Raw genomic sequence first — 130784 nt, forward strand, 5'->3', positions numbered from 1 at the left:
GCAATTCCAAAACCTCAAAAAATCTCTATCATGCGATTTTGAGCTTGTTTTTTGAGCAAATCACTCAGGGATTGCAACAAACCACATTTTTTAGCAATTCCAAAACCACAAAAAATCTCTATCATGCGATTTTGAGCTTGTTTTTTGAGCAAATCACTCAGGAATTGCAACAAACCACATTTTTTCGCCTTAAACTTCAATTCTGTATACTGAACTCAAAAATTTTTGGGGCATCGAAAATTGAAAATTTTCATAAGGCTAACCCCTTCCATAAAAAAATGCGAAAAATATGAAAATGAAAATTTTAAGAAATACTGTTTATTTTATGATTCCTCTTTGAATTTCGAATCGCGGAATGGTTTTGGATTGGCGAAATTCGAAAAACTGAAGGAGTTACAGCGTTTTCGACCTTGAAAATGTGGCAATTCCAAAACCACAAAAAATCTCTATCGTGCGATTTTGAGCTTGTTTTTTGGGCAAATCACTCAGGGATTGCAACAAACCACATTTTTTCGCCACAAACTTCACTTCTGTATACTCAACTCAAAAATTTTTGGGGCAACGAAAATTTAAAATTGTCATAAGGCTAACCCCTTTCATAAAAAAATGCGAAAAATATGAAAATGAAAATTTTAAGAAATACTGTTTATTTTATGATTCCTCTTTGAATTTCGAATTGCGGAATGGTTTTGGATTGGCGAAATTCGAAAAACTGAAGGAGTTACAGCGTTTTCGACCTTGAAAATGTGGCAATTCCAAAACCACAAAAAATCTCTATCATGCGATTTTGAGCTTGTTTTTTGAGCAAATCACTCAGGGATTGCAACAAACCACATTTTTTCGCCATAAACTTCAATTCTGTATACTCAACTCAAAAATTTTTGGGGCATCGAAAATTGGAAATTTTTATAAGGCTAACCCCTTTCATAAAAAAATGCGAAAAATATGAAAATGAAAATTTTAATATATGAAATTCGAAAAACTGAAGGAGTTACAGCGTTTTCGACCTTGAAAATGTGGCAATTCCAAAACCACAAAAAATCTCTATCGTGCGATTTTGAGCTTGTTTTTTGGGCAAATCACTCAGGGATTGCAACAAACCACATTTTTTCGCCACAAACTTCACTTCTGTATACTCAACTCAAAAATTTTTGGGGCATCGAAAATTGAAAATTTTCATAAGGCTAACCCCTTTCATAAAAAAATGCGAAAAATATGAAAATGAAAATTTTAAGAAATACTGTTTATTTTATGATTCCTCTTTGAATTTCGAATTGCGGAATGGTTTTGGATTGGCGAAATTCGAAAAACTGAAGGAGTTACAGCGTTTTCGACCTTGAAAATGTGGCAATTCCAAAACCACAAAAAATCTCTATCATGCGATTTTGAGCTTGTTTTTTGAGCAAATCACTCAGGAATTGCAACAAACCACATTTTTTCGCCTTAAACTTCAATTTTGTATACTGAACTCAAAAATTTTTGGGGCATCGAAAATTGAAAATTTTCATAAGGCTAACCCCTTCCATAAAAAAATGCGAAAAATATGAAAATGAAAATTTTAAGAAATACTGTTTATTTTATGATTCCTCTTTGAATTTCGAATCGCGGAATGGTTTTGGATTGGCGAAATTCGAAAAACTGAAGGAGTTACAGCGTTTTCGACCTTGAAAATGTGGCAATTCCAAAACCACAAAAAATCTCTATCGTGCGATTTTGAGCTTGTTTTTTGGGCAAATCACTCAGGGATTGCAACAAACCACATTTTTTCGCCACAAACTTCACTTCTGTATACTCAACTCAAAAATTTTTGGGGCAACGAAAATTGAAAATTGTCATAAGGCTAACCCCTTTCATAAAAAAATGCGAAAAATATGAAAATGAAAATTTTAAGAAATACTGTTTATTTTATGATTCCTCTTTGAATTTCGAATTGCGGAATGGTTTTGGATTGGCGAAATTCGAAAAACTGAAGGAGTTACAGCGTTTTCGACCTTGAAAATGTGGCAATTCCAAAACCACAAAAAATCTCTATCATGCGATTTTGAGCTTGTTTTTTGAGCAAATCACTCAGGGATTGCAACAAACCACATTTTTTCGCCATAAACTTCAATTCTGTATACTCAACTCAAAAATTTTTGGGGCATCGAAAATTGGAAATTTTTATAAGGCTAACCCCTTTCATAAAAAAATGCGAAAAATATGAAAATGAAAATTTTAATATATGAAATTCGAAAAACTGAAGGAGTTACAGCGTTTTCGACCTTGAAAATGTGGCAATTCCAAAACCACAAAAAATCTCTATCGTGCGATTTTGAGCTTGTTTTTTGGGCAAATCACTCAGGGAATGCAACAAACCACATTTTTTCGCCACAAACTTCACTTCTGTATACTCAACTCAAAAATTTTTGGGGCATCGAAAATTGAAAATTTTCATAAGGCTAACCCCTTTCATAAAAAAATGCGAAAAATATGAAAATGAAAATTTTAAGAAATACTGTTTATTTTATGATTCCTCTTTGAATTTCGAATTGCGGAATGGTTTTGGATTGGCGAAATTCGAAAAACTGAAGGAGTTACAGCGTTTTCGACCTTGAAAATGTAGCAATTCCAAAACCTCAAAAAATCTCTATCATGCGATTTTGAGCTTGTTTTTTGAGCAAATCACTCAGGGATTGCAACAAACCACATTTTTTAGCAATTCCAAAACCACAAAAAATCTCTATCATGCGATTTTGAGCTTGTTTTTTGAGCAAATCACTCAGGAATTGCAACAAACCACATTTTTTCGCCTTAAACTTCAATTCTGTATACTGAACTCAAAAATTTTTGGGGCATCGAAAATTTAAAATTTTCATAAGGCTAACCCCTTCCATAAAAAAATGCGAAAAATATGAAAATGAAAATTTTAAGAAATACTGTTTATTTTATGATTCCTCTTTGAATTTCGAATCGCGGAATGGTTTTGGATTGGCGAAATTCGAAAAACTGAAGGAGTTACAGCGTTTTCGACCTTGAAAATGTGGCAATTCCAAAACCACAAAAAATCTCTATCGTGCGATTTTGAGCTTGTTTTTTGGGCAAATCACTCAGGGATTGCAACAAACCACATTTTTTCGCCACAAACTTCACTTCTGTATACTCAACTCAAAAATTTTTGGGGCAACGAAAATTGAAAATTGTCATAAGGCTAACCCCTTTCATAAAAAAATGCGAAAAATATGAAAATGAAAATTTGAAGAAATACTGTTTATTTTATGATTCCTCTTTGAATTTCGAATTGCGGAATGGTTTTGGATTGGCGAAATTCGAAAAACTGAAGGAGTTACAGCGTTTTCGACCTTGAAAATGTGGCAATTCCAAAACCACAAAAAATCTCTATCATGCGATTTTGAGCTTGTTTTTTGAGCAAATCACTCAGGGATTGCAACAAACCACATTTTTTCGCCATAAACTTCAATTCTGTATACTCAACTCAAAAATTTTTGGGGCATCGAAAATTGGAAATTTTTATAAGGCTAACCCCTTTCATAAAAAAATGCGAAAAATATGAAAATGAAAATTTTAAGAAATACTGTTTATTTTATGATTCCTCTTTGAATTTCGAATTGCGGAATAGTTTTGGATTGGCGAAATTCGAAAAACTGAAGGAGTTACAGCGTTTTCGACCTTGAAAATGTAGCAATTCCAAAACCACAAAAAATCTCTATCATGCGATTTTGAGCTTGTTTTTTGAGCAAATCACTCAGGGATTGCAACAAACCACATTTTTTACCAATTCCAAAACCACAAAAAATCTCTATCATGCGATTTTGAGCTTGTTTTTTGAGCAAATCACTCAGGGGTTGCAACAAACCACATTTTTTCGCCTTAAACTTCAATTCTGTATACTCAACTCAAAAATTTTTGGGGCGTCGAAAATTGAAAATTTTCATAAGGCTAACCCCTTTCATAAAAAAATGCGAAAAATATGAAAATGAAAATTTGAAGAAATACTGTTTATTTTATGATTCCTCTTTGAATTTCGAATTGCGGAATGGTTTTGGATTGGCGAAATTCGAAAAACTGAAGGAGTTACAGCGTTTTCGACCTTGAAAATGTAGCAATTCCAAAACCTCAAAAAATCTCTATCATGCGATTTTGAGCTTGTTTTTTGAGCAAATCACTCAGGGATTGCAACAAACCACATTTTTTAGCAATTCCAAAACCACAAAAAATCTCTATCATGCGATTTTGAGCTTATTTTTTGGCAAATCACTCAGGGATTGCAACAAACCACATTTTTTCGCCACAAACTTCACTTCTGTATACTCAACTCAAAAATTTTTGGGGCAACGAAAATTGAAAATTATCATAAGGCTAACCCCTTTCATAAAAAATGCGAAAAATATGAAAATGAAAATTTTAAGAAATACTGTTTATTTTATGATTCCTATTTGAATTTCGAATTGCGGAATGGTTTTGGATTGGCGAAATTCGAAAAACTGAAGGAGTTACAGCGTTTTCGACCTTGAAAATGTAACAATTCCAAAACCACAAAAAATCTCTATCATGCGATTTTGAGCTTGTTTTTTGAGCAAATCACTCAGGGATTGCAACAAACCACATTTTTTCGCCATAAACTTCAATTCTGTATACTCAACTCAAAAATTTTTGGGGCATCGAAAATTGAAAATTTTCATAAGGCTAACCCCTTTCATAAAAAAATGCGAAAAATATGAAAATGAAAATTTTAAGAAATACTGTTTATTTTATGATTCCTCTTTGAATTTCGAATTGCGGAATGGTTTTGGATTGGCGAAATTCGAAAAACTGAAGGAGTTATAGCGTTTTCGACCTTGAAAATGTAGCAATTCCAAAACCTCAAAAAATCTCTATCATGCGATTTTGAGCTTGTTTTTTGAGCAAATCACTCAGGGATTGCAACAAACCACATTTTTTAGCAATTCCAAAACCACAAAAAATATCTATCATGCGATTTTGAGCTTATTTTTTGGCAAATCACTCAGGGATTGCAACAAACCACATTTTTTCGCCACAAACTTCACTTCTGTATACTCAACTCAAACATTTCTGGGGCATCAAAAATTGAAAATTTTTTATGAGGCTAACCCCTTTCATAAAAAAATGCGAAAAATATGAAAATGAAAATTTTAAGAAATACTGTTTATTTTATGATTCCTATTTGAATTTCGAATCGCGGAATGGTTTTGGATTGGCGAAATTCGAAAAACTGAAGGAGTTACAGCGTTTTCGACCTTGAAAATGTGGCAATTCCAAAACCACAAAAAATCTCTATCGTGCGATTTTGAGCTTGTTTTTTGGGCAAATCACTCAGGGATTGCAACAAACCACATTTTTTCGCCACAAACTTCACTTCTGTATACTCAACTCAAAAATTTTTGGGGCAACGAAAATTGAAAATTGTCATAAGGCTAACCCCTTTCATAAAAAAATGCGAAAAATATGAAAATGAAAATTTTAAGAAATACTGTTTATTTTATGATTCCTCTTTGAATTTCGAATTGCGGAATGGTTTTGGATTGGCGAAATTCGAAAAACTGAAGGAGTTACAGCGTTTTCGACCTTGAAAATGTGGCAATTCCAAAACCACAAAAAATCTCTATCATGCGATTTTGAGCTTATTTTTTGGCAAATCACTCAGGGATTGCAACAAACCACATTTTTTCGCCACAAACTTCACTTCTGTATACTCAACTCAAAAATTTTTGGGGCAACGAAAATTGAAAATTATCATAAGGCTAACCCCTTTCATAAAAAATGCGAAAAATATGAAAATGAAAATTTTAAGAAATACTGTTTATTTTATGATTCCTATTTGAATTTCGAATTGCGGAATGGTTTTGGATTGGCGAAATTCGAAAAACTGAAGGAGTTACAGCGTTTTCGACCTTGAAAATGTGGCAATTCCAAAACCACAAAAAATCTCTATCATGCGATTTTGAGCTTGTTTTTTGAGCAAATCACTCAGGGATTGCAACAAACCACATTTTTTCGCCTTAAACTTCAATTCTGTATACTCAACTCAAAAATTTTTGGGGCATCGAAAATTGAAAATTTTCATAAGGCTAACCCCTTTCATAAAAAAATGCGAAAAATATGAAAATGAAAATTTTAAGAAATACTGTTTATTTTATGATTAGTCTTTGAATTTCGAATTGCGGAATGGTTTTGGATTGGCGAAATTCGAAAAACTGAAGGAGTTACAGCGTTTTCGACCTTGAAAATGTAGCAATTCCAAAACCACAAAAAATCTCTATCATGCGATTTTGAGCTTGTTTTTTGAGCAAATCACTCAGGGATTGCAACAAACCACATTTTTTACCAATTCCAAAACCACAAAAAATCTCTATCATGCGATTTTGAGCTTGTTTTTTGAGCAAATCACTCAGGGGTTGCAACAAACCACATTTTTTCGCCTTAAACTTCAATTCTGTATACTCAACTCAAAAATTTTTGGGGCATCGAAAATTTAAAATTTTCATAAGGCTAACCCCTTTCATAAAAAAATGCGAAAAATATGAAAATGAAAATTTTAAGAAATACTGTTTATTTTATGATTCCTCTTTGAATTTCGAATTGCGGAATGGTTTTGGATTGGCGAAATTCGAAAAACTGAAGGAGTTACAGCGTTTTCGACCTTGAAAATGTGGCAATTCCAAAACCACAAAAAATCTCTATCATGCGATTTTGAGCTTGTTTTTTGAGCAAATCACTCAGGGATTGCAACAAACCACATTTTTTCGCCATAAACTTCAATTCTGTATACTCAACTCAAAAATTTTTGGGGCATCGAAAATTGAAAATTTTCATAAGGCTAACCCCTTTCATAAAAAATGCGAAAAATATGAAAATGAAAATTTTAAGAAATACTGTTTATTTTATGATTCCTCTTTGAATTTCGAATTGCGGAATGGTTTTGGATTGGCGAAATACGAAAAACTGAAGGAGTTACAGCGTTTTCGACCTTGAAAATGTAGCAATTCCAAAACCACAAAAAATCTCTATCATGCGATTTTGAGCTTGTTTTTTGAGCAAATCACTCAGGGATTGCAACAAACCACATTTTTTCGCCTTAAACTTCAATTCTGTATACTCAACTCAAAAATTTTTGGGGCATCGAAAATTGAAAATTTTCATAAGGCTAACCCCTTTCATAAAAAAATGCGAAAAATATGAAAATGAAAATTTTAAGAAATACTGTTTATTTTATGATTCCTCTTTGAATTTCGAATCGCGGAATGGTTTTGGATTGGCGAAATTCGAAAAACTGAAGGAGTTACAGCGTTTTCGACCTTGAAAATGTAGCAATTCCAAAACCACAAAAAATCTCTATCGTGCGATTTTGAGCTTGTTTTTTGAGCAAATCACTCAGGGATTGCAACAAACCACATTTTTTAGCAATTCCAAAACCACAAAAAATCTCTATCATGCGATTTTGAGCTTGTTTTTTGAGCAAATCACTCAGGGATTGCAACAAACCACATTTTTTCGCCTTAAACTTCAATTCTGTATACTCAACTCAAAAATTTTTGGGGCATCGAAAATTGAAAATTTTCATGAGGCTAACCCCTTTCATAAAAAATGCGAAAAATATGAAAATGAAAATTTTAAGAAATACTGTTTATTTTATGATTCCTCTTTGAATTTCGAATTGCGGAATGGTTTTGGATTGGCGAAATACGAAAAACTGAAGGAGTTACAGCGTTTTCGACCTTGAAAATGTAGCAATTCCAAAACCACAAAAAATCTCTATCATGCGATTTTGAGCTTGTTTTTTGAGCAAATCACTCAGGGATTGCAACAAACCACATTTTTTCGCCTTAAACTTCAATTCTGTATACTCAACTCAAAAATTTTTGGGGCATCGAAAATTGAAAATTTTCATAAGGCTAACCCCTTTCATAAAAAAATGCGAAAAATATGAAAATGAAAATTTTAAGAAATACTGTTTATTTTATGATTCCTCTTTGAATTTCGAATTGCGGAATGGTTTTGGATTGGCGAAATTCGAAAAACTGAAGGAGTTACAGCGTTTTCGACCTTGAAAATGTAGCAATTCCAAAACCACAAAAAATCTCTATCGTGCGATTTTGAGCTTGTTTTTTGAGCAAATCACTCAGGGATTGCAACAAACCACTTTTTTTACCAATTCCAAAACCACAAAAAATCTCTATCATGCGATTTTGAGCTAGTTTTTTGAGCAAATCACTCAGGGGTTGCAACAAACCACATTTTTTCGCCTTAAACTTCAATTCTGTATACTCAACTCAAAAATTTTTGGGGCATCGAAAATTGAAAATTTTCGTAAGGCTAACCCCTTTCATAAAAAAATGCGAAAAATATGAAAATGAAAATTTTAAGAAATACTGTTTATTTTATGATTCCTCTTTGAATTTCGAATTGCGGAATGGTTTTGGATTGGCGAAATTCGAAAAACTGAAGGAGTTACAGCGTTTTCGACCTTGAAAATGTGGCAATTCCAAAACCACAAAAAATCTCTATCGTGCGATTTTGAGCTTGTTTTTTGGGCAAATCACTCAGGGATTGCAACAAACCACATTTTTTCGCCACAAACTTCACTTCTGTATACTCAACTCATAAATTTTTGGGGCATCGAAAATTGAAAATTTTCATAAAAAAATGCAAAAAATATGAAAATGAAAATTTGAAGAAATACTGTTTATTTTATGATTCCTCTTTGATTGGCGAAATTCGAAAAACTGAAGGAGTTACAGCGTTTTCGACCTTGAAAATGTAGCAATTCCAAAACCACAAAAAATCTCTATCGTGCGATTTTGAGCTTGTTTTTTGAGCAAATCACTCAGGGATTGCAACAAACCACATTTTTTAGCAATTCCAAAACCACAAAAAATCTCTATCATGCGATTTTGAGCTTGTTTTTTGAGCAAATCACTCAGGGATTGCAACAAACCACATTTTTTCGCCTTAAACTTCAATTCTGTATACTCAACTCAAAAATTTTTGGGGCATCGAAAATTGAAAATTTTCATGAGGCTAACCCCTTTCATAAAAAATGCGAAAAATATGAAAATGAAAATTTTAAGAAATACTGTTTATTTTATGATTCCTCTTTGAATTTCGAATTGCGGAATGGTTTTGGATTGGCGAAATACGAAAAACTGAAGGAGTTACAGCGTTTTCGACCTTGAAAATGTAGCAATTCCAAAACCACAAAAAATCTCTATCATGCGATTTTGAGCTTGTTTTTTGAGCAAATCACTCAGGGATTGCAACAAACCACATTTTTTCGCCTTAAACTTCAATTCTGTATACTCAACTCAAAAATTTTTGGGGCATCGAAAATTGAAAATTTTCATAAGGCTAACCCCTTTCATAAAAAAATGCGAAAAATATGAAAATGAAAATTTTAAGAAATACTGTTTATTTTATGATTCCTCTTTGAATTTCGAATCGCGGAATGGTTTTGGATTGGCGAAATTCGAAAAACTGAAGGAGTTACAGCGTTTTCGACCTTGAAAATGTAGCAATTCCAAAACCACAAAAAATCTCTATCGTGCGATTTTGAGCTTGTTTTTTGAGCAAATCACTCAGGGATTGCAACAAACCACATTTTTTAGCAATTCCAAAACCACAAAAAATCTCTATCATGCGATTTTGAGCTTGTTTTTTGAGCAAATCACTCAGGGATTGCAACAAACCACATTTTTTCGCCTTAAACTTCAATTCTGTATACTCAACTCAAAAATTTTTGGGGCATCGAAAATTGAAAATTTTCATGAGGCTAACCCCTTTCATAAAAAATGCGAAAAATATGAAAATGAAAATTTTAAGAAATACTGTTTATTTTATGATTCCTCTTTGAATTTCGAATTGCGGAATGGTTTTGGATTGGCGAAATACGAAAAACTGAAGGAGTTACAGCGTTTTCGACCTTGAAAATGTAGCAATTCCAAAACCACAAAAAATCTCTATCATGCGATTTTGAGCTTGTTTTTTGAGCAAATCACTCAGGGATTGCAACAAACCACATTTTTTCGCCTTAAACTTCAATTCTGTATACTCAACTCAAAAATTTTTGGGGCATCGAAAATTGAAAATTTTCATAAGGCTAACCCCTTTCATAAAAAAATGCGAAAAATATGAAAATGAAAATTTTAAGAAATACTGTTTATTTTATGATTCCTCTTTGAATTTCGAATTGCGGAATGGTTTTGGATTGGCGAAATTCGAAAAACTGAAGGAGTTACAGCGTTTTCGACCTTGAAAATGTAGCAATTCCAAAACCACAAAAAATCTCTATCGTGCGATTTTGAGCTTGTTTTTTGAGCAAATCACTCAGGGATTGCAACAAACCACTTTTTTTACCAATTCCAAAACCACAAAAAATCTCTATCATGCGATTTTGAGCTAGTTTTTTGAGCAAATCACTCAGGGGTTGCAACAAACCACATTTTTTCGCCTTAAACTTCAATTCTGTATACTCAACTCAAAAATTTTTGGGGCATCGAAAATTGAAAATTTTCGTAAGGCTAACCCCTTTCATAAAAAAATGCGAAAAATATGAAAATGAAAATTTTAAGAAATACTGTTTATTTTATGATTCCTCTTTGAATTTCGAATTGCGGAATGGTTTTGGATTGGCGAAATTCGAAAAACTGAAGGAGTTACAGCGTTTTCGACCTTGAAAATGTGGCAATTCCAAAACCACAAAAAATCTCTATCGTGCGATTTTGAGCTTGTTTTTTGGGCAAATCACTCAGGGATTGCAACAAACCACATTTTTTCGCCACAAACTTCACTTCTGTATACTCAACTCATAAATTTTTGGGGCATCGAAAATTGAAAATTTTCATAAAAAAATGCAAAAAATATGAAAATGAAAATTTGAAGAAATACTGTTTATTTTATGATTCCTCTTTGATTGGCGAAATTCGAAAAACTGAAGGAGTTACAGCGTTTTCGACCTTGAAAATGTAGCAATTCCAAAACCACAAAAAATCTCTATCGTGCGATTTTGAGCTTGTTTTTTGAGCAAATCACTCAGGGATTGCAACAAACCACATTTTTTAGCAATTCCAAAACCACAAAAAATCTCTATCATGCGATTTTGAGCTTGTTTTTTGAGCAAATCACTCAGGGATTGCAACAAACCACATTTTTTCGCCTTAAACTTCAATTCTGTATACTCAACTCAAAAATTTTTGGGGCATCGAAAATTGAAAATTTTCATGAGGCTAACCCCTTTCATAAAAAATGCGAAAAATATGAAAATGAAAATTTTAAGAAATACTGTTTATTTTATGATTCCTCTTTGAATTTCGAATTGCGGAATGGTTTTGGATTGGCGAAATACGAAAAACTGAAGGAGTTACAGCGTTTTCGACCTTGAAAATGTAGCAATTCCAAAACCACAAAAAATCTCTATCATGCGATTTTGAGCTTGTTTTTTGAGCAAATCACTCAGGGATTGCAACAAACCACATTTTTTCGCCTTAAACTTCAATTCTGTATACTCAACTCAAAAATTTTTGGGGCATCGAAAATTGAAAATTTTCATAAGGCTAACCCCTTTCATAAAAAAATGCGAAAAATATGAAAATGAAAATTTTAAGAAATACTGTTTATTTTATGATTCCTCTTTGAATTTCGAATCGCGGAATGGTTTTGGATTGGCGAAATTCGAAAAACTGAAGGAGTTACAGCGTTTTCGACCTTGAAAATGTAGCAATTCCAAAACCACAAAAAATCTCTATCGTGCGATTTTGAGCTTGTTTTTTGAGCAAATCACTCAGGGATTGCAACAAACCACATTTTTTAGCAATTCCAAAACCACAAAAAATCTCTATCATGCGATTTTGAGCTTGTTTTTTGAGCAAATCACTCAGGGATTGCAACAAACCACATTTTTTCGCCTTAAACTTCAATTCTGTATACTCAACTCAAAAATTTTTGGGGCATCGAAAATTGAAAATTTTCATGAGGCTAACCCCTTTCATAAAAAATGCGAAAAATATGAAAATGAAAATTTTAAGAAATACTGTTTATTTTATGATTCCTCTTTGAATTTCGAATTTCGGAATGGTTTTGGATTGGCGAAATACGAAAAACTGAAGGAGTTACAGCGTTTTCGACCTTGAAAATGTAGCAATTCCAAAACCACAAAAAATCTCTATCATGCGATTTTGAGCTTGTTTTTTGAGCAAATCACTCAGGGATTGCAACAAACCACATTTTTTCGCCTTAAACTTCAATTCTGTATACTCAACTCAAAAATTTTTGGGGCATCGAAAATTGAAAATTTTCATAAGGCTAACCCCTTTCATAAAAAAATGCGAAAAATATGAAAATGAAAATTGTAAGAAATACTGTTTATTTTATGATTCCTCTTTGAATTTCGAATTGCGGAATGGTTTTGGATTGGCGAAATTCGAAAAACTGAAGGAGTTACAGCGTTTTCGACCTTGAAAATGTAGCAATTCCAAAACCAAAAAAAATCTCTCTCATGCGATTTTGAGCTTGTTTTTTGAGCAAATCACTCAGGGATTGCAACAAACCACATTTTTTACCAATTCCAAAACCACAAAAAATCTCTATCATGCGATTTTGAGCTTGTTTTTTGAGCAAATCACTCAGGGGTTGCAACAAACCACATTTTTTCGCCTTAAACTTCAATTCTGTATACTCAACTCAAAAATTTTTGGGGCATCGAAAATTGAAAATTTTCATAAGGCTAACCCCTTTCATAAAAAAATGCGAAAAATATGAAAATGAAAATTTTAAGAAATACTGTTTATTTTATGATTCCTCTTTGAATTTCGAATTGCGGAATGGTTTTGGATTGGCGAAATTCGAAAAACTGAAGGAGTTACAGCGTTTTCGACCTTGAAAATGTGGCAATTCCAAAACCACAAAAAATCTCTATCGTGCGATTTTGAGCTTGTTTTTTGGGCAAATCACTCAGGGATTGCAACAAACCACATTTTTTCGCCACAAACTTCACTTCTGTATACTCAACTCAAAAATTTTTGGGGCATCGAAAATTGAAAATTTTCATAAAAAAATGCAAAAAATATGAAAATGAAAATTTGAAGAAATACTGTTTATTTTATGATTCCTCTTTGAATTTCGAATTGCGGAATGGTTTTGGATTGGCGAAATTCGAAAAACTGAAGGAGTTACAGCGTTTTCTACCTTGAAAATGTAGCAATTCCAAAACCACAAAAAATCTCTATCGTGCGATTTTGAGCTTGTTTTTTGGGCAAATCACTCAGGGATTGCAACAAACCACATTTTTTCGCCACAAACTTCACTTCTGTATACTCAACTCAAAAATTTTTGGGGCATCGAAAATTGAAAATTTTCATAAGGCTAACCCCTTTCATAAAAAAATGCGAAAAATATGAAAATGAAAATTTTAAGAAATACTGTTTATTTTATGATTCCTCTTTGAATTTCGAATTGCGGAATGGTTTTGGATTGGCGAAATTCGAAAAACTGAAGGAGTTACAGCGTTTTCGACCTTGAAAATGTGGCAATTCCAAAACCACAAAAAATCTCTATCGTGCGATTTTGAGCTTGTTTTTTGTGCAAATCACTCAGGGATTGCAACAAACCACATTTTTTCGCCACAAACTTCACTTCTGTATACTCAACTCAAAAATTTTTGGGGCATCGAAAATTGAAAATTTTCATAAGGCTAACCCCTTTCATAAAAAAATGCGAAAAATATGAAAATGAAAATTTTAAGAAATACTGTTTATTTTATGATTCCTCTTTGAATTTCGAATCGCGGAATGGTTTTGGATTGGCGAAATTCGAAAAACTGAAGGAGTTACAGCGTTTTCGACCTTGAAAATGTAGCAATTCCAAAACCACAAAAAATCTCTATCGTGCGATTTTGAGCTTGTTTTTTGGGCAAATCACTCAGGGATTGCAACAAACCACATTTTTTCGCCACAAACTTCACTTCTGTATACTCAACTCAAAAATTTTTGGGGCATCGAAAATTGAAAATTTTCATAAGGCTAACCCCTTTCATAAAAAAATGCGAAAAATATGAAAATGAAAATTTGAAGAAATACTGTTTATTTTATGATTCCTCTTTGAATTTCGAATTGCGGAAAGGTTTTGGATTGGCGAAATTCGAAAAACTGAAGGAGTTACAGCGTTTTCGACCTTGAAAATGTAGCAATTCCAAAACCACAAAAAATCTCTATCGTGCGATTTTGAGCTTGTTTTTTGGGCAAATCACTCAGGGATTGCAACAAACCACATTTTTTCGCCACAAACTTCACTTCTGTATACTCAACTCAAAAATTTTTGGGGCATCGAAAATTGAAAATTTTCATAAGGCTAACCCCTTTCATAAAAAAATGCGAAAAATATGAAAATGAAAATTTTAAGAAATACTGTTTATTTTATGATTCCTCTTTGAATTTCGAATCGCGGAATGGTTTTGGATTGGCGAAATTCGAAAAACTGAAGGAGTTACAGCGTTTTCGACCTTGAAAATGTGGCAATTCCAAAACCACAAAAAATCTCTATCGTGCGATTGAGCTTGTTTTTTTGGGCAAATCACTCAGGGATTGCAACAAACCACATTTTTTCGCCACAAACTTCACTTCTGTATACTCAACTCAAAAATTTTTGGGGCATCGAAAATTGAAAATTTTCATAAGGCTAACCCCTTTCATAAAAAAATGCGAAAAATATGAAAATGAAAATTTTAAGAAATACTGTTTATTTTATGATTCCTCTTTGAATTTCGAATCGCGGAATGGTTTTGGATTGGCGAAATTCGAAAAACTGAAGGAGTTACAGCGTTTTCGACCTTGAAAATGTGGCAATTCCAAAACCACAAAAAATCTCTATCGTGCGATTTTGAGCTTGTTTTTTGGGCAAATCACTCAGGGATTGCAACAAACCAAATTTTTTCGCCACAAACTTCACTTCTGTATACTCAACTCAAAAATTTTTGGGGCATCGAAAATTGAAAATTTTCATAAGGCTAACCCCTTTCATAAAAAAATGCGAAAAATATGAAAATGAAAATTTGAAGAAATACTGTTTATTTTATTGCGATTTTGAGATTGTTTTTTGGGCAAATCACTCAGGGATTGCAACAAACCACATTTTTTCGCCACAAACTTCACTTCTGTATACTCAACTCAAAAATTTTTGGGGCATCGAAAATTGAAAATTTTCATAAGGCTAACCCCTTTCATAAAAAAATGCGAAAAATATGAAAATGAAAATTTGAAGAAATACTGTTTATTTTATTGCGATTTTGAGATTGTTTTTTGGGCAAATCACTCAGGGATTGCAACAAACCACATTTTTTCGCCACAAACTTCACTTCTGTATACTCAACTCAAAAATTTTTGGGGCATCGAAAATTGAAAATTTTCATTAGGCTAACCCCTTTCATAAAAAAATGCGAAAAATATGAAAATGAAAATTTTAAGAAATACTGTTTATTTTATGATTCCTCTTTGAATTTCGAATCGCGGAATGGTTTTGGATTGGCGAAATTCGAAAAACTGAAGGAGTTACAGCGTTTTCGACCTTGAAAATGTGGCAATTCCAAAACCACAAAAAATCTCTATCGTGCGATTTTGAGCTTGTTTTTTTGGGCAAATCACTCAGGGATTGCAACAAACCACATTTTTTCGCCACAAACTTCACTTCTGTATACTCAACTCAAAAATTTTTGGGGCATCGAAAATTGAAAATTTTCATAAGGCTAACCCCTTTCATAAAAAAATGCGAAAAATATGAAAATGAAAATTTTAAGAAATACTGTTTATTTTATGATTCCTCTTTGAATTTCGAATCGCGGAATGGTTTTGGATTGGCGAAATTCGAAAAACTGAAGGAGTTACAGCGTTTTCGACCTTGAAAATGTGGCAATTCCAAAACCACAAAAAATCTCTATCGTGCGATTTTGAGCTTGTTTTTTGGGCAAATCACTCAGGGATTGCAACAAACCACATTTTTTCGCCACAAACTTCACCTCTGTATACTCAACTCAAAAATTTTTGGGGCATCGAAAATTGAAAATTTTCATAAGGCTAACCCCTTTCATAAAAAAATGCGAAAAATATGAAAATGAAAATTTTAAGAAATACTGTTTATTTTATGATTCCTCTTTGAATTTCGAATCGCGGAATGGTTTTGGATTGGCGAAATTCGAAAAACTGAAGGAGTTACAGCGTTTTCGACCTTGAAAATGTGGCAATTCCAAAACCACAAAAAATCTCTATCGTGCGATTTTGAGCTTGTTTTTTGGGCAAATCACTCAGGGATTGCAACAAACCACATTTTTTCGCCACAAACTTCACCTCTGTATACTCAACTCAAAAATTTTTGGGGCGTCGAAAATTGAAAATTTTCATAAGGCTAACCCCTTTCATAAAAAAATGCGAAAAATATGAAAATGAAAATTTTAAGAAATACTGTTTATTTTATGATTCCTCTTTGAATTTCGAATTGCGGAATGGTTTTGGATTGGCGAAATTCGAAAAACTGAAGGAGTTACAGCGTTTTCGACCTTGAAAATGTGGCAATTCCAAAACCACAAAAAATCTCTATCGTGCGATTTTGAGCTTGTTTTTTGGGCAAATCACTCAGGGATTGCAACAAACCACATTTTTTCGCCACAAACTTCACTTCTGTATACTCAACTCAAACATTTTTGGGGCATCGAAAATTGAAAATTTTTTATGAGGCTAACCCCTTTCTTAAAAAATGCGAAAAATATGAAAATGAAAATTTTAAGAAATACTGTTTATTTTATGATTCCTCTTTGAATTTCGAATTGCGGAATGGTTTTGGATTGGCGAAATTCGAAAAACTGAAGGAGTTACAGCGTTTTCGACCTTGAAAATGTAGCAATTCCAAAACCACAAAAAATCTCTATCATGCGATTTTGAGCTTATTTTTTAGCAAATCACTCAGGGATTGCAACAAACCACATTTTTTCGCCACAAACTTCACTTCTGTATACTCAACTCAAACATTTCTGGGGCATCAAAAATTGAAAATTTTCATAAAAAAATGCGAAAAAAATGAAAATGAAAATTTTAAGAAATACTGTTTATTTTATGATTCCTCTTTGAATTTCGAATCGCGGAATGGTTCTGGATTGGCGAAATTCGAAAAACTGAAGGAGTTACAGCGTTTTCGACCTTGAAAATGTGGCAATTCCAAAACCACAAAAAATCTCTATCGTGCGATTTTGAGCTTGTTTTTTGGGCAAATCACTCAGGGATTGCAACAAACCACATTTTTTCGCCACAAACTTCACCTCTGTATACTCAACTCAAAAATTTTTGGGGCGTCGAAAATTGAAAATTTTCATAAGGCTAACCCCTTTCATAAAAAAATGCGAAAAATATGAAAATGAAAATTTTAAGAAATACTGTTTATTTTATGATTCCTCTTTGAATTTCGAATCGCGGAATGGTTTTGGATTGGCGAAATTCGAAAAACTGAAGGAGTTACAGCGTTTTCGACCTTGAAAATGTGGCAATTCCAAAACCACAAAAAATCTCTATCGCTCGATTTTGAGCTTGTTTTTTGGGCAAATCACTCAGGGATTGCGACAAACCACATTTTTTCGCCACAAACTTCACTTCTGTATACTCAACTCAAAAATTTTTGGGGCATCGAAAATTGAAAATTTTCATAAGGCTAACCCCTTTCATAAAAAAATGCGAAAAATATGAAAATGAAAATTTTAAGAAATACTGTTTATTTTATGATTCCTCTTTGAATTTCGAATTGCGGAATGGTTTTGGATTGGCGAAATTCGAAAAACTGAAGGAGTTACAGCGTTTTCGACCTTGAAAATGTAGCAATTCCAAAACCACAAAAAATCTCTATCGTGCGATTTTGAGCTTGTTTTTTGAGCAAATCACTCAGGGATTGCAACAAACCACATTTTTTCGCCACAAACTTCACTTCTGTATACTCAACTCAAAAATTTTTGGGGCATCGAAAATTGAAAATTTTCATATGGCTAACCCCTTTCATAAAAAAATGCGAAAAATATGAAAATGAAAATTTTAAGAAATACTGTTTATTTTATGATTCCTCTTTGAATTTCGAATCGCGGAATGGTTTTGGATTGGCGAAATTCGAAAAACTGAAGGAGTTACAGCGTTTTCGACCTTGAAAATGTGGCAATTCCAAAACCACAAAAAATCTCTATCGCGCGATTTTGAGCTTGTTTTTTGGGCAAATCACTCAGGGATTGCGACAAACCACATTTTTTCGCCACAAACTTCACTTCTGTATATTCAACTCAAAAATTTTTGGGGCATCGAAAATTGAAAATTTTCATAAGGCTAACCCCTTTCATAAAAAAATGCGAAAAATATGAAAATGAAAATTTTAAGAAATACTGTTTATTTTATGATTCCTCTTTGAATTTCGAATCGCGGAATGGTTTTGGATTGGCGAAATTCGAAAAACTGAAGGAGTTACAGCGTTTTCGACCTTGAAAATGTGGCAATTCCAAAACCACAAAAAATCTCTATCGTGCGATTTTGAGCTTGTTTTTTTGGGCAAATCACTCAGGGATTGCAACAAACCACATTTTTTCGCCACAAACTTCACTTCTGTATACTCAACTCAAAAATTTTTGGGGCATCGAAAATTGAAAATTTTCATAAGGCTAACCCCTTTCATAAAAAAATGCGAAAAATATGAAAATGAAAATTTTAAGAAATACTGTTTATTTTATGATTCCTCTTTGAATTTCGAATCGCGGAATGGTTTTGGATTGGCGAAATTCGAAAAACTGAAGGAGTTACAGCGTTTTCGACCTTGAAAATGTGGCAATTCCAAAACCACAAAAAATCTCTATCGTGCGATTTTGAGCTTGTTTTTTGGGCAAATCACTCAGGGATTGCAACAAACCACATTTTTTCGCCACAAACTTCACCTCTGTATACTCAACTCAAAAATTTTTGGGGCATCGAAAATTGAAAATTTTCATAAGGCTAACCCCTTTCATAAAAAAATGCGAAAAATATGAAAATGAAAATTTTAAGAAATACTGTTTATTTTATGATTCCTCTTTGAATTTCGAATCGCGGAATGGTTTTGGATTGGCGAAATTCGAAAAACTGAAGGAGTTACAGCGTTTTCGACCTTGAAAATGTGGCAATTCCAAAACCACAAAAAATCTCTATCGTGCGATTTTGAGCTTGTTTTTTGGGCAAATCACTCAGGGATTGCAACAAACCACATTTTTTCGCCACAAACTTCACTTCTGAATACTCAACTCAAAAATTTTTGGGGCATCGAAAATTGAAAATTTTCATAAGGCTAACCCCTTTCATAAAAAAATGCGAAAAATATGAAAATGAAAATTTGAAGAAATACTGTTTATTTTATTGCGATTTTGAGATTGTTTTTTGTGCAAATCACTCAGGGATTGCAACAAACCACATTTTTTCGCCACAAACTTCACTTCTGTATACTCAACTCAAAAATTTTTGGGGCATCGAAAATTGAAAATTTTCATAAAGCTAACCCCTTTCATAAAAAAATGCGAAAAATATGAAAATGAAAATTTTAAGAAATACCGTTTATTTTATGATTCCTCTTTGAATCGCGGAATGGTTTTGGATTGGCGAAATTCGAAAAACTGAAGGAGTTACAGCGTTTTCGACCTTGAAAATGTGGCAATTCCAAAACCACAAAAAATCTCTATCGTGCGATTTTGAGCTTGTTTTTTGGGCAAATCACTCAGGGATTGCAACAAACCACATTTTTTCGCCACAAACTTCACTTCTGTATACTCAACTCAAAAATTTTTGGGGCATCGAAAATTGAAAATTTTCATAAGGCTAACCCCTTTCATAAAAAAATGCGAAAAATATGAAAATGAAAATTTTAAGAAATACTGTTTATTTTATGATTCCTCTTTGAATTTCGAATCGCGGAATGGTTTTGGATTGGCGAAATTCGAAAAACTGAAGGAGTTACAGCGTTTTCGACCTTGAAAATGTAGCAATTCCAAAACCACAAAAAATCTCTATCGTGCGATTTTGAGCTTGTTTTTTGGGCAAATCACTCAGGGATTGCAACAAACCACATTTTTTCGCCACAAACTTCACTTCTGTATACTCAACTCAAAAATTTTTGGGGCATCGAAAATTGAAAATTTTCATAAGGCTAACCCCTTTCATAAAAAAATGCGAAAAATATGAAAATGAAAATTTGAAGAAATACTGTTTATTTTATGATTCCTCTTTGAATTTCGAATCGCGGAATGGTTTTGGATTGGCGAAATTCGAAAAACTGAAGGAGTTACAGCGTTTTCGACCTTGAAAATGTGGCAATTCCAAAACCACAAAAAATCTCTATCATGCGATTTTGAGCTTGTTTTTTGAGCAAATCACTCAGGGATTGCAACAAACCACATTTTTTCGCCACAAACTTCACTTCTGTATACTCAACTCAAAAATTTTTGGGGCATCGAAAATTGAAAATTTTCATAAGGCTAACCCCTTCCATAAAAAAATGCGAAAAATATGAAAATGAAAATTTTAAGAAATACTGTTTATTTTATGATTCCTCTTTGAATTTCGAATTGCGGAATGGTTTTGGATTGGCGAAATTCGAAAAACTGAAGGAGTTACAGCGTTTTCGACCTTGAAAATGTGGCAATTCCAAAACCACAAAAAATCTCTATCGTGCGATTTTGAGCTTGTTTTTTTGGGCAAATCACTCAGGGATTGCAACAAACCACATTTTTTCGCCACAAACTTCACTTCTGTATATTCAACTCAAAAATTTTTGGGGCATCGAAAATTGAAAATTTTCATAAGGCTAACCCCTTTCATAAAAAAATGCGAAAAATATGAAAATGAAAATTTTAAGAAATACTGTTTATTTTATGATTCCTCTTTGAATTTCGAATCGCGGAATGGTTTTGGATTGGCGAAATTCGAAAAACTGAAGGAGTTACAGCGTTTTCGACCTTGAAAATGTGGCAATTCCAAAACCACAAAAAATCTCTATCGCGCGATTTTGAGCTTGTTTTTTGGGCAAATCACTCAGGGATTGCGACAAACCACATTTTTTCGCCACAAACTTCACTTCTGTATACTCAACTCAAAAATTTTTGGGGCATCGAAAATTGAAAATTTTCATAAGGCTAACCCCTTTCATAAAAAAATGCGAAAAATATGAAAATGAAAATTTTAAGAAATACTGTTTATTTTATGATTCCTCTTTGAATTTCGAATTGCGGAATGGTTTTGGATTGGCGAAATTCGAAAAACTGAAGGAGTTACAGCGTTTTCGACCTTGAAAATGTAGCAATTCCAAAACCACAAAAAATCTCTATCATGCGATTTTGAGCTTGTTTTTTGAGCAAATCACTCAGGGATTGCAACAAACCACATTTTTTCGCCACAAACTTCACTTCTGTATACTCAACTCAAAAATTTTTGGGGCATCGAAAATTGAAAATTTTCATAAGGCTAACCCCTTTCATAAAAAAATGCGAAAAATATGAAAATGAAAATTTTAAGAAATACTGTTTATTTTATGATTCCTCTTTGAATTTCGAATCGCGGAATGGTTTTGGATTGGCGAAATTCGAAAAACTGAAGGAGTTACAGCGTTTTCGACCTTGAAAATGTGGCAATTCCAAAACCACAAAAAATCTCTATCGTGCGATTGAGCTTGTTTTTTTGGGCAAATCACTCAGGGATTGCAACAAACCACATTTTTTCGCCACAAACTTCACTTCTGTATACTCAACTCAAAAATTTTTGGGGCATCGAAAATTGAAAATTTTCATAAGGCTAACCCCTTTCATAAAAAAATGCGAAAAATATGAAAATGAAAATTTGAAGAAATACTGTTTATTTTATTGCGATTTTGAGATTGTTTTTTGGGCAAATCACTCAGGGATTGCAACAAACCACATTTTTTCGCCACAAACTTCACTTCTGTATACTCAACTCAAAAATTTTTGGGGCATCGAAAATTGAAAATTTTCATAAGGCTAACCCCTTTCATAAAAAAATGCGAAAAATATGAAAATGAAAATTTTAAGAAATACTGTTTATTTTATGATTCCTCTTTGAATTTCGAATCGCGGAATGGTTTTGGATTGGCGAAATTCGAAAAACTGAAGGAGTTACAGCGTTTTCGACCTTGAAAATGTAGCAATTCCAAAACCACAAAAAATCTCTATCATGCGATTTTGAGCTTGTTTTTTGAGCAAATCACTCAGGGATTGCAACAAACCACATTTTTTCGCCACAAACTTCACTTCTGTATACTCAACTCAAAAATTTTTGGGGCATCGAAAATTGAAAATTTTCATAAGGCTAACCCCTTTCATAAAAAAATGCGAAAAATATGAAAATGAAAATTTGAAGAAATACTGTTTAGTTTATGATTCCTCTTTGAATTTCGAATTGCGGAATGGTTTTGGATTGGCGAAATTCGAAAAACTGAAGGAGTTACAGCGTTTTCGACCTTGAAAATGTAGCAATTCCAAAACCACAAAAAATCTCTATCATGCGATTTTGAGCTTGTTTTTTGAGCAAATCACTCAGGGATTGCAACAAACCACATTTTTTCGCCACAAACTTCACTTCTGTATACTCAACTCAAAAATTTTTGGGGCATCGAAAATTGAAAATTTTCATAAGGCTAACCCCTTTCATAAAAAAATGCGAAAAATATGAAAATGAAAATTTGAAGAAATACTGTTTATTTTATTGCGATTTTGAGATTGTTTTTTGGGCAAATCACTCAGGGATTGCAACAAACCACATTTTTTCGCCACAAACTTCACTTCTGTATACTCAACTCAAAAATTTTTGGGGCATCGAAAATTGAAAATTTTCATAAGGCTAACCCCTTTCATAAAAAAATGCGAAAAATATGAAAATGAAAATTTGAAGAAATACTGTTTATTTTATTGCGATTTTGAGATTGTTTTTTGGGCAAATCACTCAGGGATTGCAACAAACCACATTTTTTCGCCACAAACTTCACTTCTGTATACTCAACTCAAAAATTTTTGAGGCATCGAAAATTGAAAATTTTCATTAGGCTAACCCCTTTCATAAAAAAATGCGAAAAATATGAAAATGAAAATTTTAAGAAATACTGTTTATTTTATGATTCCTCTTTGAATTTCGAATCGCGGAATGGTTTTGGATTGGCGAAATTCGAAAAACTGAAGGAGTTACAGCGTTTTCGACCTTGAAAATGTGGCAATTCCAAAACCACAAAAAATCTCTATCGTGCGATTTTGAGCTTGTTTTTTTGGGCAAATCACTCAGGGATTGCAACAAACCACATTTTTTCGCCACAAACTTCACTTCTGTATACTCAACTCAAAAATTTTTGGGGCATCGAAAATTGAAAATTTTCATAAGGCTAACCCCTTTCATAAAAAAATGCGAAAAATATGAAAATGAAAATTTTAAGAAATACTGTTTATTTTATGATTCCTCTTTGAATTTCGAATCGCGGAATGGTTTTGGATTGGCGAAATTCGAAAAACTGAAGGAGTTACAGCGTTTTCGACCTTGAAAATGTGGCAATTCCAAAACCACAAAAAATCTCTATCGTGCGATTTTGAGCTTGTTTTTTGGGCAAATCACTCAGGGATTGCAACAAACCACATTTTTTCGCCACAAACTTCACCTCTGTATACTCAACTCAAAAATTTTTGGGGCGTCGAAAATTGAAAATTTTCATAAGGCTAACCCCTTTCATAAAAAAATGCGAAAAATATGAAAATGAAAATTTTAAGAAATACTGTTTATTTTATGATTCCTCTTTGAATTTCGAATTGCGGAATGGTTTTGGATTGGCGAAATTCGAAAAACTGAAGGAGTTACAGCGTTTTCGACCTTGAAAATGTGGCAATTCCAAAACCACAAAAAATCTCTATCGTGCGATTTTGAGCTTGTTTTTTGGGCAAATCACTCAGGGATTGCAACAAACCACATTTTTTCGCCACAAACTTCACTTCTGTATACTCAACTCAAAATTTTTGGGGCATCGAAAATTGAAAATTTTCATAAAAAAATGCGAAAAATATGAAAATGAAAATTTTAAGAAATACTGTTTATTTTATGATTCCTCTTTGAATTTCGAATTGCGGAATGGTTTTGGATTGGCGAAATTCGAAAAACTGAAGGAGTTACAGCGTTTTCGACCTTGAAAATGTAGCAATTCCAAAACCACAAAATATCTCTATCATGCGATTTTGAGCTTGTTTTTTGAGCAAATCACTCAGGGATTGCAACAAACCACATTTTTTCGCCATAAACTTCAATTCTGTATACTCAACTCAAAAATTTTTGGGGCATCGAATATTGAAAATTTTCATAAGGCTAACCCCTTTCATAAAAAAATGCGAAAAATATGAAAATGAAAATTTTAAGAAATACTGTTTATTTTATGATTCCTCTTTGAATTTCGAATTGCGGAATGGTTTTGGATTGGCGAAATTCGAAAAACTGAAGGAGTTACAGCGTTTTCGACCTTGAAAATGTGGCAATTCCAAAACCACAAAAAATCTCTATCGTGCGATTTTGAGCTTGTTTTTTGGGCAAATCACTCAGGGATTGCAACAAACCACATTTTTTCGCCACAAACTTCACTTCTGAATACTCAACTCAAAAATTTTTGGGGCATCGAAAATTGAAAATTTTCATAAGGCTAACCCCTTTCATAAAAAAATGCGAAAAATATGAAAATGAAAATTTGAAGAAATACTGTTTATTTTATTGCGATTTTGAGATTGTTTTTTGTGCAAATCACTCAGGGATTGCAACAAACCACATTTTTTCGCCACAAACTTCACTTCTGTATACTCAACTCAAAAATTTTTGGGGCATCGAAAATTGAAAATTTTCATAAAGCTAACCCCTTTCATAAAAAAATGCGAAAAATATGAAAATGAAAATTTTAAGAAATACCGTTTATTTTATGATTCCTCTTTGAATCGCGGAATGGTTTTGGATTGGCGAAATTCGAAAAACTGAAGGAGTTACAGCGTTTTCGACCTTGAAAATGTGGCAATTCCAAAACCACAAAAAATCTCTATCGTGCGATTTTGAGCTTGTTTTTTGGGCAAATCACTCAGGGATTGCAACAAACCACATTTTTTCGCCACAAACTTCACTTCTGTATACTCAACTCAAAAATTTTTGGGGCATCGAAAATTGAAAATTTTCATAAGGCTAACCCCTTTCATAAAAAAATGCGAAAAATATGAAAATGAAAATTTTAAGAAATACTGTTTATTTTATGATTCCTCTTTGAATTTCGAATCGCGGAATGGTTTTGGATTGGCGAAATTCGAAAAACTGAAGGAGTTACAGCGTTTTCGACCTTGAAAATGTGGCAATTCCAAAACCACAAAAAATCTCTATCGTGCGATTTTGAGCTTGTTTTTTTGGGCAAATCACTCAGGGATTGCAACAAACCACATTTTTTCGCCACAAACTTCACTTCTGTATACTCAACTCAAAAATTTTTGGGGCATCGAAAATTGAAAATTTTCATAAGGCTAACCCCTTTCATAAAAAAATGCGAAAAATATGAAAATGAAAATTTTAAGAAATACTGTTTATTTTATGATTCCTCTTTGAATTTCGAATTGCGGAATGGTTTTGGATTGGCGAAATTCGAAAAACTGAAGGAGTTACAGCGTTTTCGACCTTGAAAATGTGGCAATTCCAAAACCACAAAAAATCTCTATCGTGCGATTTTGAGCTTGTTTTTTGGGCAAATCACTCAGGGATTGCAACAAACCACATTTTTTCGCCACAAACTTCACTTCTGAATACTCAACTCAAAAATTTTTGGGGCATCGAAAATTGAAAATTTTCATAAGGCTAACCCCTTTCATAAAAAAATGCGAAAAATATGAAAATGAAAATTTGAGGAAATACTGTTTATTTTATTGCGATTTTGAGATTGTTTTTTGTGCAAATCACTCAGGGATTGCAACAAACCACATTTTTTCGCCACAAACTTCACTTCTGTATACTCAACTCAAAAATTTTTGGGGCATCGAAAATTGAAAATTTTCATAAAGCTAACCCCTTTCATAAAAAAATGCGAAAAATATGAAAATGAAAATTTTAAGAAATACCGTTTATTTTATGATTCCTCTTTGAATCGCGGAATGGTTTTGGATTGGCGAAATTCGAAAAACTGAAGGAGTTACAGCGTTTTCGACCTTGAAAATGTGGCAATTCCAAAACCACAAAAAATCTCTATCGTGCGATTTTGAGCTTGTTTTTTGGGCAAATCACTCAGGGATTGCAACAAACCACATTTTTTCGCCACAAACTTCACTTCTGTATACTCAACTCAAAAATTTTTGGGGCATCGAAAATTGAAAATTTTCATAAGGCTAACCCCTTTCATAAAAAAATGCGAAAAATATGAAAATGAAAATTTTAAGAAATACTGTTTATTTTATGATTCCTCTTTGAATTTCGAATCGCGGAATGGTTTTGGATTGGCGAAATTCGAAAAACTGAAGGAGTTACAGCGTTTTCGACCTTGAAAATGTGGCAATTCCAAAACCACAAAAAATCTCTATCGTGCGATTTTGAGCTTGTTTTTTTGGGCAAATCACTCAGGGATTGCAACAAACCACATTTTTTCGCCACAAACTTCACTTCTGTATACTCAACTCAAAAATTTTTGGGGCATCGAAAATTGAAAATTTTCATAAGGCTAACCCCTTTCATAAAAAAATGCGAAAAATATGAAAATGAAAATTTTAAGAAATACTGTTTATTTTATGATTCCTCTTTGAATTTCGAATCGCGGAATGGTTTTGGATTGGCGAAATTCGAAAAACTGAAGGAGTTACAGCGTTTTCGACCTTGAAAATGTGGCAATTCCAAAACCACAAAAAATCTCTATCGTGCGATTTTGAGCTTGTTTTTTTGGGCAAATCACTCAGGGATTGCAACAAACCACATTTTTTCGCCACAAACTTCACTTCTGTATACTCAACTCAAAAATTTTTGGGGCATCGAAAATTGAAAATTTTCATAAGGCTAACCCCTTTCATAAAAAAATGCGAAAAATATGAAAATGAAAATTTTAAGAAATACTGTTTATTTTATGATTCCTCTTTGAATTTCGAATCGCGGAATGGTTTTGGATTGGCGAAATTCGAAAAACTGAAGGAGTTACAGCGTTTTCGACCTTGAAAATGTGGCAATTCCAAAACCACAAAAAATCTCTATCGTGCGATTTTGAGCTTGTTTTTTGGGCAAATCACTCAGGGATTGCAACAAACCACATTTTTTCGCCACAAACTTCACTTCTGTATACTCAACTCAAAAATTTTTGGGGCATCGAAAATTGAAAATTTTCATAAGGCTAACCCCTTTCATAAAAAAATGCGAAAAATATGAAAATGAAAATTTTAAGAAATACTGTTTATTTTATGATTCCTCTTTGAATTTCGAATCGCGGAATGGTTTTGGATTGGCGAAATTCGAAAAACTGAAGGAGTTACAGCGTTTTCGACCTTGAAAATGTGGCAATTCCAAAACCACAAAAAATCTCTATCGTGCGATTTTGAGCTTGTTTTTTGGGCAAATCACTCAGGGATTGCAACAAACCACATTTTTTCGCCACAAACTTCACTTCTGTATACTCAACTCAAAATTTTTGGGGCATCGAAAATTGAAAATTTTCATAAAAAAATGCGAAAAATATGAAAATGGAAATTTTAAGAAATACTGTTTATTTTATGATTCCTCTTTGAATTTCGAATTGCGGAATGGTTTTGGATTGGCGAAATTCGAAAAACTGAAGGAGTTACAGCGTTTTCGACCTTGAAAATGTAGCAATTCCAAAACCACAAAATATCTCTATCATGCGATTTTGAGCTTGTTTTTTGAGCAAATCACTCAGGGATTGCAACAAACCACATTTTTTCGCCATAAACTTCAATTCTGTATACTCAACTCAAAAATTTTTGGGGCATCGAATATTGAAAATTTTCATAAGGCTAACCCCTTTCATAAAAAAATGCGAAAAATATGAAAATGAAAATTTTAAGAAATACTGTTTATTTTATGATTCCTCTTTGAATTTCGAATTGCGGAATGGTTTTGGATTGGCGAAATTCGAAAAACTGAAGGAGTTACAGCGTTTTCGACCTTGAAAATGTGGCAATTCCAAAACCACAAAAAATCTCTATCGTGCGATTTTGAGCTTGTTTTTTGGGCAAATCACTCAGGGATTGCAACAAACCACATTTTTTCGCCACAAACTTCACTTCTGAATACTCAACTCAAAAATTTTTGGGGCATCGAAAATTGAAAATTTTCATAAGGCTAACCCCTTTCATAAAAAAATGCGAAAAATATGAAAATGAAAATTTGAAGAAATACTGTTTATTTTATTGCGATTTTGAGATTGTTTTTTGTGCAAATCACTCAGGGATTGCAACAAACCACATTTTTTCGCCACAAACTTCACTTCTGTATACTCAACTCAAAAATTTTTGGGGCATCGAAAATTGAAAATTTTCATAAAGCTAACCCCTTTCATAAAAAAATGCGAAAAATATGAAAATGAAAATTTTAAGAAATACCGTTTATTTTATGATTCCTCTTTGAATCGCGGAATGGTTTTGGATTGGCGAAATTCGAAAAACTGAAGGAGTTACAGCGTTTTCGACCTTGAAAATGTAGCAATTCCAAAACCACAAAAAATCTCTATCATGCGATTTTGAGCTTGTTTTTTGAGCAAATCACTCAGGGATTGCAACAAACCACATTTTTTCGCCACAAACTTCACTTCTGTATACTCAACTCAAAAATTTTTGGGGCATCGAAAATTGAAAATTTTCATAAGGCTAACCCCTTTCATAAAAAAATGCGAAAAATATGAAAATGAAAATTTGAAGAAATACTGTTTATTTTATTGCGATTTTGAGATTGTTTTTTGTGCAAATCACTCAGGGATTGCAACAAACCACATTTTTTCGCCACAAACTTCACTTCTGTATACTCAACTCAAAAATTTTTGGGGCATCGAAAATTGAAAATTTTCATAAAGCTAACCCCTTTCATAAAAAAATGCGAAAAATATGAAAATGAAAATTTGAAGAAATACTGTTTATTTTATGATTCCTCTTTGAATTTCGAATTGCGGAATGGTTTTGGATTGGCGAAATTCGAAAAACTGAAGGAGTTACAGCGTTTTCGACCTTGAAAATGTGGCAATTCCAAAACCACAAAAAATCTCTATCGTGCGATTTTGAGCTTGTTTTTTGGGCAAATCACTCAGGGATTGCAACAAACCACATTTTTTCGCCACAAACTTCACTTCTGTATACTCAACTCAAAAATTTTTGGGGCATCGAAAATTGAAAATTTTCATAAGGCTAACCCCTTTCATAAAAAAATGCGAAAAATATGAAAATGAAAATTTTAAGAAATACCGTTTATTTTATGATTCCTCTTTGAATTTCGAATCGCGGAATGGTTTTGGATTGGCGAAATTCGAAAAACTGAAGGAGTTACAGCGTTTTCGACCTTGAAAATGTGGCAATTCCAAAACCACAAAAAATCTCTATCGTGCGATTTTGAGCTTGTTTTTTGGGCAAATCACTCAGGGATTGCAACAAACCACATTTTTTCGCCACAAACTTCACCTTTGTATACTCAACTCAAAAATTTTTGGGGCGTCGAAAATTGAAAATTTTCATAAGGCTAACCCCTTTCATAAAAAAATGCGAAAAATATGAAAATGAAAATTTTAAGAAATACCGTTTATTTTATGATTCCTCTTTGAATTTCGAATCGCGGAATGGTTTTGGATTGGCGAAATTCGAAAAACTGAAGGAGTTACAGCGTTTTCGACCTTGAAAATGTGGCAATTCCAAAACCACAAAAAATCTCTATCGTGCGATTTTGAGCTTGTTTTTTGGGCAAATCACTCAGGGATTGCAACAAACCACATTTTTTCGCCACAAACTTCACTTCTGTATACTCAACTCAAAAATTTTTGGGGCATCGAAAATTGAAAATTTTCATAAGGCTAACCCCTTTCATAAAAAAATGCGAAAAATATGAAAATGAAAATTTTAAGAAATACTGTTTATTTTATGATTCCTCTTTGAATTTCGAATTGCGGAATGGTTTTGGATTGGCGAAATTCGAAAAACTGAAGGAGTTACAGCGTTTTCGACCTTGAAAATGTGGCAATTCCAAAACCACAAAAAATCTCTATCGTGCGATTTTGAGCTTGTTTTTTGGGCAAATCACTCAGGGATTGCAACAAACCACATTTTTTCGCCACAAACTTCACCTCTGTATACTCAACTCAAAAATTTTTGGGGCGTCGAAAATTGAAAATTTTCATAAGGCTAACCCCTTTCATAAAAAAATGCGAAAAATATGAAAATGAAAATTTTAAGAAATACCGTTTATTTTATGATTCCTCTTTGAATTTCGAATCGCGGAATGGTTTTGGATTGGCGAAATTCGAAAAACTGAAGGAGTTACAGCGTTTTCGACCTTGAAAATGTGGCAATTCCAAAACCACAAAAAATCTCTATCGTGCGATTTTGAGCTTGTTTTTTGGGCAAATCACTCAGGGATTGCAACAAACCACATTTTTTCGCCACAAACTTCACTTCTGTATACTCAACTCAAAAATTTTTGGGGCATCGAAAATTGAAAATTTTCATAAGGCTAACCCCTTTCATAAAAAAATGCGAAAAATATGAAAATGAAAATTTTAAGAAATACTGTTTATTTTATGATTCCTCTTTGAATTTCGAATCGCGGAATGGTTTTGGATTGGCGAAATTCGAAAAACTGAAGGAGTTACAGCGTTTTCGACCTTGAAAATGTGGCAATTCCAAAACCACAAAAAATCTCTATCGTGCGATTTTGAGCTTGTTTTTTGGGCAAATCACTCAGGGATTGCAACAAACCACATTTTTTCGCCACAAACTTCACTTCTGTATACTCAACTCAAAAATTTTTGGGGCATCGAAAATTGAAAATTTTCATAAGGCTAACCCCTTTCATAAAAAAATGCGAAAAATATGAAAATGAAAATTTTAAGAAATACTGTTTATTTTATGATTCCTCTTTGAATTTCGAATCGCGGAATGGTTTTGGATTGGCGAAATTCGAAAAACTGAAGGAGTTACAGCGTTTTCGACCTTGAAAATGTGGCAATTCCAAAACCACAAAAAATCTCTATCGTGCGATTTTGAGCTTGTTTTTTGGGCAAATCACTCAGGGATTGCAACAAACCACATTTTTTCGCCACAAACTTCACTTCTGTATACTCAACTCAAAAATTTTTGGGGCATCGAAAATTGAAAATTTTCATAAGGCTAACCCCTTTCATAAAAAAATGCGAAAAATATGAAAATGAAAATTTGAAGAAATACTGTTTATTTTATTGCGATTTTGAGATTGTTTTTTGGGCAAATCACTCAGGGATTGCAACAAACCACATTTTTTCGCCACAAACTTCACTTCTGTATACTCAACTCAAAAATTTTTGGGGCATCGAAAATTGAAAATTTTCATAAGGCTAACCCCTTTCATAAAAAAATGCGAAAAATATGAAAATGAAAATTTGAAGAAATACTGTTTATTTTATGATTCCTCTTTGAATTTCGAATTGCGGAATGGTTTTGGATTGGCGAAATTCGAAAAACTGAAGGAGTTACAGCGTTTTCGACCTTGAAAATGTGGCAATTCCAAAACCACAAAAAATCTCTATCGTGCGATTTTGAGCTTGTTTTTTGGGCAAATCACTCAGGGATTGCAACAAACCACATTTTTTCGCCACAAACTTCACTTCTGTATACTCAACTCAAAAATTTTTGGGGCATCGAAAATTGAAAATTTTCATAAGGCTAACCCCTTTCATAAAAAAATGCGAAAAATATGAAAATGAAAATTTTAAGAAATACTGTTTATTTTATGATTCCTCTTTGAATTTCGAATCGCGGAATGGTTTTGGATTGGCGAAATTCGAAAAACTGAAGGAGTTACAGCGTTTTCGACCTTGAAAATGTGGCAATTCCAAAACCACAAAAAATCTCTATCGTGCGATTTTGAGCTTGTTTTTTGGGCAAATCACTCAGGGATTGCAACAAACCACATTTTTTCGCCACAAACTTCACTTCTGTATACTCAACTCAAAAATTTTTGGGGCATCGAAAATTGAAAATTTTCATAAGGCTAACCCCTTTCATAAAAAAATGCGAAAAATATGAAAATGAAAATTTTAAGAAATACTGTTTATTTTATGATTCCTCTTTGAATTTCGAATCGCGGAATGGTTTTGGATTGGCGAAATTCGAAAAACTGAAGGAGTTACAGCGTTTTCGACCTTGAAAATGTGGCAATTCCAAAACCACAAAAAATCTCTATCGTGCGATTTTGAGCTTGTTTTTTGGGCAAATCACTCAGGGATTGCAACAAACCACATTTTTTCGCCACAAACTTCACTTCTGTATACTCAACTCAAAAATTTTTGGGGCATCGAAAATTGAAAATTTTCATAAGGCTAACCCCTTTCATAAAAAAATGCGAAAAATATGAAAATGAAAATTTGAAGAAATACTGTTTATTTTATTGCGATTTTGAGATTGTTTTTTGGGCAAATCACTCAGGGATTGCAACAAACCACATTTTTTCGCCACAAACTTCACTTCTGTATACTCAACTCAAAAATTTTTGGGGCATCGAAAATTGAAAATTTTCATAAGGCTAACCCCTTTCATAAAAAAATGCGAAAAATATGAAAATGAAAATTTGAAGAAATACTGTTTATTTTATGATTCCTCTTTGAATTTCGAATTGCGGAATGGTTTTGGATTGGCGAAATTCGAAAAACTGAAGGAGTTACAGCGTTTTCGACCTTGAAAATGTGGCAATTCCAAAACCACAAAAAATCTCTATCATGCGATTTTGAGCTTGTTTTTTGAGCAAATCACTCAGGGATTGCAACAAACCACATTTTTTCGCCTTAAACTTCACTTCTGTATACTCAACTCAAAAATTTTTGGGGCATCGAAAATTGAAAATTTTCATAAGGCTAACCCCTTTCATAAAAAAATGCGAAAAATATGAAAATGAAAATTTGAAGAAATACTGTTTATTTTATGATTCCTCTTTGAATTTCGAATCGCGGAATGGTTTTGGATTGGCGAAATTCGAAAAACTGAAGGAGTTACAGCGTTTTCGACCTTGAAAATGTGGCAATTCCAAAACCACAAAAAATCTCTATCATGCGATTTTGAGCTTGTTTTTTGAGCAAATCACTCAGGGATTGCAACAAACCACATTTTTTCGCCACAAACTTCACTTCTGTATACTCAACTCAAAAATTTTTGGGGCATCGAAAATTGAAAATTTTCATAAGGCTAACCCCTTCCATAAAAAAATGCGAAAAATATGAAAATGAAAATTTTAAGAAATACTGTTTATTTTATGATTCCTCTTTGAATTTCGAATCGCGGAATGGTTTTGGATTGGCGAAATTCGAAAAACTGAAGGAGTTACAGCGTTTTCGACCTTGAAAATGTGGCAATTCCAAAACCACAAAAAATCTCTATCGTGCGATTTTGAGCTTGTTTTTTGGGCAAATCACTCAGGGATTGCAACAAACCACATTTTTTCGCCACAAACTTCACTTCTGTATACTCAACTCAAAAATTTTTGGGGCATCGAAAATTGAAAATTTTCATAAGGCTAACCCCTTTCATAAAAAAATGCGAAAAATATGAAAATGAAAATTTTAAGAAATACTGTTTATTTTATGATTCCTCTTTGAATTTCGAATCGCGGAATGGTTTTGGATTGGCGAAATTCGAAAAACTGAAGGAGTTACAGCGTTTTCGACCTTGAAAATGTGGCAATTCCAAAACCACAAAAAATCTCTATCGTGCGATTTTGAGCTTGTTTTTTGGGCAAATCACTCAGGGATTGCAACAAACCACATTTTTTCGCCACAAACTTCACTTCTGTATACTCAACTCAAAAATTTTTGGGGCATCGAAAATTGAAAATTTTCATAAGGCTAACCCCTTTCATAAAAAAATGCGAAAAATATGAAAATGAAAATTTTAAGAAATACTGTTTATTTTATGATTCCTCTTTGAATTTCGAATTGCGGAATGGTTTTGGATTGGCGAAATTCGAAAAACTGAAGGAGTTACAGCGTAAATATGAAAATGAAAATTTTAAGAAATACTGTTTATTTTATGATTCCTCTTTGAATTTCGAATCGCGGAATGGTTTTGGATTGGCGAAATTCGAAAAACTGAAGGAGTTACAGCGTTTTCGACCTTGAAAATGTGGCAATTCCAAAACCACAAAAAATCTCTATCGTGCGATTTTGAGCTTGTTTTTTGGGCAAATCACTCAGGGATTGCAACAAACCACATTTTTTCGCCACAAACTTCACTTCTGTATACTCAACTCAAAAATTTTTGGGGCATCGAAAATTGAAAATTTTCATAAGGCTAACCCCTTTCATAAAAAAATGCGAAAAATATGAAAATGAAAATTTGAAGAAATACTGTTTATTTTATTGCGATTTTGAGATTGTTTTTTGGGCAAATCACTCAGGGATTGCAACAAACCACATTTTTTCGCCACAAACTTCACTTCTGTATACTCAACTCAAAAATTTTTGGGGCATCGAAAATTGAAAATTTTCATAAGGCTAACCCCTTTCATAAAAAAATGCGAAAAATATGAAAATGAAAATTTGAAGAAATACTGTTTATTTTATGATTCCTCTTTGAATTTCGAATTGCGGAATGGTTTTGGATTGGCGAAATTCGAAAAACTGAAGGAGTTACAGCGTTTTCGACCTTGAAAATGTGGCAATTCCAAAACCACAAAAAATCTCTATCATGCGATTTTGAGCTTGTTTTTTGAGCAAATCACTCAGGGATTGCAACAAACCACATTTTTTCGCCTTAAACTTCACTTCTGTATACTCAACTCAAAAATTTTTGGGGCATCGAAAATTGAAAATTTTCATAAGGCTAACCCCTTTCATAAAAAAATGCGAAAAATATGAAAATGAAAATTTGAAGAAATACTGTTTATTTTATGATTCCTCTTTGAATTTCGAATCGCGGAATGGTTTTGGATTGGCGAAATTCGAAAAACTGAAGGAGTTACAGCGTTTTCGACCTTGAAAATGTGGCAATTCCAAAACCACAAAAAATCTCTATCATGCGATTTTGAGCTTGTTTTTTGAGCAAATCACTCAGGGATTGCAACAAACCACATTTTTTCGCCACAAACTTCACTTCTGTATACTCAACTCAAAAATTTTTGGGGCATCGAAAATTGAAAATTTTCATAAGGCTAACCCCTTCCATAAAAAAATGCGAAAAATATGAAAATGAAAATTTTAAGAAATACTGTTTATTTTATGATTCCTCTTTGAATTTCGAATTGCGGAATGGTTTTGGATTGGCGAAATTCGAAAAACTGAAGGAGTTACAGCGTTTTCGACCTTGAAAATGTGGCAATTCCAAAACCACAAAAAATCTCTATCGTGCGATTTTGAGCTTGTTTTTTTGGGCAAATCACTCAGGGATTGCAACAAACCACATTTTTTCGCCACAAACTTCACTTCTGTATATTCAACTCAAAAATTTTTGGGGCATCGAAAATTGAAAATTTTCATAAGGCTAACCCCTTTCATAAAAAAATGCGAAAAATATGAAAATGAAAATTTTAAGAAATACTGTTTATTTTATGATTCCTCTTTGAATTTCGAATCGCGGAATGGTTTTGGATTGGCGAAATTCGAAAAACTGAAGGAGTTACAGCGTTTTCGACCTTGAAAATGTGGCAATTCCAAAACCACAAAAAATCTCTATCGCGCGATTTTGAGCTTGTTTTTTGGGCAAATCACTCAGGGATTGCGACAAACCACATTTTTTCGCCACAAACTTCACTTCTGTATACTCAACTCAAAAATTTTTGGGGCATCGAAAATTGAAAATTTTCATAAGGCTAACCCCTTTCATAAAAAAATGCGAAAAATATGAAAATGAAAATTTTAAGAAATACTGTTTATTTTATGATTCCTCTTTGAATTTCGAATTGCGGAATGGTTTTGGATTGGCGAAATTCGAAAAACTGAAGGAGTTACAGCGTTTTCGACCTTGAAAATGTAGCAATTCCAAAACCACAAAAAATCTCTATCATGCGATTTTGAGCTTGTTTTTTGAGCAAATCACTCAGGGATTGCAACAAACCACATTTTTTCGCCACAAACTTCACTTCTGTATACTCAACTCAAAAATTTTTGGGGCATCGAAAATTGAAAATTTTCATAAGGCTAACCCCTTTCATAAAAAAATGCGAAAAATATGAAAATGAAAATTTTAAGAAATACTGTTTATTTTATGATTCCTCTTTGAATTTCGAATCGCGGAATGGTTTTGGATTGGCGAAATTCGAAAAACTGAAGGAGTTACAGCGTTTTCGACCTTGAAAATGTGGCAATTCCAAAACCACAAAAAATCTCTATCATGCGATTTTGAGCTTGTTTTTTGAGCAAATCACTCAGGGATTGCAACAAACCACATTTTTTCGCCACAAACTTCACTTTTGTATACTCAACTCAAAAATTTTTGGGGCATCGAAAATTGAAAATTTTCATAAGGCTAACCCCTTTCATAAAAAAATGCGAAAAATATGAAAATGAAAATTTTAAGAAATACTGTTTATTTTATGATTCCTCTTTGAATTTCGAATCGCGGAATGGTTTTGGATTGGCGAAATTCGAAAAACTGAAGGAGTTACAGCGTTTTCGACCTTGAAAATGTGGCAATTCCAAAACCACAAAAAATCTCTATCATGCGATTTTGAGCTTGTTTTTTGAGCAAATCACTCAGGGATTGCAACAAACCACATTTTTTCGCCACAAACTTCACTTCTGTATACTCAACTCAAAAATTTTTGGGGCATCGAAAATTGAAAATTTTCATAAGGCTAACCCCTTTCATAAAAAAATGCGAAAAATATGAAAATGAAAATTTGAAGAAATACTGTTTATTTTATTGCGATTTTGAGATTGTTTTTTGGGCAAATCACTCAGGGATTGCAACAAACCACATTTTTTCGCCACAAACTTCACTTCTGTATACTCAACTCAAAAATTTTTGGGGCATCGAAAATTGAAAATTTTCATTAGGCTAACCCCTTTCATAAAAAAATGCGAAAAATATGAAAATGAAAATTTTAAGAAATACTGTTTATTTTATGATTCCTCTTTGAATTTCGAATCGCGGAATGGTTTTGGATTGGCGAAATTCGAAAAACTGAAGGAGTTACAGCGTTTTCGACCTTGAAAATGTGGCAATTCCAAAACCACAAAAAATCTCTATCGTGCGATTTTGAGCTTGTTTTTTTGGGCAAATCACTCAGGGATTGCAACAAACCACATTTTTTCGCCACAAACTTCACTTCTGTATACTCAACTCAAAAATTTTTGGGGCATCGAAAATTGAAAATTTTCATAAGGCTAACCCCTTTCATAAAAAAATGCGAAAAATATGAAAATGAAAATTTTAAGAAATACTGTTTATTTTATGATTCCTCTTTGAATTTCGAATCGCGGAATGGTTTTGGATTGGCGAAATTCGAAAAACTGAAGGAGTTACAGCGTTTTCGACCTTGAAAATGTGGCAATTCCAAAACCACAAAAAATCTCTATCGTGCGATTTTGAGCTTGTTTTTTGGGCAAATCACTCAGGGATTGCAACAAACCACATTTTTTCGCCACAAACTTCACCTCTGTATACTCAACTCAAAAATTTTTGGGGCATCGAAAATTGAAAATTTTCATAAGGCTAACCCCTTTCATAAAAAAATGCGAAAAATATGAAAATGAAAATTTTAAGAAATACTGTTTATTTTATGATTCCTCTTTGAATTTCGAATCGCGGAATGGTTTTGGATTGGCGAAATTCGAAAAACTGAAGGAGTTACAGCGTTTTCGACCTTGAAAATGTGGCAATTCCAAAACCACAAAAAATCTCTATCGTGCGATTTTGAGCTTGTTTTTTGGGCAAATCACTCAGGGATTGCAACAAACCACATTTTTTCGCCACAAACTTCACCTCTGTATACTCAACTCAAAAATTTTTGGGGCGTCGAAAATTGAAAATTTTCATAAGGCTAACCCCTTTCATAAAAAAATGCGAAAAATATGAAAATGAAAATTTTAAGAAATACTGTTTATTTTATGATTCCTCTTTGAATTTCGAATTGCGGAATGGTTTTGGATTGGCGAAATTCGAAAAACTGAAGGAGTTACAGCGTTTTCGACCTTGAAAATGTGGCAATTCCAAAACCACAAAAAATCTCTATCGTGCGATTTTGAGCTTGTTTTTTTGGGCAAATCACTTAGGGATTGCAACAAACCACATTTTTTCGCCACAAACTTCACTTCTGTATATTCAACTCAAAAATTTTTGGGGCATCGAAAATTGAAAATTTTCATAAGGCTAACCCCTTTCATAAAAAAATGCGAAAAATATGAAAATGAAAATTTTAAGAAATACTGTTTATTTTATGATTCCTCTTTGAATTTCGAATCGCGGAATGGTTTTGGATTGGCGAAATTCGAAAAACTGAAGGAGTTACAGCGTTTTCGACCTTGAAAATGTGGCAATTCCAAAACCACAAAAAATCTCTATCGTGCGATTTTGAGCTTGTTTTTTTGGGCAAATCACTCAGGGATTGCAACAAACCACATTTTTTCGCCACAAACTTCACTTCTGTATATTCAACTCAAAAATTTTTGGGGCATCGAAAATTGAAAATTTTCATAAGGCTAACCCCTTTCATAAAAAAATGCGAAAAATATGAAAATGAAAATTTTAAGAAATACTGTTTATTTTATGATTCCTCTTTGAATTTCGAATCGCGGAATGGTTTTGGATTGGCGAAATTCGAAAAACTGAAGGAGTTACAGCGTTTTCGACCTTGAAAATGTGGCAATTCCAAAACCACAAAAAATCTCTATCGTGCGATTTTGAGCTTGTTTTTTTGGGCAAATCACTCAGGGATTGCAACAAACCACATTTTTTCGCCACAAACTTCACTTCTGTATACTCAACTCAAAAATTTTTGGGGCATCGAAAATTGAAAATTTTCATAAGGCTAACCCCTTTCATAAAAAAATGCGAAAAATATGAAAATGAAAATTTTAAGAAATACTGTTTATTTTATGATTCCTCTTTGAATTTCGAATCGCGGAATGGTTTTGGATTGGCGAAATTCGAAAAACTGAAGGAGTTACAGCGTTTTCGACCTTGAAAATGTGGCAATTCCAAAACCACAAAAAATCTCTATCGTGCGATTTTGAGCTTGTTTTTTGGGCAAATCACTCAGGGATTGCAACAAACCACATTTTTTCGCCACAAACTTCACCTCTGTATACTCAACTCAAAAATTTTTGGGGCATCGAAAATTGAAAATTTTCATAAGGCTAACCCCTTTCATAAAAAAATGCGAAAAATATGAAAATGAAAATTTTAAGAAATACTGTTTATTTTATGATTCCTCTTTGAATTTCGAATCGCGGAATGGTTTTGGATTGGCGAAATTCGAAAAACTGAAGGAGTTACAGCGTTTTCGACCTTGAAAATGTGGCAATTCCAAAACCACAAAAAATCTCTATCGTGCGATTTTGAGCTTGTTTTTTGGGCAAATCACTCAGGGATTGCAACAAACCACATTTTTTCGCCACAAACTTCACCTCTGTATACTCAACTCAAAAATTTTTGGGGCGTCGAAAATTGAAAATTTTCATAAGGCTAACCCCTTTCATAAAAAAATGCGAAAAATATGAAAATGAAAATTTTAAGAAATACTGTTTATTTTATGATTCCTCTTTGAATTTCGAATCGCGGAATGGTTTTGGATTGGCGAAATTCGAAAAACTGAAGGAGTTACAGCGTTTTCGACCTTGAAAATGTGGCAATTCCAAAACCACAAAAAATCTCTATCGCTCGATTTTGAGCTTGTTTTTTGGGCAAATCACTCAGGGATTGCGACAAACCACATTTTTTCGCCACAAACTTCACTTCTGTATACTCAACTCAAAAATTTTTGGGGCATCGAAAATTGAAAATTTTCATAAGGCTAACCCCTTTCATAAAAAAATGCGAAAAATATGAAAATGAAAATTTTAAGAAATACTGTTTATTTTATGATTCCTCTTTGAATTTCGAATTGCGGAATGGTTTTGGATTGGCGAAATTCGAAAAACTGAAGGAGTTACAGCGTTTTCGACCTTGAAAATGTAGCAATTCCAAAACCACAAAAAATCTCTATCGTGCGATTTTGAGCTTGTTTTTTGAGCAAATCACTCAGGGATTGCAACAAACCACATTTTTTCGCCACAAACTTCACTTCTGTATACTCAACTCAAAAATTTTTGGGGCATCGAAAATTGAAAATTTTCATATGGCTAACCCCTTTCATAAAAAAATGCGAAAAATATGAAAATGAAAATTTTAAGAAATACTGTTTATTTTATGATTCCTCTTTGAATTTCGAATTGCGGAATGGTTTTGGATTGGCGAAATTCGAAAAACTGAAGGAGTTACAGCGTTTTCGACCTTGAAAATGTAGCAATTCCAAAACCACAAAAAATCTCTATCGTGCGATTTTGAGCTTGTTTTTTGAGCAAATCACTCAGGGATTGCAACAAACCACATTTTTTCGCCACAAACTTCACCTCTGTATACTCAACTCAAAAATTTTTGGGGCATCGAAAATTGAAAATTTTCATAAGGCTAACCCCTTTCATAAAAAAATGCGAAAAATATGAAAATGAAAATTTTAAAAAATACTGTTTATTTTATGATTCCTCTTTGAATTTCGAATTGCGGAATGGTTTTGAATTGGCGAAATTCGAAAAACTGAAGGAGTTACAGCGTTTTCGACCTTGAAAATGTGGCAATTCCAAAACCACAAAAAATCTCTATCATGCGATTTTGAGCTTGTTTTTTGAGCAAATCACTCAGGGATTGCAACAAACCACATTTTTTCGCCACAAACTTCACTTCTGTATATTCAACTCAAAAATTTTTGGGGCATCGAAAATTGAAAATTTTCATAAGGCTAACCCCTTTCATAAAAAAATGCGAAAAATATGAAAATGAAAATTTGAAGAAATACTGTTTATTTTATGATTCCTCTTTGAATTTCGAATCGCGGAATGGTTTTGGATTGGCGAAATTCGAAAAACTGAAGGAGTTACAGCGTTTTCGACCTTGAAAATGTGGCAATTCCAAAACCACAAAAAATCTCTATCATGCGATTTTGAGCTTGTTTTTTGAGCAAATCACTCAGGGATTGCAACAAACCACATTTTTTCGCCACAAACTTCACTTCTGTATACTCAACTCAAACATTTCTGGGGCATCGAAAATTGAAAATTTTCATAAGGCTAACCCCTTTCATAAAAAAATGCGAAAAATATGAAAATGAAAATTTGAAGAAATACTGTTTATTTTATGATTCCTCTTTGAATTTCGAATCGCGGAATGGTTTTGGATTGGCGAAATTCGAAAAACTGAAGGAGTTACAGCGTTTTCGACCTTGAAAATGTGGCAATTCCAAAACCACAAAAAATCTCTATCATGCGATTTTGAGCTTGTTTTTTGAGCAAATCACTCAGGGATTGCAACAAACCACATTTTTTCGCCACAAACTTCACTTCTGTATACTCAACTCAAAAATTTTTGGGGCATCGAAAATTGAAAATTTTCATAAGGCTAACCCCTTTCATAAAAAAATGCGAAAAATATGAAAATGAAAATTTTAAGAAATACTGTTTATTTTATGATTCGTCTTTGAATTTCGAATCGCGGAATGGTTTTGGATTGGCGAAATTCGAAAAACTGAAGGAGTTACAGCGTTTTCGACCTTGAAAATGTGGCAATTCCAAAACCACAAAAAATCTCTATCGTGCGATTTTGAGCTTGTTTTTTGGGCAAATCACTCAGGGATTGCAACAAACCACATTTTTTCGCCACAAACTTCACCTCTGTATACTCAACTCAAAAATTTTTGGGGCATCGAAAATTGAAAATTTTCATAAGGCTAACCCCTTTCATAAAAAAATGCGAAAAATATGAAAATGAAAATTTTAAGAAATACTGTTTATTTTATGATTCCTCTTTGAATTTCGAATCGCGGAATGGTTTTGGATTGGCGAAATTCGAAAAACTGAAGGAGTTACAGCGTTTTCGACCTTGAAAATGTGGCAATTCCAAAACCACAAAAAATCTCTATCGTGCGATTTTGAGCTTGTTTTTTGGGCAAATCACTCAGGGATTGCAACAAACCACATTTTTTCGCCACAAACTTCACCTCTGTATACTCAACTCAAAAATTTTTGGGGCATCGAAAATTGAAAATTTTCATAAGGCTAACCCCTTTCATAAAAAAATGCGAAAAATATGAAAATGAAAATTTTAAGAAATACTGTTTATTTTATGATTCCTCTTTGAATTTCGAATCGCGGAATGGTTTTGGATTGGCGAAATTCGAAAAACTGAAGGAGTTACAGCGTTTTCGACCTTGAAAATGTGGCAATTCCAAAACCACAAAAAATCTCTATCGTGCGATTTTGAGCTTGTTTTTTGGGCAAATCACTCAGGGATTGCAACAAACCACATTTTTTCGCCACAAACTTCACCTCTGTATACTCAACTCAAAAATTTTTGGGGCGTCGAAAATTGAAAATTTTCATAAGGCTAACCCCTTTCATAAAAAAATGCGAAAAATATGAAAATGAAAATTTTAAGAAATACTGTTTATTTTATGATTCCTCTTTGAATTTCGAATCGCGGAATGGTTTTGGATTGGCGAAATTCGAAAAACTGAAGGAGTTACAGCGTTTTCGACCTTGAAAATGTGGCAATTCCAAAACCACAAAAAATCTCTATCGCTCGATTTTGAGCTTGTTTTTTGGGCAAATCACTCAGGGATTGCGACAAACCACATTTTTTCGCCACAAACTTCACTTCTGTATACTCAACTCAAAAATTTTTGGGGCATCGAAAATTGAAAATTTTCATAAGGCTAACCCCTTTCATAAAAAAATGCGAAAAATATGAAAATGAAAATTTTAAGAAATACTGTTTATTTTATGATTCCTCTTTGAATTTCGAATTGCGGAATGGTTTTGGATTGGCGAAATTCGAAAAACTGAAGGAGTTACAGCGTTTTCGACCTTGAAAATGTAGCAATTCCAAAACCACAAAAAATCTCTATCGTGCGATTTTGAGCTTGTTTTTTGAGCAAATCACTCAGGGATTGCAACAAACCACATTTTTTCGCCACAAACTTCACTTCTGTATACTCAACTCAAAAATTTTTGGGGCATCGAAAATTGAAAATTTTCATATGGCTAACCCCTTTCATAAAAAAATGCGAAAAATATGAAAATGAAAATTTTAAGAAATACTGTTTATTTTATGATTCCTCTTTGAATTTCGAATTGCGGAATGGTTTTGGATTGGCGAAATTCGAAAAACTGAAGGAGTTACAGCGTTTTCGACCTTGAAAATGTAGCAATTCCAAAACCACAAAAAATCTCTATCGTGCGATTTTGAGCTTGTTTTTTGAGCAAATCACTCAGGGATTGCAACAAACCACATTTTTTCGCCACAAACTTCACCTCTGTATACTCAACTCAAAAATTTTTGGGGCATCGAAAATTGAAAATTTTCATAAGGCTAACCCCTTTCATAAAAAAATGCGAAAAATATGAAAATGAAAATTTTAAAAAATACTGTTTATTTTATGATTCCTCTTTGAATTTCGAATTGCGGAATGGTTTTGAATTGGCGAAATTCGAAAAACTGAAGGAGTTACAGCGTTTTCGACCTTGAAAATGTGGCAATTCCAAAACCACAAAAAATCTCTATCATGCGATTTTGAGCTTGTTTTTTGAGCAAATCACTCAGGGATTGCAACAAACCACATTTTTTCGCCACAAACTTCACTTCTGTATACTCAACTCAAAAATTTTTGGGGCATCGAAAATTGAAAATTTTCATAAGGCTAACCCCTTTCATAAAAAAATGCGAAAAATATGAAAATGAAAATTTTAAGAAATACTGTTTATTTTATGATTCGTCTTTGAATTTCGAATCGCGGAATGGTTTTGGATTGGCGAAATTCGAAAAACTGAAGGAGTTACAGCGTTTTCGACCTTGAAAATGTGGCAATTCCAAAACCACAAAAAATCTCTATCGTGCGATTTTGAGCTTGTTTTTTGGGCAAATCACTCAGGGATTGCAACAAACCACATTTTTTCGCCACAAACTTCACCTCTGTATACTCAACTCAAAAATTTTTGGGGCATCGAAAATTGAAAATTTTCATAAAAAAATGCGAAAAATATGAAAATGAAAATTTTAAGAAATACTGTTTATTTTATGATTCCTCTTTGAATTTCGAATTGCGAAATGGTTTTGGATTGGCGAAATTCGAAAAACTGAAGGAGTTACAGCGTTTTCGACCTTGAAAATGTAGCAATTCCAAAACCACAAAAAATCTCTATCGTGCGATTTTGAGCTTGTTTTTTGAGCAAATCACTCAGGGATTGCAACAAACCACATTTTTTCGCCACAAACTTCAATTCTGTATACTCAACTCAAAAATTTTTGGGGCATCGAAAATTGAAAATTTTCATAAGGCTAACCCCTTTCATAAAAAAATGCGAAAAATATGAAAATGAAAATTTTAAGAAATACTGTTTATTTTATGATTCCTCTTTGAATTTCGAATTGCGGAATGGTTTTGAATTGGCGAAATTCGAAAAACTGAAGGAGTTACAGCGTTTTCGACCTTGAAAATGTGGCAATTCCAAAACCACAAAAAATCTCTATCATGCGATTTTGAGCTTGTTTTTTGAGCAAATCACTCAGGGATTGCAACAAACCACATTTTTTCGCCACAAACTTCACTTCTGTATACTCAACTCAAACATTTCTGGGGCATCGAAAATTGAAAATTTTCATAAGGCTAACCCCTTTCATAAAAAAATGCGAAAAATATGAAAATGAAAATTTTAAGAAATACTGTTTATTTTATGATTCCTCTTTGAATTTCGAATTGCGGAATGGTTTTGGATTGGCGAAATTCGAAAAACTGAAGGAGTTACAGCGTTTTCGACCTTGAAAATGTAGCAATTCCAAAACCACAAAAAATCTCTATCATGCGATTTTGAGCTTGTTTTTTGAGCAAATCACTCAGGGATTGCAACAAACCACATTTTTTCGCCACAAACTTCACTTCTGTATACTCAACTCAAAAATTTTTGGGGCATCGAAAATTGAAAATTTTCATAAGGCTAACCCCTTTCATAAAAAAATGCGAAAAATATGAAAATGAAAATTTGAAGAAATACTGTTTATTTTATGATTCCTCTTTGAATTTCGAATCGCGGAATGGTTTTGGATTGGCGAAATTCGAAAAACTGAAGGAGTTACAGCGTTTTCGACCTTGAAAATGTGGCAATTCCAAAACCACAAAAAATCTCTATCATGCGATTTTGAGCTTGTTTTTTGAGCAAATCACTCAGGGATTGCAACAAACCACATTTTTTCGCCACAAACTTCACTTCTGTATACTCAACTCAAACATTTCTGGGGCATCGAAAATTGAAAATTTTCATAAGGCTAACCCCTTTCATAAAAAAATGCGAAAAATATGAAAATGAAAATTTGAAGAAATACTGTTTATTTTATGATTCCTCTTTGAATTTCGAATCGCGGAATGGTTTTGGATTGGCGAAATTCGAAAAACTGAAGGAGTTACAGCGTTTTCGACCTTGAAAATGTGGCAATTCCAAAACCACAAAAAATCTCTATCATGCGATTTTGAGCTTGTTTTTTGAGCAAATCACTCAGGGATTGCAACAAACCACATTTTTTCGCCACAAACTTCACTTCTGTATACTCAACTCAAAAATTTTTGGGGCATCGAAAATTGAAAATTTTCATAAGGCTAACCCCTTTCATAAAAAAATGCGAAAAATATGAAAATGAAAATTTTAAGAAATACTGTTTATTTTATGATTCGTCTTTGAATTTCGAATCGCGGAATGGTTTTGGATTGGCGAAATTCGAAAAACTGAAGGAGTTACAGCGTTTTCGACCTTGAAAATGTGGCAATTCCAAAACCACAAAAAATCTCTATCGTGCGATTTTGAGCTTGTTTTTTGGGCAAATCACTCAGGGATTGCAACAAACCACATTTTTTCGCCACAAACTTCACCTCTGTATACTCAACTCAAAAATTTTTGGGGCATCGAAAATTGAAAATTTTCATAAAAAAATGCGAAAAATATGAAAATGAAAATTTTAAGAAATACTGTTTATTTTATGATTCCTCTTTGAATTTCGAATTGCGGAATGGTTTTGGATTGGCGAAATTCGAAAAACTGAAGGAGTTACAGCGTTTTCGACCTTGAAAATGTAGCAATTCCAAAACCACAAAAAATCTCTATCGTGCGATTTTGAGCTTGTTTTTTGGGCAAATCACTCAGGGATTGCGACAAACCACATTTTTTCGCCACAAACTTCAATTCTGTATACTCAACTCAAAAATTTTTGGGGCATTGAAAATTGAAAATTTTCATAAGGCTAACCCCTTTCATAAAAAAATGCGAAAAATATGAAAATGAAAATTTTAAGAAATACTGTTTATTTTATGATTCCTCTTTGAATTTCGAATCGCGGAATGGTTTTGGATTGGCGAAATTCGAAAAACTGAAGGAGTTACAGCGTTTTCGACCTTGAAAATGTGGCAATTCCAAAACCACAAAAAATCTCTATCGTGCGATTTTGAGCTTGTTTTTTGGGCAAATCACTCAGGGATTGCAACAAACCACATTTTTTCGCCACAAACTTCACCTCTGTATACTCAACTCAAAAATTTTTGGGGCGTCGAAAATTGAAAATTTTCATAAGGCTAACCCCTTTCATAAAAAAATGCGAAAAATATGAAAATGAAAATTTTAAGAAATACTGTTTATTTTATGATTCCTCTTTGAATTTCGAATTGCGGAATGGTTTTGGATTGGCGAAATTCGAAAAACTGAAGGAGTTACAGCGTTTTCGACCTTGAAAATGTGGCAATTCCAAAACCACAAAAAATCTCTATCGTGCGATTTTGAGCTTGTTTTTTTGGGCAAATCACTCAGGGATTGCAACAAACCACATTTTTTCGCCACAAACTTCACTTCTGTATATTCAACTCAAAAATTTTTGGGGCATCGAAAATTGAAAATTTTCATAAGGCTAACCCCTTTCATAAAAAAATGCGAAAAATATGAAAATGAAAATTTTAAGAAATACTGTTTATTTTATGATTCCTCTTTGAATTTCGAATCGCGGAATGGTTTTGGATTGGCGAAATTCGAAAAACTGAAGGAGTTACAGCGTTTTCGACCTTGAAAATGTGGCAATTCCAAAACCACAAAAAATCTCTATCGTGCGATTTTGAGCTTGTTTTTTTGGGCAAATCACTCAGGGATTGCAACAAACCACATTTTTTCGCCACAAACTTCACTTCTGTATACTCAACTCAAACATTTCTGGGGCATCGAAAATTGAAAATTTTCATAAGGCTAACCCCTTTCATAAAAAAATGCGAAAAATATGAAAATGAAAATTTTAAGAAATACTGTTTATTTTATGATTCCTCTTTGAATTTCGAATTGCGGAATGGTTTTGGATTGGCGAAATTCGAAAAACTGAAGGAGTTACAGCGTTTTCGACCTTGAAAATGTAGCAATTCCAAAACCACAAAAAATCTCTATCATGCGATTTTGAGCTTGTTTTTTGAGCAAATCACTCAGGGATTGCAACAAACCACATTTTTTCGCCACAAACTTCACTTCTGTATACTCAACTCAAAAATTTTTGGGGCATCGAAAATTGAAAATTTTCATAAGGCTAACCCCTTTCATAAAAAAATGCGAAAAATATGAAAATGAAAATTTGAAGAAATACTGTTTATTTTATGATTCCTCTTTGAATTTCGAATCGCGGAATGGTTTTGGATTGGCGAAATTCGAAAAACTGAAGGAGTTACAGCGTTTTCGACCTTGAAAATGTGGCAATTCCAAAACCACAAAAAATCTCTATCATGCGATTTTGAGCTTGTTTTTTGAGCAAATCACTCAGGGATTGCAACAAACCACATTTTTTCGCCACAAACTTCACTTCTGTATACTCAACTCAAAAATTTTTGGGGCATCGAAAATTGAAAATTTTCATAAGGCTAACCCCTTTCATAAAAAAATGCGAAAAATATGAAAATGAAAATTTTAAGAAATACTGTTTATTTTATGATTCGTCTTTGAATTTCGAATCGCGGAATGGTTTTGGATTGGCGAAATTCGAAAAACTGAAGGAGTTACAGCGTTTTCGACCTTGAAAATGTGGCAATTCCAAAACCACAAAAAATCTCTATCGTGCGATTTTGAGCTTGTTTTTTGGGCAAATCACTCAGGGATTGCAACAAACCACATTTTTTCGCCACAAACTTCACCTCTGTATACTCAACTCAAAAATTTTTGGGGCATCGAAAATTGAAAATTTTCATAAAAAAATGCGAAAAATATGAAAATGAAAATTTTAAGAAATACTGTTTATTTTATGATTCCTCTTTGAATTTCGAATTGCGGAATGGTTTTGGATTGGCGAAATTCGAAAAACTGAAGGAGTTACAGCGTTTTCGACCTTGAAAATGTAGCAATTCCAAAACCACAAAAAATCTCTATCGTGCGATTTTGAGCTTGTTTTTTGAGCAAATCACTCAGGGATTGCAACAAACCACATTTTTTCGCCACAAACTTCAATTCTGTATACTCAACTCAAAAATTTTTGGGGCATCGAAAATTGAAAATTTTCATAAGGCTAACCCCTTTCATAAAAAAATGCGAAAAATATGAAAATGAAAATTTTAAGAAATACTGTTTATTTTATGATTCCTCTTTGAATTTCGAATTGCGGAATGGTTTTGAATTGGCGAAATTCGAAAAACTGAAGGAGTTACAGCGTTTTCGACCTTGAAAATGTGGCAATTCCAAAACCACAAAAAATCTCTATCATGCGATTTTGAGCTTGTTTTTTGAGCAAATCACTCAGGGATTGCAACAAACCACATTTTTTCGCCACAAACTTCACTTCTGTATACTCAACTCAAACATTTCTGGGGCATCGAAAATTGAAAATTTTCATAAGGCTAACCCCTTTCATAAAAAAATGCGAAAAATATGAAAATGAAAATTTTAAGAAATACTGTTTATTTTATGATTCCTCTTTGAATTTCGAATTGCGGAATGGTTTTGGATTGGCGAAATTCGAAAAACTGAAGGAGTTACAGCGTTTTCGACCTTGAAAATGTAGCAATTCCAAAACCACAAAAAATCTCTATCATGCGATTTTGAGCTTGTTTTTTGAGCAAATCACTCAGGGATTGCAACAAACCACATTTTTTCGCCACAAACTTCACTTCTGTATACTCAACTCAAAAATTTTTGGGGCATCGAAAATTGAAAATTTTCATAAGGCTAACCCCTTTCATAAAAAAATGCGAAAAATATGAAAATGAAAATTTGAAGAAATACTGTTTATTTTATGATTCCTCTTTGAATTTCGAATCGCGGAATGGTTTTGGATTGGCGAAATTCGAAAAACTGAAGGAGTTACAGCGTTTTCGACCTTGAAAATGTGGCAATTCCAAAACCACAAAAAATCTCTATCATGCGATTTTGAGCTTGTTTTTTGAGCAAATCACTCAGGGATTGCAACAAACCACATTTTTTCGCCACAAACTTCACTTCTGTATACTCAACTCAAACATTTCTGGGGCATCGAAAATTGAAAATTTTCATAAGGCTAACCCCTTTCATAAAAAAATGCGAAAAATATGAAAATGAAAATTTGAAGAAATACTGTTTATTTTATGATTCCTCTTTGAATTTCGAATCGCGGAATGGTTTTGGATTGGCGAAATTCGAAAAACTGAAGGAGTTACAGCGTTTTCGACCTTGAAAATGTGGCAATTCCAAAACCACAAAAAATCTCTATCATGCGATTTTGAGCTTGTTTTTTGAGCAAATCACTCAGGGATTGCAACAAACCACATTTTTTCGCCACAAACTTCACTTCTGTATACTCAACTCAAAAATTTTTGGGGCATCGAAAATTGAAAATTTTCATAAGGCTAACCCCTTTCATAAAAAATGCGAAAAATATGAAAATGAAAATTTTAAGAAATACTGTTTATTTTATGATTCGTCTTTGAATTTCGAATCGCGGAATGGTTTTGGATTGGCGAAATTCGAAAAACTGAAGGAGTTACAGCGTTTTCGACCTTGAAAATGTGGCAATTCCAAAACCACAAAAAATCTCTATCGTGCGATTTTGAGCTTGTTTTTTGGGCAAATCACTCAGGGATTGCAACAAACCACATTTTTTCGCCACAAACTTCACCTCTGTATACTCAACTCAAAAATTTTTGGGGCATCGAAAATTGAAAATTTTCATAAAAAAATGCGAAAAATATGAAAATGAAAATTTTAAGAAATACTGTTTATTTTATGATTCCTCTTTGAATTTCGAATTGCGGAATGGTTTTGGATTGGCGAAATTCGAAAAACTGAAGGAGTTACAGCGTTTTCGACCTTGAAAATGTAGCAATTCCAAAACCACAAAAAATCTCTATCGTGCGATTTTGAGCTTGTTTTTTGGGCAAATCACTCAGGGATTGCGACAAACCACATTTTTTCGCCACAAACTTCAATTCTGTATACTCAACTCAAAAATTTTTGGGGCATTGAAAATTGAAAATTTTCATAAGGCTAACCCCTTTCATAAAAAAATGCGAAAAATATGAAAATGAAAATTTTAAGAAATACTGTTTATTTTATGATTCCTCTTTGAATTTCGAATTGCGGAATGGTTTTGGATTGGCGAAATTCGAAAAACTGAAGGAGTTACAGCGTTTTCGACCTTGAAAATGTGGCAATTCCAAAACCACAAAAAATCTCTATCATGCGATTTTGAGCTTGTTTTTTGAGCAAATCACTCAGGGATTGCAACAAACCACATTTTTTCGCCACAAACTTCACTTCTGTATACTCAACTCAAAAATTTTTGGGGCATCGAAAATTGAAAATTTTCATAAGGCTAACTAACCCCTTTCATAAAAAAATGCGAAAAATATGAAAATGAAAATTTTAAGAAATACTGTTTATTTTATGATTCCTCTTTGAATTTCGAATCGCGGAATGGTTTTGGATTGGCGAAGTTCGAAAAACTGAAGGAGTTACAGCGTTTTCGACCTTGAAAATGTGGCAATTCCAAAACCACAAAAAATCTCTATCGTGCGATTTTGAGCTTGTTTTTTGGGCAAATCACTCAGGGATTGCAACAAACCACATTTTTTCGCCACAAACTTCACCTCTGTATACTCAACTCAAAAATTTTTGGGGCATCGAAAATTGAAAATTTTCATAAAAAAATGTGAAAAATATGAAAATGAAAATTTTAAGAAATACTGTTTATTTTATGATTCCTCTTTGAATTTCGAATTGCGGAATGGTTTTGAATTGGCGAAATTCGAAAAACTGAAGGAGTTACAGCGTTTTCGACCTTGAAAATGTGGCAATTCCAAAACCACAAAAAATCTCTATCATGCGATTTTGAGCTTGTTTTTTGAGCAAATCACTCAGGGATTGCAACAAACCACATTTTTTCGCCACAAACTTCACTTCTGTATACTCAACTCAAACATTTCTGGGGCATCGAAAATTGAAAATTTTCATAAGGCTAACCCCTTTCATAAAAAAATGCGAAAAATATGAAAATGAAAATTTGAAGAAATACTGTTTATTTTATGATTCCTCTTTGAATTTCGAATCGCGGAATGGTTTTGGATTGGCGAAATTCGAAAAACTGAAGGAGTTACAGCGTTTTCGACCTTGAAAATGTAGCAATTCCAAAACCACAAAAAATCTCTATCATGCGATTTTGAGCTTGTTTTTTGAGCAAATCACTCAGGGATTGCAACAAACCACATTTTTTCGCCACAAACTTCACTTCTGTATACTCAACTCAAAAATTTTTGGGGCATCGAAAATTGAAAATTTTCATAAGGCTAACCCCTTTCATAAAAAAATGCGAAAAATATGAAAATGAAAATTTGAAGAAATACTGTTTATTTTATGATTCCTCTTTGAATTTCGAATCGCGGAATGGTTTTGGATTGGCGAAATTCGAAAAACTGAAGGAGTTACAGCGTTTTCGACCTTGAAAATGTGGCAATTCCAAAACCACAAAAAATCTCTATCATGCGATTTTGAGCTTGTTTTTTGAGCAAATCACTCAGGGATTCCAACAAACCACATTTTTTCGCCACAAACTTCACTTCTGTATACTCAACTCAAAAATTTTTGGGGCATCGAAAATTGAAAATTTTCATAAGGCTAACTAACCCCTTTCATAAAAAAATGCGAAAAATATGAAAATGAAAATTTTAAGAAATACTGTTTATTTTATGATTCCTCTTTGAATTTCGAATCGCGGAATGGTTTTGGATTGGCGAAATTCGAAAAACTGAAGGAGTTACAGCGTTTTCGACCTTGAAAATGTAGCAATTCCAAAACCACAAAAAATTTCTATCAAGCGATTTTGAGCTTGTTTTTTGAGCAAATCACTCAGGGATTGCAACAAACCACATTTTTTCGCCACAAACTTCACTTCTGTATACTCAACTCAAAAATTTTTGGGACATCGAAAATTGAAAAATATGAAAAAATGCGAAAAATATGAAAATGAAAATTTGAAGAAATACTGTTTATTTTATGATTCCTCTTTGAATTTCGAATTGCGGAATGGTTTTGGATTGGCGAAATTCGAAAAACTGAAGGAGTTACAGCGTTTTCGACCTTGAAAATGTGGCAATTCCAAAACCACAAAAAATCTCTGTCATGCGATTTTGAGCTTGTTTTTTGAGCAAATCACTCAGGGATTGCAACAAACCACATTTTTTCGCCACAAACTTCACTTCTGTATACTCAACTCAAAAATTTTTAGGGCATCGAAAATTGAAAATTTTCATAAAAAAATGCAAAAATTTTGAAAATGAAAATTTTAAGAAATACTGTTTATTTTATGATTCCTCTTTGAATTTCGAATTGCGGAATGGTTTTGGATTGGCGAAATTCGAAAAACTGAAGGAGTTACAGCGTTTTCGACCTTGAAAATGTGGCAATTCCAAAACCACAAAAAATCTCTATCGTGCGATTTTGAGCTTGTTTTTTGGGCAAATCACTCAGGGATTGCAACAAACCACATTTTTTCGCCACAAACTTCAATTCTGTATACTCAACTCAAAAATTTTTGGGGCATCGAAAATTGAAAATTTTCATAAAAAAATGCAAAAATTTTGAAAATGAAATTTTTAAGAAATACTGTTTATTTTATGATTCCTCTTTGAATTTCGAATTGCGGAATGGTTTTGGATTGGCGAAATTCGAAAAACTGAAGGAGTTACAGCGTTTTCGACCATGAAAATGTAGCAATTCCAAAACCACAAAAAATCTTTATCATGCGATTTTGAGCAAATCACTCAGGGATTGCAACAAACCACATTTTTTCGCCATAAACTTCAATTCTGTATACTCAACTCAAAAATTTTTGGGGCATCGAAAATTGAAAATTTTCATAAGGTTAGCCCCTTTCATAAAAAAATGCGAAAAATATGAAAATGAAAATTTTAAGAAATACTGTTTATTTTATGATTCCTCTTTGAATTTTGAATCGCGTAATGGTTTTGGATTGGCGAAATTCGAAAAACTGAAGGAGTTACAGCGTTTTCGACCTTGAAAATGTAGCAATTCCAAAACCACAAAAAATCTCTATCATGCGATTTTGAGCTTGTTTTTTGGGCAAATCACTCAGGGATTGCAACAAACCACATTTTTTCGCCACAAACTTCACTTCTGTATACTCAACTCAAAAATTTTTGGGGCATCGAAAATTGAAAATTTTCATAAGGCTAAATATTTGCTCCCAAATCTAGAGATGCTTTTCTTGTATTATGCTTATTATTCGAAATTTTCGAAGGTTTTATGCAAGGTAGCATCGGCTCGCTACAATGAGACGCCAGTTCGGATTTCTTTCGTATCAAACCCGGGGCATAGAATCGGCTGTCAAGAGGTTGGTTATATATTAAAAGACAATTTAGTTATATTTTTTTGTTGAATACTTTTATTTGAGAAAAGTTGTTGTATAAGTTTTTTAAAAAGCGTTGCAAACGTTTGTCGCGAATGAGTAAAATAAATAAGCAAAACATTTTGTAGGCATAATTATAAGTTGCTTTGGCTATAAGTTTATAAATATATATTAATATTTTGAATAAATATATATTTGATAAATATTTTAAATAAAATAATAGGTAGTATATATACGGGATATAAAAGTGCCGATATACAAGGTTGTTGATTATAAGGACTTGTGTCATAGAGTGGGAGTATTGATATATTTTTCTTAAAATAATAAATTTTAAAATATGTTTTTGTTTTTAATTTAAATTCCAGCATCCTATGCTAGATTGTTAATAAATAGCAAATGGTACACAGATATGGAGTATATATAATATATTTTTGTTATAAAAAATGGTTTCTTATATAGAACCACTGACTAGAGTCTACCTAAAATCACACATGTTTAAGAAAAAAAAAAGATATATGTGTACTCGTCATCGTTATGAATCATATATCAAAGGACTAGTAGAGATGGTACAGTTTTGTCTGGTATAATTTGGTCGGTCAGGGAGGTTCGTAGTCAAAGTTGAATAGTCCAAGTTCGGCAATCTAATTTCGATTTTAGGGGTGTGTTCAATACATTTTGAACATTCCAGGATGTTTGAAAAGAACAGAAAGTGAAATAGCTTACGAAATTCAATTAATTTGAAATTAGAGACAACGCTTTTTTCTAAGTTGTTACAATCAGTGCACAACATTCGCATTCTTCTCAAAAAAGAATTCAGTTTTCTTGGGTATTTTTTTTTTTTCATCTTCTTCTTCTTCTAAAATTTACAAGTCTGTCTTGCCATAGACTTGTTCCAAAACATCATAGAATTGTTTTGTTATATTGAACACACATCGGAGATGTCACAAGAACAACACCAAGAATACGCAAGTAAATACAACTATCAGAAAAGCTTCACGACAAGTGGCCCCATCCCAACCGCATTCCAATTCAGACTTTAATTGCTAAAAATAAGAAAAAAAACCTTAGAATTGATTCAATAGATCAGCTGCTGTATTCATACTGACCTCCATTAGTTGTTGACCACCTTTATTGTCACATCGTGTTTCCCTTAAATCATCATCATGTTCATCGCACGCATAGCGACTATAAACCTGACAGGGTGAATTCATAAATGTGCGGAATATGGTATCAGTCCATGTTTGTGATGAACAGATATATTGGCGGCGTTTTCGTTGCCAAAATTCAACCCATCTGAAAAAATGCAAAAAAAAAATATTTATACATAGCTTAACGCTGCACAGTGGTTCCAAATCGAAAAATAACAATAATCCAAAAAGTTTTCGTCAATCTTTTTTTTGTGTAAACTTGAGGTGCTTTTCTATAAATGTGAATGATTGTAGTTCAAGATCACCTCTCAATAAAAAAAAGAGTGGTATGCAATATCTCCACTAGTTTCGAGGATTTTCGTCCTTTAATTTTTATTTTTTTTTTAACTTTGGCCGAGATTGGCTTCATATTTTGCGATTTACGAAGGCATTGATGCTTCGATTTTTATTTTAATGCATGATACACTAGTTTCGAGGATTTTCGTCCTTTAATTTTTATTTTTTGAAACTTTGACCGAGTTTGGCTTCGTATTTTGCGATTTTCGAAGGCATTTATGATTCGATTTTTATTTTGATGCATGATTTAGGTTAGGTTGAAAAGAGGGTGCGGATATTAATCCGCCCCATGCCACTATGGACATACACCTAAGCCATTAGTCGGCTTGTTGTGGCGCTCTAGAAACTATAAAGTGACCTCTAAAAAGAAAATTTTAAGTTAGGAATTTCGTGCTACTTACAAAATCTTTAACTGTTTTCAATACCACTCCCCTAAGTTGGTTCATGTCTGGTATTTTGTCTCCATCTAAGTGCCGGTATCTGTTAGACGCAAAAGCCGGGCAATGACAAAGGAAATGCTCCAACATCTCATCATCTTCCCCGTATGCCCCACACATGCTATCACTTGCCGCACCGATTTATCATAAGTGAGCTCATAGTCCTATGTATCCCGTTATGATACCAATAGCTCCTTCTTACTTCCTACTGACCTCCTTCTTACTTCCTTACAGCAATATCGTCGTTTTCCCACGATCTGGGTCACCCCATAAGATTTTGGACGTCCTACCGAACGTTTCGCTGTTCCACAGGGTTACATGCTCATTCGTCGCCCACGCCCTAAGCTCGGACTGCGTCGACCTGAAAGGCTTTGGGTTAGCCAATTATTGACGGCAGTTATCTGGCTTCAATGCCAAATTGTCTGCTTTCTCATTCTCAGTTAAGGCGTTAAACTCCTTCTTACATTCCAAGACTGTGCGCGATCTTACTTTCCTGGTTGGTTAGGTTCTCAATGTAGACCCCCAAGCCCACTCTGTCCTCTAGCTTTGATCCATCCGTGTAACATGATCTTCCAGATGGCAATACTAGGGTTCCAAGACTGTGACGATGGCAGCAGTGCCTCGCACTCGACTTCAAAGTTCATCTCAGGTATTAGATCGGAAACCTTTTCCCTTCCTTCCAGGTTTCGTGTCGACGCCTTGATTATACCTCGATGGTATGAACTACTCCTACCCTCTATACATTCTCCCATCGCCATAAGTTTCACAGCCGCTATGGCTGCCTTACACTTAACTTTTGTGTCTATGAGTCGAATATCTAGAATGGTCTCCATTGCCCTAATAAGAGTGGTCCTCATCGCTCCGCCTATGCCAAGACCACATGTTCTCTGAACTTGTTGTATTATCCTTAAGTTGTTCTTTTTCTCAATCGCAGTCCACCAAACTACCGAGGAGTAAGTAAGAATTGGTCCAATCACGGTCTAATCACGGCCCGTCTATATAGTGCCCAACATCTGTGTGTCTTCTCAGTACGCTCCCGAACGTGACGCTTCCAATTCAGTTTCCCGTCCACCTTAGTATTTGACCTTTTCAGATATCGAGTAAACGTGGTGCGTTAAATTGGTCCTCCTTCGTTCCTTTCGTGTTCCTCCTGAACAAGCATATTTCAGTCTCCTCTGGGCTAACATTGTGTCCTCTGGGTTTAGCCCAGTCATATGTCATATGCAAGACCCTTTCCATGACAAGTATAATCCGAATCGGTCTATAAACAGATATAGCTCCTATATAAACCGATCCCCTGATTTTACTTCTTGAGCCCTTGGAAGCCTCAATTTTCATCCGATTTGGTTGAAATTTGGAACAAAGATATGTGTTATTACTTCCAACATCCATGCCAAGTATGATGCGAATTGATCTATAATCAGATATAGCCCCTATATAAACGATCGCAGAATTTGACTTCTTGAGTCCTTGGAAGCCTCAATTTTCATCCGATTTGGCTGAAATTTGGAATAAGGACTTGAGTTATGACTTCCAATCCATGCCAAATATGATCCGAATCAGTTTATAAACAGATGTAGCCCCCGGATTTGTCTTCTTCGGCCCTAAGCAGCCCAAATTTTTAACCTGATTTGGCTGATATTCGGCCCGAATCCCTATCTTATGACTTACAACATCAGTGCCAAGTTTTATCCGAATCGGTCAATATGGTGGTATAGGCCCCCTAAGTAGCGATATGCCGACATGACTTCTTGAGACCAAAATAATTCAAATACAAACTCAGTAAATAAAGGTACATTTTTAGCGGAATCCATGGTGATGGGTACCCAAGATTCGGCACGATTTTACTTGTATATTTTTTGTAGCCACCACAGCAAATTTACTAAAAAATGCTGATTTTGAAATTATATTTGCCCGAAATGGGATTTTGGGTGTTTTTAATTTTTTTAAAGACACTATTATCTGACAAATTCAAAAAGAGTTATTAAGATATCTTTATTAGTGACCAACTTTAGGGCCCCGCCAAGAAGCGCCCGGTCCACTTAGGGCCTTGAAATGGCCTTGATAACACATCAGCTCTAGCCATTTCAAATGTCAAACAGTTATTTCTACCCATTCTCAAATGGCATATTTTTTACCATTTTTTTGATTCCATCCCACGGTGCGGTATAAGGAATCGATCGCTGGTGGGAATACCCTCAATGAAACTATGTTTCCCGGTAGTGATATTAGCATGAATGTAAATGTGAATATTTGTGGAGTATCTTGGAAACAGCAAAGCTGTAATCACCGTCAAAAATTTTCATCAACCCTTAAGGCCAAAACAGAATGAGCGCGTTGAGCTTTGTTGTAATTGTTGGACAGCAAATACCGGACACAGACAGTTTGTAGAGCACCCAGAGGTAGATAAGGCGACTACAGCAATTCAGAGTCGGAGATGTTGCTAAAGTCATAAGTACAGCCAAACCGACAAAACCAATTGAGAACATCAGAATAAAATTTCAGCGGTGGTTATCCGCTCTTAGTATTAGCGACACTTGTGAGGTAGTTACCTTAGGTAATCGGCCGTTCGGACACGGCAATAAGAAGGAGGTCCCTTATTAATGAGCTTAAAATTGTATCAAATAGTACTCCTAGATATGAATGAAATATCACCGGTGTTCCTAAATGGAATTTTCATGGGCAAATATGCATTCGCATCCTGGTAACCCACGACATAGTCTCGGAATAAATTAAAGGAAAGCCCATTAGAATGAATGAGAATGAAAGAGTAACCTTGTACTACCACCTCCCTCAGATGTACGTTTTATACCAGGTTGTTAAATACCCAAAGTGAAGCCTAATTTCATGGTCCACACAGCGGATCACGTAGCAGATCCCGCAGACGAGCGTGATAGGATTAGAAGATTCGATCCTACTTACCCTTGAGTCAGGGAACTAAATCTAGGGATCGGGGATCTGAATCCAGAGATCAAGGAACTATAATAAAGCATTTTGACTTAAGTCACTCTCGAAGTCGGACATAAGAGATGAGGGAAAATCTGTTACTTGTGACTGATCCGAAGAGGTGAGCCTGTTTGTGCAACCATCAATTTTTGAGAACAGATTGTGATAGGGCGAGGAGGCTTACAGCGTCTTTTCTTGAGCCTCTAGAGGACGCAATTACTATCCGTTTTGGCTGGAATTTTGAAAGTGGTATTCCTTATGACTTCTTACAGCTATGGCAAGTAAGCTCCATATCGGTCCATAACTTGATAAAGCTCCTACATTTTTAAAAAATAATTCAAAGAACTTATCCCATGCGATCCGTGGTGGAGGGAATATAAGATTCGACCCTAACTCCCATTTACTTATTCCAATTCAAAATTTTCGGGATTTCCCATAACAATTTTCCCACACATTCATCTTAACTTACCCCAATTCACAGTCACAATTCAAATCCGAATCGGACATCTTCAACTCCGTTAAGAACACACTATTGGGCAAATAGGGCACCGTTCCAGTATTGGGATTCGGTATTCTCTTTAGCATACGATTATTATAGCGAATATCTAAGGAAATATTGCGAACACGTCCCATATTCTTAAAGAAATTTTTGGGTAACTCGGACAAGGATGTATTGTAGATTTGTATGTGCAGATATGGCGAACGCATGCCCTGAAAAAAAAACATGAAACAAAATATCATTTAAAATGTTTTTCACAGAAAGTACCTTATTTTCCATTCTCTTACCTTTAGAATATTTTCATTTAATGTGGAAAACTGCGGTCCACTGAAAGTGATATTTGTCAACTTCTGTGGCAAATGTCCTTCCATTTCTCTGGCCAAATCTGTGGGCATACCCATTTGTACGGTTTGCATTTCCTGATTGGGCCCCGAACCCTTTTTGATGATACGTGTGAAGGGTTGTGGAGCCTCTATCCATAGATCTCGAATATTATGATGATTCTTCAGCAGATAGGGTATATTGAAATGTTCCAGATGGGAATACGCAGTCAATTTTAGCTGACGCAAATGTGGCAGGGCATCTAAGCAGCCATATTCGAAGTAATGTAAACGGAAATTGGAGATGTCTAACATTTCCAGATCCTCATTGACACCATCAAAGCTGTTGTTGTTAAGTGAGGTTATAGGATTGCCGGATAACATTAACTTCCTGTAAAGGAGGAAAAAAGAAAGGCTTACAGTAGGAACTATACTAACAAATAGTAATAACATCTGGATTGATGCCAACATGCAGTATGTGCGTAGCGATTGTGACCTGTGACCACGCGTCACCAGTTTAACTGCCCAGCAAAACCAACTCGCCTCAGACCCAGATCACTCTGGACACATCCAACCTTAGTCGCAGAATTGCTTGATCCGGATATTCAACAGAACCCTGGTGCAACAACAACAACATCTGTGAGTTGCAGTATTTTTGTTGGTGCCAAAAAATGTCAGTTTTCCTAAGCGTCCTAAGTTCGGCCGGGCCGAATCTTGGGAACCCACCACCATGAAATCTGCTAAAACTTTATACAAAATAAAGTCGTTTTAAGAGCCCTGTTCAAATTCAGATGTGTGCTTTTCAACCTACTCTAGTTGGGATGGTATATAAAGCACCATAATCCATTTGACATCGTCCGCTGATGATTTTTCTTGGTCGAAACTGAAATCGCGAAACGGATAGCCATTCGAATGTTTCTAGCAACAACACACTTTTGCTGACTTTTAAATGTTTTTACTGTGCTATTCTTTGAATAGAAATCATTTAACAATGGTCTAAAGCCGGACAATATTCTGCAATGGAATCTCAACCAAAATAAATTTAGTTGAAGGGCACAATTTTATTCTACGTACCAAACTTCTGTCAAACTAGTAAAAATAACGCTTCTAGGAACCGAACAAGGAAAATGCAGAGACCGGTTTATATGGGAGATATACCAGGTTATAGACCGATTTGGACTGTACTTGATACAGTTATTGGAAGTCACAACAGAACACTATGTGAAAGATTTAAGCTAAATCAGTCAAAAATTTCGGCTTCCAGGGTCTAAAGATATCAATCGGGAGATCAGTTTATATGGGAGCAATATCAGGTTATAGAACTATTTGAACCGTACTTGGCACAGTTGTTGGAAGTCATAACAGAGTACTATGTGCAAAATTTTAGTCAAATCGGTCAAAAATTATGGCTTGTAAGGGCTAAGGAAGTCAAATCAGTTTATATGGTTCAGGTTATAGACCGATTTGGAGCGCACTTGGCACAGTTGTTGGAAGTCATAACAGAATTCTATGTGCAAAATTTTAGCTAAATCGGACAAAAATTGTGGTTTCTAGGGGCTCAAGAAGTCAATTCGGGAGATCGGTTTATATGGGAGCTATATCCAAATCTGAACCGATATGGCCCATTTGCAATCCTTTACGAAATACATCAATATTAAGTATATGTGCAATATTTCAAGCGGCTATCTTTACGGGTTCGACCGCTATCGTGATTCGACAGATGGACGGGCGGATCGAGGTCGACAGATGGCTAAATCGACTTAGACTCGATATTCTAAGTCGATTTAGCCACCCGATACTCTATGGGGTCTTAGATCAATATTTCGAGGTGTTACAAACGGCTAACTGACTAGATTAGTATACCCCCATCCAATGGTGGTGGATGGGGTTGCACAAATACTTCTTATTAGTGTAGGTCGGTTGGTATTGTAAATGGGCCATATCGGTCCATGATTTGATATAGCTGCCATATAAACCGATCTTGGGTCTTGACTTCTTGAGCATCTAGAGTGCGCAATTCTTATCCGATTGGAATGAAATATTGCACGTAGTATTTTGTCATGATATCCAACAAATGTGCCAAGTATGTTTCAAATCGGTTCATAACCTAATATGTCAAATAAGGTTCAAATCGGTTCATAACCTGACATAGCTGCCATATAAACCGATCTGGGATCTTCTTGAGCCTTTAGAGGTCGCAATTATTATCCGATTTGCCTAAAATTTTGTACGACGGATTCTCTCATGACCATCAACATACGTGTTTATTATGGTCTGAATCGGTCTATAGCCCGATACAGCTCCCATATAAATCGATCTCTCTATTTTACTTCTTGAGCCCCCAAAGGGCGAAATTCTTATTCGAATTGGCTGACATTTTACAAAGGTCTCCAACATATAATTTAATTGTGGTCCAAACCGGACCATATCTTGATATCGCTCTAATAGCAGAGCAAATCTTTTCTTATATCCTTTTTTTGCCTAAGAAGAGATGCCAGGAAATGAACTCGACAAATGAGATCTATGGTGGAGGGTATATAAGATTCGGCCCGGCCGAACTTAGCACGCTTTTACTTGTTAAAGATTCATTTTACGACTATCAAGAATATATATACTTTGTAGGATAGGAAATGGATATTTCGAAATGTTAGAAACGGAATGACAAAATGAATATATCCCCATCCTTCGGTGGTGGGTATACAAATGTGGAGCAACTAAGGAGTTTACATCATTGGTTTTTAGAATTTTCTTCCTCCATTCTCGTCCTTTGCTATATACATTCTTAAAATTAGCTACACTGATAGAAAAATGATAATTCTTCTTTAATACCGTCTGGTATTATTCTGTTCGCGTCATTGGCAAACACATGCATTGGGAAAAAAAAAGTACAGCTAATAGACAGGGTTGTGGAGCGTGGTTAATGTGGAAATTGTATCATAGATGCGTTTTCGCAATTAATACGATTCAAATACAACATATCAACGCACGGCCCTTGAAGCCATCACACCTAATATGGTTGAAAAGTCTTCTAACCAAAGACGAAACGCGTCCCTTAGTGGTTGGTGTGTGTTGCTATCTTTGGCTTTCCTTTTCCATTTCCAATCTCCGATCATTGAGCTCGTCTCGAAAGAGAAACAAACCAAAGATTTTTAATACCATTTGGTATCAATTCAATACCGGACAAAGGATGCTATTAAGAATTTACGGCGACACATTTGTACTATTGTCGTCTCGCCAAAAGTGTTTTTGAGTTTTTTACTTAAAATATGGACGCCATTATAAAATATTTGTTAAACAAATGAATAAAATGTTTTAATTCAATGTCAGAGCGTAAAAACAGGTTCAAATACTCGAAAGCGGTGAAAATGGAAATAGTACAAATTCTAAGGACCTTCTACATCAAAAACATGATAGTCTCTTGTGTGGAAAACGATACTCCGTTGATGTATTCATATGAAAACCACTTCTGGGAATCAATGCATATGAAAACAATTGCTGAATACAAAGAATTTAGGTTGGGACTTTTTGTAATTATTTACATAAATAATCGAAATAAAATTAGATTAAAATTACTTTAAATGTTTTTTTTTTGGTTCATTAGGGGGTTGGTTCAATAACGGTTTGATACTAAAACCATTAACAGATTAGTATTAAAACCAACACCAGTTCGATAATAAGGCTAGTACCACACGGTACTAGTCATTTTATGTTTCATCCATACCATCCGGTATTATTTTTGTACCATACGGAGTTGCTTTACTATCAATACCGTATGGTACTGAAATAAGCACGTTCGATATTAAATGTTCTCTGGGTGTATATATGAATAGTCCATCAATGGAGGAAAATGGAGGCACAAAATATCATTTTCCCTACCATGACATGATAGTCTCTTTTGAGGAAAACGATGCTTCGTTGATGTATTCATATGAAAACCACTTCTGGGAATCAATGCATATGAAATCAATTGCTGAATACAAATAATTGAGGTTGGGACGGGTGTAACATTACTTTTGGTAATTATTAACATAAATAAATAATCGAAATAAATTTGATTAAAATTATTTTAAATGTTTTTTTGGTTCATTAGGGGGTGGATTATTCAATAACTGTTTGGTACTAAAACCAATAACAGATTGGTATTAAAACCAATACCAGTTCGATAAGGTTAGTACCACACGGTACAAATCATTTTATGTTTCATCCATACCATCCGGTATTATTTTTGTACTATACGGAGTTGCTTTACCATATCAATACAGTATGGTACTGAAATAAGCACGTTTGGTATTAAATTTTCTCTGGGAGTATATATGAATAGTCCATCAATGAAGGAAAATGGAGGCACAAAATATCATATTCCCATACCATGACATATGTGGCAATTCTCACTCACTCTCACTTTCCCTCTCTCTTTTCATACATACCTCAAATGTGGCAACGAATGTGTCATCAGTGGTACATTCGTCAAATCATTATTCGATAAATCCAACATTCGTAAATTAGACATATTATTGGCCAGCTCCTGGGGTACCGATGGCAATTCATTGTAGCCCAAACGTATCTCACGCAAATATCTCAAACGTATCTCAGGCACCGTACTCAGCGAGACATTCTCCAAACCCAATTTGATAAGGCTAGTCTCCAGGCCCATAAACGATTTATCCATGACTTTCAGATCGCGATTATGTGACAAATCCAAAACAGCCAATTTGGGCATTGTAGCAAAGACGGCATCATCGATGCGCAGTAAATAATTATAGGAAATATCCAAGTAACGTAGTGACTAAAATAACGTAAATATTTATTAAAAACTAGGATAAGAATACTTTTTTTGGAAAACTACTGGTTATAAGTTAGTTTAAAGATAAAGAACAATGTTCACCCGATATTTATTCGGCTAACATGTTGAGTGAAGAAGTGCAACAAGAGGGGTTAGTTGGTTGATTGGTTAGTTTTTGGGTGGAGAGTTACAATTTTTGTTTGTTTATTTAATTAGCATAGAGGGAAATGAAAAGAAAAAGTTTTAGATAGATAGAAGTTACTGGATATTGAAAAGGTCATGAAGAAGGTCATGCATCCAACATTTTAATACTCACTCTGAATTTGTTCGATAAATCCATGCTGTGTATGGTGGATATGAAATTATTGGACAAATGAAGTTCGCACAGTGTAAGGGCTGCCAAACTTGACAGTGATGATGAGGGAATTTTCAGCAGCATATTGTGGGAAACATCCAATCTTAGGAATAATTAAAAACAAAACATTAAATTACAGAATTTATAAAAAATACCCAATATGTTTTAGTATTACAAATTCAAAAGTCCAGGAAACTTTCGTAAGTCGTGAAAATTTTACGGATGACGAAAATTTTTTTGATCGTTAGGAGGATCAATTCAAGTAAAAATAATTTAAGGGCTTACATCAGTAGCTCTTATGTATATTTATACATGCATGTTTATACCTGGCAGACACGGGTTAACTGTGAGTACCACACAAATTGGAATTTTGAACTGCGATTACCGCGTTTATAGTCGTTATCATGGGAAGCGCAACTTAATGTTGCCGGGCCCGTCTACAGGATACTCGAAATGACAAGGTGAGTTATAGGCGCCTTAAAATAACCAATCGCCATCAGCGATTGTTAACAATTTAAGGGGGAGGGCTGGAAGCGGGTGTAGGATCTTGAAGGCAGCGGCTCGCAAAATCAAGGGATACATATCGTCGACCTAATTCTATCTTGTTCGTTACGCCATTTTCATCTTTTTTGAGTTAGGATCACTTTCTATGGTTTTAAGATACGAACTTTCAAAATTTTCAATACATTTTGAAGTATCTCACTTAGTTTCTGAGATATGGAGTAAAAGTTTGTTCCATATCCACCTTTTTTTTAAAAAATCGGGAATTTTGTTCCATATCTTAAATTTGTAGATGTAGAACAATATTACAAATATTTAAGACAAATCAAATTGATAGTGCTATCATGTTCCACTGGCTCAATTTTCACTCAATTTATTAAAAAAAAATTGCTAAAACGAGTGAGGAAAGACAAAAGGCGGTCGGAGCCATCTACGTACACCACCTGGTGTATGTATAGTACTTTTTATATGTACAACTCATCTCGAGATCTAGTCAGACTTTAATTTAGATACCTACTGAAATATCAAATAGAACCTTGTTAGATTTTCCTACGATAGGACAACAAATTTGGATTTCCACATCCTTAAAAGACAATATCGGATATGGGAGTTATATCGAAACCTGTACTTATTTTGATGACATATACTGGTACGTCAAATAGAACATCTCAATCCCTATATTATAGGGATGTGATCAAAATTGTGGCTTTTTTTGTCATAAAAGTCCTTATCGGATAAAATATATACTTTGGAGCTATATCTAAATTAGGACCGATTTTAATGAATTTTGCGCACGTATTGGAACGTCAAATAAAACGTCTCATGCAAAATCGGACGAAAATTATGGTTTCTACAGGCTAAAAATCTATTTCGGATGAAAAATATATCAGGGACCTAAGTCTAAATGAAAACCGAATTTTGTGAAATTTTGCACACGTATTAAGACGTCAAATATAACACCTCGTACTACAACTTGTTAAGATCGGACTAAAATAGTGGCCTCTACAGCCTTAAAGACCATATCGGACAAAAAATATATGAGGGAGCTTAAATAAGACCGATTTATATGAAATTTTGCACTCCCACTGGGACTTCAAATAAAACAACTCACGCTAAATTTTGTAGAAATCAAGACAACAATGTGCCTACTACTTCCTTAAAAGTCGAAATAGGTTAAAAGATATATATGGGAGGTATATCTAAATCTGAAGCGATTTTTATGAAATTTTGCACACATATGAAGACGCCAAATAAAGCACCCCGTGCCAAATTTTGTAAAGATCGGACCAATATTGTTGCTGCTACAGCCTTAAAACTACATATCGGATAAGAGATATATATGGGTCCTATATCTAAATTTGAACCGATTTTCATGAAATTTTGCAGTCGTATTGAAACTTTAAAGAATATGCTTCGTTGTAAATTTTGTAAAGATCGGAACAAAATTGCGGCTGCTATAGCCATAAAATTCCATATCGAATGAAAGTTATATATAGGAGCTATATCTAAATCTAGACCGATTTTGACGAAGTTTTGCACACATATGAGGACGTTGAATAAAACGCCCCATGCCAAATTTTGTAAAGATCGGACCAAAATTGTGGCTTCTACAGCTTTAAAAGGCCATATCGGATGAAAAATATGTATGGGAGCTATATCTAAATCTGAACCGATTTTGTTCAAAATCAATAGCATTTGTCCTTGGGCTAAAAAAGAGACTTGTGCTAAATTTCATGACAATCGGACAATAAATGCGACCTGTAACTTGATCACAAGAATACATGGACAGACAGACGGACATAGCTAAATCGAATCAGGAAGTGATTCAAAGCCGTTCGGTACACTTATAGACGGGTCTAGCTCTTCTTCTTCTAAGCGTGGCAAACAAATGCACAAAGTTGTAATACCCTGTACCACAGTGGTGATGTAGGGTATAAAAACTAATTTCGTTGGGTAGGGTCGAACTTCAAAGACTCGGATATATCTCTAAGGCCAAAGGCATTAAATCGGGAGATATGTGTATATGGCAGTTACATACTAATATGCTCCGATACAGATCATATGCGGCAAGGATGTCCATATGCGAAATCGTCAAGGATGTCCATGTATTCTTGTGATCAAGTTACAGGTCGCATTTATTATCCGAATTTGACGTCTTCATATGTATGCAGTTTCATAAAAATCGGTTCAGATTTAGATATACCTCCCATATATGTCTTTCAACCGTTTTGGACTTTAAATTTAGCGTGAGTTGTTTTATTTAAAGTCCTAATGGGAGTGCCAAATTTCATATAAATCGGTCTAGATTAAGACATAGGTCCCATACATAGCCTATAGAAACCATAATTTTCGTCCGATTTTGCATGAGACGTTTTATTTGACGTTCCAATACGTGCGCAAATTTTATTAAAATCAGTCCTGATTTAGATATAAGTACTACGTACACCACGTACACATCTGAATAATATTCAGATCTGTCAGAATGCATATATGTAGGATATAACAAATATACCCCCATCCTTCGGTGGTGGCGGTGCAAAAATGCACCGATTGTTTTTTAAGAACAATTAAAATGAAGATAATGCATTCTATGCAGGAGTCTAGAGTTTTTTCAAACTAACACTGGTACTGTGGAACAACTGTTAAACTCGGCACGGGATAGCTGTGTCCCCACAACACAAGCTGCAACTTTGAGGTCCGATCTGTGTGGTGTTCATTGCTGTCACGAGTAGCTCAGCTGCGAGGTACCTGGCGCGACCACATGTTGCGGATAGTGGAATGCTCCATACGGAGTTGCTGCAACAGCAGTCACGGGCAATCAGCGGTATCAAGCAGAGAGTCTCAGTGAGAGGTTGGGTGGCACCGGCTCTTACACAAATACTGAGTGACTATGATGCTGATATGACAAGGCGAGTCACTGGCGCCTTTAAACAACCAATGGCCACACAGTTCTCGCGGCGATCGGTGCTTTGGACCAGAACGAGCTTGCTCACCTACAGAAGCTTGACGATTACAACAACAGCAATTGTTAAAAAGATTAAACATTTAAAAGAATAAAATTAAAAGATCAATAGGAGCTTAAAATGAAAAATTCAAATTTGAAATTTGTAATACGAATCTGACCAAATGTTTAGGTGACAACTTTAACTACAGCGGTCAAAAAAAGTATTCATCATTAGCAAAATTGATAATAAATTCACTTATTTTGGGTAATTGAAAAAAATTTAAAGTAAACAAATAATGCAGTTTTATGCAATAGTTTATTTTTCGTAATATGTTTTAAAATAAATTCAAAAAATAAATTTAATTAGCGCAAAAAATGCAATTTTATATAATAACACCAAAAACAGAACAAAAAAAGTATTCATCATTGATGTGCTATCATCAAAGTCAAATTCAAATATTATTTGGGAATCCCCCTTTTCTGTTTTATTTAGTAAAGGAGGCTTTGCCCTTGACAGCAAATATTTAATTTCATTGAAAATATAGTTTTTGTCAAAATGGGTCGTAAGCAAAACGAGGTTTCTGATGAGGTAAAAGTTTTGATAATAAAACACCACAGGAATGGTTTAACTCAAAAAACTATCAGTGAAATATTAAATAGACCACGATCTACTATACAATTCATCATCAGAAAGTGGACAGAAACGAAAACTGTTGACAATAAACCAAGATCTGGTCGACCAAAAGCACTTTCAGTTGGAGATGTGCGTTGGCTAGTGCGGCAAGTTCAGAAAACTCCGAAGACAAATGCGACCATTCTTCGTAAAAACACTATGGAATATTTAGGGAAGGAAGTTACTACACAAACAATTCGAAATACACTCAAAAGGCATAGTTACAGAGGAAGAACTGCACGTAAGAAGCCCTTTATAAATAAAATAAACCGAGTGAAAAGGCTAAACTTCGCAAAAATGTATGTAAAACAGCCCGAATCATTTTGGAAAACAGTCATTTTTGCAGACGAGAGCAAGTTTAATCTTTTTGGGTGCGATGGAAAGGTCATAGTGTACAGAAAACCAAATACAGAGCTTGAAGAACGAAACACAGTTGCTACTGTAAAACATGGTGGAGGTGGTTTAATGGTTTGGGGGTGTATGGCGGCTTCAGGAGCGGGAAATCTTGAAATTATTAATGGAGTAATGGATCATAAGTATTACATTGACATTTTAAAGAGGAATTTAAAAGATAGTGCTGTAAAACTTGGGCTTGGTAATAACTTTCAATATTATCAAGATAATGACCCCAAACATTCTGCTTTAAATACCAAGATGTGGATGCTGTATAACTGCCCCAAAGTCATTAAAACTCCTCCTCAAAGTCCCGACTTGAACCCAATTGAACATCTTTGGGAACATCTCGAACGCAAATTGAGAACGCGCAATTTTTCGAGCAAGAGTCAAATGCAACAGGTGATAATGGAGGAATGGACTAATATAGACCAAAATATAACCGCTAAATTAGTCCAATCGATGTCAAACCGTTTAAAAGAAGTTATAAGACGCGGTGGTCGAATAACAGAGTATTAATTTTTTTAAATTATGTTATTTATTTTTTTGTTTTTTTGCAATGATGAATACTTTTTTTGCTTAATTTTTTGTGTTCAACTGTAAAATGGCCCTTTTTGTTCCAATAAATACTATTTTTTTCTTTAAAAACAATGAAATTGTGTACATATATATCACACAAGCACTACTGCATCATTAGTTTAATATGTTTTTATTCCAATTGTCTTTTGTAGACTTATTAAAAAAAAAAACATTGAATGATGAATACTTTTTTTGACCGCTGTACGTACTGTTTGCATCAATGTGAACGAACTGGATAATTTATGAAGTACAAAGGCGGTTGAAATTATATATCATACCCAATTTTTTGTCTAAACTAAATCAAAGAAAGAAGGTGGGCTTATTAAATTAGTATTTAGTATTAACCATTAGTATCATGGTATTAACCAAGATATATTCATTTACAGGTAGTGGCCGTTGCCCAACAACGTAATATTGAGTACACTATCTGTCAAAATCAGTGATTAGTGCAACTCTGATTTTGTGTATGTTACTAGTTCGCGCCATTTTTTGTTGTTTGTGTGTTCTATGGTTCTTAACTATAATACACGCACACAACCAAAACTCGTTGACAGTACACTTCGCGAGAAAAAATTGTACTCAGCTGTTTACGGTACACTACCTGTCAGTTATGTCATGGTATAAGAAAAATTTTGTTAAAAATTAGATATATGTACGGAAATTAAACGTTTTTAACGGCAGTATGCAGATCTCGCAAATTTTCCGCTAACATAGAAATGTATTAAAATATCCTAAGCTTAATTTACTTTACCGATAATATAGGCATTGAATAATTTTTTCTCGCAATTACGAATGCAAAAGTATATTTCGATAGGTCCATGCAACATGAAATAAAGTTATTTGCAAATAAAAACTTTTATTTTCTATATATATGTATGTACTTCAATCAACAATGATTAAAAATCGGGAAAAATTATAAATCGATGTTTGTCACCACAAATAACTTTACTTCATGTTGCATGAAGCGACAAAAAACTTTTATTTTTGTTCGTAGTTCATAATTCCCCAATGCCTACTAAGTCAACCTGTTACGCAAAGAAAATTTAATTTGAGCTGCGTACATGCAAGCGAAATTTCGGTAAATCTGAGTATGCACGTCTAGCAAAATTTTCGGTTGCAGTTTAAGAGCAGTATGCACCTTTGGTGAAATTTTCGCTACCATAAGAAATGCATTGACATATTCTAAACGAAATTTCCGTTACGGTACCGTTAACGAAAATCTGCCGTGCAGGTACGCAGCTCGAATGAAATTTTCTTTGCATAACAGGGTGACATAATAGACATTGGTCAATTTTTTCTAGCAACTGCATACGAATGAAGATGTATGTTTTAATAGCTCCATGCAACATGAAATAAAGTTATTTGCAAATAAAAATGATTAATTACAGCACATGTGTACTTAAGTAGCCAAAAATGATTAAAACTAGGCAATATATAAATCGATGTTTGTCGCCATCTTATTTTCTAGTACCAGCCATAAGACATTTATGTCGTCACTGAAAAGTAGTTGTGTAGAGTACAAGATGGCGAAAACAACGATTTATATTGGGTTGCCCAAAAAGTAATTGCGGATTTTTCATATAGTCGGCGTTGACAAATTTTTTCACAGCTTGTGACTCTGTAATTTCATTCTTTCTTCTGTCAGTTATCAGCTGTTACTTTTAGCTTGCTTTAGAAAAAAATTGTAAAAAAAGTATATTTGATTAAAGTTATTTTCTAAGTTTTATTAAAAATGCATTTACTTTCTTTTAAAAAAATCCGCAATTACTTTTTGGGCAACCCAATAATTATGGGCGAAGCTTAATCATTTTTGGCTAAGAAAATACATATTTTCTGTATGAGCGTTTTTATTTGCAAATAACTTTTTTTCATGATGTATGTAGCAATTAAAACAAACATTCGCATTTGTAGTTGCAAGAAAAAATTTACCAATGCCTATTATGTACCCCTATTATGCAAAGAAATTTTCATTTGAGCTGCGTACCTGCAAGCGAAATTTTTGGCAACGGTACCAGTAACGACTATTTCGTTTGGAATATGTCGATGCATTTCTTAGGGTAACGAAAATTTCGCCAGAGGTGCATAATGCGCTTAACGAAAATTTCGCTTAGGATATGTCAATGTATTTCTTATGGTAACGAAAATTTCACCAGGGGTGCCCTTTCAGTCATACTATCGTTGTCTTTTTTTGGATATATTTTTTCATTCACATTTACTTACTTCTCCATGCCGCCATTGTAAAATAAATTGTCCGGTAAGCCACGCAAATGATTATGTGAGAAGTCAACGACCCTCAAGGCACGTATGGGTTTGAAGACTTCTTGAGGTATATCAGTCAAATGATTGTAATGGAAATAGATCAACTGAAAAATGAAAATACAACATGTTATAGTGATTCCCCGGATGACATGCGTGCAACGATAATGGACATTAAAATGAAATCTAAACCACCTGTAATTCTTTGGTATTTTTGAAAGCATCAAAATCCAATTCTCGTATATAGTTATGGGAAATATCCAACCACTGTAAATGTGGCATATTACCAAAGACATCACGTGTGACGTTCTGAAATTGGAAGTTAAAAAGAAAATTGAGAAAAATTATTTGAATATAAATAAAAACAATTTCGAAAGAAAAATTTGAACATGAAAAAAACCTGCGACCAGATTAAAAAGCGGGAATGTTGAACCACCGATCTCCACCTCTTGCCTGACTTAATCGAAAAATAACCATCGATATCATTAATATTTTAATGGTGATGAGAAAATGATAAGAGAATTCGGTGCCTTCGATTTACAATTGCGATTGTTTGCCCCTGCAGATAATTGGTTCTCCTCTCCTTGCTCAGATCATAATGAGCCATATTTATTATACCCACCACCGAAGGATGGGGGTATATTCATTTTGTCATTCGATTTGCTACACATCGAAATATCCATATATATATTCTTGATCAGCGTAAAAATCTAAGATGAATTAGCCATGTCCGTCCGTCTGTCTGTTGGAATCACGCTACAGTCTTTAAAAATAGAGATATTGAGCTGAAATTATGCACAGATTCTTTTTTTTGTCCAAAAGCAGATTAAGTTCGAAGGTGGGCTATATCGGACTATGTCTTGATATAGCCCTCATACAGACCGATCCGTCGATTTAGGGTATTAGGCCCATAAAAGCCACATTTTTTATCCGATTTTGCTGAAATTTGGGACAGTAAGTTGTATTAGGCCCTTCGACATCTTTCTTCAATTTGGCCCAGAAAAAAAAGAAAATTGAGAAAAATTATTTGAATATAAATAAAAATAATTTCGAAAGAAAAATTTGAACATGAAAAAACCCTGCGACCAGATTAAAAAGCGGGCACGTTGAACCAACGATCTTCACCTCTGGCCTGATATCATTAATATTTTAATGGTGATGAGAAAATGATAAGAGAAGTCGGTGCCTTCGATTTACAATTGCAATTGTTTGCCCCTGCAGATAATTTATTCTCTTCTACTTTCTCAGATCATAATGAGCCATATTTATTGTACCCACCACCGAAGCATGGGGGTATATTCATTTTGTCATTCCGTTTGCAACACATCGAAATATCCATATATATATTCTTGATCGGCGTAAAAATCTAAGACGAACTGGCCATGTCCGTCCGTCTGTCTGTTGAAATCACGCTACAGTCTTTAAAAATAGAGATAAAAAAGAGCTAAAACTTTGCAAAGATTCTTTTTTGTCCAGAAGCGAGTTAAGTTCGAAGATAGCTATATCGGACTATATCTTGATATAGCCCCCATATAGACCGATCCGCCGATTTAGGGTCTTAGACCCATAAAAGCCACATTTATTATCCGATTTTGCTGAAATTTGGGACAGTAAGTTGTATTAGGCCCTTCGACATCTTTCTTCAATTTGGCCCAGATCGGTCCAAATTCGGATATAGCTGTCATATAGACCGATCCGCCGATTTAGGGTTTTAGGCCCATAAAAGCCACATTTATTGTCCGATGTCGCCCAAATTTGGGACAGTGAGTTAAGGTTAGCCCCTCGACAAACTTCTGCAACATGGCACAGATCGGTTGAGATTTGGATATAGCTGCCATATAGACCGATCACTCGATTTATTGTTTTGGGCCCATAAAAGGCGCATTTTTCTCCGATGTCGCGGAAATTTGGGACATGCTTTTTGACATCCTTCTTCAATTTGGCTCAGGTCGGTCCAGATTTGGATATAGCTGCCATATAGACCGATCTCTCGATTTATGGCTTTGGGCTCATAAAAGGCGCATTTATTCTCCGATTTCGCCGAAATTCGGGACAGTGAGTTAAGGTAAGCCCCTTGACAAACTTCTACAATATGGCAGATATCGGTTTAGATTTGGATATAGCTGCCATTTAGACCGATCTCTCGATTTAAGGTTTCGGGGCCCATAAAAGGCTCATTTATTGTTCGATGTCGAAGAAATTTGGGGCAGTGAGTTTTGTTAGGCCCTTCGACATCCTTCTTTATTTTAGTTCAGATCGGTTCAGATTTGAATATAGCTGCCATATAAACCGATCTCTCGATTTAAGGTTTTGGGCCCATAAAAGGCGCATTTATTGTCCGATGTTACTGAAATTTGGGACATTGAGTTAAGTTAAGCTCTCGATATATTACTGCAATTTGGCCTAGATCGATGAAAATTTGCATATAGCTGCCATATAGGCCGATCTCTCCATATAAGGTTTTGGGCCCATAAAAGGCTCATTTATTGTACGATATCGCCGAAATTTGGGACATAGCTACTAAAAACCCAATATTTTGCTATACACAATTGAACAATGATTTGTACTTATTAGAATTTGGTCCAAATCGGAACATATTTCGATATAGCTGCTATGGGGCATAAGGTATTCATTATTCACCGGACTTTGACGACAGATGGTTTACATATATACCCGAGGTGGTGGGTATCCAAAGTCCGACCCCGCCGAACTTAACGCCTTTTTACTTGTATTTAAATGATTCGGTATTTACACTAAGCCTTTACTTACCATCAAGGCATTATAGCCCATATGCAAATGTGTAAGTGAACTTTCGGCGGGTCTAAAATATCCCGGATATATAATCGAGATATTATTGTGTGATAAATCCAGTATTTTAATATTTGAATGATACATTGAACCTGAAAGGATAATAAGCAGCAAGTAATAATATACTCAAAAAGTGATATAATTATTACCATGATCACCTCTTCCAGTCCATGATGAATTGTGCATTAACATTTTTATTTGATTGTGACTAACGTTCACCATCAAATTTGATAAGGTTCCAACCTAAAATTAAAAACGGCTTTTTTAAATGAAAAAAAAAGTTGGTCATTAACTCCCACCTGATCGAAATAATCGAAATTGAAATTTGGCAACATATTGAAAGCCATATCTAAAACTTCCAATTTTGGTAAATTCTGAAAAGATAAGAAAAGGGAACATTTTTATAAAATTATGTTAGGTATTCATATATCAAAGAATAATTATGAAATTTTACCAAGGGAAACTACGGGCCACAGAGCCAATGGGTCGGCAATGCAGATCGACGAATGAAGAAGAAGCCTAAGCCTTTTGATTTGGTAAAGTCCTAACCGGAAACCTAAATGATGTGGAACTCATCTGAGTCTCGTATGACAGAATCTGTGGAGCAAATTTAATACGAAGCAAATATCACTGCTCAGCATTTGAGTTAATTTGGGTGTCTGCTTCCATTGGATGACGAAATCCTCTGAAACTACCAGAAAAAACAACAACACACTTTTTCCGTGGCTAGGTTCCTTGCATCCCGGGCCGCGAAGGTAGAACCCTTCAAATCGTGTCGAAAAACGTTGACCTGCCACTGCACGGAAGGTGGGCGAAGAAAGCTGCAACGCTCAACGGCATACTCTTCTCGACTGACAAACGACACAATGGGAAACCATTGCCCACTCCATGGAAAATGCCGCAAAATCTGTACTTAAGTGCAGTACGCACCTTAAACGAAATTTTTGGTAGCATTCACGACATTTATGTTTTCCCTGGAAAACAGGTGTGTAGACTAAAAGATGACGACAAACATTGATTTGTAATTTTGCACGATTGCCGTTGCAGCTACTCCGTATGGAGCATTCCACTATCCGCAACCTGTGGACGCGCCCGGTAGCTCGCAGCTAAGCTTCTCATGACAGCAATGAACACCACACTCACTATTCCACCATGTGTGGTGCCCACAGCTATCCCGTGCCGGGTTTATATGGCAGCTATATCAGGTTATGAACCGATTTGCGCCATGCTTAGCACAGTTATTAGAAATCATACAAAACACCACATGCAAATTTCAGCCAAAACGGATGAGATCATCTTCCCCGACGCACCGATTTTACATAAGTGAGCTCGTAGTTCTATTATGATACTGAAAGCAGTACTGACCTCCTTCTTACTTCCTTTCAGTAATAGCCCCGTCTTCTCACGATCTGGATTTCCCCACACGATTTTCGCCGCCCTAACGACCGTTGCGCTGTTTCACAGGCTTACATGCGCATTCGTCGTTCACGTTCTTAACTCGGACTGCGTCGACCAGAAAGGCTTCAGGTTCACCAAGTTTATTGACGGCAGTTCTTTGGCCTTCACTTCCAAATGTTCTGCTTTCTCTGCTATGGCCCGGCACCCAAGCGATGCGGATCGTGCCATCCACCACCTTCGTCTTCTTCAAGAACAGGCAGATTTCAGTCTTCTCTGGGTTAATAATGAGACCCTAGGTCTAGCCCAGTCGTGTGCCATCTTCAAGACCCTTTCGGACCCTCTGTATAGCTGGTTCGGAAGTATTATAACATCGCCTTGGAAGTATTATAACATCGTCTAGTAGCAGACGGATTCAAATCCCTCCTCAGTCATCATCCGTAATACGTCATTTATGATGGCTACTCATAGGAGTGGCGATAAAATGAATGAAATATTGGATAAAGGGGCTCCAGATAGTCTGCCGCCTTCTGTAGTAACACCGAAAATATTATCAGGTTCGGGTGACTTAATTATAAATTAATTATAAACCTTCGATCAACGTCATTATTCCAAGATTCCCATCGAATCCTATGGAAAATAGGTTTTCATCAAAAGCCTCAACATGTCCTCCGTCGTCTCTGCTTTTACTCTCATGTCGTCTACTAACGTTTCGTTTTGGACATGAGTTTTTGAGAGAAACGTTTTAATCTTGGCTGCGTCATTAACGCTATCGACCTGTTCGCAGAAAAGCTTTCAGGAGGCACATTTTGCCACTCTAATAATTTTATTGTATTCCTTGAGCCGTGTGTAATACACATCTCAATATGCTTCCGCTTTTTTACAACGTGCTCCGTTAAAAAGTCTGTGGACGAATCTCCCCGGTCATCCAGGGTTTTTTTTGGGTTGATTTCCTTGCCCTAAGAGGACAACTATACTCGAAAGAACCCACCAGTGCAGTCGTTATCCTGTTGACATTGTCGTCAATGTCTTCTATGCTTGGACAATCTAAATTATCTTGCCCAAGTCTTCTTCTGAGTAGTCTTCCGAATTTTATTCAGTTGGTTTTCAACTTATCCCGGAAGCTATCGGATTCGGCGCTGGCCGTGCAATTCTAAACCTAATGAAGTGATGGTCAGAGAAAGAGTGTTCCATGGAGACGCTCCAATCCTTAACCTCATCAATTAGATTTTCCGAACACATCGTCATATCTATAACCTCCTCCCTAAACCTATTAACAAAGGTAGCGTCGGCATCTAATCTTAGAGAGGTTTCTGGCCGTGTGTCTATGAACCTGGAGAACCTAGATATACCGGTAGTCGAATACCTGGTCAAGGTCCTCAATCTATCTCTGAAAGCTCTTATAGTTAACGATGTATGGAGAATGGCGGAGTGCCGAGTAGAATAGACCGGATTATGTTCTCTCCCAGTAGCTAAGACGTTTGAGGAACTACTACTCACGAGCTTTAGACTTTAGATACATTCAGCCATGTCGAGCTTTTCGAGGACATTACCAGCCGAGCTTCAAACCAGTCCTATGTGAACCACTACCCCCACAGGGTAAACCATAGAGTTCCTCAAGGTTGGGTGCTATATAAAACGGAACCTTTTTCACATTTTTTATACCCTCCACTATAGGATGGGGGCATACTAATTTTGCAATCCATTTGTAACACATCAAAATATTGATATCAGACCCAACGTCTTGACATTCTTAGTCGATTTAGCCAAGTCCGTCCGTCTGTCTAGGCCCTCGAAATTTAAAACAAATACTTCCCATTAGTGTAGGTCGGTTAGGATTGTAAAAGGGTCACATCGGTCCATGTTTTGAAATAGCTAAACCAATCTGGGATCTTGACTTCTTAAGCCTCTAGACGTCGCAATTCTTATCCGATTTTGCTGAAGTATGTGTGAGGTGTTTTGTTTTGACTTCCAACTAAGTATGGTCTGTACTAAGTATGGTCTAAAACGGTTTATAACATGATATAGCTGCCATATAAGCCAATATCGGATTTTGACTTCTTGAACCTCTAGACGTCGCAATTTTTATGCGATTTTGCTAAAATTTTGTTTGAGATGTTTTGTTATGACATCCAACAACTGGGCTAAGTATGGTCTAAATCGGTTTGTAACCTGATATAACTGCCATATAAACCGATCTCAGATCTTGACTTCTTGAACCTTCAGAGGGCGTAATTTTTATACGATTTGGCTGAAATTTTACGTGAAGTGATCTGTTTTGATTTCCAACATCTACGCCAATTACGGTTTAAATAGGTTAATAACCTGTTATAACTCATGAGCCTCTAGAGGGGGTAATTCTTATCCGATTTGACTAACTAATCTTCAGCGTACGTACCAAATATGGTCTGAATCGGTCCATAACCTGATATAGCTCCCATATAAACCGATCTCCCGATTTTATTTCTTGAGCCGATTTAGCTGAAATATTGGATAATGACTTCTACTATGGTCTTCAACATCGAAACCAAATATGACCCGAATCGGTTCATAACAATTTTCAGCCATTGTCCTCTGTTTGCCTATAAACAAATACCAGGCAAACAACTTGACAAATGCGATCCATTATAAGAGATCGATGATTAGCAACGCCATCTTGTTGTTGTTGCTGTATCAGTGAGTTGTACACTGATGCGGCAACCCTTTCCGATGAAAAACTCCATTGGGTCAATACGGTAAGTACAACCGGCTGCCATGGAATTGTCACCATCGTTTAATCTGTCTTGGCCGCAATTAAAAAAATCGCTAGAGGTGCATATCCAGCTTTAAAATAAAGTTTTGCCATTTTTATTTGCTTGCTTGTTAAAGTTTTCTTTCAAATTACTATTTTAATTTTAACGGTTTCTCTCCACGGCATTTGTGCCTGTTTTATGTAGACTTTCATAGTTCACATAGTCGCTCGAACATCAATTGAACGCCGTCCATTGCCTATGTTCAACATAACGATAACTCGCATGTGCCGCCGGTTGTCAATCACTCATATATATCGAAATGTATTTATCGAAATGAAAAAAACCTGAATATACAACAACAAATTGCAGAAATTCTAATCGCGACAACAAATTATTAATTAGTAAAATTATATTTGCGCTCTTCGCCCCGCTGCTTTGCGGAAGTACATAACGCGACGAAATGGAATATGTCAAACGCCGGTATACCGGCGACTATAACAAATCAAATTTGTGTCGGTTTTGTGGATCCGAAGATAAGGAAAATGTAGATATTTTTTTGTCCAAAAGGCAGGGACCATCCTCATCATCTTCGGACAAGGGAAGTAGTGGTAGTGGAGTAAGCGGGGCTGAAGATTTATTGAATAAAATATCAACAGTTTATCCCTTTGTGGTAAGTAAATGCGGTTAATTACACGCCTCAATAGTTAAAGGATAATTGAGGTGTTGTTGTTTACTAATGCGCTATTGTACATTCTTGTGATGTGTATTTTGTGTTCCACTTTCAATAGATGTATGAGAACGATCCATTGCCACAACACATTTGTCCCAAATGTATTACGAATGTTCAAACGCTGTATCAAGACATACAAGAAGTGCTGAGACATCAGAAAAAGTTGATGAACTTAATACGCATTGATGAGCCGCATCATGAATACTTCCGAATATTAAATGAAATTGAGGTAATAGCCTAATTTTTTTCTTTAAATTTAAAGTGTAGTGAGAACGTGATTGCGATCTATTATGATAATGAGTCTTGACTTAAGTTAGCTTGTTCACTTTTTTCTGCGGCGGATGCCTTGGTCTCTTCTTTGAACCCCTATTGTTCTTCGTTGTTGCGTATACCTACACTCATTTTACACGAACATGTTTTTGTACAAGGCGAGTTTCTCTCGTGTTAAAGGCTGCCGCCCGATTCAGTTTGAATTCAGTAGTTGTGTTTCTTTTTTTAGACCATACACTATGGAATGGTTAGAATATGCTCATTTCGTTTACAACACTACGAATTATTGCTCTATACAAGGTACATGGCTAGTTTAAGTGGGTTTACAAACGTATGTCCGTCCATCTAACAGGATGATTTTCGAACGCTATAAACATAAATACTCATAATGAATGTAGATCATTTAAAATCGTCGGATCACATTTGGATTTAGTTTTTATATAGAGAAGACGTGGCGCTGTGAATGTATGCCTATGGCATTTAACACCTGAGTTCAAATCCAGGCGAGAACGTCAGAAAACATTTTCAGTGGTGGTTATCGCGTCACTAAAGTTGGTGACATTTTTGAGGTATTCAGCCGTTTCAAACTTCTATGTTCAATAAGGACGCTTTGTGCTACGCTGTTGAGACAGCGGCGCAAATTCTGGGTGCTTGGATAGTGCCATCGAGTCGCGGCACTTTCCATACAGGACTCCCCGGGGGAGGTGGCCATTGAATTGATACCATGAATTTCAATTGACTCGATAAGGAAGATTGTGACTAGAGGAACAACAACACAGTTATTTAACCACTTTTTGTAGCTGCAGAGTAACAATTGATTTCTCAGGACTATTGAAGAGGAATGGGTTAAGAGCGTAGCCTACGCGGATTACGTTTCATCATGGTGGATGACCGTTTCTCTCTACTATTGTCGCATATCATTAGAGTTCTTCGTGGAAGCTGCCTAGATGGCGATGGCCAATAGGTTTGGCATAAACCCCAGATATACGGAGCTGATAATATTCAATGAAAGGAATATTCACCAAAAGTAACATTCTCATGGCAGCCGGTTGTACGTACCGGTTTGACCCGATGAAATCCTTCGTTGGCGCTTTAGTGTACTATACAGTGCTACAAGATCAAGCGGCATATCAAGCAGGTCTATACAACATTCATACAGACACGGTAGCAGATGCGGTAAATGGCTACCGGGTGAAGGTAGTCCTTGGAGAACGATCGCCTCCCATTGCACCTGAAGAAATTGACCTCCCCCTGCAAACCAGAGTAGTTCTGGCTCAATAACGTTCCGGCAAATGCAGCCGTCTCAACTCCTCCGACGGCAAGATGTATGTCCTGTTTAACTGCACTGCCAGACCCACTTGACTCAGACCCAGATCCCTGTGGATGCACCCCATCTTAGTCGCAAAGTTCCTGGGTCTTGGCACTCAACAGAAACAAGCAGACTAAAGATAGAAAACAATAAACTGCTAAAACAACAACAACAACAACTGCCCAGCCAGACCCACTCGACTCAGACCCACATCCCTGTGGACGCACCCCATCTTAGTCGCAGAGTTCCTGGGCCTTGACACCCAACAGAACCAACCAGACGAAAGATAGAACACAACAAACTCCTACAACAACAACTAAAAGGAAACAAATTTGGTGATTATTGTGGACCAGGTTCAAAAGTAAAACTGCTGCATGCACCGATTACATCTCATGGATATCACTCACTATAATAGACTTGGTGCAGGCAATACAAACGAAATAAAGGTCAAATATCATTCCCGGATCGGACCAAGAGCAGACGAACAAGTTACACCGGTATTAATCTCTCCCAGTACAAAGAAATGACGAAGCAGACTACTAAGGTGGCAAACCTTGTACGATGAAGGACTATTTGTTGTAGCCACATACTTTCATGTGTGGGTAGCAAACGTTGGCGATCTTCCTCTTAGGAGTTAGGTCATTCCGCCACAATAACCTGATCGCTGAGGAAACGATGAAGGACGACATTGGGTCAATACGTTCCATTGAACTGGCTACTATCAAATTTCAAATATTTTACTAAACCAACCACCATAGGATGGGGTATACTAATTTCTTCATTCCGTTGGTAACACCTTGAAGCATTCGTCTAAGACCCCATAAAGTATATATATCCTTGATCGTCATGACATTCTAAATCTATGCAGCAATGGCCATCCGTCCGTATGTGGAAAACACTCTAACTTTCGAAGGAGTAAAGCTAGGCTCTTGAAAATTTTGAAGAAATACTTCTTATCAGTGTAGGTCGGTTGGGATACTAAATGGGCCATATCGGCCCATGTTTTGATACAGCTACCATATAAACCGATCTTGGATCTGAACTTCTTGAGCCACTTCCAAAAGCTGTGCTAAGTATGGTTTAAATCGGTTCACAACCTGATATTGCTGCCATATAAACCGATCTTGGATCTTGATTTCTTGATTTCTTGAGCCAATCGAGTGCGCAATTCTCATCCGATTTGGCTGAAATTGTGCATGAAGTGTTTTGCTATGACTTTAAATGACTGTGCTAAGTATGGTCTAAATCGGGCCATATCTGGTCTGGGATCTTGACTTTTTAAGCTTCTAGAGGGTACAATTCTTGTCCGATTTGGCTGAAAATGGTATGAATAGATATATAGCCTGATACAGCTCCATACAAACCAATCTCCCAATTATGCTTCTTGAGCCTTTACAAGGCGCAATTCTTATCCGAATGGACCCAATGATGACTGCTACTATGGTCTTCAACATTCAATTAATTTATGGTCGGACTATAACTTGACATAACGCCAATAGCATAACAATTCTTATCCATTATTCTTTGTTTGCCTAAAAAGAGATACCGCAAAGATCTCGACAAATGGGATCCACGGTGGAGGATGTATAGGTCCGGCCGAAATTAGAACGCTCTTACTTGTTTTTTTTTTCGGTCGCATAAGCTGGCTAACTAACCGATCTACGATCTAAAAGCTTCTGCATATTCTCAAGTGAAACTGGATCAGAAACTTTTAGTGATGTTTACTAACATTTCAATTTTTCTTTTTTAACTACATTGCAGAATTCAGCAAAATCCACAAAAATGTTTATAAAGGCTTCCTATGATGTTGACATCAACCAAAACACTCCCATCAAGTTTTTAACATTTCCTCCAAATGAAAATTTAAACAAGGCACTGACATCCTCGACTTCCAGTCTTAATACGAAACCAGTCAATGAAAAATTGGTGCAGAATATACAAACGAAACTAGAGCTTAACGGGTTTACCATAAAGCGCATTAAAGTGGCGCAAGTGGAAAACAAATCCGATGCTTCTATTTCATTAGACGAAGAAGACGACGAGGAGGAGGAGGTAAATTGCTCATATTGCACCAAGGTATTTGCATCACAAAAGGATTTGGCCTTGCATCAGGTAACTCACATGAAAGTCTCCACCGATAAAATCTTTGAGAAGCGTTTGCTGCCCAAAAACTGGCGCAGAGGTCGTCTTATCTGTGTCAATAATGAGAAAAACATACGATGCCTAAACTGTTGGCAAGTCTTTAGGGATAATAAATCCATACTCCATCATTGGTCATCTAGCGATTGTTTCTATTATTGCTTCATATGTAGCAAAGAGTTTCCACATTCACCCAAACTGCTGAGGGAACATATGCCAATGACTCATGGAATAACGTTCCGTTCTATAATGAAGCAATTCTTTGCCAACCGCACCACACCTACAGTAAAAATGTCAATAATTCAGCAGCAGCAACCAACATCATCATGGAGAATGCCAAGCCAACAGAGTGAACTGAGACCTATGCACCCCATTAACATAAATGTGAAGCCACCTCATAAGAAGAAAAGAAAGAACTACTACAGAATGGGAAAGGTAAGATAAAATCGTAATTTTATATAAGCAGTTAAGAAAAAAAAATATATCCTTTTATTAAAATTTCTAGAGTTCAACTAAAAACGATGATGGCACCTTTTCTTGCAACATCTGCCATAAAGTCTTTTCGAATTACCGATCCAGTAATTCTCATATGCGCATTCACAATATACCCGATGTGTATGATGACCGCAAAAAGGATAGCTACTCCAACAACGATGAGTTACTGTTACCAGATATTCTACCATTTAGCAGCAGCGACAGTGGCATTAGCTCCACACACCATGCAGCGTCATCATCGACAGCACCAGTACCCATAGCATTCAATCAGGCGCGACCAAGTATTCCTCAAGCCGTTAGGCCACCTTATAAAATCATCACCAACAATGGTCCATTGCGTGGCATCAGAACTAAAATAGTACAGAAGCGTAGAGATTTCATGACCAGCGGTAGTGGCAGTGGCAATGAAAGTTCTTTAAGCATGAGCCCATTTGAACCTAGGAACTCATCGACGCCATGGTCCAGTCAGCAGAATGCCTATCAACAGCGTTACAATTGGTCTCCCTCCATGGAAAGGGAACGAGCGCCCGTGACCGATTATACACCCACACACACTGTAGTAAAATCAGAACCGCTTGATCATGCCTCGGCTGATGGTACCGACTATAATCAATTGACGTGCTTCATATGTAAGGACACCTTTGCCAGTTCTAAAGAGTATCGAATGCATGCAATGTTTGTCCACAATATAAATGATGAGTAATATTAGGATAAAAAAAAAAACAAAATACAGCCATGTCTATGCAACAAGCAGCGGCTTTAATTTACGTATATTCTTTTTTATCATATAAGCGTCATTCATTCTCATAAACACACACACACACACAACATATATTTATAAGAAAATTATTATTTTTTAATGTATGTAAGTTCTTGATGAAGTTCTTTAAATATATTTGTGCAATTAAGATTACAACAAAAAATATACATATATAATAACGATAAAATGTCTGAAAAAAAAACTCAATGGTCAAAACTATGGGGTGATAACTATCTTCCTCAACATAATCTCAAAAGGAATCAAAAATACAGAAAACGAAAGCGGAAAGGAATAACTATGAGAACCACACGAATTGGAACTTTTAGCTCCGATCTATGTAGCATTCGTCGTTATCATGAGAAACGCATCTACAGCATCTAGTCGAATGCTCCATACGGAGTAACAGTAATTGCAGTCGCGAACCATCAGCGGTCTTGGGTGGAGAGTCAGTGAGAGCCCGTGCGGCGCAGTGTCACGGCCGTGGCCAAAAATGGCAAAAGTTAACATATTCGGAATGCAAAGTTTTGGCAGCAATTTACTAGAAAACATTCCATTAATTGTAAATGTAAAATTTGGTTTGAGTATGTAGTTTTCGAAGTTTTGTGTATGTAGGAGTTCAACTCCATTAATTTTTGATTATTCCTTGTTTTTTCTTGTTTAATGACGAAAATTAAAAACTGCATCTGTTCTCATAATTTTAATATTTCGAGTAACGGTCGGTATGAAAGTGAGTCAGTTGGTTAGTTTGGGATGTAAATATTGCTACAGTATGTTTTTTTGAATACAAACATTGATCATATGGACTTTTAAAAGGGTCATTATTTAGATATTATCTTTTTGGCAACACTGGTTTAAACAGCTCACGCACGTTTCGTGTTTTGTTTCACTGTCAAACATCTTCAGTTTGGTCTATAATTTAACCATGAATCGTGCTTGTTCTTAGATAACTCTCATTTATCTATATTCACAGGCGCCACCAACAAATATATGTGCGAAGTTCAAATTCAAATAGACGGGTTAGTGGCGCTGATGAACATGGATAAATGAGAGTTATCTAAGAACATGCCGCAAGCAGAATTCTGCTCTCAATTGCACGCAGTTTGCGTCGCTTGCATTTTTTTATATGCATTATTACCTTACCCGTGAAGGAAACTATGGCGTAATGCACGTATATAGGGTTTTGGCAGTCTTAGCTTCCAATATGCGTATCTTTCTTTCTGTTATTTCTTTTCCTTTTGCTGTACATTTGTTTGTATTTTGTCGGCAGAGCTGCTTGCTTTGAAGAAAGACAATAATTACCGACACCTATAAGTTTAACATTGGGAGGCCATCGTAGCGCAGAGGTTAGCATGTCCACCAATGACGCTGAACGCCTGGATTCGAATCCTGGCGAGAACATCAGAAGAAATTCGGTGGTTTTCCTCTTCTAATGCTTCCAACTTCTCTCCAAAGAGATGCCGAACTGCGGCAAGCCGTTCGGACTCGGCTATGAAACGAAGGCCCCTTATTATTAAGCTTAAACTTGAATCGGACTTCTGAAGGGGGTGCAGACCCTCCCCCTTATCCTAATTTTCAGACACGCCAGATCTCTGAGATGATCTGATATGCAATTTTCGAACTAAGTGTTTGGGGGACCACACCAATCCCCAAAACACCCCTAAAGAGAACATATTTACCGACCATGGCTAAATGTGACTTAAATGAAAGGTATTTGCAAGTAGAATACGAATTTGGCTTCCAAATGTGTGACCAAGTTTCTGGCGTCCACCTCTTACCCAAAACACCCCCCAAACAGGTCTTATTTACTGACCATGGCAATATGGGGCTTAAATAAAAGTTATTTAAGTGTAGAATATGAATGCGATATCCAAATGTGGGACCAAGTATTTGGGGGGCAAATATACGACCATAGCACAATGGGGCTGAAATGAAAGGTTTTTGAGAGTAAAGCACGAATCTGATATCAATATTCGAAAAAAGTGTCTATGGCGCCACCCAAAAAGGACGTATTTGCTGACCATTACAATATGGGGAGGAAGAGGTATTTTAGATTGGAACACGAATCTGATATATATTTTCAAGGCCAAGTCACTGAGTGGCCGCATCACTTCCCAAAACACCTCCCAAACCGGACATGTTTGCAGTCTATGGGAATATGAGGCTCAAACGTAAGGTATTTGGTAGTAGACCACGAATCTGATATCAATACATATTTGCTGATTTTTGCAATAAGGGGTTTAGCTAAAAAATATTTGAGATTAGAAGACAAATTCGATACCCAATTTTGGGGGCAATACCCTGAAGCCAATGACCTTTAAACATTCGAGCGAATTCGTAGACCAATAAAAATAATACGGGATTCATATAGCCATTTATTTTGTTATGCTATTAGTCAAGCGATATACTATTTTTTGCAGCATGGTATTTTCAAGTTTGGTTTGTTTCTCTTTCGAGACGAGCTCAATGATTGGAGATGCAAATGGAAAAGAAAAGCCAAAGATAGCAACACACACCAACCACTATGGGACAATCCCATGGCAGCCGGTTGTACGTACCGGATTGACCCGATGGAATCTTCATCGGCAAGGGCTGCCGCCTCAGTGTACGTGTTCGTCTTTTTTCGTCATGGGAGAGGCACATCCCGGAGTGCCTTCTCCGTATGCTTTTGGTCCGTGCCGGGATTGAAAAGAACCCCGGACCCTGGTTCTGTTCCGTTTGCCAGAACCGCCTTCATCATCGGTCAGTGTCGGTGAGGTGTAACAGGTGCTTGGAGTGGGTACATTTCCGTTCTTGCTCTGGCCTAACTTCGCTACGGGAGTATAGTCATACTGGCTATGTCGCTAGGTGCTGTGCGAACTCAGCCAGCAGTGGGTCACAAGCGTCGCCGTCGTCGCCTTCGGCGTCCTCGTCGTCGGACTATGTGACCCCCCCGACTTCTCCCGTACGGCAATTTATGCAAAGACAGCACCCTAGCCCTACTATTGCCAGGCCAGTGTCGGGAAATGTATCGTTCCTGCAGTTAAACTGCAATGGACTGCGAGGCAAGATTGATGAGATTGTGGATTTTATGAGTCGGAAGAGCATATCGGTCGCAGCGATCCAGGAGACAAAGCTGACTAACACCTGCAGCTTGCACAGTTGTCACGGCTACAATGTGCTACGTAAGGATCGCTCAAGGAATGGAGGTGGGGGATTGGCCTTCGTTATACACCATTCCGTGCAGTATAGACCTATCTCGCCTGCGCTTGACGCTAGTGACCCATACATGGAATGTATGGGGGTAGCAGTCAAGTCTGGTACTGCCGAGATAGAGATATACAACGTGTATATACCGCCGGTTGGCAGCTGTGTCCCGATTAATGGCCAGGCCTACAGCCCCGACATAAGTGGGTTGCTATCTGGCCATAGTCGTCTGGTTCTGGGGGATTTCAATGCACATCACTCGTCATGGCATTCTCCCCTAGGCAACGACCAGCGTGGCATAGCTTTGGCAGAGCAGATAGATAGCTCCACGTTTTGCACGGTGAATGAGGATGCCCCCACTAGGATTACGAGGAGGTGCAGCAGCTCGCCAGACATCTCAATCGCATCCCCTGATCTCCTGAGTGACGTATCCTGGCAAGCCGTCATCTCTTTGGGGTCAGACCACCTCCCCATAATCCTCACCATCGACCGACCACCCGACTTCATAACCTCTGAGCGCCGAACGTTCATCAACTATAAGAAGGCCAATTGGACTGGCTTCAGAGAGTATACCAATCGCCGCTTCAATGTACTGCCACCCCCCTCTGATGTGCTTGTGGCCGAGAGGAAATTCCGAGACATCATCAACGCAGCAGCCGCTCGCTTTATTCCAGCCGGTCGAATACCGCAAGTGCGACCCAATTTCCCGGCGCAAGCAGTGGTACTCGCAGACGAGCGTGATGGGATTCGTGCTATGGACCCCGCTAACCCCAGAATCAGCGAGCTGAATCTGGAAATAAACAGGGTAGTCAACGAACATAAGCGGAATTTGTGGCTGGAACACTTGGAGCAATGTAACTTAGGCACCGGTGCAGGCAAATTGTGGGCCACTGTTAAGTCTCTCTCGAACCCCGGTAGACGGGACGACAGGACCTCAGTCACTTTTGGCGAGTTAACCGTGACTGATCCGAAGAGATGCGCCAGGTTGTTCAACCGTCAATTTATCGTGCATCCCGAGAGAGACAGGGCAAGGAGGAGAGCCATTCGCCGTATTCGTGGTCTCCGAGCCGATGAACAGCCATCACAATTTACCGTGGGCGAAGTTACGAATGTCATCCGTGGCGCCAAATCTTCCAAGGCGTTGGGCCCCGACGGAATCTCTACATTGATGCTGAAGAATCTGGATTTACCTGGAGTTGAGTACCTTACCACTGTCCTTAACCTGTCATTGAACACTCTTATAGTTCCCGATGTCTGGAAAATGGGCAGAGTGATCCCGCTACTGAAGCCTGGTAAAGACCCGAGTTTGGGGGAGTCGTACAGACCGATCTCCCTTCTCTCACCAGTGGCTAAGACGCTTGAGGCATTACTCCTCCCGAGCCTCGTAGGAGAATTTCCATTCGCCGAGCATCAACACGGATTTCGGAGACTGCACAGCACAACAACAGCTTTGCATGCCATCACCACACACATTTGCCGTGGCTTCAATCAACCCAGGCCATGTGATAGGACGGTCCTCGTGGCATTGGACCTATCGAAGGCATTCGACACGGTCAGCCATGCCAAATTATTTGAGGACATCGCCAACACGTCCCTCCAGCCAGGCCTTAAACGTTGGGTCGCGAATTATCTGTGTGGCCGCCAGTCATTTGTGGAATTTAGGGATAAGAAGTCAAAACACCGTAGAGTGAAACAGGGAGTTCCCCAAGGCGGGGTGATATCTCCGGCTCTGTTTAACCTCTACCTTTCCTCCATCCCACCTCCTCCAGACGGCATAGAGATCGTATCATATGCGGACGACTGTACGATCTTGGCATCAGGCCCCCCACCCATTGATGACATCTGCGATAGGTTGAACGTCTACCTCAACGAGCTTGCCTCATATTTCGCTGCAAGAAATCTGAAGATATCCGCCACCAAATCTTCAGCCACACTGTTCACTACAAATACGCGTGAGGTGAATTCTGAGCTGACTGTGATGGTCGATGGAGAATTGATTCCGACCATCAAGTGTCCCAAAATACTTGGCGTCACATTTGACAGCTCCTACACTTTCTCCCCACATGCCACAGCAATCTGCAATAAAGTCAAAAGTAGAAACAAGGTCCTCAAGTCACTCGCTGGCAGCACTTGGGGTGCAGACAAAGAAACCTTGTTGACCACGTACAAAGCAATTGGCCGGTCTGTGGTAAGTTATGCAGCGCCAGTGTGGTCACGTCAGCTTTGTGACACGCAGTGGAATAATATTCAGATCTGTCAGAATGCCGCCCTCCGAACTGCGACGGGCTGCCTCCTTAGTTCTCATGTGGACCACCTCCACCAGGAGACAAAGATCCTACCAGTGCGAAGACATAACTACATGCTGTCTAAGCAATACCTTTTGGGCTGTTATCGCAGAAATCATCCAAATCATCATCTTGTGGATAGATACCCACCGCCCAGAAGCCTTAAGGTAGATCTACATGATCTAGAGCGTGAGGTCCAGCGCTACAAGAGAGAACCTCTAGATCAAGCGGCATATCAAGCGGGTCTGAACAACATTCATGCAGACACGGTAGCAGACGCGTTAACTGGCTACCGGGTGAATGTAGTCCTTGGAGTACGACCGCCACCCATTGCACCCGAAGAAATCGACCTCCCCCGGCAAACCAGAGTGATTCTGGCTCAATTACGTTCCGGCAGATGCAGCCGCCTCAATTCCCACAGAGCTAGGATTGATGCCGACGTGCAAGATGTATGTCCCGACTGTAACCAGGGACCGCACGATACACGTCACCTGTTTAACTGCCCGGCCAGACCCACTCGACTCAGACCCAGATCCCTGTGGACGCACCCCATCTTAGTCGCGGAGTTCCTGGGTCTTGACACTCAACAGAATCAAGCAGACGAAAGATAGTACACAATAAACTGCTACAACAACAACAACAACAACAACCACTATGGGACGCCAATCCCAAGGCAGCCGGTTGTAGGTACCGGATTGACCCGATGAAGTCCTTCATCGGCAAGGGCTGCCGCCTCAGTCACAACACACTGCTACAACAACAACAACAACAACAACTATGGGACGCAATCCCATGGCAGCCGGTTGTATGTACCGGATTGACCCGATGAATTCCTTCATCGGCAAGGGCTGCCGCCTCAGTGTACCACACACTGCTACTACAACAACAACAATAACAGCTATGGGACGCGTTTCGTCTTTGGTTAGAAGACTTTTCAATCATATTAGGTGTGATGTCTTCAAGGGCCGTGTGTTGGTATGTTGTATTTGAATCGTATTAATAGCGAAAAACGCATCTATGATACAATTACCACATTAAACACGCTTGACAACCCTGTCCATTAGCTGTACTTTTCCCCATGCATGTATTTTTGTGTAAGTGGCGCAGCGGAGTGGGCCCGGTTCAGCTAGTAATTGCAAATTTTTGCCCATGAACATTCCACTAAGGAATAGAGGCAAACTTCTCACATATCAATGAGTGCAGTCCAATTCAAGTTTAAGCTCAATGAAAAGGGCCTCCTTTTTATAGCCGAGTCCGAACGGCGTGCCGCCGTGCGACACCTCTTAGGAGAGAAGTTTTAGAAGTTTAAATTAATAGTACCTCACAAATGTTTCCAGTATTGGGAGGGGAAAACAACCACTGAAATTTTTTTCTGATGGTCTCGCCAGGATTCGAACCCAGGCGTTCAGCGTCATAGGCGGACATGGTTTTCTCTACGCTACGGTGGCCTCCAGTTAGTAGCTTATATAAACAGATCTCCCAATTTAGAGACTTGAGCTCATAAAAAGCGCATTTATTATCTGATTTCGCTGAAACTTTTCAATGTGACCTTTGTTAGGCTTCTCGATATCCGTGTCTGCCCTATAAGGTTCCGATCGGTTTATAGTTGCATATACCTGTCATATACTTGTATACCAATCTCCCGATTTTAGCCCTTGGGCCCATAAAAACGGCGTTTATTACCCAATTTCACTGCAATTTGACACAGGGTGCTCTGTTAGGCCCTTCGACATCCGCGTTCAATATGGCCCCATTGGTCTTTATTTGGATATAGCTGCAATAAAGACCGATATCTCTATTCTAGATCTTGAGCCCATAAAAGGTCACTTTGCGACATCCGTACCATATATGGTTACATGAGTCTTATTTGGATATAGCTGCGAAAAAAGGAATATTCTTATTTTCAAACTTATGCATTGAACTCCATTTATTAGACCACTCGCCATCCATGCCGAGCTTGGTCCAAATCGGACCATATTTCGAAATAGCTGCTATGGGTTCATAAATTATGCATTTTACACTAGATTATGATGAAAAGTGGTTAACAAATATTTGTTAAGTGTATTTGGTACCTGTCAATCCGAATTTGAGGGCAATAATTTTAATCTTCTACAAAAACTTTTCATTGGAGCCCTATTTTGAACAAAACATCCTACATGTCCGTTTGAGTTTCTCTTAAGTGACCTAGGAATTTCAATTGACCCGGTTAATCTACACGTGGCTTTGGGTTTTTTTGGGTAGGCTACACCTGCCCCAAATTTGAATATCAGATTCGTACTCCACTCGCCTACATGACACAAATAATAATCAAAGTAAAAAATTGTACTCAACGGACCATATTTCGAAATAGCTGCTAGGTGGGTATGCAAAGTTTGACCCGGCCAAACTAAATGCCTTTTTGCTTGTTCAAATTAAATTGTTTGTATCTATCACACGATGTGTACATCTTTCAGAGTTGTTAACTTTGAAAATATTTACGACAATACATATCGGGTGATAGCAGCTTTAATCACTTACCTGAAACGATTCTTCAGCCAAATTGTTTAATTTATTTCCTCGTAGACTTAAATGTTCCAATTCATCCAGATTCATAAAAGCCCGACGTTCAACACGTTCTATTTTATTATCGTCCAAATGTAATTTTCGCAAGGCCTAAACGCATTGAAGCAAAATCACCAATTAGTAAAACTTAGTCTTGCTAATAAGAAAACATGGCAATTCACCTCTAAATCGAAAAATGTATGTTGCGATATCTGAGTCATATAGTTAAATCGGAAGGAGATTTCCTCCAATTTGGAATGAATGTCACCCTGTAAAATGGAAATTTTTCAAACAAGTTCCATAAATTTCATACAATTTGTAGGTCTTACCTGGAATGTTCCCTTCATAACCTGCTCAATGCGATTGTCGTGTAACTCCAACAGTCTTAAGTTTTTCAAAAAATGGAAGCTGGTATCACTCATTGTTTGAATTTTATTATTGCTCATATCCAATTCTTGTAACGAAGTCAAATGGCGTAAAGGTTCAGCTGGCAAAGCATTGCCCGAAAAGCCATGGGCAATTTTCAACGATATCAAAGAATGGCCAATCTGTATAGGGTTGGCAAAAACAAAATTTAATCGCATTTCAATATCAATTTTGGCCAAATATCTCACCTCATCGAATGCATCATTTTCTATACCCTGTATGCTGTTCTCACTGAAATCCAATCGCTTCAATCCTCGCACATGTTTAAAAGCATGCGCCTGTATATTGCTCAAAGTGGCTCGGGTTATCTGCAAATCTTCCAGTTCAACGCCAAAATCTTTAAAATCATCTGGTCCTATGGAGTTGGAACTCATGCGCGACATCGATAGGGAACGCATATTCCTCATTCTGGTCATACTTTTTACAAATAAATAAAAAGGCATTTTTGTTGGGATGCAAGGGGGAAATATTAGACTTACTTGCGCAATGTTTGCAGATTTGTTGGATCGTTCATTTCGCCGCTTAAATCCAACTTCAGAAGAGTGTACTGCATGGTATTGAAAGTTTCCATAGGTTGTTCTATTTTGATTTTATTGTCACGCATGCTGATGACTCTACAAAAGAAAGGACAAACAAATCAAACTAGTGGTAAAATGTGAGAAATAAAATTAAACAATTTTAATCCAATTTTTTTTTTATTTCTCAAATTCAAATTTTAAGCTCAATGATAAGGGGCCGACGAGCCGCAGTGTGACACCTCTTCAGGGAGAAGTTTTAACACGGCATAGTACCTCAAAAATGTCGCCAGCATCAGGGGATAACCACCGCCGAAAATTTGTTCTGATGTTCTCGCCAGGATTGGAATCCAGGCGTTCAGCGTCATAGGGGGACATGCAAACATCTGCGCTAAGATAGCCTCCATACTAAAATGTCTTTTAGAGAATAAATTGTTTTTTAAAAATTTTAAACCCGCTTCCAGATGACCAAGACATTGGAAGCTTTCGACCCTTTACACATCAATATTAACTAATTTGTTAAGTGTATTTGGTACCTGTGTCAATCGGAATTTGAGGACAATAATTTTATCTTCCACAAAACTTTTCATTGGAGCCCTATTTTGTACCAAACATCCTACATGTCCGTTTGAGTTTCTCTTAAGTGACAGGCCCCTAGGCATTTCAATTGAGCCGGTTAGCCCACCTTGGTGGGCTACACCTGCCCCAAATTTGAATATCAGATTCGTATTCCACTCCCCTACATGACACAAATAATAATCAAAGTAAAAAATTTTACTCAACGGTTAGCCTTTTATTTGAATTCCACACTGCCCCGATAGGCCTACTTGTCATGTTGGGCGGCCCCCAGACGCTTTCTCCCAAGTATTTGACTAGATTCGTGGTCTACTTCTACTACTTTGTTTTTTTTTTGGATTTAGGCTCAAACTCCTTTACTCTACTCTTAAATACCATCCATTTGACATCCAAATGTCCTAGTCGTGTTACATATCGACCCCAAAGTTATATACCAGTTGGATTACCATGAGGGTGAAAGAACAATTTCCCTTAAATCGGTACACGTATCATCGAGATGTGGCGTTTTCGAAAATTACGGTAATGGTAAATGAATGAATGTTATGGTCGCACAATTGAAAATATCTGTCACTTAATCCCCACATTGTCACGATTGGTCAGTTAACCTATTTGGGTTGGCTTAGGGGTACTCACGTAGAAAATTCTAGGTCCATTGTGATACCACAGAAGCAACAGACCAAGGCTTCCACCCTAGACAGTTGGTCAACAAATATGTCCGCTTTGTGGAGAGCTCCACTCTCTGTAAGACCCAAATTGCCATGGTGAGCAAATACGTCCTATTTCGGGGTTGTTATGGGGGTGGTGCGTCTCCTAGGCAGTTGGTCCCGAATGTTGATATCAGATTCGTGGTCTACTCCAAAATATCTTTCATTGGCGCCCCATATTTCCATAGTCGGCAATAATGTCCGGTTTGGGGGGTGTTCTGGGGGATGGGGCGGCCATTTAGTAAATTTCTCTGAAAATATATATCAGCTTCGTATTCTACTCTAAAGTACCTCTTATTGGAGCCCCATATTGCAATGGTCAGCAAATTTTTCCTATTTGGATGGTGTTATGGGGGTGGGTTGGGCTCATAGAAACTTTTTCCCGAATATTGATATCAGATTCGTGGGGTACTTCCAAAGATCTTTCATTTGAGCCCCATATTGCTATGCTCTTAAATTTTTGATATTTTGGGGGCCCCCAAAACACTTGGTTCCACATTTGGATACACTTCACAAAAATACCTTCTATTTGAGCCGCATATTGTGATGGTCATTAAATAAGTCATGTTTGGGGGTGTTTTTAGGCAGGGGCGGCCCTCCCAACACTTGGTCGCACATTTTGATATCAGATTCGTATTCTACTCGTAAATACCTTTCATTTGAGTCCCATATTGTCATGATCGGTAAATATGTCCGATTTAGGAGTGTTTTGAGGGTTGGGGTGATCCCCCAAACACTTAGTCCGACAATTGGATATCAGGTACGTTTTCTGATCTTAAATACCTTTCATTTGAGTCCCATATTGTCGTGATAGTTCTATATAAATATTTGGTAAGTTTTGGGGGTGGGGAGGGCCCTCTAGGTAACCCATCCGAAATTCGGAAACCAAATTTTTTTTGTAGGTTACTATAAGAGTGCGCACAAAATTTGGCTAAATCGCACCACCCATTTCCGAGATTTGGCGTTTCCGAAAATTAGGGTAAGGGGGAGGGTCCGCCCCCCTATTTTTACCACGACCCATGCACTGGTAATCCAAGCACGCTACCAGCTTGACTACCAGGGCGCCCTTATAGCATAGATACTTGGACACAAATTTTAATTCCATATTCGATATTTTCTCTAAGTACCTTTTATTTGAACTCAATATTGCCATGAGCCGCTTATATTCTCATTTTGGGATTTGGGGTTTCAATTTCATTTGGGGTTTAGGGGGGTGGAACAGCCCCCATTACTTGTACCTTATTTTTAATGTCATACTCGTCAACTACTCTCGAAAACTTTCCATTTGAGTCCCATAGTGACATGCTCGTCCAATATGTCTATTTGGGGCTGTTGTGGGCTTGGGCGGCCCCCCAGGTAAAGGGTGATTTTTTTGAGGTTAGGATTTTCATGCATTAGTATTTGACAGATCACGTGGGATTTCAGACATGGTGTCAAAGAGAAAGATGCTCAGTATGCTTTGACATTTCATCATGAATAGACTTACTAACGAGCAACGCTTGCAAATCATTTTCAGTGAATGGGCCCTAGAAAAGTTGGCAGAAAATCCGCTTTTTTATCGACAAATTTTGTTCAGCGATGAGGCTCATTTCTGGTTGAATGGCTACGTAAATAAGCAAAATTGCCGCATTTGGAGTGAAGAGCAACCAGAAGCCGTTCAAGAACTGCCCATGCATCCCGAAAAATGCACTGTTTGGTGTGGTTTGTACGCTGGTGGAATCATTGGACCGTATTTTTTCAAAGATGCTGTTGGACGCAACGTTACGGTGAATGAACACATTTCGAACCGAACACTGATTTTGGTAATAAAATTCAATGATTTGCAAGCGTTGCTCGTTAGTAAGTCTATTCATGATGAAATGTCAAAGCATACTGAGCATCTTTCTCTTTGACACCATGTCTGAAATCCCACGTGATCTGTCAAATACTAATGCATGAAAATCCTAACCTCAAAAAAATCACCCTTTACTTGTTACCAATACTTAATATCATATTCGTACTCTACAGCTGAATACCTTTCTAATTCCCACATTGTCCCGATCGGTATTTTTTTTTTTTGTGGTACTTCTGGGGTAATAGGGAGGGTCCGCCCCTCCATCTGGTTTGCTCACAATCTGAAGTCTGTAAGGAACATACAGTCTTACATATCCACAAATAAACATACAACCAAAAAAACACAAATTCATTTATATACAAACATTTTTCATAATTTTGGAAGAGGTTTCGTCTGGTCGTCGGTTGTTAAAAGTGGGACTACAGTTCTTAGAAAATTCTAAAACACTACACTAATAGAAAAATTACTGTACTTCGCCAATACCACCTGGTATTATTTTGTTCACGTCATTGGCAATGATTTTTAAAACCATTTGGTATCAATTCAATACCTGACATAGGAGGCTATTAAAAATTGACGGCGTCACATTTGTATTCTTGTCATTGCATTTTTGCATCGAAAACCTTTTTAGTCAATTTCGGTTGTTAAATATTGGTCTTATATCCCTTTGAAGAAATGTCTCAAAACCTGTACATATCGGAACTTTATACTAATTTCTTCATTTCAAAGCTAAAAATTTTCCTATACCTGTAAGTCATATTTGCCGAGATTGTAGAAGATCGGTCTGCCCACTGATTCGAACGACACTTTTGAGGTCCAATATGCCACTGTGCGCCGTTCGGACTACGCTAATAAAAAAAGAGGTCACTTATCATTGATTTTGAAACCTGCACTCATTATTTTGTAAGAAGTTTGCCCCTGTTCATTAATGTAATGTTCATTGACAAATTTGCATTTGTATATGCTGAGGAAAGATACCACGGTGGTGCAGATGTTAGCATGCTCTTAGAGTAATATCTAGCGAAAAAATCAGCAAAAAAATTTCAGAGGGAGTTATCCACTCACTAATGTAATGACATAAGGTCTTTAGCCATGTAAAACATCTCTAAAAATTGGTTTTGGTTACGACACGTCCTTCGGACTCTGTTAGAAAATTGAGCTATCTTATTATTGAGATAAACTTAAATCGGTCTGCACTCATTGATAAGAGATAAGTGTCCCTGTTGTTCCTTAATGAAAATTTCGTAGCGAGGGATAAATTAGAAAGGTCTCAGATTACCTGGTACTGAGATTGATTCCAGATAGGATTTTCAGCGTTTCCAGCAGAGATATCTGGAAATTTTTCCAAACTTCTGAACTCCTGACAAGGGATTTACCACCACCGGAACTCAGAATTTTTGTGGACAGCCTTGTATTCGAGCATAGTGATTATTTTAGAAGCTGTCTTGATGTGGATAAAGAGGAGACTGACAAGCGGCTCGCCACTACGAGGGATACATGTGCAATCCCACAAAACCCATGCGGTTGGGGCGCTGGGGCAGGAACCCGGCCCCGGAAAACTACGGGAAACAAAGAATAGTAAAAATGGACCTTCCCAACGTTGACAACCCACGCAAACGAAAAAAGGGCCATGATTTGCGGATCTGCACCTGGAATGTCCGCACTCTTTATAGAGAAGGTGCAGTATACTCGCTGGTGGATGTATTAGAGAAGTGCAAGGCAGATATTACCGCCTTACAGGAAGTACGATGAACTGGGAATGGCGTCACTACAACACCACACGGTGACGAACTATACTATAGCTGCCATAACACGAGGCATGAATTTGGCTGTGGATTTGTGGTTAATCGGAGACTGAAACACCTTGTCTCCAGCTTTACAACCTGACACTGCACGGAAGCTGGACATTGAAAAGCTGCAAACACAACAAATGGCAGCGGCATACTCCATTCGACTGACACAACTGCTTGATGAAAGCACTCCTTGTTCCGATGACATAATGGCGCATTGGCAAACTACTACCCACTCCATGGAAAATGCCGCGAAATCCGTACTTGGATACCGGAAGCCTCTTCCAAGAAACCCATGGTACGACCAAGAGTGTCGAGATGCTACTAAAGACAAGAATGCGGCATATATAGCAACGCTGCAATCAGTAGCAACACGCCAGATGAAGGAGAGGTATCGGGAGAAAAGGAGAGAGGAGAAACGTCGCTTCCGCAGAAGGAAAAAGAAAATGGAAAGACGTGAGTGTGAGCGAATTGAGATGTACAGGAATTAAACATCAAACCGATGGCTTTGGTGCAGGCACATCCTCCTGCAGAGACAAAGAAGGAAATCTGGTAACTGACACAGATAACATGCTGAGGATATGGAAAGAAAATTTTACACAACTGCTAGTGTCCGACGTTGGCGGCGAAGAGGATACCGCAGAACCAATCAATGATGATGGTATAGAATGTTTACCACCTAGTCAGAATGAGGTCCAAATAGCAGTAACCCGACTAAAGAACAACAAGGCAGCAGAAGCCGACGGGTTACCCGCTGAACTATTTAAGACCGGAGGCGACACCCTGATAAGGCGTATGCATCAGCTTATCTGCGCAATCTGGCTAGAAGAACGCATACCCGATGATTGGAACCTCAACATACTATGTCCCGTATACAAGAAAGGAGACAAGACGGAATGAGCCAACTACAGAAGAATAAGTCTCCTCCCCATCGCATATAAGATACTCTCGAGGGTACTGTGTGAAAGATTAAAACCTAAAGTCAATGAGATAATTGGGTCCTATCAATGCGGCTTTAGACCTGGTAAATCCACCCTGGACCAGATATTCACATTGCGCCAAATCCTGGAAAAGACCCGAGAAGGACAAATTACCACCTGCCATCTCTTTGTTGACCACAAAGTCACCTTCGATACTATTTACGTACAAAGGTATTGCATGTCTGAGTTTTGTATCCCCGCAAAATTAATAAGACTCTGGGGGTTGACACTTGCTGATACGCGTTCCTCAGTAAGAATAGGAAAGAATCTCTCGGAACCATTTAATACCAAACGAGGTTTCAGACAAGGAAAGAGCCTATCGTGTGATCTCTTTCATATCCTGTTGGAGAAGAATATACGAGATGCAGATGTGAATAGATATGGCACACTAATCACAAGAGAACACATGCTACCCGCCTATGCTGACGACATCGACATCATAGGTCGATCAACGGAAGTAGTAAATGCAACCCGTTGAAAGAATCGAAAGAGAGTCAGTGAAAATGGGTCTGCCAGTAAATGGAGATAAAACGAAATGGATGGTTTCAACTCCCAAAACGCCTTGTACAAAAGAGCTGATAAAAAAAATGGAAAAAGTTGGGAACCACAACTAAGATATAGTCAGTAACTTTATCTACTTTAGCACTTTCGTTACCGAAACGAATAACACCAGTTTTGAGATAAAGCGAAGAATAATACTGGCAAACAGATGCTATTTTTGACTAAGTAAGCAGTTTAGAAACAAGGCCACCTCTCGACAGACGAAGAATACACTATACAGGACACTGAGACTACCCGTGCTGTTATATGGTTCTGAAGCATGGGTACTTGTGAAAGCAGATGAGGAAGTGCTTTGCTTGGAGTTTTTGAGAGAAAGATTCTTCGTAAAATATATGGACCAGTTTGCGTTAATGGAGAATATAGGCAACGTATGAACCACAAGCTGTATGAGCTGTTGATGACCATAGCATAGTTACACGCATCAAAATACAACGTCTGCGTTGGCTAGGTCATGTTGTCAGAATGGATGAAGAAGCTCCAGCAAAGAAGACTTTTGAAGGCAAAGACGGTGGTATACGCAAACCGGGAGGACCAACAGCCCGATGGTGGGAGACACCTCGAAACTTGGTGTCAGAGATTTTAGAATGAGCGCAGAAGATCGAGGCGCTTGGAACGCTATTCCACGTTCGGCTAGTGGAACAAATGTTCTGTCATAAAGTAACGTAAGTGAGTTTCATGCAAAATCTCAGGAAAACGTGATATTTATAGAAAATTTCCTCCAAATTTTAGCTTTATAGAAAATTTTGTAAAAATGGTAGTTTATAGAAAATTTAATTTAAAAACGATTTTTTAGCAAATTTCCGAAAAATGTGATTTTCAATTAAATTTTAAGCATTCGTAACTATTTAGACTTTTAATCATTCAGTCCACTTGTAAATACTATGTTTGGCAAGAAAGTCGGACTCATCGCCAAAAGCACGAATATTGGACGCTATATTTGGTAGGCTAATCCAACCCAATAACATTAATTAGCTAAACTACTTTTTTTTCTTCCACCATATTTTGTGAGTCTATCAGCATAAACTAAGTTGGACATTGTAACCAATATTCAAAATAAGGCTGTTTGGCCAGGCAGGGAAGCCATACCAAATGCTGTCGTCGACTATGGGCACAAAAAATTGGTATGGTGGTTAATTCTATGGAATTGCATTTAGACATCGTCCTAGTATCAACAATTAGTTCCTCGACCATTGATTTCTTAAGAAGTGCACGTTTTGTAATAACCACCACCACCACCTTTAGGGCATGCAGACACAATTGCACCACCATACATGGCTGCCATATGAGTATTGAAAGAAATCGGCTTAGGGGAAACAATGAAAGGCAAATAAGTCGTCAATATGAATCTATCACGAGTGCAAATAAATGCATTGTTCATACAGTACTAGAAAACACTAGACTTATTTTGATTTTGCCCTTCTTCCTCGTTTAAAAGGTTCATAACATGGGAAAGAAAAGCGTAGTGGATTTTAACCAGTTCAATAATCGTTTAAGTGCAACGCGTAATTGCCTTTAATATTTTTAAATTGTATATTCATTCATAAGGATTCACAATTCATTGACGAAAGGTATACAAACTTCTGCTTACTACAGGGTACACCATATACGAGTTAAATTTAAACAAGTAAAACCGTGCCAAGTTCGGCCTGGCTGAATCTTATATACCCTCCACCATGGATTGCATTTGTCAAGTTCTTTGCCCAGTATATCTTTATAGGCAAACAAAGGATAATGGATGCTATTGGAGCCATATCAGGTTATGAACCGATTCGGACCATGTTGGAGACAATAGTAGAAGTCATTGTGCAAAATGTCAGCCAAATCGGATAAGAATTGCGCGCTATAGGGGGAGCTAAATCAGATTCTAAACATATTCAGACCATATTAGGCACGCATATTGAAGGTCATAGGAAAAGTCATTGTACAACATTTCAGCCAAATCGGATAAGAATTGCGTTCTCTATAGGCTCAAGAAGTATAATCGGGAGATCTTTTTATATGGGAGCTATATCAGGATATGAACCGATTTCGGCCATACTTGGCGTAGTCGTTGGAAGTCAAAACAAAAGCTGTGTGTCAAATTTTAGCCAAATCGGATAAAAATTGCGCTCTTTAGAGGCTAAAAGAACTCAAAATCCGAGATCGATTTATATGGCATCAAGGTATGAACCGATTTTGATAATTGTTACAGCACAGTTGTTGGATGTCAAAACAATACACCTCATACAAAATTTCAACCAAATCGGATAAGAATTGCGCCGTTTAGAGGCTCAACAAATTCCAGATCCAAGAGCAGTTTATATGACAGATATATCAAGCCATGGACCCATATGGCTCATTAACAATCCCAACCGATCTACACTGATAGGAAGTATTTATGCAAAATTTCAAGGACATAGCTTAACTTCTCCGAAAGTTAGCGTGTTTCCACAGACTGACAAACGGAAGAACATGGCTATATCGACTTAAAATGTTATGGCGATCAAGAATACATATACTCTATGGGGTCTTAGACTCCGATGTGTTACAAAGGGAATGGTGAAGTTAGTATACCCCCATCCTATGGTGGAGGGAATAAAAAGCAAAAAATTTTTTGCAAAATCATGCAATAAATGCGCCATTCGAGATGTGTTTTCACTCCCGCTGTTGACATCACCATTTCCATTTTCCTTTTTTATGTTAAACGTAGGTTTGGTTTGTTGAGTTAGGTTTAAGTGGCAGTCTGCCATCAGACTCACATAGAAGTTTTTGTCCATTGTGATACCACAGGAACAGAAGATGGAAGATGTCTTCTAGTTCCTACCGTTGAACCATCCAGATCGCTTTAAAAAGCCCAATAACTTGCAAATGTTCACATCCACTAAATCAGACAGGTTCTCAAAGAAATGAGAACCTAAAGTGGAACTCCTTCTGAAGCCCATTAACTTGCGATTGTTCACATCCACTAAATCAAACAGGTTCTAAAAAAAATGAGATGCAAAAGTTCTGACTGGTAGTGCGGGACACACACACGGAAGGTGTTCTATAGTCTCATCTTCTTCGATGTCCTCATAGGTTCTGCAAAAATCGTTGCTGGCAACCTTCAGCCGGCCAGCATGTTTTCCGATCTCACAGGGACCTGTCACGACGGACACAATGACTGAGACGTCTGTTCTAGCCAATGACAGCAAAACAGTAGACCTCTTCAAGTCTAGATTAGGCCACATATTTTTGGAATGCTCACAGCCCCTTCTTTGTGATCATCTATCATTCGTTGTCCTTCGGGCCTGGTCCTTCGGGCCATGTCGCTAGAGGCAAACCCACAGAGTCCAGTATCCCTGGAATGTGTGGCTCATCCGCTTTACAAATCCCTGGGATATCTCTGTGGCCCGGCTGTGTGTTCAGCCATCTCGTTGAGAGATCTGGGAGATTCGATTGCGGTTTTTGTGGTCAGAAATACGTTCTCCAGGGATTTAATGCCTACACACACTGCAGTGGTCGGGTAACCTTTTCGATATGACCAGTTCTAGATCTTTAGAGTACACCCACAAAGCCCACCTGGTCGTTTAGTTTGGAACCATCCGTATAGAAGTCTATGTAACTTCTGTTACCAGGGATATCGTAGTTCCAATCGGTTCTATCAGGAATAGTGGTACAGTAATTTTTATCAAAAAGCGGCTCAGGTAGGATGCAATCCACACTGCCTGGAACATCGGATATTGTATAAAGGATAACACAATTTCCGTAGCCGCCACGTGACCAATAAGAAAGCTCCCTTAACCTCATGGCAGTGGTCGCTGCAATTTTGGTAACCACAATGTCTAGAGTCATAAAATGCAGCATTAAATTCAGTGCATCAGATGGTGTCGTTCTCAGTGCGGCTGTGATGAATAAACAAACCATCCTTTGGATCCGGCTAAGTATTGAGCAGTAGGTGGACATTTGAAGCGCCGTCAACCAGACCACAACACCATATAGCATTATAGGTCTGACAACTGCAGTATATACCCTATGCATGACACGCGGTCGAAACCCCCAACTTTTGCCAATGGCTCTCTTGCAGGTGTATAGGGCAAGAGTGGCCTTTCTTGCCCTTTCCAAAATGTTGGATTTGAAGTTCAATTTCCAGTCCAGCAAAACACCCAGGTATTTTGCACAAGACAGGTGTCACGGTAGGCAACTTGTTTCTCCTGCTGAAAAGAACTACTTGCACGGATTTATACCTAGACTACTTTCGGTAGCCCACTTTGCTGTAGCACGTAGAGCTTCGTGAAGTATATCTCTTAGTGTGCAATAATATACAATAATATATTCTTTATGGCTATTTTCCAAAGTAGAGGTGACAGTTCACCTCCTTGAGGTGTTTCTCTGCTGACCCATCTTTTTAGATCCACAGATCCCAAGCCTGCCGTAATGCATCTTTTAGTAAGTAAGTTATTAATAAACTTTCATTCGGTATAGTTGATGCCCAGAAACTCCAACTCCTTTATGATTGACGTCGTTTTTACATTATTGAGAGCACCTTGAATGTCAAGAAATGCTACCATTGTATATACGTTGACACCAGGGATTTTTGCCATAAGATATGTTTCTATCAACCTCTCACGAGTCTTCAGCATAAATGATGACAGACTAATAGGACAAAAATCTTTCGCCTATGAATGCTAGGGTTTTCCTGCTTTCGGAATGAAAATGACCTTCGTGTACCTCCATCCCACAGATATATATGCCATTCTAATACAAGCAGAGTATATCTCCCTAAGCCCGGGAACCAGTCTATCAGACACAGCTTGTAATTCAACCGGTGATACATCATCAGTACTTGGCGACTTAAAGGAGTCGAAACTTGTTATCGCCCAAAGGTTTGTCGGCTCAGACACAATTTCCCTAACAGCCTCCGACGAATGAATACCAGTGACAACCTCTTCTGGCGCCACGTTGTCCGATGGAGAATTTTCCGGGAAATGTGTATGTAGTTCTAGTGTTTCCTCACTAGTCATTGTCCATACATTCTCGGGCTTCTAAATATACCCCACCGTAATAGGTCTCGAGGACAGAATCTTCCTTAGCCTAGAGGCCTCATATGTATCCTCCACGGAGCTGCAGAATTTTACCCAGGTTTTGTTCTGAGCCATTCTCAGCTCGCCCTTATATTTTCTTAGCTCAGCCTTATAGATGTTCCAATCGTGTGGTGATCTTGTGGCTTTTGATCTGTTGAAGAGATTTCTGCAGTCCTTCCTTAGACCAACCAGCTCTGGGGTAAAACGTAACTATGCTCTTTTTTGAATGACATTGTGTATAAATCTATCCAAACTACTTAGCTGTAAACCCGTAGGCACCTGCAGCTTCCTTTTTATAATTCTTCTCTTATATATTTGATATCCATAGCCTTTGATTACATTTTGGCAAATTTGTGGCCACAACCAAATTTTTTTGGTGTGTTACAAGTGTGCTTACCTTATTGTTGTTGTTGTAGCAGTGCGTTGTACACTGAGGCGGCAGCCCTTGCCGATGAAGAATTCCATCGGACCAATCCGGTACGTACAACCAGCTGCCAATGGATTCCTTGTAATGATACATGCATTGTTAACCAACTAATCCCCGACCTTTCTTTCATGGGAGAACATTGATAGAAAAAATACGATACATCGTAGATACCATTCTTTATTAAATATCAAACGTCATCAATGCATTAATTCATCCATACCATACGGTACAGTATGTATGGTAGCGAAAAGGACACGTTCGGTATTTTTATTGTCGGCACGATTTGTTTTGCGTTTTGCGTGCAATGATGATGATATGATAGCCTGATAATTAACTAAGATCCCACTTTTTTCTTTTCGAATACTTTTTTTTACTCAACGAGTACATAGGTATCGGTTTCACATTACTTTTATTGCGAAATATTTGGTCATTCCAAACCAATGTATTCGCTTGTCCATCATCCACACCCGCGCCTTTTAGGTAGCGAGCCGTTTTGCCTGGCGTTCTACAGGTAACGTTTAGCTAACGAATCTCACCATCAGCACCTGCTGCCTCATTAGTATTCAGAGTCTGATGCCTTAACTATTTTTCTTCTATTCAATCTGCATTACTTTGCTTTTTATTCTGACCAGAAGGTGTACATTCAATATCGGAGTCATAGATTACTTTTGGGCATTTTGTTGCCGCCATCTTTATACCCTACACCACTACTGTGGTACAGGGTATTATAACTTAGTCAATTTGTTTGTAACAACCTGAAAGAAAAGAGATATACCCATTGATAAGTATATCGATCGGCTCACAAACAGTGAGTAGTTTTAGGCCTCCCAACATAGGACCCAAATATGGTTCCGATTGGACTTTATTTAGATATAGCTGTCATATAGAACGATCTGCCGATAAAGGGTCTGAAGACCATAAAAGCTTTATTTATTACCCGAAACAGTGGGTTATTTAAAGCCACCCGATATCTGTCCTAAATATGGTTCAGATCGGACTATATTCAGATATAGCTGCCATATCGACTGCCGATAAAGGGTCTGAAGCCCATAAAAACTTTATTTATATACTAGTTACTACTAATTTCAAAGAGTTATCTCTACCCGGATTAATATCTGCACCCTCTTTTCAATTTAATCTAACCTAACCTATTTCTACCTGTTCTCAAACGGGGGATTTTTTAAAATTTTTTTGATACTTTGTCAGCGAATTTCTTACCAAATTTTCTCTAACTATTGCACAATGTCTTTTTATGATTTTTGCTTGTGTGAGTATTTGACTTGAAATCGGTTCAGATTTAGATATAGATATATTTTCGTACGATTTTCACTTATATTCAATAAATTAGTAATTTGTTATCTATCCTCACAAAATTTGATACAAGGTTTCTCTTATAACTCTTCGGCTGACGGATGAATTTCATATAAACCTGTTCAGATTTAAATATAGCACCCATATATATGAATCTCCCGATTTTCAAGTTTGTTTGACTGGATAAGAAAAATATGGAGGCCACCGTAGCGCAGAAGTAAGCATGTCCGCCTATGACGCTGAACACCTGGGTTCAAATCCTGGCGAGGCCATCAGAAAAAATTTTTCAGAGGTGGTTTTCCCCTCCTAATCCTGACAACATTTGTGATGAACTATGCCATGTAAAACATCTCTCCAAAGAGATGTCGCACTGCGGCACTCCGTTCGGACTCGGCTATAGAAAGGAGGCCCCTTATCATTGAGCTAAAACTTGAATCGGACTGCACTCATCGATATGTGAGATGTTTGCCCCTGTTCCTTAGTGGAATGTTTATGGGCAAAATTTGCATTTGCATTTGGATAAGAAAAATACACCTTAAAAAATGAACTCACCTTAATACATCGAACTTGTTGAATAGTTTGTGATGAAGATGTGTCAAATTATTGCCAGATAAATCCAATATTTGCAAACTGCCGGTTAAACTATCAAATGCCATGGGCAAAATTTCCGTTAAGCCACAGTACCGCATATAGATTTCTCGTATTTTTGCAGGTTTAAAAGCATCATCCTGAAATATTTAAAGAAATTAAAAAAAAAATTGTTAGCACTGTTGTTTAATTGACTGTATTTTAAATAGAGAAAGATCCAACGTAGACCACTTCCGAATAACTTGGAAGATAAAAAGAGACAACAAAAAACACAAGCATAATTTTATTTATATTAAAAGACCAAGCCAGTACCCCAACTGAAGAGTAATAAGGCATTGAGAACCGATGGGTTGCCCGCTGAGCTGGCTATGACCATGTCTTATGGCAAGAAATTAGAGAAAGTCGTCTCTGTTTCAGAAATACACCATTGATCATCTGATCCCAATATACGAGGATCATTAGTACCAAACTATTAAAGGTGGATTGATATCGATGAAGTAAGATTGAAGTACTTGGTGCTTCTATTTCTACAATGACTATTGATGAGGACCTTGTTAAGTAAAATATTGTGGAGAGAGTGGAAGTATGATGTAGAGCCAAGGAGTTTTAGATGGTGTTCGGCTTCTCACCAAGGGAAGCAAATATATAGAGACATTAATAAGAAAAATGATCAAAACCAACTTACGCAACTTAGAAGAGGACGATTTCCAAAGAATGATTTATTTGAAAAGAGCAAATATAATATTTAAAACTTAACCACTTACCTTCATTGTGTGTATAGGATTGCCATCTAAGAAGGTGCGATTAACAACATCAAAATATTTGAATGAATTTGGTGGCAACATGCTTATATTATTGTATTCCAAGTGTAAATTGTCCAAATTAAGCTTTGTGTTGGCTCTAATATCATACGTCTCATTGCCGCTCAACGACCATATCACATTGTGTGATATGTCCAGGGTTCGCAGGCTCTTCAACGGGCCCAACGCATCATATGGTATCTCCGATAGGATATTATCCGTCAACAGAAGCTTCATTAGCCTTGGCATACCATCCACAAAGACATTAGGATCAATTTCAAACAAATTGTTGCCACTCAAATCCAATGTTTCCAATATCAAAAGACCCGTAAAGATGTGCGGTGGTAATGAGGATATGCAATTGTCGCCCAAGAGGAGGGTCTGCAACGAATCCTCCAGGCCACGAAATGAATCATGCAATATGTGAGTGATGTGATTGTGACTCAAGTCTAAATGGCGTAGCTTCTGTAAATGTCTAAATGATTTCGATGGTATTTCGACAAGATCATTTTGTGGCAGTATCAATTCCCACAGCGAACGTTCCAGGCCGGTGAATGCATCATCGGGTATTTCGGTTAGGTGATTGCCCGATATCTTCAAACGATACATGCCAGTCGATTGCAGGAAATATGGCTCGATTTCACGCAATCCCGTATTTTCCATATGCAGCATGAAAACCTTTGAACAGAATAGAGGAGGAGAAAAAATCTCTTTTCTAGAAACAAATATCTATATTTATAGGTATATATGAGTTGTTATATAATACCTTGGATTGATTCACCATTCGTGGCAGTGCAGGAAATGGTACATTTTTACAATGAACTATACCCAGATCTGTAGATGATTTGGAACACGTACAAAGTGAGTTATATGCGCATGGTGGATATCTCATTTCTTCCATTTCGCGATGATTGTACAGCGATGCTCTCGCCAGTGACATCCATATCATTATAATGAGTGTTACGATTATGAAGACATAACCGAATTTGAAAAAAAATTCCTTAAAATAAAAATAAAAAAAAAATTTAATTAAATAAAAACAAATAAAAAGACGTTAAGTTCGGCTGGGCCGAACTTTGGATACCCACCACCTGGGGTATATACGTAAACCACCTTTCGTCATAACCCGGTGAAAAATGCATAATTTATGCCCCCATAGCAAAATGAAAATTTTGGCCATAAGGAACAGGGGCAAACTTCTCACATATCAATGAGTGTAGTCCGATTTAAGTTTTAAGCCTCCTTTTTATAGCCGAGTCCGAACGGCGTGCCGCAGTGCGACACCTCTTCGCAGAGAAGTTTTACATGGCATAGTACCTCACAAATATTGCCAGCATTAGGAGATAACCACCGCTGAAAATTTGTTTCTGATGGTCTCATCAGGATTCGAACCCAGCGTCATAGGCGGACATGCTAACCTCTGCGCTACGGTGGCCCCCATAGCAGCTATATCGAAATATGGTCCGATTTGGGCCAAATTCGGCACGGACATTGAGTGGTCTAATAAGTACAAGTCATTGTTCAATTTTGTAGAACAAAATATTGGTCTTTTTGGTAGCTATATCCAAATATAGACCGATCTGAACCATATACGACACGGATGTCTAAAAGCCATACATAAGTCACTGTGCCAAATTTCAGCGAAATCGAATTATAAATGCGCCTTTTATCGGCCCAAAAGCTTAAATCGAGAGATCAGTCTATATGGCAGCTATATCCATATCTGAACTGATTTGGGTCAAATTGGAGAAGGATCTCGAAAGCCCTAATACAACTCACTGTGCCGAATTTCGACGAAAACGGTCACTAAATGCGCGTTTTATAGGCCCAAGACTTTAAATCGAGAGATCGGTCTATATTGTAGCTATATCTAAATATAGTTCGATCTGAAACATATTAGGGGCGGATGTCGGTAGGCTTAAAACAACTCACTGTTTCAAATTTCGTCGAAATCGGATAACAAATAAAGCTTTTATGGGCAGATCGGTCTATATGGCAGCTATACCTAAATATAGTTCGATCTGAACCATATTTAATTCGGATGTCGGGAGGTCCAAAACCTCACTGTTTCAAATTTCAGCGAAATCGGTTAAAAATTAAAATTTTTATGGGCTTCAGATCCTTTATCGGGAGATCGGTCAATATGTCAACTATATCTAAATATGGTCCGATCTGAACCATATTTGGGTCGGATATTGGGAGACCAAAATCTACTCACTGTTTCAAATTTCAGCGAAATCGGATAAAATAAAGCTTTTGTGGGACTCAAACCATTTATTGGGGGATCGGTCTATATGGTAGCTATATCCAAATATGGTCCGATCTGAACCATATTTACACCAGATGTCGGGAGGTCTGAAGCTACTCACTTTTTCTAATTTCAGCGAAATCGGATAAAAATAAAGCTTTTATGGGCTTCAGACCCTTTATCGGGGGATCGGTCTATATGGCAGCTATATCCAAATATAGTCCGATCTGAACCATATTTTGGTCAAATGTCGGGAGGCTTACAGCAACTCAGTTTCAAATCTCAACGAAATCGGTTGAAAAATAAAGCATTTATTCAGACCCTTTATCGGCAGATCGGTTTATATAGCAGCTATATCCAAATATGGTCCGATATGGCCCGTTCAAAAACTTAACCAGCGTGCATCAAAAAACGTATCTGCGCCAAATTTCAGCTTAATATTTCAATTTTTGAAGGCAGTAGAGTGATTACGATAGGCGGACGGACAAACACACGGACTTCGTTAAATCGTCTTAGAATTTTACAACGATCCAAAATATATATACTTTGTGTAGGGTCGGATATTGATATTTCGATATGTTGCAAACGGAATGATTAAATGAATATACCGTCTATCCTATGGTGGTGGGTATAACAAGTAAAAATGCTCGACCTTTGGATACCTACTAACACGGATATATTTTATTATAACTCTACTATATCTATATGTATCATATTTGATTCAGATGCCGATAAGCATCTGAATCATTAACATATTAAATTAAAATAAACTTTTATGGGCTAAATATCTTTAATCGGCAAGTGAATCTATTCGGCCATTATATCCAAATATAATCTGATGTGGACCATACTCGTTGCGGATATCGGGTAACCTAGTGCAACCCACGGTTTCAACTTTCAGCCAACTCGTGTTATATGTGGGCCTTTTATATGCGCCGGGTAATAAATGCAGTTTTTATGGACTTAAGACCCTGAATCAGCAGATCGGTCTATATGGCAGCTATATGTAAATATAAAGCATATTCGTATCGGATGTCGACGGCCTTAAAAAAACTTCCTGTTCCAAATTTAAAAATCGGATAATAAATACACTTATTATAAATACACTTATTAAGACCCTAAATAGACACATCGGTCTATATGAAAAATATATCCAAATATGGTACGATCTGAACCATATTTGGTTGGGATATCGACGGGTGCAATAAAACTTTTGTGGACTAAAGACCCAGAATCGGCAGATCGGTCTATATGGCAGCTATATCCAAATATAATCAATTCAAGAACTTGAAATGTGTATGAAAGAAATACGGACACGTAGACGGACACACGAACATCGTTAAATCGTCTTAGAATTTTACGACGATCCGAAATATATATAACATATAGTGATTTCGACGGGATTTGAACCCAGACATTCTGCACGTTATGCACGAAACAGGCCGAAGAAAAATCTTACATACTGAAACAAATAGAAACGCCATAAGTTCACCCGGGCTGAACTACGGATATCCCCACCACCCCGGCAAAATATTTAATATGGAGATTGGTACATATATCCAACTATTATGCGATCTGAACCACGTAGATAGAGAGGTCTAATAATACTAAATCTGTGAAATTTTTTCGGGAAAATCAGTTACGGTATTTATCTGATCAAGATGTTTAATGAGAAGATCTGTCTTCAATATCAAATCTGTATCTAAAACAAGTTCTCTATTATCTGGCGGGCTAATTTTTTGGCCCAAATTGTAGCGCTTAAGAACCATCCAGAAACCATTATAGGTGCGACCTATACCATGATTTAATTTCGCTACTCTAGGTACTACCTATTACGAAAAATTTTAAAGTCTGTTTGGAGTAGTCTAGAAATGGACTCCAAAGACGACCCAACAGCTGCAGTGGTGGCGTCAGACCGTAGCATGTTCTTCCCTCCTATAGGTGTGGGTGCTTTGGCACCTGTAGTCGAGAGTAATTAGATCTCCTGAAGCGCATAACACTGCTAAAATGTTGAAGAAAAAAAGAGCTCCCCGCTTTCAAGTACTCTGGGAAGACCAAGCCAGCCATCCCGGAACGGAGACTCCAGACACTGCGAAGGGAGACAAAGTCGGAACAGGAACAAAGGAAGCGCACACTGAGTCTTAATGGAAGACTGTGACTTCCAAAAGGAGGCCACAGTTATCACGGAAGGGGAAGATGGTCGCTGAGAATGGTAAGATGCCGCCCTCTTACGCCAGAGTGGTAAGGAAGCACAACAGAGATGAGCTGACTTATGCAGTCATCAATATCGGCTGTGCATCCGGTAGGATTCCACAAGGTCCCAAGTGGAAGATCTGATTTACGAGCGGATCATCGAACTTGAGTGGAACTCTGTAGAAGGTCCACCCATACAAATGATGAACTGCGAGTATAGAGGGGACATCTTTGTGCTACATTTTGCGTCGACGGAATGTATTGATACCGTCAAACAGCTCGTCGGAGGTATCCACGCTCCCTGGGAGGGCGTAAAGCTCGACCTGGTGAGAAAGATGGACATCCCCCAGCTCACAAAGGCGACGGTCTTAATCAAGGAATGGGTCAGTAAATTTGCGACGGAACGCATGTTGCGATTCTTGGGCAAGTAAAACCAAGGTTTGATCACAGAGAAGTGGGAGGTGGGAAGACAAGGATAGACAGAAACCCTCATATTGAGACATCAAGGCGTGCAGTGGCAGGTGACTCAATACCGCCCAACAAACAGGGCGCTTTCGACGAGACAAACACAGACTCTCTCAATATTTGAAAGACTAGGATAAGCAAAGATCCTTATACTAAAACAAGAGGCAGTGCAGGGGCGAGAAACCCAACGCAGCCTAACAAGCACGGTACCGATGACGTACCCATCACCAACTCCAAGATTCGGAAGACTAGGTTAGGTAAAGATCGTAATATTGAAAATCCGACAGTGCAGCGATAGGAGTCTCAGTGCAGCTTAACGAACAGGGAGTCTAAAGAATAGGAAGCAGACGATGACACATCACCTACTCCCAAAATGCCCACTTACTGAAAGACCAATGATTGAGATAATCCAGATAATCCTCCACTGGAGCGAGACTGCTACACACGCTCTGATGGAGAAAAACAGCAAAGGCATGATTCATATTGCCTTAATTCAGGAGCCATGGACGACCCGCTACAAAGTTTCTGGACTGAACCATATCTACTACCAATTATTTTATGCTAACACTGGTACTCGATCAAGGATCTGCGTTATTTGTCATAAAAATTAAAATTATATATTTTCTCCAGAGTTGTCAACGTCGGATGCAACAGTCATGAGACAGGGAGACGGTGGATCATATCTGGCATCACTTAATCTGCCTTTCGACTCTCCGACACCGCCACCCACGTCGGAGCTGCAACGGCTGGTGAGGAAAGCAAAACAGACAGGAAATGAGGTACTAATAAGGTGCTATGCGAACTCTCACCACATTTCGTGGCGTAGTACCAACATTAATAAGCAGAGCCAAGCCCTAGCAGAATTCTTGAATACTAACGACCTAATAAAACATAATATTGGTAACACTACTACCTTTGTTTATAGGATTAGGGAGGAGGTTTTAGATGTGACAATATATTCGGAAAATCTAAAATCTAATCTAATCTACTCAGATGAAGACTTGGGCAAGATAATTTACATTGTCCAAGCATAAAAGACAATGACGACAATGTCAACAGTATTACGGGTGCAGTGGTGGGTCTTTCGAATCTAGTTGTTATCTTCGGGAAAGGAAATCAGCCCAAGAAAAACCCTGTGTGCCCAGGGAGATTCGCCATATTGGGAAAGAGGTCCGCAAACTTTTTAACAGAGCACGTCGTAAAAAAGTGAAAGTATATTAGCATGTGTATTACACACGGCTCAAGGAATACAATAAAATTACCAGAGCGGCAAAAGTGCCTCCTGGAAGCTTTTCTACGAACATGTCGAATGACGCCACCAAGATGAAAAAGTTTCTCCCAAAAACCCAAGTCCAAACTGAAACTTTTGTAGAAGAGATGGGTGTGAGAGCAGAGACAACGAAGGTCACATTGGGGCTTTTGATGAAACCCCATTTTCCACAAGATACGGAATAATGATGTTGATCGGAGGTTTATCATTACGGAATTTATGGTGAAGGAATCCTTGAGGAACTTCAAACCATTTTCAGTCACCCGGACGTGATGGAATATTTCCAGGCGTTACCACAGAAGGAGGCAAAATATCTGGCGCCCCACCTAGCTAATATTTTAGCAACGTGCCTGGGACTTTCATTTACTCCGAAAGCCTGGCAGAAGGCAAGGGTGGTATTAATACCCAAGCCCGCCAAGGCAAGTTATGCTATACCAAAGGCCTACAGACTTGTAAGCCTTACGTCCTTTCTTCTCAAAACCATGGAACGTATTGTGGACACCATGATAAAGAGTAGGACATCCAGCGAACTGCTCAAATACAAACAACATGCCTATGCCAAGGGAATGTCGGTGGAGACCGCCCTGCACAGGGTTGTGCATAAAATAGAAATAAATCCTTCGATGCCAAAACGCACACACTGACGGTATGCAATGACACCGAGGGGGCTTTTAACAATGTTTGGACCGACACACTCCTTATAACAGTACCGGGTGAATCCGGTCCTTAGAGACTGAATGTGTGTCCCATGACTTAATATAAGGGAGAAAATGGCACAAGGCACGCCACAGGGCATTTTATCGCCACTCCTATGGGTGACCACCATAAATGACCTATTACGGATGCTGACTGAGGAGGGATTTGAACCCGTCTGCTACGCAGATGATATTATAATACTTCTAAGAAGTAAGCATCCGAAAGAGCTAATGAGCTAATGTAATGCACCATGTTTCCTCAATAAAACGATTTCGATATCTGAGAAGGTCAAATACTTAGGTGGACAGGAAACTGAATTCGAAGTGTCACATCCAGGAGCGTACTGAGAAAGCTCACAGAGGTTTCCTATCAGATACCTGAGATAAACCTTGAGCTCGAGTGCGAGGCGGCACGGTCTTGGTTGGCGGATCTCTAGTATTGCCTTCTGGAAGATCATGTTACACGGATGAATCAAAGCTAGAGGACAGAGTGCGCCTGAAGGTCTACATTGAGAACCCAGGGACTGAGATATGTTTTAGACTGCCTGACCATAATACGGTCCTACAGGCGGAGATCCGGGCGATCACGGAATGCGTGAGGTGGTGTGGTGTTAATGCGAGGAAGTCGAGTATGAACCTCTTTACGGATAATAAAATGGTCATAAGGGCAATAACAACCAGGACGGTAAGGTTACGAACAGTCTTGGAGTGTAAGAAGGAAATTAAAGCCTACTCTGAGAATGGCACAATCCGAATCGTTTGGGTGCTGAGCCACAGCGGTGTAAGGGTAACGAAAACGCAGACGATTTGGCAGTGAAGACCAGAGGACTGCCGTCATCAAACATGGTTAACCCGAAGCCTTTCGGGTCGATGTTGTCCGAGCTAGGACCGAGAGCGACAAACGTGTTACATGGCACTGTGGAACAAAGAAACAATCAGTAGGACGGCGATAATCCTATGGGGTGATCCGGATCGTGAGAGGACGAGGCTATGACTGAAAGGTCAGTATAGCTTTTGGTGTCAATAGGGACACATCACTTATGCAAAATCGATGCGACAAGTGATGGCATGTGGGGAAGATGATGAGACGGGGCTAGCAAACACCGGCACTTAGGTGGGGACACAATACCAGACATAAACCAACTAAGGGGAGTGGTATGGAAAACAATTAAGGATTTTGTAAGTAGCATGGAATTCCTAATTTAATTTTTTCTTTTTCGAGGTTAGTTTTTAGAGCGCACAACAAGCCGAATACTGTGCAAGCTGAATGTATGTCCATAGTGGCATGGGGCGGATTAATATCCGTACCCTCTTTTTAACCTAATCAATATTTATTTCGCGCACTGTATACAAGTTTATAAAGTTTTTTTGACATTTTAAGGCTACAATCAACATTTTACTATCTGAATACAGCAGAAACCTTTTGCAACTTTAGCAAAAAATTACTGCTGTCCCAATTTCAGCTAACTTTTTGTTGTGTATACATCACATTAAATGAAGATCGGTCTATAGTTATGTATAATATTGCAATATATAAAAGCAATATCCAAATCACGAATTCTTAAAATTTTAATAGGTTTTTCGTAAAACTTTATTGGTCTGTAGGAAATCTGATGTAAACTGCAATTGCTAATTGATTACAAAACCAGTAAGGAAAGGCAAATACTAGGCAAAACCTATAACTACAAAGTGAAAGCAATATCTGATTCTCAACCAGTGTTAATGGACCTCGGCGGTTATTTTCAGATGGGTTATTAAACAACCCGTTTCAAATTTCGAGCCAAGCAAATATGTTCAAACTATAATAACTACGGTTGACAAATGACAACATTATTGCAAATTACCCAAAATCTGACGAACATACACTTAAATCTGAACCGATTTCGGTAGGGGTAGGCATTGCGGAAAAAAAAATTACTAACAAAATTGTGCACAAATTTTGGCAAGATTGGCCAATAATTGCGCTTGCAGTGGCTCTAGGAGTGAAAATCGGGCGCTATACATATATGGAAGCTATATCTAAATCTATATGGAAGCTATATCTAAATCTGAACCGATTTCTATAAAATGCACCGGATATATTAGGAGTCAAAAGAAAATCCTTCCTGCCAAACTTGGAGAGAATCGGTTAACAAATGTGCATTTTTTTGCAATATTTCTCAAAATCGGACGAACATATATATGACAGCTATATCCAAATCTGATCCAATTTCGTGCAAACTTCTTAGATATTGTGGTAGTCATCAAGGAAAGCGTTGTTAAAATTTTTGGGAAGATTGGTCAATAAATGCACATGCAGTGGCTCTAGGAGTGAAAATCGGGTGATACAAGTATATGAAAGCTATATCTAAATCTGAATCTTAATATCACCAGATATATTAAGATTGCATTACTAGCTGAACCGGCCCGATCCGCTGCGCCTTCTTTTACTTTTTATGGAGCAAAATTTTCCTTTGAATAATAATTTTCGACAAGTAAAGAGCTTTTAGTGAAATACCATGATACGAAAATAGTATATCGCTTGACAAACAATTTAACAATTTAAGTGCCTTTATCTGAACCCCATATGATCTTTAGTGGCCTGTAAGGTGTACTTGGCAATGAAAAAATAGCAGCATCGTGCTCTTCCCTCAAATACCAATTATTTAAACCCCATATTGGTTTAAGGGAAGTTTACAGGATGAAGCGTCCCCCAAACACATAGACCCAAAATTGGTTATCAAATTCGTTTTCTAATCTCAAATACCTTTCATTTGAGCCACATATCGGCGAAAAATTTTTACCCTTTGGGGGGTGTTTTGGGGAAGGGGTGATGCTCTAAATACATGGTCCTACATTTGGATATCAAATTCGTATTCTACTCCCAAATACCTTTATTTGAGCCCCATATTGCGATGGTCATTAAAAAATTGCTGTTTGTGGGGTATTTGGGGAAAGGGGTAGACCCCCAGAAAATTGGTCTCGAAAATGGGTTTCCATACTTGCTCTGCCCCCCAGTACCTTTCATTTAAGCCCCACATTGACAAGGTCTCTAAATATACCCAATTTAGGAGTGTTTTAGGGATTGGGGTGGTCCCCCAAACACTTAGCCTTGAAAATATATCAGCAATGTGCTCTATTCTCATATATCTATATATCATTTATTAGAACCCCATATTGCCATTGGTCTCAAAATTGGATATCGTTTAAATCCCTTATTGCAAAAGCCAGCAAATATTTCCGGTTTGGAGTATGGGCCCTAAAAACTATAAATATCGAGCTCCACTGTCTTGAAGACTTAGATTGTCTTGGTGAGCAAATATACGTCCTATTTGGGGGTTGTTATGATGGTGGAACGTCACCTAGACAGTTGGTCCCGAATTTTGATATCAGATTCATGGTCTACTCCCAAATACCTTTCATTTGAGCCCCGGTTTTTCCATAGTCGACATACATGACCGGTTTGGGCGTGTTTTGGGAGATGGGCGGCCACTCAGTGACTTGGCTTTGAAAATATATATCAGATTAGTATTCTACTCTAAAAAACCAGTTATTTGAGCTTTATAATGCAACGGTCAGCAAATATTTCCTATTTGGGTGGTGTTATGGGGGTGGGGTCCCCATAGACACTTTTCCGAATATTGTTATCAGATTTGTGCTTTACTTGTAAAGACCTTTTATTTGAGACCCATATTGCTATGGTCGTAAATTTGTCCTCTTTGCTATGGTCGTAAATTTGTCCTTTGGATGGGGCGGCCCCCCATACACTTGGTCCCACATTTGGATATCAGATTTGTATTCTACATTTAAATACCTTTTATTTAAGCCCCATATTGCCATGGTCAGTAAATAAGTCCTGTTTGGGGGGGTGTTTTGGGGAAGGGGTGGACCCCGCATAGACTGGGGTGGACCCCACATTTGGATATCAGATTCGTATTTTACTCGCAAATATCTTTCATTTGAGTCCCATATTACCATGGTCGGTAAATATATCCGATTTATGGGTGTTTAGGGGGTTGGGGTGTTCCCCAAACACTTGGTCCGACAATTAGATATCAGATACGTGTTCTGATCTAAAATACCTTTCATTTGAGTCTCATATTGTCGTGATTGGTGTATGTATATATTTGGTATGTTTTGGGGGTGGGGCGCATATAAAACCAATCTAAATACAAGATATTGTTAAAGTGATATAATCCTTGTCTGCTGAATCCTTCTTGGTGCTTTTTAAAATATAATCCTCTTTCATTTGTCACATCACTGTTTTACATCTTTATGTACATATATCACATCTCATTGTGGTTTGTTCACCATGAAGCCATACAAGTTTCAAACACTGACTGCAAATTGCATTAGCATATCTATTTGTCATACGGTGACTAGTTAAGTTAGAAGTTTTCACTGGATTCATGTCGAAGGGTTTAAAGTAGCACTTCTAGGTATTCTTTGGAACTTGTCTTCAATTGTAGACATGTTAACAAAAATTTTATAATTTTTCACGAATTTTTAAAAAAATATATATTTTTCTTATCTTTTTTTTTAAACTGTTTTAATTTTATTTAACTTTTTTTTAATTGTAAATAAACATTTTCAATTTCCATTAATTTATATTAATTATTAAAATACACACCATTTCGTTAGATTAATTTGTTTTCGTTTTCCACTATTACTACATAAAAAATTGTATCAAAATGTTTTTTCTCTTTTTCACACAAAAAGAACTTCAAAATGAATATCCTTTATATCCTTCGAAATGTCCTTTAAGTATTTATTTTATCCTTTGCCAGGACATTGTTCAGTCTAATTTCAATTTTTTTTTTTATTTTTCTTATTGCCAAATTTTGATTTCCCGCTGCTGTGCCAAGGCACGTCCGAACCTTAGCACACGTAAGGTATATCTGAACAAGAACTTTTACAAATATGAACTCAAATAAACCAAGATGTGTATAAAACATGCCTCTAATTGGATTGTACCACATTTCAATGAATTAGGTGTTTAAAATTAGTCTGTGTGCTCTTCTTCCCTAAATATTTTGCAGTCGTGTTGATGTTTGAATTTCTTATTTCCGTTTTAGATTTTCCGCCAAAGTTTACTAACCTTAAGTGAAAGAGCGCATGTCTTATTTTCAATACTCTTTGTCCGCGGTCTACAGACGCATGTCCGTAATGCATTTTGTTTAGAAAAGAGCATAAAAGGTAAATATCGAAAAACATAAACAATTTACCAGACGCTGATGTAGAGGTAGCTTCCTAAATATTATTATGCATTGTTTTTAAATCGTCTTTTAAAAATATAAACAATTTTCATAAACTTTTGATCAGCGGATAATTTTTATAAACATTTAACCTTGAATAATTATCATAAAAAGTATAACTTACAACCTGTTAGCAAATAAAATGGATTTGGTGATTTATTTTTCCTAAGCAATTGTTGATTTTATGGTTTAATTAAATCAAACGTTAGACATGTTTAGCAAATTCTTTCTATGTACAGAAAACTCAAAGAAAATCCAGATGGAAATCATAACGAAACACCTCATGCAAAATTTCAGCCAAATCGGATAAGAAGTGCGTACTCTAGTGGCTAAAGAAGTTGAAATTCAAGACCATTTACAATCCCAACCGACCTACACCTATGAGAAGTTTTTGTGCAAAATTTCATGCGGCTAGTTTTACTCCTTCGAAAGTTAGCGTGCTTGCGACAAACAGACGGACGGGCGAACAGACGTACGGACATGGCTAGATCGACATTAAATGTCATGACGATCAAGAATATATATACTTTATGGGGTCTGAGACTAATATTTCGAATAGTTACAAACAGAATGAAGAAATTAGTATACCCCCATTCTATGGTGGAGGGTATAAAAAATAAAAAAAAAGTTGACCACTTTAAGTTGACATACCCTGTTCAAATTTAACTTTAAACGGATCTACAATATGTCCTCTTCACAAAAAAAAAATTAAAAAATAAGGTATTTAAATAATTTTTTAACAAAAAATGGAAAAAAAAACTTTTTCAGATTTTTTGACTTTTTTGATTTGTTATCTCTTGGGCATTGCGCGTTCTAACCAAGGTATTTGATGATGAACTCTTTTTCTACCTTTTTTCCACCCGACCAAACCTGATCGTCAAAGAAAAGACAGTATCAGAAACCCACTTATGAGCACACTGCACTTTGGCCGTGTTGCCCAGTTGGTTTAATCCTTCATCTATTGTATTTACGTTGTTTCTCGTACAGCTTTAGTGTGCTTATTAATGAGTCTCAAATATGCTCATTAAGCCATTTTTATTCAAAAAATTTAACAATTTGCTTATCGTAACGACCCCAAAAAAAAAAAATATGAATACAAAGGAAAATATGCTTTGAAACATACAGATTTGTGTTTTTAAGACAAGTCATGGGAATGTACGACTATGAAAACTACACTTATAAAAGTGTATTTTTAGGACGTCAATGTTGTACAAAGCTCATTTTAATCTTCGTACTCATAATAAGCTTTTTGTTTTCTTTCTACCATAGGCAAGGGTGACAACTTAGTCCGCAATTTCTTTTGTAAAAGTAATCGAAGGTGGAAAAAATATATGCCTCACTGTTCGTAACACCCTTGAGTTGGCAAGAACCTCTGACACAACTTCACCATTAAAAATAATTTATTTAATAAATTTATTGCCCCAGTGTGCGTATGATTACTTTTCGATATTTATGCCCACATACGTCACCTTGGTCACTCATGTATCATATCAAACTACTTGCCAACTATTAGAGATGTGCACGTGAGTGAATATGCACTCATGCTCACGAGTCAAAAAAAAATTTCACTCATACTCAGGCACGACTTTTTTATATTTATCAAGTTCACGCACGCTCACAAGCCAAAAATTTCACTTACACACGTAAAAAATTTCACGCACGCAAAAATCAAGACTCACGGGTAAAAAAATATTTTTACATGAAGGGAATAATGATTTTTTTTGCAAACGTCTGTGAAAATGGTGGAAAAATAGGCGATAAAGTAGTATTCTGAATATGGTGAGGAAAATGATAAAAAAAATATAGTGGCAACCCTGAAACCATTATGGTTACCATTCCTGGCATCATTTTTGTTTGTTTTATCGGTTCAAATGGTTTGATTTTCTTTCTTTCCAAAAAAATAAATTCAGTATAGTGCAGATAAAAAAATATGTTGGTATGGAAACAAAATCATTGAATTGCTGTGAAATTTCGCTCGCGAAACAATTAAAAATGTTAGCGACCTTTCTGAAAGCAGAATAGAATGCCCCTGTTTCTTAGTGGAATGTTCATGGACAAAATTTGCAAGAATAGAATACCAACCCTAAGTCGTGAATTTTTCATGAGTCGTAATATCTCGTGGTTCGTTATTTTCTCGTGAATCGTGATTAGCGTTTTGAGTCGAGATATAGATATAGAGAATTTTAATTCAATCACACTTACGCATGATCACGTGATTATATTTGGATCTCACTCACGAATCACGTGACTCACGCGTGATTCACGCATGACACCACTACTCACGGCTCATGTTCACACCTTTAGCAAATATTTATTTGCAGACATACTACGCATTTCTGACATACAATATAAGGAATAGAGATGTGTATGTGAGTTGTAGCGTGAATCATGCATGAGTCACGTGATTCGTGATTCAGATTCAAATCCAATCACGTGATCGTGCGTGAACTTGATTGAATAAAAATTCTTCGTTCGTGAGTTTTGACTTGTGAGTCGTGATTTTTTTTGTGAATCGTAAGTGTTTCGTGAGTCTTGATTGTCTGGTGAGTCGTGAGTGTTTTGTTAGTCTCTCGTGAGTCGTGATTTTTTCGTGAGCGGTACGTGAGCAAAATTTTTGTCTCGTGAGCGTGCGAGAACGTGAGTCAACATAAAAAGTCATGCGTGAGCTTGTGTGAGTAATATTTTTTCTCTTCCGTGAGTAGAAAATCACTCACATGCACATCTCATATATCCAAACATTTTATCGAAATCAATAAATTGCTATTTACCATTTACCTTACTTTTACTTTAATTGGCTATGACAGAACATTTGTTCAACTAGCCGAACATAGAATAGCGTTCCAAGCGCCTCCATCTTCTGCGCTCATTCTAAAATCTCTGACATCAAGTTTCGAGGTGTCTCCCTCGGGCTTTTGGTTTTCCCGGTTTGCGTGTACAACCGTGTTTGCCTTCGCCTATATTCTCCATTAACGCAAACTGGTCCATATATCTTTAGAAGAATCCTTCTCTCAAATACTTCAAGCACTGCCTCATCTGCTTTCACAAGTACTCATGCTTCAGAACCATATAACAGCACGGGTAGTATCAGTGTCTTGTATATAATCTTCATCTGTCGAGAGGTGGCCTTGTTTCTAAACTGCTTACTTAGTCTTACTTACTTGCCAGTATTATTCTTCGCTTAATCTCAAAACTGGTGTCATTCGTTTCGGTTACGGCGGTGCCGAGGTAGATAAAGTTACTGACTATATCTAAGTTGTGGTTCCCAACTTTCTCCATTTTCTTTATCTACTCGGTTGTGCAAGGCTTTTTGGGAGTTGAAACCATCCATTTCGTCTTATCACCATTTACTGCCAGACCCATTTTCACTGACTCTCTTTCGGTCTTTCAAAGGCTGCAGTTACTACTTCCGGTGAGCGAGCCATGATATCGATGGCGTCGGCATAGACGAGTAGCATGTGTTCTCTTGTGATTAGTGTGCCAGCCATATCTATTCACATTTGCATCTCGTATAATCTTCTCCGACAGGATATTAAAGAGATCACACGATAGGCTGTCTCCTTGTCTGAAACCTCGTTTGGTATTAAATGGTTTGGAGAGATTCTTTCCTATTCTTACCGAGGAACGCGTATCACCATGTGTCATCCTCCAGAGTCTAATTAATTTTGCAGGGATGCCAAACTCAGACATGGCTTGAAATACCTTTGAACGTAAAGGTGTATCGAAGGCGACTTTGCAGTCAACATAGAGATGGCAGGTGTTGATTTGTCCTTCTCGGGTCTTTTCCAGGATTTGGCGCAGTGTGAATATCTGGTCTAGGGTGGATTTACTAGGTCTAAAGCCGCATTGATGGGGCCCAATTGTCTCATTGACTTTTGCTTTTAATCTTTCACACAGTACGCTCGAGAGTATCTTGTATGCGATGGGGAGGAGATTTATTCCTCTGTAGTTGGCACATTCCGTCTTGTCTCTTATCAGCGTGTCGCTTCCGGATAACCCGTCGGCTCCTGCTGCCTTATTGTTCTTCAGTCGGGTCACTGCTACTTGAACCTCATTCTGAGGAGGAAGTAAACATTCTATACCATCATCATTGATTGGTTCTGCGGTATCCTCTTCGCCGCTATCGTCGGACACTAGCAGTTGGGTAAAATGTTCTTTCCATATCCTCAGCATGCTATATGTATAAGTTACCAGATTTCCTTCTTTGTCTCTGCAGGAGGATGTGCCTGCACCAAAGCCATCGGTTTGGTGTTTAATTCTTTGGTAGAATTTCCGGACTTCATTCTGACTCCTGTGCATCTAAATTCATTCACACTCACGTCTTTCCATTTCCTTTTTCTTTCTGCGGAATAGACGTTTCTCCTCTCTCCTTTTCTCCCGATACCTCTCCTTCATCTGGCGCGTTGCTACTGATTGCAGGGTTGCTCTATACGCCGCATCCTTGGCTTCAGTAGCCTCTCGACACTCTTGGTCGTACCATGGGTTTCTGGGAGGAGGCTTCCGGTACCCAAGTACGGATTTCGCGGCATTTTCCATGGAGTGGGCAATAGCTTGCCACTGCGCCATTATATCATCGGAACAAGGAGTGCAGTTGGGTCAGTCGAGTGGAGTATGCCACTGCCATTTGTTGTGTTTGCAGCTTTTCAATGTCCAGCTTCCGTGCAGTGTCAGATCATACTTTCCTCACCATGTTCAAACGGGTGCGAACCTTTGCTGCAACAAGGTAATGATACGAATCTATATTCGCTCCACGAACCGATCGTACATCTAACAGGCTGGATGAATGCCTTCCATCTATCGCAACGTGATCAATTTGCCTTCTCGTGATTTGATCGGATGACAGCCATGTGGCTTTGTGAATATTTTTATATTAAAATCTGGTGCTACTAACTACCATGTTTTTTGCCGCGGCGAAATCAATCAGCCTCAACCCATTACTAGACGTTATCTCGTGGAGGCTAAACTTTCCGACTGTTGGACCAAAAATGTCTTCCTTCCCTATCTTCGCATTAAAATCTCCCAGAACGATTTTTATATCAAGGCCGGGGCAGCGGTCATATTCTCTCTCTAGGCGCTCGTAGAAAATATCCTTGATCTGCTCGTCTTTGTCTTCCTTCGGGGCATGGACACAAATAAGGCTGATGTTGAAGAATTTGGCTTTTATGCGGATTGTGGCTAGCCTCTCATCCACCGGAGTAAAGCTGGAGACAAGGTGTTTCAGTCTCCGACTAACCACAAATCCACAGCCAAATTCATGCCTCATGTTATGGCATCTATGGTATAGTTCGTCACCGTTTGGTGTTGTAGCCCATCGCACTTCCTGTAAGGCGGTAATATCTGCCTTGTACTTCTCTAATACATCCACCAGCGCTTATACTGGACCTTCTCTATAAAGAGTGCAGACATTCCAGGTGCAAATCCCCAAATCAGGGTCCTTTTTTCGTTTGCGGATTGGGCAATAGTTTTCAGCGTTGAGGGGGTCCGTTTTTACTATTCCTTTGTTTGTCATAGTAGTTCTCCTAGTTTTCCGGGGGCGGATTACTGGCCCAGCGACCCAACCTCATGGGTTTTGTGGGATTGCACATGTATCCCTCGTTTTGACGAGCCGCTTGCTCCGAGATCCGAAGCTCGCCGCCAGTCGCCCCTAACCTGGGAAAAGACGCTGATGTTGGCCATTGGTTATTTGAAGGCGCCAATAACTCGCCTTGTCATCACGAGTATCATTGGCACTCAGTATTTAATTAAGAGCCAATGCCACGTGGCTCCTCACGAAGACTCTCCTCTCAAAAAAGGAGGACTGCCCGCGGCCGCATTTGCAGCTACTTCGCATAAAAACGGAGCTTTCCACCATCCGCAACCTGTGGACGCGCCCGATAGCTTTCGGCTAAGCTTCCCATGATAACCACTTGTGTGGTGCCCATCGTTTTATATATATATATATATATATTTATATATATATATATATATATTTATATATATATATATATATATATATATATATATATATATATATATATATATATATATATATATATATATTTTTTTTTTTTTTTTTTTTTTTTTTTATGAGAGCTATATCTAAATTTGAACCCGGCCGATACGGGATGTCTATGAGGAGAAGACTTTAAATCGAGATATCGGTCTACGTGGCAGCTATATTTAAATCTGGACCGATTTGGTTGCAGAAAAATGTCGAAAAGCCTAACACAACGCACTGTCCCTAATTTCAGCGAAATTGGACAATAAATGCGCCTTTTAAGGATCCAAAATCTTAAATCGAGAGATCGGTCTATATGGCAGCTATATTCAAATCTGGACCGATCTGGGCCAAATTTAAGAAGGACGTCGAAGAGCCTAACACAACTCACTGTCTCAAATTTCAGCGACATCGGACAATAAATGCGCCTTTTATGGCCTCCAAACATTAAACCGAGAGATCGGTCTATATGACAGCCATATCCAAATCTGGACCGATCTGTGCCATATTGCACAAGTATGGCAAGGGGCTTAACTTAAGTAACTGCCCCAAATTTCGGCGACATCGGACAATAAATGCGCCTTTTATGGGTCCAAAACCTTAAATCGAGAGATCGGTCTATGTGGCAGCTATATCCAAATCTGAACCAAAGAAAGATGTCGAAGGGCCTAACTGGAGAAAACTTTCACCGATTATTCAGCCGCCTGGCTCTCATCGTTGTCATTTAACTTATATTTTCATTCTATTCTTTCTCCGTCTGCCTTGCACAACACTTTGCTAGATCTGTATCCGCAGTTTTCTTATTATAATCTAAGGTGAACACAATGCACCTAAAGGCCCTCGAGTGAGCCGGTTTGCCATCGAGTTTGCTAGACCCGTGCCCTTTAATCCAAGTTAATGCATATTTTCTTATGTGGCTAGAGGAACTTGGAGTTTTTCCTCAGTTTCGGACCATATTTTTCAAAAGCTCGTTATTTTTTTTTTTCTGCTTTTTGTCATAAGTTTTATTCTTTTTATTCTCTAGGGGGAACACAATAGATCCAAGGCTTCCGAGCGTGCCTGCTTGCGATCGCGTTTTTTAGACGCCTGTGCTATGACCTAACCTAAAGAATATTTTCTGGTGTGAAATTTTTTCTTGAATTTCCGACCACATGTTCAAAAAATTCGTAATTTTTTTTTAAGTCATTATATTGTCATCAGTTTTGTAATTAAATCACATTAAGGTGAGGTTTTGTCAGGGCGTATTTAATAAGGTGGCCTCGTCAGCACATCCAAAGAAACCGCAAGTGTCAAAACAATTTTGAATTCGCCTTACAAAAACCTTACATAATTGTAAACAACAAAATAAAAATTTTATAAATTTGATTTTTGTTTTTGCTGCTACGCTAGTTGTTAAACTTAAACAAACAAGTAAAATTAACAGCAGTGCAGGGCCAGGCAGGAAGGGATCCAATGCCTTTAAGCATAATGCGATCCAATCGGACTGACGAAGTTCCCACGTGTTTGCCATATCAAGCCTACATAGTAGTCCAGAACGTCGTGTGGACTATGTGACTGTAGAGAATACAGATAGAATCGAATCGAAATTTTGCTCCGCATAACCTGCGCCTTATCCACGTAATTGTAGGGCAGTGAAACAATGCGTGCTCAAACGTCTATAACTTCTCATCCCCATATATTCTGAGAAGTCCGCCCCTTTATGTGGCTAATGCGTTGCGAAAGTCCTGAAGTTGCTATGGCCTGTCAAGACCCCTGTCTGTAGTGATATTTGCAATTTCACCCCAGGTGCCCTAGTCTCGTGCTTCTGGTGAACAGCATTAGCTCAGTCTTTCTGGAGTTTATACCAAGTCCATTAGCCATCGCCAATCTAGCATCATATATGCACCCTTCCACATGTATGTATGTAATTGTGTGGGATAAATCAGGAAAGTGGACTGTATCCGTTTTTGTAACTCCCACAAATGTAAAAAGTTTCCCAAAAACCAATAGAAAAGAAAGGGCAAATGAATCAGTTTTAATTGTTATACCCTCCACCATAGGATGGGGGTATACTAATTTCGTCATTCTGTTTGTAACACCTCGAAATATGCGTCTAAGACCCCAAATATATATTCTTGATCGTCATGACATTCTAAGTCGATCTAGCCATGTCCGTCCGTCCGTCTGTCTGTCGAAAGCACGCTAACTTTCGAAGGAGTAAAGCTAGGCGCTTGAAATTTTGCACAAATTCTTTTTTTAGTGTAGGTGGGTTGGGATTGTAAACTGGCCAAATCGGTCCATGTTTTGATATTGCTGCCATGTAAACCGATCTTGGGTCTTGAATTCTTGAGCCTCTAGAGGGCGCAATTCTCGTCCGATTTGACTGAAATTTTACGCGTGGTGTTTTGGTATCACTTCCAATAATTGTGGTAAGTATGGCGCAAATCGGTACATAACCTGATATAGCTGCCATATATCCGTTATATCAGTATATTGACCGATTCCGATCGTACTTAGCACAGATGTTGGAATCCAGAACAGAAGTCTTTGTGCCAAATTTCAGCCAAAGCGGAAGACAATTGAGGCCTTTAAGGGCTTACGAAGTCAGAACTCTGGGGATCGGTTTATATGGAGGCTAAATCTAAATTTAAACCGATATTTCTCAATTGCAATCCCCAATAAATTTCGAGCAGATATGTTAGTTCGTTCGAACGCTATCGTGATTTCGAACTAACGGACAGACGGGAGAGGCTATATCGAATCGCTGGCTATATCGAATTAAGCCAGCGATGTCCAGCCCCTTACGGTAGCGTATATGGCAAGTCACATGTTTTTTTACGCTCTTTGTTTCAGTCGTTGTTGAGACAGCAACGAATGAACATGCGCAGGGGTGTTCGCACCGTTTTTCTGTTTTTATCTTAAAAACAATGATTTTTGTTGTTCAAACGCTCGAAAGATATAAAACAATATTTAATTTTTCTTATTTTATGTTTACTTTTGCAAAACACCAATCATTCAGTCCTAAAACTGATTTTTTACATATTGAGAGAATGTAAAATACTTTAAGAGAGTATCTCACACATACAGAAACATTTTCATTTTGGACATCGCTTTCTAAGCCGATCGGTACACTTTTCGATGGGTCTAGCACTTCTCCTTTTTAGCGTCACAAACAATTGCACAATGTTGTAATACCCTGTACCACAGTGACAAATGTATTACACCTCACTCATTTAGCCATATTTTAAGTAGTTGTCAAGGAATGACTAGTGGCAGTTTCATTGGCTGACAAAATACTGTGTTTTAGGCCTTCTATAATGCAAGATGCTAGAATATGAGTGTGCATGGGTATGTGTATGAGGTCCCTTGTAAACTCAACTTTCACTAGTTTTTTGAGAGAAGGGCAACTATTTTCCGCCGCTGGGAAGCTTTCCCCAAAGTATTTTTTTTAACCATCAACGATATTTTGCACTTTATTTAAAGATTTTTGTCTTCATTAATAAGACGCAATGTTGCTCTATTACACTATCGTTTAAGATAAAATTTTTATAACATCAAGTGAAAAATATTTTCCCAAGTGAAATTTGGTTTGGAAATGTTTGCAAAATTGAGTATTCTTAAATTTTAAAGTTTAACAAGTCTTTAAATTGGGACAAATTTGTTTTTGGTTTAAGGCTTACCTGAAAATCGAATGTTGTTCATATTTTGTATATTTTCCATGAAGTGTCGCAAATCCATCGTTCATTTCTATGACCACGTGTAGCCTTCAAGGTTAGTTGCATTGTGTTCATTGCAGGATTGAAAATATTCCCAAACAAATGTCATAGGTCTATTTATTATCCAATTTTAGCAGAGTTCAGAGATTATGGACTTAGGGTAGAAACCTTAAGCCTGATGACCGAATGTGAGATATTTTTAGCCAATGATTTTTTTCCTATTTTAAACGATTTGCTTAAATACAAATGGCCATGCATGGGTAAGTAATAAGTTTGCATGTTAAACAATTGTTTTTGGTATTTCAACAAAGGTT

General features: G+C 36.9%; 2 protein-coding genes across 6 annotated transcripts; one reads left to right on the top strand and one right to left on the bottom strand.

Annotated features, from left to right (window-relative positions):
• Nucleotides 1-55145: 55145 nt before the first annotated feature.
• Nucleotides 55146-120452, bottom strand: LOC106082186 (chaoptin). 5 transcript variants are annotated; one of them, XM_013244554.2, is made up of 21 exons: nucleotides 120177-120452; nucleotides 109463-109696; nucleotides 108661-109374; nucleotides 107861-108036; nucleotides 94051-94185; nucleotides 93760-93979; nucleotides 93475-93693; nucleotides 93328-93414; nucleotides 93122-93256; nucleotides 75606-75680; nucleotides 75456-75549; nucleotides 75268-75398; nucleotides 72694-72807; nucleotides 72463-72605; nucleotides 65114-65255; nucleotides 64900-64914; nucleotides 64442-64800; nucleotides 59982-60405; nucleotides 59665-59906; nucleotides 55435-55621; nucleotides 55146-55371 (listed from the first exon to the last, which is right to left on the bottom strand). In XM_013244554.2, the coding sequence occupies exons 1-21, from the start codon at nucleotides 120177-120179 to the stop codon at nucleotides 55270-55272; spliced, it is 3951 nt and encodes a 1316-aa protein (XP_013100008.1). In that variant the 5' UTR covers nucleotides 120180-120452; the 3' UTR covers nucleotides 55146-55269. The 5 variants fall into 5 exon arrangements, with proteins under 5 accessions (XP_013100008.1, XP_013100007.1, XP_013100006.1 ...); XM_013244553.2 differs by having other exon boundaries at nucleotides 75465-75549; nucleotides 93760-93988; XM_013244552.2 differs by having other exon boundaries at nucleotides 93760-93988.
• On the top strand, nucleotides 79753-85236 carry LOC106082187 (uncharacterized). The gene is made up of 4 exons (XM_013244557.2): nucleotides 79753-80103; nucleotides 80222-80392; nucleotides 83504-84316; nucleotides 84387-85236. The coding sequence occupies exons 1-4, from the start codon at nucleotides 79894-79896 to the stop codon at nucleotides 85077-85079; spliced, it is 1887 nt and encodes a 628-aa protein (XP_013100011.2). The 5' UTR covers nucleotides 79753-79893; the 3' UTR covers nucleotides 85080-85236.
• Nucleotides 120453-130784: the final 10332 nt, after the last annotated feature.

This window comes from Stomoxys calcitrans, chromosome 2 (assembly GCF_963082655.1).
Source record: "Stomoxys calcitrans chromosome 2, idStoCalc2.1, whole genome shotgun sequence".
Classification (NCBI taxonomy): Eukaryota; Metazoa; Arthropoda; class Insecta; order Diptera; family Muscidae; genus Stomoxys; species Stomoxys calcitrans.

Bases quoted from the DNA above. Each gene is read 5' to 3' on its own strand.
- LOC106082187 (XM_013244557.2), top strand. From the start codon at position 79,894: ATGGAATATGTCAAACGCCGGTATACCGGCGACTATAACAAATCAAAT. The intron at 80,104-80,221 runs GTAAGTAAATGC...CACTTTCAATAG, and splicing joins CAACAGTTTATCCCTTTGTG to ATGTATGAGAACGATCCATT. The intron at 84,317-84,386 runs GTAAGATAAAAT...TAAAATTTCTAG, and splicing joins ACTACTACAGAATGGGAAAG to AGTTCAACTAAAAACGATGA.
- LOC106082186 (XM_013244552.2), bottom strand. The intron at 94,186-107,860 runs GTGAGTTCATTT...TTTCTTTTGTAG, and splicing joins AACAAGTTCGATGTATTAAG to AGTCATCAGCATGCGTGACA. The intron at 59,907-59,981 runs GTAAGAGAATGG...TTTTTTTTTCAG, and splicing joins TAAATGAAAATATTCTAAAG to GGCATGCGTTCGCCATATCT.